Consider the following 121,896-nt stretch of genomic DNA (forward strand, 5'->3'; position numbering starts at 1 on the left):
TTGACAAAACGTCCATGTTTTGGTCGTGACTGCACATTTTCAGTAGTGACAGTAATGTGGTTGTAGTGACCACATCACATGACACAATTTAACTCACATACTAAAACATTAAAATACTAATAAATTACATGACTGTAGTAAAATTTAGTTTATTATCCCCAGATAAATTATTATGTATTCCCTTTTGTCACTATCAAGACAATGATGACATGTTTCGGTAGTGACAATTTTCGATACTTTTGAGCCACTCAAAGATGATAATCACGCAGTAACAATTTAAACATTATATATTATTTGTGAACTAATATTCAGCTTTTTCTTTTTAAAAGTCAACTTATTTTCAGCAGTCATCAAGCTAGATTAAAACTGGTCACAGAAACAAAGATATACCTTTAATTTCACCAAGCTGATTGTTCACTAAAAACCCCCACAGTTATCATGTTTTCAGCCCATTTCAAGTTTGATTTTGTCGTGACATAAAGCGGTAATATAAGTGGGTGAGCTGTTTACTTACTTTTTAATTAGTCTTCTCATTATTGACTTCAAGGATTAGTTCACTTTCAAATAAAATTTTAAATAAAATGGAACGGACGCAGCGCAAGTTCCATTTTTTTTTCGTAAGTAGAATAGGGAAGGCGTAGGACATACAGTGTAAGCTTTTTGAAGAATACGGAAGTGCAGTTTTGGCGGAACCACTTGGAAGGCGATCATTTGTTTATATAAAGCATAAACATTTACATTTTATTTCAAAAATGACCGATTGTTTTGCTAGATAAGACCCTTATTCCTCGTCTGGTATCATTTAAAGCCCTCTGAAGCTGCACTGAAACTAATTTTGACCTTCAACCGTTTGGTGTCCACTGAAGTCCACTATAAGGAGAAAAATCCTGGAATGTTTTCATCAAAAATCTTCATTTCTTTTTGACTGAAGAAAGAAAGACATGAATATCTTGGATGACATTGGAGTGAGTAAATTATCAGGAAAATTTTATTTAAAAGTGAACTAATCCTTTCATTCAGGCCTATTCGACGAGAACGTGCACGAAAACAAAAGGTGGGATTTATCGCACGAACCAATCATATCCAGTTATAACCGATCATATCCAAACATAGTGCGATGGAGACCACTCTCACGTGACTTTCTCCCATCAATTCTCAATTATCCCCCACTAAACCCACAGCAAGCTGTTTTAACTCCGTGGGATCAAGGGATGCACGAGAGACGCAGACTCCCCGCTGTAACTTCACCTGCGGGTGTCGCTGTTTGACAGTGTTTCTGTAGAAAAACAAGTGACTTTTACACTTTTTAATGTCTTATTTTGTAATATGTGCATTGTTTTATTTTTGTAATATTAATTATTTTCTCATCCCTTTTTTTACACACTCCCTTAGCTCCTCGGATGAAACGCCCCTGATATATATCCATTGTCAATACCAAATACGGCAAATATTGTAAAAATATTATTTATTGAACAGTAATAATTAAATGAACAATAATAGCCATATAGAATATGCATACAGAATTTGTAAATAAATAAATAAAATAAACAAGCAAACAATTCAGTCAAAAGCACAAAAGCAGCAAATTCCTGAAGGACAGGCTGAGATGAAGCTGTTCTCGGCGGGTACACGAGTTCCCACCGAGTTTCTCACATCTCCCCGAAAACAAATTTTCAAAAAGGCGCTGTGTTTACATATAAATCTTATATTTGATGTCTAAACAACTACATTCTCACCTAAACTACAATCATTTCATTCATTATATCACACAATTGAGAGTTTACATCTCACAATTCTGAGAAAAAAAAGTCTGAATTGTGAGATAAAAAGTCCCAATTACCTTTTTTATTTAGTGGTGGAAACAAGCTTCCATGCTAAACCCTCAGTTTCACAGACAAGGCTTAGGCTAGTCCCAGACTAAAATGCATGTTTGAGCTGTTTTAACTAAAACCAACTTGTTTTGTCCATTGTTTTGTCTCAAGATGCACACCAGTAATGTTTTTTTTTTTTTTTTTTTTTTCTAAGGCATGTTTATGTAGGCTACATGAAGATGTAATAGTCTAAGGTGTCCCCTGAATGTGTCTGTGAAGTTTCAGCTCAAAAAACCCATAGATTTTTTTAAATAATTTTTTTTAATTGCCTATTTTGGGGCATCATTAAATGTACGCAGATTCAGGCTGCTTCCCCTTTAAATGCCGCCCCCCGAGCTCGCGACTATAATACAGTGCATAAACAAAGTTCACACAGCTAATATAACCCTCAAATGGATCTTTACAAAATATTTGTCATGCATACATCAGATCATGTAAGTACAGTATTCATTTGGATGTTAACATTTGATTCTGAATGAGTTTGATAGTGCTCCGTGGCTAAAGCTAACATTACACACTGTTGGAGAGATTTATAAATAATGAAGTTGTGTTTATGAATTATACAGACTGCAAGTGTTTAAAAAATGAAATAGCGACGGCTCTTGTCTCCGTGAATACAGTAAGAAACGATGGTAACTTTAACCACATTTAACAGTACATTAGACGAAACATTTAGAAAGACAATTTACAAATATCACTAAAAATATCATGATATCATGGATCATGTCAGTTATTATTGCTCCATCTGACATTTTTCACTGTTGTTCTTGCTTGCTTACCTAGTCTGATGATTCAGCTGTGCACATCCAGACGTTAATACTGGCTGCCCTTGTGTAATGCCTTGAACATGAGCTGGCATATGCAAATATTGGGGGCGTGCATATTAATGATCCCGACTGTTACGTAACAGTCGGTGTTATGTTGAGATTTGCCTGTTCTTCAGAGGTCTTTTAAACAAATGAGATTTATATAAGAAGGAAGAAACAATGGAGTTTGAGACTCACTGTATGTCATTTCCATGAACTGAACTCTTGTTATTCAACTGTGCCGAGGTAAATTCAATTTTCAATTCTATGACACCTTTAAATGTCCTAATTAATCTAAACCCTAATCCTGGTTTAATCTAAGAACTGTCTGTGAAACCGGGCCCAAGATATTTAGAAAGAAATGAATTTAGAAGGAAAGCTGAAAGAGATACAGAAAACTAGAAACAACACAGCTGTAGCTTCAAAATGAATGTGAATGTCTCAGAATTGCTCTGTTCCACAACAATGTTCCTCTGAACCTTTTACAGTTTTGGAACAGGCTTCCTGTTAAGAGTACGCCTGTGATGCCATCAAATGCTGCCTAAGTGAAATTTTAACTGGTACCACACAAGCCAATCAAACACCAGTATAGCGTGCCACTCGTGCCTCACACACACACACACACTCCGGCAGTTTGGCAGCAACAGTGTCACATGACACTGCGCTGTGGCCACGTTTGGCCTGCAACCCTGCCCACACATGCAGAGCGGAACCACAGTGTGCAGTGGGCACGCCGACACCCGGGTCACGTCCACGTCACCATCTACAAAGCCCTGAGCCCTCAATATAGTCACAGTGACAGCCGTGGCAGAGAGGACACACAGGCTCTCCTGAGAAGTGTATCCCTCCCGGTCTAACACACACACACACACACACACACATGGTTATGTAATCCTGCCACACGCAGCCTGCACTTTTTAAGCCGGTCTTGACTCCTGGCTTGGTTCAGTATTCTGTGTTCTTCTGACAGTATTTACTTACATTGTCTGACAATGAATAGTTTATCCTGGAAAGACTGAGAATTACACAGACGATTAGAACAATTTGCTACATGAAGCAAAGACTCGTAAACTGTTTTATGAACACATGATGAGAATATGGTATGATTAAAAACACTATAGACAGATCTGTAAGTGTAATCTTCAGAACTGAAAACTTCCTTTTAGTCTAATAAAAGCTTTTATTGACACCAGACCCATTGAATGACTGATCCCAGAATGTGCCTATCTATGGTGAAACGCCTACCTCATCATTGCAGCGTTAGCCCCGCCCACAGGCATAGTGAAATGAGGAGGAGAGAAGAGCGATACAGGACTAAAATAACATTACCTCTCAAAGGATCCTAATGCTAGGAATATGGTTATTTATTTTCAACAATGTGAATGTCTCAGTTGAGCTTTATTTATTAGGGGCCAAGCACCGAAGGTGCGTAGGCACCTATTGTAATCGTTAGATTTCTTTTTATTTTTGATTCTTCTTCTTCTTCTTCCGCTCTTGAAGTCTATGGCAGCCCATAGAACCGTATGGTAAAAAGTTGTGAAATTTGGTACACAGTTAGAGGACAGTCTGACCTTTGTCAATTTGGAGTCTCTAACTCAATCCCTCTAGCACCACCAGCTGTCCAAAGTTGCACTTATGTTTATGTTAATAACTTTTGAACCATAATTCCTTGGGTCAAACCGATTGAATGCACCCTTCATCATTTTCCGTCATGAAAATGTTTCCGCCATTTTGTATTTTCTGAAAAACCTACTTTTTCGAACTCCTCCTAGGCCGTTACTCCGATTTCATGAAAATCAAACTGTATCATCTTCAAACCATGCCGACAAAAAGTTATGGAATTCAAGTTGATTCATCAAACCGGTTTTGAAAAACACGTGAACAAATTTTATGTAGCGCTAGAGAAAATAGACGTAAGGCTGTATCTCCGCAATGCTTTATCGTATTCAGACCAAACTTGGTACATGTCATCACAAGTATGACTTGCGCCATCTACTGGTGCGGAGATATGAAAATTGGCTGTTTTTGCTTATAATTTCTGATGGGTTTGTCCAAAAATTATAAATTTGGTCTTGTTGTATTTGGGGCATGATCATTTGCATAACAAATATGCCGAAACAAATGATATCCAATTTTTCCTTATTGGCCATTTTGGCCGTCGGCCATTTTGAACTTTGTGCTAAAATGCTGTAATTTATGAATGCATTAGCATATCATTGCGAAACTCGGTATGCGTCTTTGACACCATACCCTGACCATACTCAAAAAGATTTGGCGCAGCGCCACCTTGTGGTTAAAAGTTATAACATAATTTACAAAAATGCTAATAACTTTTGACTATATTAACTGATTTTAATGAAACTGGTCTCAGTAGATTCCTTGGGTCATGCTGAGAACAGAGATATCAAATTTGCCATAGTCAGCTGAACTTCCTGTCCGCCATATTGTTTTTCTCTAAAAACCTACTTTTTCGAACTCCTCCTAGACCGTTGCTCCGATTTTCACCAAAATTGAACCGTATCATCTTCAGACCATGCCGACAAAAAGTTATGGATTTGAAGTCGATATGTCAAAACGTTTTCATATACCGGAGCAACGAATTTGAGGCATGATGCAAAAACGACTCTTGAAGCTGTATCTCTACAATGCTTTGACATATTGACACCAAACTTTGCAAGTGTCATTGTCACCTCAGTCTGACCATACCACAACAATTTGGACACAGCGCCACTTATTTTTCAAAAGTGATGAACCAGTAAATCCTTTATTTTGACTGTGTATATTATTTTTCAGTTCTTTTGCCTAAAATGATCTTAATAGGTCTTTTAATTGCTCACTGCTGCAGTTAGTCTGATGCTCCAAGCCATGTTGGCTGGCTTCTTGTGCCGTTTTTGTGCTTGGCCCCGTAATTGCTGCTTGCAGCTATATTAAGTATTTGTTATTTCACTGTGGATTCTTTGGTAAATCAATCGCATTTTGGCGCAGGCTTTGCAAACAGACTTTTACGATACGGACTCACCAGTAATGCAACAACATGTCAGTAATTGTGTTCATTAATGCCTGATCTGATATTAATGATTCATGTACAGTCAGATGTTCTTTGTCTGTGTGTCAGTAAATCAAACCAGTGACTAAACATTCTTTTCCCTTAGTAGGATGAAAATGATCTGTTATTTAAATTGTGATTAAATTATATACAGAAAGCAATTCAAGAACGCTCCCTTTGCAATTGCTGGAGCTGTCAATCAAACAGCACAAGTTTATCAGTGACTGAGTTCTGGTCTTGCACCAAAACTCCCGTTTTATTTAACGAATCTCTTAGTTACATTGAGTTTGAACTGTTAGTTATGATGAAAACATTCGTTAGTGTGCATAAATTGAGTTTCAATGATGAGATCACTGCTTTCATGAGCTCAACAACATGTCTGTGATCGGCTTCAGTGTTCATCACTGCAACCTTTCATGCCACGATCTAAATATAATGCCATAGATCAATGTAATGCTATAATCAACACTTTTCAACTAACTCTCATTAGAGTATTAGTGCACAGTCTGCTTAATATCTGTTAACACTTTATTTTGATCTTTTAATGTAGACTGCGCGTGACTTTCAAGTTCCAGCTGGATTTCATCCTCTACATATAAGCTTAATAAAGCCTGAACCTTGCTTTAAAACCTTGTAACTCCAATGTTGATTGGAATAGCAAACAACTCTAACTGTACACACCTCAACAGACTTTTAAAAATGTTGGTTGAAATAAAATGCTGCGTGGAGTCAACAAATCAAAATTAGATCCAAATGCAGTAGACTCATTTATGTAAACAAAAAATTAAAAATAAATAAATAAATCCAGGCAGAGAACACGATGTGACATCCAAAAACGTGACCGCTGTACCACCTGACCCCTGTATATTCATTTAGGCATTGATAGTGTTGCCATAGAAATGCATAATTCCCAGTCCGAGGACGTGAAAGCACCTTAATTACAGGACGTCGAACAACAGAAACGAGAATACACTTCAAAATAAGAGTCCTTAAACACAAGACACAAACACACTTAGTAGCATTTTTAAATTATATTTTTACCAGGTAAACTTAACTAAATAAATTTGTCCCGTTCACTATGAATTTAGCAGATATTTGTTTCCTGAAATAACCCAAACTCAGTTTTGAACACTATGCAATAATCTACATTAGCTGTGTACGGAAGAGCTACTATGCTCCTATTGGTCAACTTCACAAATGTGACAAAAATTAAACATGCTAGTCTTTCTGTCATGATATTGTGAAGCATCGCTTGTCATCAACTATGACACACTATATGAGATGAAGAGATCAATTCTCTCGTCCCAGCTTCCATTTTCATTTATGAATCACCACAGCACCCCACGTCAAATGGATCTTGCCAAAATCGGGCTGATATCATGTAGTCTGAACCCGCTATAACTTAAATGACACAAAGTAAACAAAACATACATGAAGGCATTTGGAATTTAAAAAATGGTCTTCCCATTATAAAATAGTGTAAAAGAGATCTTTATGTGGGTCATTGACGAATAAGGTTTTTAAAAGTGTAACAAACATAATGGAGATATAATTAATTTTGATGTTTAAGTGTTAACAATAAGATTGAGTTTTTTCCATATATATATATATATATATATATATATATATATATATATATATATATATATTTATATATATATATATAATCAATTAACACAGCTTTTGTCATTTTTTACAAGATGGACAAAATTTGTCACCAAAAAAAGTCATGAATGATGTCACATCCTGTCACATGATATTGACCGCATGACTTGATCCAAAATGGTCCCTTTATGACATCAATGAAATTCATTTTTCCAGACATTCTTTCCCATAAAAAGCAACAGCTTCTACAATTTTAATACCATTTTTCACTTTGTTGATATATGATGTTATAAAATCATGCCAGAATAAAAAAAAAAATATATATACACATTTATTACATTAACATATTTTAATCACAAGTGAAATGGCTGTATTGAACTTTGGACGGTTAAAATGAATGACCTTTTGATACTTCACAATTTTTAAAATACCTTTAAATGTAGCAAAATATAATCAAAACCTTCTGGATTCAATAAAAGAGATCTAGTTGTACTACCTTACATACTTTAGATGTCAAATCTTTTTTTTTTTTAATTTTTTTTTTTTATTACTATTAAGGCCTTTGGACGAAAAAAAAAGAAAAAGACCCGTCACATCACTGACCCATGTAAGAGATGAAGCATGACTGTATTTAACTCCGAGAGTGACCACCATATGTTGACCGTCAGCTGTAATCCATTCCCATTAAAGTCATTCTTCAGTCGAGACAAGGGCAACATGTCCTATGTGAACATAGCCCAGGAGCTTTTCTGTTCACCTGTCACATCATTCTTGAAAATCTAACCAATGAACACTGACATAAATAAATGCTAAAGTGAACAGGACTTTTTGTTTAAAGAGATATTTTGTACTGCTGAATAATGTCAAAGACACTGCTATTTACACAAGCATTTGGACTTTGACACATTTTTACCTGGAGTATTATAAAATACAGGAAAAATCTCAGACTTAACAATGAAAGAGGAAGGTACAGGAATATCACCCAGAAACTACCCAAAACATCCTAGCAACACCCTAGAAACCACAAAGCAATGGGCGAGCAACCACCATCAACACCAGCATTGCAGCAGTGAGATTTGTACAGGAAAGCACTATTTTCTTCACAAAATGTGAATCTAGTTTGAATACATTTTGTTCACAACTTAATGTTGTCAGCCAATATGTGCTCTGCACATTGTATTCAAAAGAAAAACATGTGTAATTTAACATTACCTATATTGGACAGAAATAATAATTATATGACACACAACATGCACACACAGCATTCATCCAGAAAGCCAAACTTTTAAAATCACAGATGGTTTCAACTTCAACTGTTGTTATGATTATCATCTTATTGCACCATTGAAAAATTCCAGAGTTATCTATGTACAGATTTATTGTTGAACTAATATAGTGACAATGCTTTAGAGAAAGTGTATGAAAACTTTCCATGACGACAGACATCACACTCTGACATTTATTGCTGTTCATTTAAAGTTTGCAGCAATTTATCCTGACTGCCCTCATAATCAGGTTGCAAGAGAGAAATGCATCTTTTGTACATCTTTAGGCTGTCTCTTTTTATTCTCAGTGTTTACAGTAGACTCATCTGGATCACATGGAAGGAAAGGAGTGCAATTTTTAATGGTAGAAAATTCTCTTCTATCCCAGTTTAAGTAAACTATTTATAGACTGACCTGAAGAGTATAAACAGATTGGTCCTGTGGTTCTTTCCAAACATTGCTCGGTTTGTTTGAGCGGTCTGACACGTCAACTTCTGGCACATTGAGACGTTGCTAACTTGACTTTATCTTTCAATAATGTGACAGTACTTCAGCTGTCTTTAAAATAGGATAGTTTTCGGCTATACACATAAAAAGCTTTAGATCTGAAGCAAAAATACCATAATTTGTCATTTTATTCATAAGTTACCTCATGATAACTAATAATGGTAAATCCAAGGGATGATCCATGCAGGTTGGTTTTAGCACTAAATGCTTATTTGCACCATAACTTGATAATTTCTTTAGTGGGCACCAAAAAATACATACAATGTGTGTTGGTTACAGCAGGGATGAATAAAGGCACAATCTAGGTGCAGCACAAACACAGAGTGGTTGTATCTCTCTTTTAGTGTTATTAGATCTCAGTGCTGCATTTGATAATATCGACCACAACATTCTTTTAAATAGACTCGAAAATTATGTTGGCATTAGTGGAATTGCATTGGCATGGTTCAAATCATACTTATCTGACCGTTATCATTTTGTAACGGTAAACAATCATCATATCGATCACAAGTTCAGTGTGGAGTACCACAAGGCTCAGTACTAGGACCGTTGCTTTTCACTTTGTACATGCATGGAGTTAGTTTTCACTGTTACGCTGATGATACTCTGCTCTGTTTTCTTTGCACCCTGATGAATCTTACCATTTGACAAAATGTATGAAAAAATTGGATGACTTACAATTTCCTACAACTTAATTCTGAAAAAACAAAGATTCTAATTATTGGAACAAAAACCTCTGCACGTAATAACCTAGAATACTGTCTAACACTTGATGGCTGCTCTGTCAAGTCTTCATTGTCAGTTAGGAACCTGGGTGTGCTCTTTGATACCAATCTTTCATTTGAAAACCATATTTCTAGCATTTGTAAAACCCTGTTCTTCCATCTTAAAACATATCTAAACTATGACATATGCTCTCAGTGACAAATGCAGAACAGTTAGTTCATGCGTTCATGACCTCAAGGCTAGATTACTGTAATGCTCTACTGGGTGGTTGCCCTACAATCTTAAGAAACAAACTCCACCCCTAGATCATCCCCCGTGAAGGCCTCATCGACACGACAGCCAGTCGCACAGATCCTCAACAAACCGTCCCATACCGGCATGATGAATCAGATCTACAACTAGATGGAACTGGATTAAATATTTTGACTGTTGCAACCCAATCTGACTTATGACCCCTAACGCTGCCTGAATCATAATCATGCACTATTCGTTTGTTTTCCAGAGGCGAATTGACCCCCTGTTTCTCCCAAGGTTTTTTTTCTCCATTCTGTCACCTGATGGAGTTTGGGTTCCTTGCCGCTGTCGCCTCTGGCTTGCTTAGTTGGGGACACTTGATATTTAACAATATTATTGATCTGTCTGGATTGACACCATTGTATGAGAACTGAACTGAGCTGGACGATGACCTTACTGTTTTCTCCAGAGCTGCTGTATAGATAAATGAACTAAATTAATAACTAATAAAACATTTGAATAACTAATAATAATAAATTAATAATTTTTTTCATAGCCTCCATAGCCAGCAATGACATTTCCTCTCTCAAGATCCATTAAGGTACTAAAAACATATTTAAATCGGCTCATGCGAGTACAGTGGTTCAATATTAATATTATAAAGCGACGAGAATATTTTTGGTGCGCCAAAAAAAAAAAAAAAAAAAAAAAACGACTTATTCAGTGATGGCTGATTTCAAAACACTGCTTCAGGAAGATTTGGAGCACAAATGAATCAGTGTATCGAATCATGATTCAGATCGCGTGTCAAACTGCCAACGGCTGAAATCACGAGACTTTGGCGCTCCGAACAGCTGATTCGACACACTGATTAATTTATGATCCGATGCTTCCTGAAGCAGTGTTTTGAAATCGGCCATCACTATATAAGTTGTTATTTCGTTTTTTTTGGCGCTCCAAAAATATTCTCGTCGCTTTATAATATTAATATTGAACCACTGTACTCACATGAACTGATTTAAATATGTTTTTAGTACATTAATGGATCTTGAGAGAGGAAATGTCATTGCTGGCTATGCAGGCCTCACTGAGCCATCAGATTTCATCAAAAATATCTTAATTTGTGTTCCGAAGATGAACGAAGGTCTTACGGGTGTGGAACGACATGAGGGTGAATAATAAATGACAGAATTTTCATTTTTGGGGGAACTAACCCTTTAAGCTGGTTTTCTTCTAGAGCTGCTGTGCAGCCAAAATGATGTTCCTGTTTTCACTGTTAAGCTGCTTTGACACAATCTGCATTGTAAAAAGTGCTATATAAATAAAGGTGACTTGACTTGACATTTCATCAAATTATTGATTTTTATGTTAGTACAAAAGACATGTAATATAAAGTGGGTCCAATTTGTTTTATACAAAAGCAGGTAATACAGCAACCAGAAACTGAATAAACTAGTTGTACTGTAAAAAACAAACAAACAAATAAAGTAGATTAATTCCTGGCATATCACATCTAAAAGTATGCATGCATATTAAATGTGTGTATGAATTAATAATGACCCTGAGTAATCATATGTAGATTTTATATAAATACTGCATTGGTGGGTGCATTTCATAAAAGCCAAAAGCATTTATTGTGAATTAATTTTTAATTAAATGGAATGCATTATGTATAAATATACTGCAGAAAAATGTAGTTGTTTGTTCTCTGACAGCAATATAAAAATACCTTTACATATAACATTAATAAAAACCTGAATGTTTTGTAGCAGTTTTTTATTTTATTTATTTACTAATGATAAGACTTGAACACATGGGATGAGTAAACCGTTTGTCTTTATCTGTCATGTAAATTTCTGTTCAGCTGTCGTTGTCTATTTTTAAAATGTTTTTATTAACCTTATTATTAAATGAATTATATAAAACTATGCTGTCAGTGCACTACAAATTAACTGTTTCTATGTCTTTATTTTGTCATCAAAACTGATAGAAACCTAGACCTAGATCCTAAGTCAGGGAATGCCAATGTCGGTCCTGGAGTTTGGCTCTAACCCTAATCAAACATACCTGAACAAGCTAATCATCAGTTTTACTAAGGCCAGAGATTGTCTTATTATTGGGAGTTGAGAGGGAATAAAACATTTACCATTGGAAAAAGCATAACGGCTAACTTGGATCACGGATTGTTTAGTGTAAAACATTTTGAAGATTAGCGAACAGGCTGTCAATTGCCTTCCAGTGACTTTGCTAAGGGAAGTGAGATTTTTTTCAGGGTTGGAGCTAAACTCTGACATTGCCTATCCCTGTCCTAAGTCCTAAGAGATTTCTTATCTTGTAATGCAGGCAAAACCACACAGCAATGAAAGGGTTAAACTCTAAACCATCAAGAGTGTAAGTGAAACACACACACATTACTTTAATTCCTCACCATGACAACACCGTTCAAGATATTCAATACCCGTTCGTAATTTAGCATCTCTGATGTGAGTATCGAGTTTCATGCAATCTGAATCATGCTAAGAGCCTCAAAAACACTCAAAAAGCATATTGAAGTTTGACGCATTGCTACGACAACAGTATTCAAGATATCAAGAATGCTTTCACAGGTGTATATTTACGGTGCCTTGACATTATTCAGACGAAGTCTGAAGCTAATTATGTAAAAATAAGAGGGTGATTTCAAAGCATTTTGAAAGTGCTGCCAGTTATTGGCACTATAACTTTGACTCACAATAGTAACATCCCTCCTACAACGAACATACAGCTGAAGTTTCATCAAAATCAGTCAATGTATGCAGAAGTTATAACACAATTCCCTTTGTCGCCATACATTTTGGCCATGGCAAAACCGTTTGAGATATCAAAAATCCGCTCACAATTTAGCATCCTCAATATCTTGTCTTCATGCTGACAGAGTTTGCTAGTGATCAGATGAATCCCTTAGAGTATATCAAATTCCAGTGCATGCTTTTTTCAAACAATCTATAATAGCTGACTTCCTGCTGGGCGGAGCTAATGACATAGAGCGCAAAAGTTCTTTGGCCCAATTAAGTTTTTAAGTGTATGAAGCTTGGTTACTGTAGGTGAAAAGAGGTGCGCTACAGAGACCCTCAAATACAACCATATAAAAAGGTGCGCCCTATAGCTATAGAAAGCGAGGAAACGAGAAAGCATCAGCACCTTTTTATATGAGTATTGAGAAGCACCCAAAGACTTCACAAGTTACTTTCAAAAGGTAGACATCAGTATTTATATGCAAAGTATAAACTTGTATCCCAGTACTTCTGTGATAATACAAATATTTGTAAACACAGACATAACAGCTCAAAACATCAAAAAATGAATGATACTAGCCACAATAACTTGCTATTTAATCTTTTATTCTTTATTTAATTCTTTTAATCTATTATTATTCAGATTCAGATGTGCCTTTCAGCACTGCATAAAAGCCAAATTTCGAGAATTTTTCCCTTGACTGCAGATGAAACTGGTGTTTATTGTAGGTATTGGACAGTATTCATCTGTCTAGTCACTGGCTCTGAGTTTCTGGAACACAGCACCACCTCTTGATCAGCTCCTCTACGCCTTAGTTACAGCAGTCAACGTGAAGAGCATTTGACAATACTAGAACAGTTTGGGATAAATCACTGATAACAAATTCCCATCATGAACTCTTCAGTAATGGTGGTGATAGCCTTGATTTTTGTCAGGATTGGTTGCCACCCCTGGAATGGATCTCTATTTTTGAGCTACTGTCAGCCCATGTGCACTCAACTTGCAAAAAAAAAAAGTTTGGTGACTAAATATATTCATCCAAAGCCTCAGAAGCTTCTTGGCTATATTTCATAGCCTCTATATATGCTGGTTAAATTTGTATAGACCTAGGGGTGTTGTACATGAAGCAGACTTTTTATCCTACTCACATATAGGGATGTTATAAAATATAGATATGAAGTCCATTGAACTAAATATCAGGTTTGTTACTAAGGACCCAAGTGTTGAACTGAAAAACAGAAACAATTTGAAAAATTTAGGGAAATAGCTGACTGGTTGCATAATCCCAGGACTAACTCCAACCAGCAAGGCAAAGGCATAGAGATAAGTAATATCCAGGCGTAGGTCAGAGCCAGGTAGTCAGACGAGGGAAACAGACAGGCTGGAGGGCAAACACAAGGGCAAAGTCAAAGCCAGGCAGGGGGAGGGTCAGAGCCAGATGGTCAGATCAAAGAAGCAGACAGTCGGGAGGACAACCACAAAGGAAAGTCAGAGCCTGTCCGTGTTTGGGAATGAACCAGCAAGAAGGAAAACCTCGGGCAGGACAAGGCAAAGGACTGAAGCTAAGACAGAACAAAAACATGACAAGACAGGGCAAGACACTAAAACGATTAGAAGAACAACTGGCGGATGCACAAAAACCACTGGAATATGACAAAGTAGCACAAGACTTAAAGCACAAAAGAATCCACACATAATAACTAGGGATGCACCAATGTATCGGCCGCTGATATTTATCGGCCGATTTTTGCTCAATTTACAGCCATCGGCATATCGGCTGTAGCAGGAAAAAGGCCGATATAACAAACCGATGGTTTATTAATTAACTGTGTGAAGGTACTGAGCTGTATAATGACTGTTGTGAAATCCTAGAGCCGCTTTCTGAGATTTAATGTTAATCAATAAGTGTAGCGGACCCCATCTGAATGATGACTAAAACTTTACAAACAAATCACCACAAAGCTAAACAATGCAGAGCACAAGAAGTGCACATTAAACTCTCTTTCTCTCCACTGCATTATCATCAACATACAGCAAATTACACAAAACACTTATTACAATTAACAGTAAACAAATACATACAGATCTCATGCCTTTTCAGGGGTGCTTAATAAACTGACAAACTTTAAATCTGCAAAATATCTCTGAAGATCTGCGTGCTCTCCATTACCCTTATAGCTCTGTAGACAAGAAAACCCGTCAAAATAAGATTCCTGCCTTAGTAAAGGAGATCTCATACATATTTAAACTTAAAAAAATTAAAATGTATACAAAAACAAATTAGATCAATCACAATAAAGTCTGTTACAAAAGAAGGATTAATATGTATTTAATTTATACAGTGAAGAATATGCAGTACTATTTTACATTTGTTTACTTTTATTTTTGTACCTGAAAACTATTAAACCTACCTAAAAAGCACTGTTTATTTCACATGTATCTTTGTTCTGTTGTCTTTATGTAGGCCTGCTGAATGTTGAATGGATCCGATCCATGCTCATTAAAATTATTTGATGATGCAGTAATAAACCTGCTAGTATATTTTAATGCAGGTGTTTTTGAACTTTGTTTATTTAAAACATGATCAAAATACTATCTATTTTGATGACAAAATTTCAAATAAGGAGGAAGTGACAAATATCGGTATCGGTCAATAATTGTTTGTTAATATCGGTATCAGACGTATGTGCGTTGCCACGGTTACGCCCTCGCCCGCAGTTAACTTCCGGTCTTTGTTGAACACGTCTGGTAATAACTTTGTCGCATTTAAGTTTGGCCAAGTAACGGTTCTTTTCTTCTACTGGTAACCCTAAATAATACTGGCTAGACATAGTTTTAAATGGCAAGCTAATGTATTTTACTTGTTCTTTATTTTGCGTGAAATAATCTACTCTACTTTGTACTTTACACAATTACTGAACAGAACTGAATCAACACTGAATAGATGAATAATGACTGTTTACTATTGTATTTTTAGAGCTGGTTTACAAGAGAATTCAATTCTGTTTGATTCATTGAATCATTATTTTCCTGTTTATCACTGTAAAGCTGTTTTAAAACAATCTGTATTGTATAAAGCACTATTTAAAAAGGTGACTTGTATTGACCAGTACAAACAGGAATGCTATAATAAAAACTGAAACTTTATAATAAAGTATTCTTTTGTTTTGTATTTGTGTGAGACATTGAAAATACTTAGAAATGTGCTTGTGTTTGTTTGAGGAGGAAGGGGACTGGACTAATGAAGAAAGCTGCCTCTTCAGGTATATATGCTGAAAACACACATGTGCAAGACCTGTGCTGTTAGCAAACAGCTGTTAATAAAATGCATGCACAGATCACATACTGTACACCCTCAAAAGCGGACACATAAGATCCTGATTATTATAGGATGAGGGACACCTGAAGACTCCAGGACTGGTGAATGGAAGACACTGGAAGATACTGGGCCTGATGAGGGTCACCTGAAGACACCAGGGTTGGTGAGGGTCACTGGAAGACACTGGGCCTGATGAGGGTCACCTGAAGACACCAGGGTTGGTGAGGGTCACTGGAAGATACTGGGCCTGATGAGGGTCACCTGAAGACACCAGGGTTGGTGAGGGTCACTGGAAGAAACTGGGCCTGAAGAGGGTCACCTGAAGACACCAGGGTTGGTGAGGGTCACTGGAAGATACTGGGCCTGATGAGGGTCACCTGAAGACTCCAGGGCTGGTGAAGGTCACTGGAAGACACTGGGCCTGATGAGGGTCACATGAAGACACCAGGGTTGGTGAGGGTCACTGGAAGATACTGGGCCTGATGAGGGTCACATGAAGACACCAGGGTTGGTGAGGGTCACTGGAAGATACTGGGCCTGATGAGGGTCACCTGAAGACACCAGGGTTGGTGAGGGTCACTGGAAGACACTGGGCCTGATGAGGGTCACCTGAAGACACCAGGGTTGGTGAGGGTCACTGGAAGAAACTGGGCCTGAAGAGGGTCACCTGAAGACAAGGGCTGGTGAGGGTCACTGGAAGACACTGGGCCTGATGAGGGTCACCTGAAGACTCCAGGGCTGGTGAAGGTCACTGGAAGACACTGGGCCTGATGAGGGTCACATGAAGACACCAGGGTTGGTGAGGGTCACTGGAAGACACTGGGCCTGATGAGGGTCACCTGAAGACACCAGGGTTGGTGAGGGTCACTGGAAGACACTGGGCCTGATGAGGGTCACATAAAGACACCAGGGTTGGTGAGGGTCACTGGAAGACACTGGGCCTGATGAGGGTCACCTGAAGACACCAGGGCTGGTGAGGGTCACTGGAAGAAACTGGGCCTGATGAGGGTCACCTGAAGACTCCAGGGCTGGTGAAGGTCACTGGAAGACACTGGGCCTGATGAAGGTCACATGAAGACACCAGGGTTGGTGAGGGTCACTGGAAGATACTGGGCCTGATGAGGGTCACATGAAGACACCAGGGTTGGTGAGGGTCACTGGAAGACACTGGGCCTGATGAGGGTCACCTGAAGACTCCAGGGCTGGTGAAGGTCACTGGAAGACACTGGGCCTGATGAGGGTCACATGAAGACACCAGGGTTGGTGAGGGTCACTGGAAGACACTGGGCCTGATGAGGGTCACCTGAAGACACCAGGGTTGGTGAGGGTCACTGGAAGACACTGGGCCTGATGAGGGTCACATGAAGACACCAGGGTTGGTGAGGGTCACTGGAAGATACTGGGCCTGATGAGGGTCACATGAAGACACCAGGGTTGGTGAAGGTCACTGGAAGACACTGGGCCTGATGAGGGTCACCTGAAGACACCAGGGTTGGTGAGGGTCACTGGAAGACACTGGGCCTGATGAGGGTCACCTGAAGACACCAGGGTTGGTGAGGGTCACCTGAAGACAAGGGCTGGTGAGGGTCACTGGAAGACACTGGGCCTGATGAGGGTCACCTGAAGACTCCAGGGCTGGTGAAGGTCACTGGAAGACACTGGGCCTGATGAGGGTCACATGAAGACACCAGGGTTGGTGAGGGTCACTGGAAGACACTGGGCCTGATGAGGGTCACATGAAGACACCAGGGTTGGTGAGGGTCACTGGAAGACACTGGGCCTGATGAGGGTCACCTGAAGACACCAGGGTTGGTGAGGGTCACTGGAAGACACTGGGCCAGATGATGGTCACCTGAAGATACCTAATACTGATTTTTTGGAGCTCAGCCATAGAAACTGTAATTGGTTTCTTACCAATCATTTCTCTTTTTAGAACATGTGTGACCAGCTCTGTTCAGTGAAGGATGTTCATTTTCTCTTCTCCACAAAGTAAAAGAAATATTTTTAATTATTTCATAATGCTTAAACATACTTAGTCACAAAAAAAACACACATTAAAGCTACCCCATGACTTCATATCACTTTTTTTCTTCATAAACATAATTGTTTTTACATAAACAATTGGAAGAGACAAACTGTAACTCAAAGTCAACTCTAGTGTGTATTTCAGATGCTGTCGCATCCAACAACTTCATCATCTGCAGAGAGAAACTGCCACTCAAAATACACACATAATGATGGATGTAAAGACATCACAGAAGTTCGTTAATAACTGTTGTTAAAGCACTGTCATTTTTGCTACAATTTGCCATGCAATAAAAAAAAACAAACAAAAAAAAAAACAAATAGAGATATTATAAGACTAGGCTAGATTGAGGAGTAAAAAAACAATATTAATTAATAATATATAAAAAGATACAAATGTACTAATATTAATGAAAATAAACAATTATTAAGAAGGTACTAACACCATTAAGGTCCTATATAACACTTCCAAAGCATGGTTCTTTGTGGAACCTTATAAAAAGGGTTCTATTTAGCACCAAAAATAGTTCTGCTTTTATTACAAGCCAAACCCTAATTTGGTACTGTTTTGAACCATTTTTCTAAAGATTATTATTATTATATGAATGTGAACAGATTGTTTCCTGATTAAGTTTGATGATGCAAGAAGCCACTTGCTGAGGACTTTCCTAAATCAGCGCTGAATTAACTAATGAAGAGGAAACTGGTCTTGGCTGTGAACTGCTTTAGCATCTATGGTTACATGAAGAATCTTTAACATCTGTTTACAGATATTATAGGTATAAAGTTTGTTAACCTATTTTTGTGAGGATTTACGGTCATGTGTATGACTATTTCACTAAACCATTTCACAATTGTAAAATAACCTCTAAAGTAATATTTGTCAGTGGATTTTCAATAAAATGATCTTCAATGGATTGCTTTGTTTTAGTTGCGCTGAAGTTGTGCTCACAGCAGATTAGTCTGTGGTTATCACTTTCTGAGGTGATGTGCAGCTTAGATGTCGTTATGTGTCAAAAGATCAATGCAAATTTGATTTCTCATGTCAATAACTTTACCATCATATAATTTTTGCCACAGTAGTTATAAACTGTGCAAATATACCTGAAGTTGCTGTAGTGCTCCAAAGACAAACCTTTTGGAGGTGTGAGCTCTTTGTTTTCATCCACTCAGGCTATATGTCTTCAGCACTAGGAAAAAACTAATTTTGGATTTCCACAACAAATCTTGCATCAGTTGGTATGACCACAGAGATCAGTCTGGGATTACATGAAGAGACTGAAGCAACTTCCCCAGGTAAACGGAGCTTTCCGAAACTATTGAACCAATCAATTGGTTCAATTGCTTCGTAAAATGATTCACTGTTTCAAAGCGCTACAAATACCACACGATGGCGACATCTGCTGGTCAAAACATGTAAATGCAAACTCAAACATGCAAACTGAAAACAGCCAGACACATTAACAATTTATTTCATGACACCTTTCACAAACAAATTGCATTTTTTGTTTTGTTAGTTTTATGGAAGGCTTTACTAATCAGGTTAACAGACAATTAACTACTACTGTTCCTTTTTATTACACAAATATGCCAATGAAATGTCTACTACGTTATAAAACTGATCCTAAATCAGTTAAAACACGATGTTAGGTTCATGGGTTGACTGAGATCGCCCCCTAACGCCAAACCATTGAAGTTATAGAAGAGAAAACAAACATGGCAGCCTCCTTGCTGGTGAGTTCAGCTGTCCTGCGTGCACACATCCAGTTTACTGATGAAATTGTTGTTGTTTTTCTCCCCATAACACACGATGAAGTTTTACATTACGATCGGTTCATTTTATAGTCGAGCACACTAACTATATAGTTCTAGCAATAAAAAAAAAAAAAATGCACCATGTTATGCTATTGTAATGTAATGTTTTGTTGTTGTTGTTTTGTACCTACTTAAATGCCTGAATTTGAATCGATTACAGCAAACATGATGCAGACTTACAATTTGGATTTATGAAGGTAGAATTAAAATTGCTCCAATCATGACTGTCATTTTCAGTACCAATTACCCATAAACATATTATGCAGCACCACATGTGGTATTTTCAGAACTATTAGATGCTGGTAATAATCGATGTTTGAAATGCCACGTTTAGAAATGAATTTCATGTTCAAGCTCATGAATTGAAAGAAGGCTGATTTAAACCCTTATAAATGTCATGGAGCATGAATATGATAATCATCAATATATCACAGTACCATGATAATGACAATCTGCTCTCTCATGCATGTACTACTGTGAGGGCTGACGGAGAAATCCAAGCTACAGTTTCACATATTCATAGTCTACATGTAGTATTGTCATGTAGTAAAAGCTCTTTATGGCTCATATATTGCCCACCCGTGTCTTTGTGAAGTCTCATGGTGTGAGGAGATGTTCAGCGCACACCTGTGCTGCTGCTGTCAGGAGGGGTTTGAGTTCAGCTGCTCCTCCGTCCGTCTCCAGCAGGGTCTTACTGAAACTCAGTCACTACTTCTATGATGTGGAGAGCATTGTAGGTTGGAACGACTGGGCAAGGACAAAACTGGTCAGACGCAAGAACAAGTAAGTGCCAGTGTGTGTGTGCTGTAAATGAAGACTGTAGTGCCTGTTCTCTGTGTATTGTCATTTTTATTTATTTACTTGTTCGTTTTTACTGAAATTTTGATTTTTTTTTTTTTTTACATTCTTTGTAGGTTTTTTGGTTATGCACAGCAGAAGTTTGGTGATAATATTGGAGCGGCCTATTATATCCTGACTCTCAGAGGGAGCTTCAGGTGAGATCAGTGATGGGACTAGGGTTGCAAAGGGGAGGAAAGTTTCCAAGTTTCCACTTAACCTGCATGGGGAATTTTGGAAATATTCCAGTTTGGAAACTTAAAGGGAATTTATTAATTGATATTATTAATTATTAATTTTCAATATTAATTGAAAATGTTTGAAAATTTAAATAGATTTTATGTACATTTATATAAAATGTATCATATATAAAAATTTTGTTTGGTCATAATAACATGAATTGCATCATTGCATCCAATTAATTCTAATTTAGCAAATATGTAAAATAAATATATTTTTATTGCAGCAATTGTTATGCATGTGTTATTTATATCACTGTCACATGATCCTTCAGAAATCATTCTAATATGCTGATTTGATACTCTGTTATTATCAATGTAGGAAACAGTTGTGCTACTTCGTATTTTTAATAAAATGTGATATTTTTTAAGGATTTATTGATGAATAAAAAGTTTTTCAAAACAATATGAAACCAACCCAGAAGTACATTTATAAGAATATATGTTTAAACACTTTTATATGTCATTGATTGTAAAACATTTATGAATCCATCCAGCTTCTTGATTCGTTAAGAGCTGCCAGTAGACGTGCTCAAATGCTCTTTATCGCTCAACCTCTGTGTCTCTCTAGATTTGCCGGTCAGTCTGAATGGTTTCGTCCAGACTCGAGAGGAAGATTCAGCTTTGAGTTCATCAACACACCTGACGCACAGATTGAGGAAGTGGATCTGAGCGGCACCCTAATAAACCATAATGGACTCGACAACCTTAGTAATCAACTTTTGTTTTATATAAATATACACTCTTTGCATGAAGCACCGTGTTTCTCCTGATGTCTAAACCTTCGACCAGTCGAGTATGAAGTCAAATTATGTTCTCGTCAATGTCACAGCTCGTTTAGTGAGTTCCAGATCAAACACAACATTTTTAGGGGGTAAACTTTCCCTTTAAGAGTTTGTGTATAAAACAGAACGATATCATCCGCTGGTGTGAACGCTAATAGAGTCTTGGTGTGAATGGGCCTTAAGCCCTTCCATTCTTATCAATAAATGCTGTTTAAATCTGGGAGTTGTCTTGATTGAACTTAATTTCATTGTATTATTGATGAACAATATAGACATAGCCCTCCCTGATTCAAAACAACAAAACATATGATCCACATGAAGAATAATTGTCCACTGAAGCACATTGTTGTGGTGTATTTTGTTCTGTGGCTCACGCAAACATCGTCTCTTCTCAGTGAAGCAGAGTAAACTCCAGACGCTCTCTCTGCGAGGATGTCCTGAAGTGGACGACTGGTTCCTTGCACGTCTTCACGTCTTTGGAGAAAGTCTGGTGGAGTTAGATGTGTCCCACTGCTGTTGTGTCACTGTAGGAGGTCTCGCTGCCTTACAAAACCTCAGGTGATTTGAACAGTCTTCAGGTGTGACTTAAATGATGGCCAGCCTGAAAACACTGTTTGTGTCCGTTGATGTTCTTCTTATTATTCTTCCACTCTGGTGTGAAAGTTATGAAATTTGGCACACTGATAGAGGACAGTCCCAACATTAACTACACCAAATTTGGTGTCTGTAGATCAAACTCTCTAGCGCCACCACTTGTCCAAAGTTTCACTCATGTTTATGCTAATAACTTTTGAACCATAAGGGCTAGAAACAAAATTATTTCCTCGGCTCAATATGATTCAATTGTGATGGCATTTTCCATTTTGAAACTTTTCCTGCAAAAAAAAGAAAGTCAATAAAGTTAATTTTTTTGATAAACCTTGAATAACGCACAAACAAATTCAAAGAAGAGCATGCCAATTTGGACGCGGGGCTGTATCTCAGTATTCAGACCAAACTAGGTACGTCATCACAAGCATGACCTGAGGCTACATGCTGTGTTTTTGCACAGCGCCACCTACTGGTCTGGAGATAGCAAAAATGGCTATTTTTGCTTATAACTGTAGATTAAGGGCAGCATGCCGAGTCGAATGATATCCAATTACCATGTCAGCCATTTTGCATTTTGTAACAAAATGCTGTATTTTTTTAATGCATTTGCGTATCAATAATAAACTCGGCATGGGTCATCAGATGCACAATGCCCTGAAGGAGCCTGAGAAGTATTGAGACAACTATTCTTATTTTCATTGGAGTCATCAACATAAATTCCTGGACCCTTGCCAAATTCAATGATACCAAACATGCAACGTTGGGGTTTAGCGTTAAAACAATGTTCACGGATATCTTCGAAACCGTTTGTCCGATCGAGATGAAACCACCGTAGGGAATTCGGAAACATAGTTCGCTGGCTATGTGTTGAAGCCCAAATGACAAAATTTTGATAGTAAGTGGCAAAAAATTGCAGTAAAAGTCGTGCATGGGTAATTTTTATATATTCATATCAGGGGTGTTTCCTCCGAGGAGGCAAGGGAGGCAGTGCCTCCTCAAAAAATAAAAATAAAAAATAGGATGAGAAATTAATCCATATTACATATAAAACAACACAAATATTACAAATTATGACATTAAAAAGAGTGTAAGTCACACGCATTTCTTAAGGAACACTGCCCAACAGCGACACCCGCAGGTAAAGTTACAGCAGGAGTCATGCCTCTCTTTGCTCTCATAGAAAACCATCAGACCCCCGGCATGCGGTGTGGGGGGTAATTGAGAATGAATGGGGGAAAGTCACGTGAGAGGAGGCAATGTCTCTATCGCGCTATGATTGGATGTACTTGTTTATGATTGGATATGATTGGTTTGTGGAATAAATCCCGCCTCTCGTTGACGTGCGCGTTCCGCGTGTCAGTTTGACTGAACAAATGATGGCGTCAATCGGAAGACTAATAGAAAAGTAAACAGATCACCCAGTTAGATATCACCGCTTTGTCACATCAAAGTCAAACTCTAAATGGACTGAAAACATGATGACTGCAGGGTTTTTAGTGCAATTAACTTGGTGAAATTAAAAATACATCTTCGTGTCTGTGACAGACGGTGTTTACAGAGCATGACTGATGATCCAAAATAGCCTAAGCTGACAATTAAAAAGAAACATCAATACACAAATCAAATAAATTGTTTAAATTATTATTGCCTTTAATTATTATTTTGGAATGAATGGAGAAATGCTTAAAACACTAACTTGATGAGACTGACTTGGTTTTGATAAATAAACATTTATTACAATACATTGTTAATGTAAAATTACAAAATAAGAATTGTATTTGGTTTCTTTTTCTTTTTTGATGTAATGTTCATTTAACAAGGAAGATGTGTCAACTTTAAGAGTGATGCATGAATTTACATTTGATTCATAAAAAAAAGTGCCTCATTTCAGAACACCACTGCACACTGACTCATACATATACATGTCTATAACTATTAAACGAAATGAGATATTTTCACCAAATTTGACTTTTTTATGGGCACACGCTGAGGACACATAAAAAAAGTGGTGGTATTGCGTCTGTTGGTGGCGCATGTTGGTGAAAATGTATGTACGGTATACTGTCCATGTCCAGAAAGGTAATAAAAAAATCATCAAAGTAGTCCATGTGACATCAGTGGGTCAGTTATAATTTGTTGAAGCATCTAAAATACATTTTGGTCCAAAAATAACAAAAACTACGACTTTATTCAGCATTATATTCTCTTCTCTGTTAATCCGGGTTCACGACTCCGCAGTGACGCTGCTGACGTGTTATCCGGTGCGCCCGAGCTTCGTTTACAGTCTGAGGGAGACGCACGCTGTATTCAAGCTATTCTACATTGTTTGTATTTTGGTATTGCTATATTTTTTTAAATGGTGGGTAAGTGTGCATGTCGCGGATGTCCTAATCGCCAAAAACAACCACGGCGACGTAAAAGTGCATTACCAACGCCGACAGATGAAAGGATTCAATGGAATCAATTCAATGGAATCAGTTCAATGGAATCAGTTCAATGGAATCAGTTCAATGGAATCAATTCAATGGAAAGGATTCTGGAAGAGAGGACAATGCTATATATATAGTCGTAGTTTTTGTTATTTTTGGACCAAAATGTATTTTCGATGCTTCAAAAACTTCTAACTAACCCACTGATGTCACATGGACTACTTTGATGATGTTTTTATTACCTTTCTGGACATGGACAGTATACCGTACATACATTTTTCAATGAAAAGCTCTCTGACTAAATCTAAAATATCTTAAACTGTGTTCTGAAGATGAATGAAAGTCTTATGGGTTTGGAAGCACATGAGGGTGAGTCATTAATGACATCATTTTCATTTTTGGGTGAACTAACCCTTTAAATTGACACTAACTACAATAAAGTATATTAATTAAAATGCTATATTTTACTGATGATTTTACATCTCGCTTGCTTCTTTGTTCTTGGCCGATTAATGGCTGCTTGCAGCTACATTTATAGTTATTTTTGCTTTGTTTTTCTTTCAGTCTGACGTATGTCCCAACAATCTTTAGGGCAACAAATAACCAAATCATACCGTGAATGTTTTTTAAAACCTCATTTTCTGTGGTGTTTGATTCCCCCCCAGAAAGCTACAGCGTCTGGACATTTCCGGACTTCCGCGGCTGCAGAGTCCAGGCCTGGTCCGGATTCTGTTGGAGGAAATGCTGCCGGACTGTCAGGTCACTGGAGCCGAATACGAGCAGGGCCTGATCCGGCCAGACAGCCAGGATGATAATGAAGCTTCCACAAGCTCTGGAGTCAAACATATATAAACACCATGGCAATAGAGGCGTATTATAGTGTATTATTGTGTCACACCCATGTATGTTCTGTGTATTTATATATATAACTGTTGTAAAATATATTGTACTTGATCATTGTTTTGAGACAGACACAATAAAGTTTTATGTGTAAATGTTGAGAACTTATTAAAACATATTCCATATATTTCTAGTTGCACTTTATTTTACAGTATGTGTACTTACAGCGCATTTACCCACAAGGTTAGGTTTAGGGGTAGTGTCTATTAATTACCCAGTAGTGTTATTACTACATGTGACGGATGTTAATAAGTATGTACATGTACTTTATGTAAATACTTTAATGTATTTCACTAATCATCCTTTCTTTCAATTTTTATTGATTTTCTTAGTATTAATTTGTCCACGAAAACCTCATCATTTTGTTTTATACCTTATTTTTGCTATTTTTGGAAAAAAGTTTTATATTTCTCTTACGTGGTGACATCATTTCTGTTCAGCCCGCGCTGCTTCCTTAGACCGCATTGAGCGCGCTGAGAGGAGGTAGGCAGTCAATGGTGCTCTCTCAATATAGACTTATAAAAGTTCTAAAAGTCTGATTAAGCCAGTAATATGCATTAATATAATTGTTCAGTGTTATAAATGTATTGAGAAATGTTTTGCGTATGGATGGATTGGATTTAGTAGTTTAGTAGTTGCCATGTAAAGTGGTTTGAGTATGTGTGTGCGTATATGTGTGTGTGCGCCAGCAGAACGTGGTGATTAACAAATTAAATAACTGCCTTTAATTTGTGCAGATAAAAATCACAGACAGACTGTATTTCTCATACTCTGCTCTTTAATCCATCCAGGTACGATTTACATTTGTTCTTATTTTCCAATGTATTCATTTTGTATTAATTTGTTCTTTTTCCAATTTATAATCGATTGAAAACTAGTCTATTTTGAATGTTTGTAACAATTAATTTTGCACTTAATGTTATTTATATGTTTTGTGCATTTTGTTATCACTGTAATGTTTGCTTAGACCGCATTGAGCGCGCTGAGAGGAGATAAAAATCACAGACAGACTGTATTTCTCATACTCTGCTCTTTAATCCATCCAGAGGGCCAGAATAAACTCCACAGCAGCAGCATTTCCAGTTGTCTCCTTGTCTTCTGTCACACAACGCAGATTGAACAGTAGCCAGAATTGGGCTGGTTACATTGGTGCCGTGACCCGGATGGAGATCAGCTCGCTGCAGATCTTCGTCCAAGGATCAATGTCGTTTGGTCGCCGGTGGGCGCTGCACTTCAGTCAAGGTTTCAAAGAACAGTAACACAAAGTAGTGCATTTTTGCTGAATTGGACATTTCACTACATGATTAGTACAAAGTGGTTCATTTTCATTGAACTGGACGTTTCACTACATGATTAGTGTCACTACTTTTACTTTTTCTCATTTTATATCTTTTAATCATTTTGTTGTGTTTACAATGAGTTTTTTTTTCTTTTTCATTTGAGATCTACATTACTCATTGTTTGTTGAATTACATTAATGAGAAAAGATGGCACATGGTTACAATATGGACAATTTTAATGCTGATGGTAACATGTCTGATTCAAGTTTTGGTAGAGGGAGACTTTTCAGTGATCGTACATTTACACCTGTTACTGGGAGGGGTCATGTAGAACAAACGCCACCTGAATTTTGTTCCACACGAGTAACTGAACAAACACCTAGTCAGTTACGAGGTAATCCATTATCAGTCTGCCCAGACTTAAGTGATCCAGCATGGTTTAATCTCATAACGCACATTGCCCAGGAAATAGGACAGACTATAATTTCTGCTCAAAGTGGGGTAGCGTATGGGGAAAGAGAATCCAACAATGCACAAACTCGAAGTTTAGGTGCAGGTCAGTCATTCTCAGAGGCACCCTCTCTTAATTTGACGGGAGTTAAATTAGTCATGCAGTCCGAAGCAAAAGAGCCCCCTGCCTTCCGAGGAGATGGAACAGATAAGTTCAGTGTGCATGAGTGGGAGGATTTAATGGACACTTACCTGCGGAAAAGAGGCATTCCATTGTTGGAACACTATAATGAAATCCTTTCAAGACTTATGGGTAAAGCCAAAGACATTGTTAGAATTACCCTTCGCAGTAACACTTCCCTGAGACCCTCTGAAAACCCCAAAGTGATATTTGATATCCTGAAACAGCATTTCAGTGAGGTCAGATATTCTTACATGCCCTTAGCTGATTTCTACAGCACAGTACCTGTTGCGGGAGAAAATCCAGTTGAGTACTGGGTCCGTCTAAATAAGGCTGTCGATGTTGCAGAGGAGGCTTTGACCAGGCTTGGGAGACAGATGGATAATCCGTGCCAGGAAGCAGCCATGATGTTTGTCAAGCATTGCCCGGATCCAGCCCTGTCAGCCATTTTCCGCTTAAAAGCACCTGATAAGTGGACTGCGAGTGAGGTACAAGAACATCTTGACAGATATCAGACTGAACAAAAGGAACAGTTAGCAGTCAAATCCAAGCGTAACTTTGCTGTGAGAAATGCTGCAGCTCACACTCAGTCACCTATGGAGGGTGAGGTCGCAACCAGCACTTTTCCTGTTGTGTCATCTGATAACACTAACTCTAGCACCCCATCTCATCTACAGAATGATGATAACTGCATGAAGACGCTCATCAGTCTACTTGATCGTGCTCTTTCCCAGAATAGTCAAGCAGAAATGAGGCACTCTCGTCCAAGCCAACCACCTATGAGAGCATGCAAGGTGTGCCATTCCTCTGAGCATTCCACTCTAGCACATTGTAGACGGCACAGACTTTGCCTTGCCTGTTTCCAACCCGGTCACATACAGAGAGATTGTGCAAAAATCCAACCCAGCAATGGCAAGCAGTTTGTACAGCCGCCTCAGAGTTCACAGACTTTAAAATAGTCGGCCCACACCTGGAGAGGGGACGTGTGGGTAGAGTGGAACAAACCCTCGAAAATGCAGACCCTAAGCAAGTTTATGAAAGTGCATGTGCACAAGCTCCAGCTGAAGTTAAAGTGATTGCACAGAATATGCAAACTCTTGAAGTGTTTGATGAATTGTTTTATGCACCCGTCTGTGTCGACAACAAATTTCAGATGATGGGAATGTTGGACTCAGGATCTATGGCATGTACTTTCAGTGAAGCAGTAGAGAGCAGAATGCTGAGCGAAGATGTGTTGCCAAAGCCTACACCATTGCCACAGGAAATAATTTTAATAGGATGTGGAGGTAAAGCAACTAAACCCAAATGCATGTATGAAGTTGAGCTGAAGGTGTATGGTGAGAGATGTTTAGTACCTGTTCTAGTCGTGCCAGGACAAAGAGATGATTTGATCATTGGTACCAACGTAATTAAGTTCATCATGCATAGGATGAAGATCAGCAATGATTACTGGAGGATTTTGTCTAACCGTGTCTCGGAGCCATCATCATCCTGTGAACAATTCTTGGATGTTATGGCAAATACTTGCCGTTGGAGAGGTGAAGATCCACCCGACAAGGTTGGGACTGTTAAGCTTCAGCAGTCAGTTACACTAATGGCCAAACAAGAGCACCTTGTCTGGGGACGGCTGCCGAGTAATGCTGCTATGTCACCAGGAAGTACTGTAATCGTGGAGGCCACTTCTTCTAGATCCATGCCACGGGACATCATCATTGGCCGCGTTGTTACACCGTTGTGGGGAGACCGTTGGGTTCCTCTAAAAGTTACCAACATTTCAGACAAACCAGTCACCCTCAAGAGGAATCGTAAGCTTGCAGATGTGTTCCCGTGTCTAGCTGTAGAAGATTTTGACCTGTTGCAGGGTTTCAGTCATGCCCAAGTGCCAACATCTGAGAGGTCTTCTCAAGCTGGTGCTTCAGCTGATCTTAAACAGAGACTAAAGGCTGTAGGCCTCAGTGACATTAATATTGACTTATGTTCTGTCAAGACTACAGTAAAAGAAAAGCTTGTCCAGCTTCTTGAGAACTACAATGATGTATTCTCCAAACATGCTCTGGATTGTGGGGAAGTCAGGGATTTTGTCCATCGCATTCGCTTAATAGACGAGCGTCCATTTCGACTGCCATACCGTCGAGTACCACCTGGTCACTATCAAAAGTTGCGCCAAGTTCTTTCCGAAATGGAAGAGCAAGGAATAATTCGGAAATCAGTGAGCGAGTATGCTTCGCCTTTGGTTCTAGTATGGAAGAAAGACGGCGGCTTGAGGATTTGTACAGACTTTAGATGGCTGAACGCCAGAACCATTAAAGATGCACACCCACTCCCACACCAATCTGACTGTCTGGTTGCCTTGGGTGGAAACACTCTCTTCAGTACTATGGACTTAACATCAGGCTTTTATAACATCCCCATGGCTGAAGAAGATAAGAAGTACACAGCATTTACGACTCCAGTAGGACTCCATGAGTACAACAGGATGCCTCAGGGGCTGTGCAATAGTCCAGCATCTTTTATGCGTATGATGTTGAGTATCTTTGGAGATCTGAATTTTAGTAGTTTGCTGTGTTACTTAGACGACCTACTGGTGTTTGCACCTGATGAGAATGCAGCTCTGGAGCGGTTGGAGGTAGTATTCCAACGATTGAGGAACCACAATCTCAAGTTAAGTCCGAAAAAGTGCCATCTGATGCGGGCCTCTGTTAAGTTTTTAGGCCACATCATTGATGGGAATGGTGTTTCTGTTGATCCATCAAAGGTTGAAGCTATAGCCAAACTGTCAAAAGCTGACCTCATGGATGAAGATGGCTGTACTCCATCTGTACGGAGGATTAAGTCTGTTCTGGGAATGATCCTCTATTACCAGCACTTCATCCCAAATTGCTCCTCCATAGCCAAACCACTCTTCTCCCTAACAGCTGGGCAGAAAAGGAGAGCAAAGGTCAAAACCGAGGCTAAGGCTGGCACATACAGAAAGCTCAAGCCAACGGACTGGACTTCAGAGTGTGACGACGCTCTCTTTAAACTAAAAGAGAGCTTACTGCATAGTGTGGTTCTAGTACACCCCGACTTTTCTCTTCCTTTAATCCTGTCAATTGATGCTTCTCTTGATGGACTCGGGGCTGTGTTATCGCAGATACCAGCAGGCGAGGAGAAAGCCCGTCCCATTGCATTCGCAAGCAAATCTTTAAGCAGTTCTCAGAAGCGGTATCCAGCACACAAGCTCGAGTTTTTAGCGTTAAAGTGGAGCGTGTGTGAAAAATTCAGTCATTGGTTAAAGGGCCACACATTCACCGTGTGGACGGACAATAACCCGCTCACATATATACTAACGAAGGCTAAACTCGATGCTTGCGAACAGCGTTGGGTGTCTAAGCTTGCGGCTTACTCCTTTGATCTTAAGCATATTGCTGGAAGAAAGAACACCGTAGCTGATGCTTTGAGTCGGGATCCTTTTGCAAAAACAGTCAGTCACAGACTCATCACCGAGCAGTATGGCAGTTTACTCACTGAGGCTGAAGGTATTAATGAAAATGGAATTCAAGACACTTTCCGTTTGCAAGTAAACAGTCTCCTTGTGTCATCGCAGCCAAATTATCCAGTGTCTTGTGATCATACAGCAGTTGGAATTCATTTGAATCTCCATAATCAGTGGGAGACCGTAACTGAGCTAAGGGCCATCCAGGCAGTTCAGTCCATTCAGGATGCAGTAATGCCCGGATGCAATGCAATTTCAGAAATCCCTCTTGAGAAGATCCAACAGGACCAAGAGTCAGATCCAGTAATCTCAAAAATTATGCCCTTCCTGAGACAAAAGAAGCGACCATCAAGGCGAGAGAGGGCTGGAATGGATGCCAGGGCATTAGTTCTTCTTAAGCAATGGGATCGGCTGAAGATTCAAGATGGAGTAGTCTATCGTGTCTCTAAAGATCCTCTAAGCCATCACAAGAGGTTCCAGCTTGTACTTCCTTCTAGTCTCAAGGCTAAAGCTTTAACTGGTGTACATGATCTGGCTGGACATCAGGGACAGTCAAGAACTCTCCAGCTAACCCGAAATCGCTTTTTCTGGCCTAGAATGGAGCGTGACATAAGGGAGTATGTCAAGTGTTGCCAGAGATGTGTATTGGCCAAAACACCAGAGCCATCTGCTCGAGCTCCACTTGAGAGCATAAGAACTTCTGCCCCTATGGAGTTAGTGTGTTTGGATTTTTGGAGTGCTGAGGACAGCAAGCAGCGTTCTGTAGACGTATTAGTTGTGACGGATCACTTCACAAAGTTGGCCCATGCCTTCCCGTGTGTAAACCAGAAAGCAAAACAAATTGCGAAGAAGTTGTGGGATCACGTCTTTTGTGTTTATGGTTTCCCAACACGCATTCATACGGATCAAGGAACCAACTTTGAAAGTACCCTCATAGCAGAACTGCTCAAGCTGGCAGGCATTGAAAAGTCACACACTACAGCGTACCACCCGATGGGAAACGGTGGGACAGAGAGGTTTAATCGGACTCTGGGTAGTATGCTTCGCTCTCTGCCTCTCAAAGAGAAACACAAGTGGCCTGAGCAGATACAGACTCTGACGTTTGCATATAATGCCACAGTACACGAGACCACTGGTTACGCCCCATTCCAGCTGATGTTCGGCCGCATTCCAAAGCTTCCTGTTGATGTCATGTTTGGGCAGGTATTGCATGACTCTGTGATTGTTGACCATGGTAGCTATGTGAAAACACTCATGTCTTATCTCCATGAAGCAGCACACATTGCCCAGAAACATGCTGAAAAAGAACAGAAAAAGCAAGCAAAGTGTTATAATCGAAAGGTAAAGGGTAAATATTTGAACATCGGAGACAGAGTGCTCCTTGCAAACAAGAGTGAAAGAGGAAAGAAAAAGCTTGCTGACAAGTGGGATCCAACTGTCTATACTGTAAAGGATCGGAACCTTCAAACCAACATATATAAACTCACTGACGAGGAAGGAAAATCCAAAGTGGTGCATCGAAATTTGATTCTTGATATCAGCTTCCTGCCTGTTGAATCACCTCAAGATGACAAGGACATACAGTCTAATGCCGTGAATATGGAGAGTGAATCTCGCGTGTCTGAGTTGTCTGACTCATTGGAAGAGGAGAGTTCTTTTGAAAGAACGAGGGCATGGGTGCTTGATGATCAAGAAGAGATTGGAGGTCAAGAGTTTATGGATGATGATGTCCTGGAATCTGATCATTCAGTCCACGGTCTGAGTGTCTGTGACCAAAATCCCAGTGATAATGAGGCTGTTGTGGGTTTTGATCAAGTATCTGGCATAGAGACTGAATCCCCTACTAGTAATCCTGACCCTCAAATAGAAACTGTGAACGACTCTCATGCTAACAGCATTCCTGACACACAAGCACAAATTTCTACTGACACACAGGGTGTTAGAACCCGTGCAGGAAGGGTGGTCAAAAGGGTTAGCCGTTTAATTGAGTCAATGGCGCAGAAACCATTTTATGGTCAGAAAGTGGGGTCATCTGTAGCAAGGAGATCAGGGTCATTTCTTTCTTTATTTTAAAAGATATTTGTTCCTATGAAAAAACTGTAAGAATATTTACAAAATATGAATTTCATGAAGTGTGATATAGACCAGATTGTTGTATGTTGTACAAGGCAGCATACTGTTCTGAGAATGTCTGAGACTTGATCAACCTTGGACTTTTCTTGACCTGTAAAGCGGGTAACTTACTATGTTGAACTGTGAATGAGATTCATTGAAAATCTGGTTCTCTGGGATCAATTTTGTCATTTGGTCAGGATATTAGTGAAATTCAGGAGGGGTGAATGTGACGGATGTTAATAAGTATGTACATGTACTTTATGTAAATACTTTAATGTATTTCACTAATCATCCTTTCTTTCAATTTTTATTGATTTTCTTAGTATTAATTTGTCCACGAAAACCTCATCATTTTGTTTTATACCTTATTTTTGCTATTTTTGGAAAAAAGTTTTATATTTCTCTTACGTGGTGACATCATTTCTGTTCAGCCCGCGCTGCTTCCTTAGACCGCATTGAGCGCGCTGAGAGGAGGTAGGCAGTCAATGGTGCTCTCTCAATATAGACTTATAAAAGTTCTAAAAGTCTGATTAAGCCAGTAATATGCATTAATATAATTGTTCAGTGTTATAAATGTATTGAGAAATGTTTTGCGTATGGATGGATTGGATTTAGTAGTTTAGTAGTTGCCATGTAAAGTGGTTTGAGTATGTGTGTGCGTATATGTGTGTGTGCGCCAGCAGAACGTGGTGATTAACAAATTAAATAACTGCCTTTAATTTGTGCAGATAAAAATCACAGACAGACTGTATTTCTCATACTCTGCTCTTTAATCCATCCAGGTACGATTTACATTTGTTCTTATTTTCCAATGTATTCATTTTGTATTAATTTGTTCTTTTTCCAATTTATAATCGATTGAAAACTAGTCTATTTTGAATGTTTGTAACAATTAATTTTGCACTTAATGTTATTTATATGTTTTGTGCATTTTGTTATCACTGTAATGTTTGCTTAGACCGCATTGAGCGCGCTGAGAGGAGATAAAAATCACAGACAGACTGTATTTCTCATACTCTGCTCTTTAATCCATCCAGAGGGCCAGAATAAACTCCACAGCAGCAGCATTTCCAGTTGTCTCCTTGTCTTCTGTCACACAACGCAGATTGAACAGTAGCCAGAATTGGGCTGGTTACATACAGTAAGTACATACTTGTACATACTTTACTTACTGTAACATGGTAATAATTACTATGGTACCATTGGGGAAAAAAAAGGTGTCAAGTCTAATTAGTCAAGTGGAGTAAATCCTGTAATCCCTTTTATGGAGGTGTGAGGATAGAGCTAAGTGTAAAAGACTGAGGCACATGCAGTGGAAAGCTGGATGAAGAAATCTCACCATAGGTAATGTTTTTCTTTAATGTAAATGTTTAAACAATCTACTTTCTATCAAAAAAGAAAACTATTAGTCTTCACTGTTTCTGACACAGCAACAAACATTGTCTTTGAAATGCATGTTTTGAACGTTCAAGTCCTCCTGGGAAACTCGTATTTACGAGTTGGTAGTCGTGTAGGGCAGATCCGTTCAAGTCACTTCGTCGGTGTGCCTTTTACTTGATTACACAAAAATACAAGCACTTCTACTTATAAAAAATAAGGAACAAAACAATGTGCACCAGGTGCGTTTTGCTTTTTATGTTTTTTAATTAATTTATAAAGCCACTGGAAACTTTATCGTTACATATTATATTGTTATATATTATAATGCTATCATATTTTGTGCAGGCAATTAGCTTAATTCGTTGTAAATAAAAAAGCCTGACAAATATTCCGCCATGTTTCTCACTGACACGCCCCAAACTCGGACAGATCGGGGCTCTTAAAGGAAACTCCGAGTTTACAACTCGTATTTACAACATTGTGGTGGCGTTTATGAGCGTTCAACTCGTAATCTACGATTTTTCTGACGTGTCTCTGAACGCACCCGGAAGATTTGTTAAAAAAACTGCAGCGAAATATTACGTAGAAACATTGTAAATAATGTAAATTTTAACGAATATCCGAACTGGGCGTGCATTGGAGGCCCGGAAGTGTCTCTAAATGTTCTGACACGGTAAATAAAATATTAAATAGCTATTACATTTCAAAGTTTCATTATGCTGGTGTAAATTATTTATGATCGACACTAGCGTTTAAACGGGATTGTCATGCGACACTTGTTACTTTTCTCATCACTGCCAGGGAGGACCAATCACAGTCGTTTGTGATGACTGGATGCGTGTTTTAATTATATAGACATTAGAGGGTTGGATTGTCATTTGTATGTCAGGTACCAATCCTTTACATCAATACATTTAAATGATTATACTTTTAGCGTATATGTTTCTCCAGAAAGATAAAATCCGGGCTGAGATGTAAGCGCAGTTCAACGGAGGATCGGTTCATCTGAGCCTCCTCGCGCCCCCTCGAGGATTAGCCGTTAAACTTTACTGTATCAACATTAACATTAACTCACCGAGAGAAATATCAGCGACGCACACAAGCTTTGTCCCTTTAATAAAAACAGTGCTGTCATCTCTAGATGTGTTTTTGAGTTTTATAGTAGTGTTTGAAAGCGGATAGATGTCTGAAGGTAATCTAATGATTATGTCTTTGTATATTTGGGTGTCGTCAGATCCATTAGCCTTTAGCCAGAGAGGAAGCTAGGAGTGTTTGGAAGTTTTTCGCTGTGTGTGTGTGTGATTAGTATTGGTTATTATGACAGATTTATCAGTGTGATGTGATTTATTGTGTCCTGCAGAGGTTTCTAAGAGGGCAGAAGAGGAGGCTGAGACACCAGATCTCGAGGTACACATGTAAACATCACACGACACTCATGTACCAAAGTAATACCATGTTATTTGAGCTTGGAAATGACATGCTATTCTTTATCAACATAACTTTACCATGCCATTACTTTACCATGGTAGTGCTACATTATTATTGTTATAAATATTAACATTATTATTAGCCTATATTTTTCAGTGGTTGAAGTAAAAATAGAATATAAAACATTAATCATTCAATTAATAAAAATGCTTGTTTTACACAATATTTAAACACACACACACACACACACACACACACACACACACACACACACACACAAAAAAAAAACACTAAATATATTAAAAATAGAATGTGAAACTGACACAAATCAAACTAATACTTCTGTTAATGAAGCAGGCTTATTTATCAACTGATGCCAATAATAATAATAATAACAATAATAATAATAAAAAAAGGCAAATTTCAACCGATATATCTGCCTTTTTCTGGTGATTTTTTGCCCCACAAAACACAAAAACATATATGGGCCATTCTACAGAATTGGTTCAAAGTCAGAGTTGGAAATGTCTTGAAAGAAAGTGTCTTTTTTCACACATGTTGTATGTATGTAAATTGTATAATATCCAAGCAACACATTTCTAGTAATTGTGCGGTTAATTATCATATTGTATTTTCAGAAAGTTTTGGAATATTTTTTCTTTCCCCAAATTCGTCACTACAGAAACACAACAAATAATTTAATAAGAAGAGTTACACTGAGATAACATTTTGTATTTTGTTTACATCTACCTTGATATATATATATATATATATATATATATATAGCTATTTATTAAAAAATTTTTTCACAGGTAAATCAATAACAATTGATTTGCATTTAAATTGATGTAATTTATGAGATTTGTTGTATTTTGAATCCAGTCTTTCTTTGTAAAAGTCATAAAGTTTATCAAACTGATTTCAAAGTGAAGGATTCATTAGTTTGAATAAACATTGAACTAAACACTATAATAACATCTTAGTTGATCAGTCAATATACTTTATTTTTGACAAAACATCCCATGTTTCGGTCGTGACTGCACATTTTCAGTAGTGACAGTTTTCAGATGTGTTGGTAGTGACCACATCACATGACAGGATTTTAACTCACATACTAAAACATATTAAAATACTAATGATTTACATGAATGTCGTAAAATTTAGTTTACTATCCCCAGATAAATGATTATGTGTTCCCTTTTGTCACTACAAAAACAATGATGACATGTTTCAGTCGTGACTGTTTAATTCGTGAAAATTTTGATACTTTTGAGCCGCTCAAAGATGATAATCAGCACATGGTTATCCAGCACAGTTCTGAACAGTTTTACACACACAAAAACTACATTTTATGGAATAACACCCAAAATATTCTGCTTAATTGCAGATAAAAGGTGTTTGGTAGTGACGTTTGTTAAAGTTACACACAGATTTTCAGACTTTTGAACACATTTAACTCAGAATGATGATCTGTCTACTGTAAAAGAAGTCTATGAGAGGAATATTTCCTGATCAGAAATGTAGAAGTGTGTTAAAATCAGTCTCAGACAATGACTAAAACACACACTGTTTCGGTAGTGACATGAACATGCAGGACAGAAAGTTTCATGATTTTTTTTCAACACAACAATGGAAAAAAATGCAAAAATTATTTTAATATCATTTTCACAAGTTGAAATTTTAATACTTAAATGCTTTTTAAATGTGTTTTTGGTTGTGGGACAGCAGTTTGCACCAGTTCTGGCCCATATAGGAGCTGAATATGTGAGAAAAGTATATTTAGTGAACATCCACCATCTGCAGTTCACCCTTTATTTTTGCTGCTAATATATTATAAAGACAATTTTTAGGAGTGAGTGTTGTTTTCTGTGATTGGGGTGGATTGTTCATCTCTGTAATTTGTTTGACTGTTTTCAGCAGGGTCAGTCTGACGACAGCAGCGACGAGGGCGACGCTTCAGGAGACACTGAGAGTATGTGTCAAGGAATTTCTTCTTTCAGTGCATTTAAAGAGCTCATGTGATCTTAGCTAAAGTCAGATATTTTTCAGTGGATTTCCTGCGCAGTCTCTTCTCACGGACTCTTGGCCTGAGTCCTGGAGACAAAGTCTTGGAAGAGCTGACCCTGGATGGGGTCGCCCGCTACATCCTGAGTGGCAAATGTGAGTTGAGTTCTCAGATGAAGGTGGTATTTTCTATTTGTGGCAGTTTTTTCGATGTTAAAATACAATTCAATATGTACAGTCAACTAGTAAGCCAGTTGAAGGTTGGCTTCCTGAACAGTGTATAAACAGTAGAAATATGGCTCTGTTTGAGGGGTTATTTCGAGTCGGTTGTTCAGTAAGTTAGATGTGTCTGTCTGTGTCAACAGGCAAGAACATTATCTGTATGGTTGGAGCTGGAATATCTACATGTAAGTAAATATTTGATCATAAAATGCATTTGTGCAAGTGTAGTCTTTTTTTTTTTAAAATAGATCTTATCTTGATCCTATTTTTTAAAGCCCCCCTGTGATGAAAATCAAGTTTTTAATATTGTTTATATATTTTCTTCATAATTTAGCTGCTGGAATCCCAGATTTCCGCTCTCCTGGCACTGGTCTGTATGCCAATCTGCAGAAGTACAACCTGCCTTACCCAGAGGCCATCTTTCAGATCGACTATTTCAAGGTCTGACTGTGATTCTGAAGAAATGCTGCAGTCTTATGCTTATTGTTTGTCATCTGAGAGGACACAAGTCACATTTGAACGTCTTTTTTTTCCAGAAACATCCGGAGCCCTTCTTTGCTCTGGCCAGAGAGCTTTACCCAGGCCAGTTTAAGGTAGTTTATGAATCTTCTCTGACATACATGGGTCAACAGTGAAAAAAAAACCAATGAAAACGTCCCTCAAAACACTTTACAATAAGGTTTCATTTGTTAACATTACTTAACATGAAATAACAATGAACAATAGCATTTATTAATCTTAGTTAATTACTAATACATTATTGAAATCAAAAGTTGTATCTGTTAATATTAGTTAATGCACTGTGAACTAACATGAACATGAATGTTTTCATTAACAGATTAATAATTACTGTAAGAACGTAATGCTCATTTTAAGTAAATGCACTAATGTTAACAAATGAGACCTTATTGTAAGTGTTACCAAAATCCATTGAGCTTTTAAATTTTAGACAGCACTGTGAAAGAAGTATGTTTATAATAGCAGTCATTCATTTGCAAGCATAGAATAAACAAAATGGCGACAAATAATGTGTATTTGAAAAAATGTTATTCCACATTTAATTATTTTTATTTCACACATATCACATGGTCTTCTTTGTCATGTCATGAAGTCAAAAAGGCAGCACATCTACAGTAATGACCCATCTGATGCTGTGATGAATGTAGTTTTGACTCTTGTATGTGCTTCGGTTTCTCCAGCCCACAGTGTGTCACTATTTCATGAAGATGCTGAAGGACAAAGGCCTCCTGAGGCGCTGCTACTCTCAGGTAAGAGAGTGTTTGGCTGCATCTGAAATCACATACTCTCTCATGAGCAGCTACTTATTTTGAATATTAGTATGTACTTTGTGAGCGCTAAAAAACTACTCGCCATGTTGTCACAGTCATGTGACCTACTGCGTCATTTACATTGCTTCATTGCCATTCACAAATCCTTTCCCGTGGCCTCATGGGATAGTTAAGTGTCCATCATATTAGGGCTGGGCGATATATGAATGCTTTTGTCACGCGCATTTCATCAGTAAAGCTGGTTCCCTGATTACCGCTAAATCGCCATCACCTGCTTTCAAATGGAGCGGCATTTAATAGACAGAGCCGTAGATCACTGATAAGCCACTTAATATCGCGTTCATATCGCAGATGTATCGCCTTCGATAATGAACGCAATATATAACGCGTGGTTTGTCAGTGAACTACGGCTCTGTCTATTAAATGCCGCTCCATTTGAAAGCAGGTGATGGTGATTTAGCGGTAATCAGGGATCCAGCTTTACTGATGAAATGCACGTGACAATCGCATGCGATGCATCGCCCAGCCCTACATCGTATGCACACTTCAGAATCTCGCCGGAAGTAGCAAAGTCATCCGGGTACTTTTTGTCTACTCTTAAAAGAGTACTGTGAATGTCACATACTGTTTTTTGCCTACTATATAGTAGGGAAGTAGGCTATGCAATTTTGGACACAGCCTTTGTGATATTGTTTGTAATTTTATACTATTTTATACTAATGTTTTATTATTTTTCATATTATACAATTATCGTTGCTTTTTTTCCAGAATATTGATACTCTAGAGAGAGTTGCCGGTCTTGAAGGCGAGGACCTGATTGAAGCTCATGGTACATTTCACACGTCTCACTGCGTGAGCTGCTTCTGTCGTAAGGAGTACTCCATGGACTGGATGAAAAGTACAGTATTGAACACTGACATTTCTCTGTGGTTTCTGGTTTCGGTTTTAAATGAGATGTGGGAATGTAGTCCACTTCGCTATTCATATTTCATGTTTCTGACTCACAGATAAAATTTTCTCTGAAGATATTCCTAAATGTGATTCCTGTGGAAGCCTGGTAAAACCTGGTAAGAGCAACCATTTATAAGAACAATAATAATATCTAGAACTTTTTCTTTTTCGCATTAGCTATAGTTTTGAATTTGATTTGGATTTAAGACCCAAAAAATGATAATCCTGTCATCATTTATTCACTCTCATGTCGTTCCAAAGCTGTATGATTTTCTTTCATCCACTAAACACAAAAGATATATTTCAGAATCTCAGAGTGGCTCTTTAGCATACAAATAAATTGAATAGGGAATGACAGTAAATTTATGGTGTAAAAATGTTATAGAAATATTCCATACAGGCTGTATGCTAATTGACGCTTCGCAAAGACCCTCCCCCCTTAGTTACTGTTGCTTTGTCCGACAAGCCGTGGCGCTGTCACGCCACACACAGTGAAAAATACACAGTGACACAGTGAAACACAGTGAAACACAGTGAAAAATAAGTCCCAGCTTTCAAACTGTGTAATTTTTTTAAGAAATTCAAACAATAAAAAGCATTTTGTGGCTCTTTAATGTGTCGTGACAGATTGCTGTAGCGCCTCAGCTCAAGCGGCTCGTGAACCGATCATCTCTTCCTACTAGTTCATTTATAGCATCAAATAAACATGAATGAACATCAGAAGGTATGTTGTTTCAAACGCAGAAAGGCGTTAATATAAAACATTTTTTGAGTTTAACTCCACTGAGGTTAATCCAGTGCCCAAGGAAGTCGACCGGAAGTTGAAGTCGGCCGGGTGCCGCCATCTTGTAGCAGAACTTCACTTGCGTTAGCATCCCCATTGACTCCCATTCATTTTGGCGTCACTTTGACAGTGAATAACTTTACGTCTGAGGCGTTTAAAGACTCCATTTGTCCATTATTTATTTCCAAAGATACACGACAATGTATAAAGGGCTCCATTACCTTCTATCTTACATTATGGCCCCGTAGAAACAGTTTTTGTAAAAATAAGCTAACGATTGCGTCATAACCACTCGACTCTCTGTCGCACAGAAGAGAAGTTACGGTACAGACAAGAAGAGAAGCTCGCAGGCAATCGGGGAGACGTCAAGAGAGAAGCCTACTGGCGTTACATTTTAAAATACTATACAAACTAATTAATCAGAATACTTACTCCTTCTCACTCACGCCAAAGAACTCCCTACTCAAGCTCGCCGTCTCTGCAAGATTAACGATGGCAGTTTGCACGCACAGCTACTAGAAGATATACATCTGTCAGACAGGTTGCTGACGTCATCAAGCTTAGTTTGAGTCTGCGCGTCAGAAAAGGAAGTGCTAAAAATCGCTAAAAATGGGCTTCACTTGTCTCAATTGAGTTCCAATGGGGTCGCTGTGTCCATTTCTTTTACTGTCTATGGGTTAATCTAACTCCTGACTGCTTTGTCAGACAAAATGGCGGATTCGGCGTTCTGATTGGTTAGATTGCTTGTCAATCAACCTCCCGGCAAAGGGTCAATTCCTAGTCTTGTGAAACCATACAAGCTTATTGTGAGAAACAGTCTGATATTCATTCCATCTTTAAATTGCTTTCATTGGTGACTAGCCTCTCCTTATATTCTGATGGTTTTAGCCTCTTTGTGGATGCATTTCTTGTTCTTTTTTAGATATTGTGTTTTTTGGGGAGAATCTGCCTGCCCGATTCTTCACTTCCATGAAGATGGTGAGAAATCAGCTTATCTTTAAGGTCAAAGCCAGTCATTGTACATTCTCAGTTAGACTCTTACTGTCAATCCTCTGTGTACCACAGGACTTTCCTCGATGTGATCTTCTCATCATAATGGGCACATCCCTTCAGGTTCAGCCGTTCGCATCACTAGTCAGTAGGTAAGCATGTCTCCACATATCTCTTGACCCCCACAAAATGTATGGATAATTGCTAGGGGTGTAACGGTACATGTGTTCGTCCTGAACCGTACGGTATGGACGTCACGGTTCAGTTCATACATTCAGACAACGAATACAGTCAGTCACAGGCAATCCACACTCCAATCCAGAAGTGGGCGCCGCTGCAATGCAACACTGTTTGCTATCCGCCACAACTGGAAAAAGAGCAGAAGAAGAACAGCGCATACGCAAATGACTTGAGCGCTTGAAGTCCACTTGATAGTGTGCGCGCATTGAATGCGGCTTTCTGCGCTCATGGCCAGAGAAGAACACTTTGAGCACGAGGCATATATTATGCCCCCCGGTATATATTTAAGTAATTAAATTAATATAAATGTGCGATTAATCGACTAATGGCTTAAATGAACAGCTGTGAGTCCACTACAAACATCTTTAGTCAGGGGCAGCGCTGAACAACGCAATGTCACAAGAGTTTAAACCTTGGAAGTTCAAATATTCAAGCGCAAGAAAACACAAAAGAGAACTCAGTTAGTTACTTGGATGAGTTCGCACACATCCGAAGCACGCGCCTAGAAAGCTGCGTCTCAGACAGTGCTCAAATACTGAATTGAACTCTCCTTCACGTCTTCTTGTGCATGAACGGACAAATTCACAAAAAAGTAAAAAAAAATGCCCTTATCGTCGAGTATCCTAGTAAACATAGTTGTTTATGGCTTAAGTGAATGTAAACAGTAGAGAAATATGTGCAGTATCAGTGTATTGGATCCGTGCATTCGGTCTTAAAGTGACAGCAGCCTAATATTCCTGCTGCTGTCTGTGTTTTTAATGTTAATCAAACAAAAAAAGACAAAGAAAAAAATCACTCACTGCTCTTGACTGAATAACTTTTGAAACTTTAATAAGGAATGAACTGTTTAATTTTTACGGTGAAGACAATACAGTGTCATCTTGCATTTGATTATTTGATTCAGTGTCTCTACTGGAAAACTACTGTTACTTGCAGTGTTCCCACTTTTCCTGGAAAACCTGGAAAATTGATGACAAAGTTTCCAGTCCTGGAAAACAAATGGAAAGCTAAAGAAAATGAAAAATGTCCTGGAAAATCTTGTTGTTGTCCTTGAAAATTATTATTTTTTTTTTTTAAAAGTTCTTAGGTTTTTCTTTAGTTGAGAACAAAAAGTTTATTCCTGGCCAAAAACAATCGGCATTAGTTGCAGATAGTGTGATGTTCAGGAATGCTGAGTTTTGACATAGTATTTTCAGTGATGATGTTTAGTCTTGTGTTGCCACTTGCAGCAGTTGGCTAATGCTATTAGCTACTCAAATGTATGCAGAAAATGTTAATTAGTAAGCAGCTACCTAATTCAGTAATAATGTTGATGCAATATAAGGTCAATAAGAGATTCATTGTGCAGTGTAGCCAGCTTCATTGATTATAACAGGAGTTTTCACAACAGTGATTGACAGCTACAGTGATTAAAAAAGGAAAATGTGTTTATAACCCATTCGCAATTTGAAAGTTTTTCATGCTGCTAAGTATACACACTGCAAAGTTTTGGGAATGATTAACTTATTTAAATGCGGGATTGAATCCAAAATTATATTGATTGACATGGTGATAACCAGCATTGGATGGGACAGAAATAACTAATAGACCTGCCACATATTCTATTACGCGTCATGAGTTTCTTTGTTGTTCATCGACTTTGTCTTTGACTAATATTTTTATTTTCAAATAGTTAAAACATTAAAATAGTTCCGCTATTTTTTGCTATGATATGGACACTGATAATGAGAACAATTTGTCATAATGTATGATTAAGAGCTCATATTAAAAACTGATTTTATAGTTAAGTTATGGCATTAAACTATGGAAGTGTCTGCTGCTGAATCAAAAATAAAAAAGGTAATTGCAACTTTTTATCTCAAAATTCAAAAAAATTCAGAGCATACATAATTGTGAAATAAACTCGAAATAGTGAGAATAGTGAAATACAAAAAAGGTAATTGCGACTTTTTTTTAAATTCCGTGGCGGAAACAAGCTTCCATAGTCATAATGTATGATTAAGATCTCATATTAAAAACTGATTTTATATATTAAAAACTGATTTTATATCTTTAAGTCATGGTAATAAACTGTATGCCTTTTAAAGACTTGGAGAGCAATATATTACTTTAGGGCGCGATCCTTGTCTTTTATTCCTGCCATAGTAAAATTGAAAATGTCCTGGAAAATGATCGCTGAAAAAGAGTGGGAACCCTGTAACTTGTCTTTAATAATATATTAAATTTATATTAGTTAAGCTTGTAGTTTTAGCTGTGGTTTCGAAATTGGAATAGAGGATTGTGAATTTTCACTGGTCTCTAAAATGTTGGTATCATAACTAACTGTTTTTGCAAAAACAGTAAAAAATATTAATTGCTGGTAAATTTTCTTAAGTCACCGGCCATTGGCAGGTGTGGTAAACGTTAGTTTTAGGCCCTGACTATCAGTCTGCTCTTATAATCTAATCAGAATGATAAAGTCATTTACCTGACTGGAACTTGTTCACACTTTACCATGTGCTGATGATATGATTAGTCAAATTATGCTGGTCATTTTGTACCAGGGCCAAAAAAACAGTAAAATTTGGGTTTTTGTGATAAAGTTATTTATTTTATTTTTTTGCCAATAAAGCTCTTTGCAATTATTTAAAATGCATTGTATGCAAATTATGTGAATCAACACCACAACAAACTAAAGCAGCAAACTTTGCGAAACATGTCATATGTCACTACATAAAACTTTTGGTAATGGCTGTACTGACAGTCTGAAAATTAATAATGTTGGTTAATTTTATTTCTCCAAAAATAATATTGAATGATGCGAATGTTAGATTTCTGTGCTCTGACTTCATTGTCTCGTCTGCAGAGTGTCCAACAGCTGCCCTAGACTGCTCATCAATATGGAGAAAACCGGACAGGTCTGTAATTGCTCATCTAATTATGATAAACATTTGAATGAAACAGATTTGTTTATGATTACATTTTTGTGTTGCATGTCTTTCTCCGACAGTCGGAATTTGGTATGGGGTTATTCGCTTTCGGAGGAGGAATGGATTTTGACTCGGATAAAGCCTACAGGTGAGGCCTCCAAGTGCTTTCATGTTAAACAGCGTGCCTCCTTCAGGTCTGTTCACACAAAGATCATTGTGAATCGCTGGACAAAACAAGTACACAAATTATTCACACTGCTCCTGACATGATATTGAATTTAACCCTCTGGTGTTGTTTGGTCCTATTAGACTAAAATGTTTTTTTTTTTTTTTTCGAAATTTGGTGACTTTTATGGCAGTTGCTATGTGACCACAAAACAAAATCGTAGACTCAGAAAAAGCTAAATGGTCGTAAAAAAAAGTCACGTTTAGTTCATGATCAAAATGGAAATGAATGGGAAATACACAAAAATATGAAAATACAGAGAATATTTTCGTGTACACAATCTACAAATCATCCATGATGTAGAAAAACGTGCACAGCAATGAAGGGGTGACACTCAAAAATAAACTGCAAAATAGACACATTACACCCCCCGAGACAGACGCATATGAACTAGTGTGACTGTAACACAAAGGAAGTTTTTGCAAATGTGTGAAATAAAATTAACAGTTCAGCCACAATGCAGTAAAAACACAGATACCAAGGAAGGGGTTACACTATAAGACATTGAAAGCACAAAACAGGCACACACACTCAAACACACACACACTATCACACACAAATGAACTGGTGTGGCTGTAACAATTTGGCAACATTGAGCCAGAAGACTCAAGTAAGAGGTTGAAATTAACCTTTGATAAAGCATTCCTATTCATTTTTGTTACATTTTTTTGTTGTTATGTGTAACAAAATGTCTTTCTATGTTCAGGTTTGACTGTAGTAAAATGAATGCAAAAAGTGACACTTCAAATCAAAATTTCAAACATAGAAAATCCAAACCTTGACAAAGAGTTGTCTTTGAGAATGTCTAAATATATATCCAAATCCACAACTTAATAAAAATAAGTATTTTTGTCTAAACAAATAATGGATTTAACCAGATCATATTCATTAATATTAATTTGGTTACACTTTACAATAAGGTTCATTAGTCAACATTAGTGAACTACATTAGTTAACATGAACTTACAATGAACTGCACTTCTATAGCATTAATTAATCTTTGTTAAAGTTCATTTCAACATTTACTAATACATTATTAAAATAATGTTGTATTTGTTAATAGCTAATGCTGGTTTTGTATTAATTAACATTAACAAAGATTAATTAATACAGAAACAAATGTATTGCTCATTGTTAGTTAATACATTAACTAATGTTAACAAATTAACCTTATTGTAAAGTGTTACCATTAATTTTGAATATAGACAAACCTTATATTACTTTAATTGTCTAGATTGACAATATGCTTAATCTGCCCTATATTAAACTATATTGTTTTCTATTTAAAAGAAAAACAAAAACAGAACATGAATCTAACAATTTGCCACTTCTGTAATTCAAAGTGACATCAAAAACCACAAATCCCTCTAAGGCTATAAATGTCACAATCAGCTGTTTAGTTTTAATTCATTGTTTAGTAGAACAAATAAGCACATGATGTTTCTCTTTGACTGCATTGACTGAGTGCTGTCTGACACGGTACTCTCTACTGAGGAGAAAAAGGGCCTAGTGATGCCTCTGGTACCGGCAACATGTGAGAAGTGAGGGTACGCTACAGCTTAAAATATAGAAGTGCCGGTTTGAGCTCTGTATATTGAGATATACAGGCATCTCGTGACTACAGCATGGCTTTACAGATGTTTTTCTGTTTTACTCCCACCAGATGGCACTAATCTGCCTTCAGAAATTGGATTTTAAAGGCATTGTGTCTATTTCAACATGAAATACTGCTTTAATTGAAAAGTAATTAAAAAATATTGGTGGGAAAATGATAATGATAATAATTAGTATCATGAAATTCTCTCAAAATATAAAAGAAAAAAACATATATTGAACAAAATATATTACATTAATTTGACTGAAAATAAGGTGTTCACGAACATGGTGACCCCCAAATGAACAACACCAGAGGGTTAAATAGGTATAATACTGTATATGGTTCATGTCCCCATGATTTACTATTGATATGATAGGATATTGAACTTAGATATGATATTTTATACATTTAGCTCTGTGAATGCAAATCATTTTTGAATTATATATTTAATTTTGGGGGAAAAAATTAACAATATAGAATTAGCCATTGAAAATTGACCAGAAAATGTTTGAAATTCAGGAATAAATGGCATGTACCAAATGACTCGTATGTATATCAGTACATCATTACTACTGAATATGCCAAAAACATAAAGCGTATTTCCAAACGTTTAAAAAGGCAGGTTGTGTCAATAAGCATTTGGACACGTACAATTCAAGACTGAATTTCTTGATCGTTCGCAGGGACGTGGCTCACCTGAGCACCTGTGATGACGGCTGCATGGCTCTTGCCGAACTGCTGGGCTGGAAAGTAAATACAGGCATATTCACATGCAGATCTGACGTTTCATTTAAATCAGTAACATTTTTCCCTTCTTAAACTATGCTTGTTGCATGAGGTGTCACCCTTTTGGCTTTCAGGCAGAGCTGGAGGAGATGGTGAAGCGTGAACATGCTTTGATTGACAGCAAAGATGCCAAAAAGAAAGACAAGGAAGCCGATCAGAGCTCCAGAAGCACTGGGGCGGAGCCTGGGAAGACTGACAAGACAGAATAACCAATCAGAGCATGCAGAGGTTTCACATGTCAGCCCTAATAGATCTATGTAACTCTGGCCTTCTCGCATCTATCATGTTTTTCTGTTTCTCTGAGCTCTTGTGTCTGTAATAGCAATATAGATATGGTACAGAAACACACAGAGCTCAGACAGGAACAGAGAGACGGATGGACAGCAGGCACTTCAGCAGAAGCCTGGAATTTTGAAACACAATTATGAAAAACATAATGCTTTAAATGTCATTTTTTAAAGTTGATAAGCTTGGCTTTATCACATAAGGTCTCGTTTAATCCTGCAAAAACAAATGTGTCTGAAACAACTGTGGGATGACACTAACATGGCTGTTTGATGGCTTGAAAAGTTCCTTATGTGTGAAACACAGGAAAACATGTTGAGGTCACATTAAACTCCACCTCATTTTTTTTATTCTACATAAAGAAAATGAAGCATACTTTAAGGACCATAAAGATTTTTTTGCACTGTGACATTATTTTATTTTAAGCAATTAGTGTTACTTTTAACCCCTTTTAATATTGTTTTAAATGATCAAATTAAATTTAACTTAAATTACTTCGGCTTTATAGAATTTATAAAAAAATATACAAAAGCGGTACAACAAATGGTAAATTCTTTACCATTTAAATGCATTATTTTATTTTTTGCACTACAATAACAAGAATTACATATCTTTGCATTATCAGTCTGAGGTAAATTAACAGGTTTCATCATATTCATCACCATAGTTCTAATGATGGTGTGTGATTTTCTGTCTCTGACCTTGTCAATAAGACTTTTATTTTTTGTGCAATCATTTAATAGCCTATAATGTTATATTTTAAAAGGGTTAATTTATAATCATATAATTAAATAATCATATCTGCAGTATATTAACTATTCTAATACGTTTTGCTGTTTTATTTTCTGTTGCTTATCTTTGGTTTGGAATGATAGCCACCCCCATGCTTCAGTTGTGTAAGAGGAAGTTGGCCCAGTCGTGTTTTACAACATTACTATGATATCTGATTGAGCCCTCAGCAACCTTGTATGAGGAAACACGTTTTATATGTATGCATGTGGTGTAATGTTGTCAAACGGCATTAAAAATAATCCATAAATGGTTAGTTATTGTCCTGGAAGCTAATTGGTCAATACAGCATTCCAGTCATGCTAAAATGGGGGGCAGTTGTGGCCTAATGGATAGAGAGTCGGACTTGTAACCCAAAGGTCATGAGTTTGAGTCTCAGGTCCGGCAGGGATTGAATATTATAAATACCTATAGTAACAGCTATGACACAAAACATGTGACTGCATAACACCTACAGGCCTTATTTTATGTGTCATATCTTGTAGCGCAAAGATGACACCTTTTTAATTTGATTACTGCTTGATTTGAAAAATTGTGTCCTTATTTTATTGTGTAGCAAGTTTTCTCATAACTAATATCTTCCTTTGTGTTCAGCAGAACAAAGAAATGTATTCAGGTTTGGAAGAACTTTTGGGGGCGAGTAAATGATGAGAGAATTTTCATTTTTGGGTGAACTATCCATGGAGTTTGGGTTCCTTGCCGCTGTCGCCTTTGGCTTGCTAAGTGTAATGGTATTGTGGCAAAAAAGTATTGATATTCATATAAAATTTTTATATTATTATTATTAATGTAGGGTATGCACAACGTCACCATGGGCCGGAGTGACTGTGGTTACACCCACTGAGTGGCCGCAAAAAAAACACATCTCTAACGGGAAAGAGCTGTGCGATTGACTGTACAGATAGATTTGACAAGAAATCTGAGGTTTTTACAGACTTGCCAAAAGCTACAGAAAGAGAAGCAAATGGATCGCTGCAATTCACAGAAACAATTTTGAAGTCAAATCATATATTGTATTGACAATCATTAATTGAATATTTATCATTTTATATTCTGCATAACTGGATGTTTTTAAATAAACGCTGACAAAACTATAGAAGTTGTAGGGCTGCGATATGATGATGTATATAACATTAAGCGATCACATTACAACGACACTGCAAGGAGCTTGATTTGGGCTGGAATATTGGGAAGTGAGATGGAAGGTCACTTTAGGGTCTCTAAGCATGTAAAAAGTTCACAACTGACCATTTTCTGCTATGGTATAAAAATAAGGATAGTGCCTTCTGAAATAAAAGGATTTTCAATCAGGACAACACACTATCCCACACTGCAAAAACACCACAGCAAAAAAAAATAAAAAATAGTTGAAGATGTATTTCTACACCCACAGTAAATGTTCCTCTGGTTAGAGGTGGCTGAAGAGTGGCTTTGGTTAGAGGTGTCATGGTTTTCATGTTCAGAAAGATCGTTCTTCCTACCCATAGTGCATGAGATCCGTGACTTGCTTAAATAGTGTGAAACAACCTGTTTATGTTGACCTACAGTATGTAGACCTGGCCGACTATTTAACAAACCTGTCTTGAGACTGATACCAGTTATCGAAAAAGATACAAAACATGCAAACACTTTCTTTGAAACACTAAAACATGAATGTTTAAGAGTTTAATAACTAAGAATATATAAATGTTACCCTTTAAGAATGAGGGTTTAATATTTTACAGCTGTTATTGAAAATGAAAATTTGTATTTAATTAGGACTGTGAAGTGATTAAACGTTTTAATCTAATTAATTACATGATGTGACGATTAAATAATCTAATTAATCACAAATTGATTGCACATCACATTTGGCTGAGAAATTCCATAAGATAATTTAAAGTCATTATTGTGTAAAGCATCAAATAGACATTACAAAAAGTTCCTTCAGCGAGAAATATTTTATTCGATTCAACATAGAATTTATTACACATACTCTTTTGGACCATGAGGGTGAGTAAATGATTACTGAATTTTCATTTTTGGGTGAAATATACCTTTATTGTTTTGTTTTTTATTTGTTTGTTTGTTTTTTTATTATTACAATGAAAATATAAAATAATTTTGAATGAAATTATACTCTAAATTACTAAAATAAAACTGCCAGTAGGTGGTGGTGAATGTCTTAATTATTGAAGTCATGGAGTTATTCTTTCATTCATTCATTCATCTGATTCATTCAGGAGTGAAGTGAATGGCTCTCTTTATGAAAGGTCCATTGAATCATTAGGCTTGTTGGACTTGACGCAGAGCTGCACAGACCGATCGGTGTATGACATCAAAGTACCGCAAGAGCGTTTCGAGAGCAGACACTCCGTATGTTTTTGAATCGCTCTTGTGGTACTTTAATGTCATACACCAATCGATCTGTGCAGTGCCACTTCAAGTCCAACAAGCCTAACGGTTCACCTGATTCTTTTAAAACGCGAAAATGAAATGTCTCTGTGTGTCAACTGTATGAAATGTCAGATTACCTTTGTAGGTCTGGGGTGGGGCAAACCATAATTAATTAATCTAATTAATGCGTTAAATCGACAGCCCTAATATATATATATATAATGTTTATTTAATATATCCAGTTATGCAGAATATAAGATGGTAAATATTTAATTGATGAGTTGTCATTACAATATATAATATTACAATATATAGGGTATGATTTTACCTCGAAATTATTTATTTGAATTGCAGCGATCCATTTGCTTCTCTTTCTGTAGCTTTCGTCATTCTGTAAAAATATACCTCAGATTTCTTGTCAAATCAATCTGTACAGTCAATCGCTCAGCTCTTTCCCGTTTTAGATGTGTTTTTGTGTGTGGCATTCACACTGAAAACCAATGCTGCTGTCTTTTTTTGCCACTCAGTGGGTGTAGAAGTTTACGAAGCCAAGGAAAAGCTACAATTCTTTGACTGATGCAGGCACTGGCCAGGCCAGGATGGCTGGTATCTGGTCCATGGCTACACCCTCAGAAGAGATGATCTAGCCCAGAAAGGAGATTGTGGTCTTGTAAAACTCACCACAGAGCCCCCCTTCCCACAGGACAAATTGGGCAGGCAGCCATTAATTGTCCTGATTATCCACAGTAAAGGCACAGATGGGCTCTTATGCGGTGTGTGTATGCTCCTCAACCAACAGAGGAGACCAACCCACCTGCATGGGTTGCATGTTATGAAGGCCTGCAGGTGTCTGGAAGGTCAACGTTCTCTGATCAAAATGTCCAACCGGATGGCTACATTAATGATCACTTCGAGGGATTTGCCTCAGTGAGCTCATTTTAAATTTAATGCCTGCTACCGGTCTCAAAAAATTTGGCACAGGGGCAACAAATGGCTTAAAAAAGCAAGAAATGTTGAAAGGATTCAGCTGGGAGAACATCAAGCAACTAATTAATTTAATTGATTTCAGGTCTGTAACATGATTAGCTATAATAGGGATGTCTTAGAGAGGCACAGTCTCTCAGAAGTAAAGATGGGCAGAGGCTCTCCAATCTGTGAAAAAGTGCGTAAAAAGATTGTGGAAAACAATGTTCCTCAACGTCAAATTGCAAAGGCTTTGCAAATCTCATCATCTACACTGCGTAACATCATCAAAAGATTCAGAGAAACTGGAGAAATCTCTGTGCGTAAGGGACAAGGCTGAAGACCTTTATTGGATGCGCGTGATCTTCAGGCCCTCAGACGACACTGCATTGCTCATCTTCATTAATGTGTCAATGACATTACTTAATGGGCCCAGAAATACTTCCAGAAACCACTGTCGGTAAACACAATCCGCCGTGCCATCTGCAGATGCCAACTAAAGCTCTATCATGCAAAAAGGAAGCCATATGTGAACATGGTCCAAAAGCGCCGTCGTGTCCTGTGGGCCGAGGCTCATTTAAAATGGACTGTTTCAAAGTGGAAAAGTGTCCAAATTTGACATTCTTGTTGGAAATCACAGACGCCGTGTCAGCCATTTCAGCAGGATAATGCAAAACCACATACTGCAGCTTCCAACAAGAATGTCAAATTTGGACACTTTTCCACTTTGAAACAGTCCATTTTAAATGAGCCTCGGCCCAGCAGCTGGAAACCTATATCAGGCAAAAATGGGACCAAATTCCAACACCAAAACTCCAGAACCTTGATGCCCAGACGTCTTCAAACCATTTTGAAAAGAAGGGGAGATGCTACACCATTATAAACATGTCCCCGTCCCAACTATATTGAGACCTGTAGCAGGCATCAAATTTGAAATGAACTCATTTAGTGGATAAAAGTGTAAAATTTCTCACTTTAAACATTTGTTATGTTATCTATGTTCTGTTGTGAATAAAATAGTGCCTCATGTGATTTGAAAGTCTTTTAGTTTTCATTTTATTCAAAAAAAAAAAAATGTCCCAACATTTCCGGAATTCAGGTTGTAGATGCAATATTCATTATGTTGCCAACTGTTTGTGGTAAGTTATTCCGGACTAATGTACAAATGCTGGATTGCTGCTGTGCAGATCCGTCGAGCTTCTCCATCAACATGGTGAGCTTGCAGAGTTGCTGATGGTGACTGGCCAGCATTTTCACTTTTGTGGTAACAATTTTATGTAGCTTTGAACCACTGCTGGATCCAGTTGCAGTGATGTCCTCTGTTAAGAAGAGACTGAGGCAGAGTCGTTAGGATCCATATGCAGTTTAATGATAATAACAAAAACGTAGTTCTGTAAACAGGCAGGGGTTCGGTACACAAAGTTCAGTCCAACTAGGCAAACAAAGTACAAACCACTAGGCAGGAGGGAAGTTGAAAACAATGGGCAAACCGAGTCCAAAACTCACAGGCAGGCAGGGAAATCCAAATAAACAGGCACAAGTTAAACACAGGAAAAATTGCAGAAATATAAGAGCTCAAAATTGCAGACTTTGCAAAGAATGAGAGAACACTGGGAGCTTAAATAGCTCAAGACTAAGGAAACATGTGCTAGGGGAAAATGAGTCTGGGCAGCGATCTATGGGAAATGCAGTCCTTAAGAGTAAAGTACTAATCCTCTGGGGATGGAGCTCAATCTCTAGTGGAGGTTCGGGGATGCCGTGGGTGTAACAGTCTAAAGAGGACTATCGAAATAAAGCGTAACCCTTAATTATTAGAAACAATATCTTATTATCATTTTTGCATAAGAATTTCTATAGATAGTTTTATCACACTGTACATATTGCATGCTATGTTTACAGTGTGATTAAACCATCTCTGGTTAAAACAACATTTGTGATTATTAGTATGCCAGATTTATTATTGACAGCATGTAGTTTCACGTTTTTGAGATGTTTGTCTGACTGCTGAAGATAGGATGTTACATATAGAAGATATAGGATGTTATCTCACAAACTTGTTAAACCTTTTAAAATTATTAGGGCTTTGAGTCAACTGGTTTTAGAGTTGGCTTTGAGTTTGACCTTATTGTAGGTTAATATGTCCTCATTTATTATAAGAGGAAATTCAAAGAGGAAGATGGGTAACTGTCTACTCTTAAGCTCAATTACTAGCAGAACTTATGCTCATCATAAAAGGAAATGGGTTTATTTTTTGACATGTAACTGCTGGCTAGACTAAAATGGAACTGATCTGATCTACATGGTACTGTTACACTCATTCAGCTATAATCATTCTGCTGTATCTGACTTTCACTTGTAACTTTTTCACTGTGAGGTTTACCACAGTCATGAATGTAGGTGGAGCTTTATGGTGTGAGAGACACAAAGAGCATCATCAAGACTTCTGTCACACTTGTCAAAGCTGATACTGATCAGAAATCGGACATCTATATGTCACAGACCAAAAGTGAATCTCACTGTAGGTGACGTGACTAAGTGCAGAAAAGATTAGTAATGTGGAGTCTTTGGTACTCCACGTGCAAGCTCGCAGTGGGTGGAGGTGTTTGGAGCAGCTTTCAGAGATGTTCAGTCTTTTCTTCATGTAGGAGGACATTTTGAAGACACCACATGTGAGTTCAGCAAAGATTTTTGTTTGCATCATGTTAGTTTTTATTGCATATTTCTCAACTTATTCTTGCGACATGGGACAAAACAGGGTACAGAAGTGAAAAGTATATGTACTGTAGTCTACCAAGAAATTATGTTCAGAATTATTTACTGTTGCTTACACTTTCGGGAGCAATCACGTGCTTCTTCCATTTTCGTTAGAAATGTCAAAACTGACATTTGCACCATAAGTGCATATTAAATATTACATACTGCAATGAGAACTATTTATTATAAATATTGATATTAAACATGGATTAAGAATAAACTGAAAAGACTGGCTGTCAAACTGTCAGTTCTTATTGATGACAGCTGAAAGGGCTGACAAAAAGTTAGGACCCACTTTATATTAAGTGGCCTTAACTACTGAGTACTTACATTTAAATTAATCATTGGATTCAATGCACTTATTGTGTACATACATGTTTTTACATTGTACTTATATTTTAAAAACACCTGCATGTAATTACATCTGTAATTATTTACACCTTACCCCTACCCTTAAACCTACCCATACCACCAAAGCTTTCCCTAACCTTACCCGTATCCACCTCAATAGCAGCAAAAGTGTTTTGCAATTCAATAAGAACCCAATAAGTACACTGTACTTAGTTTTTGATGTAAGTACATAGTAGTTAAGGCCACTTAATATAAAGTGGGACCAAAAGTTATAGCCTATTAAATAAAGCACAAATTTCTGAACAACGTAAAGATGACTAAATACTAAAAGTTGTACATGGAAAAAGCAATCACACCACTAATTACTCAACATTCATTATGTTTTTTAAAGCCCTGTAAAAATGCTTACTTCAAAGCCATTTAAATGATTGGTTTATGTGTATGTGTGTATATGCGATGCTTGTATTATATGGTTAAGTGTGTTAACGTGTGTGTGTGTTTACTCAGGAGGTCAGTGTATAAGATTATGAAGTTTACAGCAGTGAAAAGTAATTTCATGGTAAGTTTCTGTTTCACAGAATGATTTCTTTTTTCACCCAATGAATTCAAAATAATTTGTGCTCATTTTTTATTGTCAGAGGAAACCCAGCAATGTATCTCCCAGCTGTCAAACTGAAACAAACGGAAGGAGGCCTACATGTAAGCGAAATTAACCATTTATCCATTCATCATCCACCCAAAGTGTGACCTACTGTGCCAGTTTTTTATAAAGACAAATTGTGTAGTTTAACCCTGAACCTAATTCTAAAGCACTCAACCTTAACCCATGTAGTTACCTTATATTCTTTCTTGGGTGAGTACACTGTAAGTGCATGTACTGTAAAATAAAGTGCGCGTTTGAATGACTTTACTATTGTTTTAAAATGTGATAAATTGCAATAATGAGTAGCAATGAGCTTGTGTGTCCACATAGTGTGTTTCATCAAGCTGGAAGTGGCTGTTTTTGTCACAGCACATGGCCCTGTGTTTTCACAGTTGCACATCACAGGAGAAACTCCACCCCTAAATTTGAAAAAAAAAAAAAAGAGAGAGAGACAATCTCTTTTTGACTTTAGATTTTACTGCTGATAAAACACGTTCAACAACTGTTAACAAGGAACTACTGTATGACAAAGAAAGAGAGAACGAAAAGGCATACAAATGAAAATACAAATGATATAGGCTTGGAGAGACATTTCAACATTTCACCATTTTCTTTTGTTTCTCTGTTTCTAAATATCAACAGGGTTACATCAACATAGTTAAAATGGAAGATCTTTTGCTGGAACAGATTTTCTGAACAGGTCCAGGGCTCTTCTGTTCGACCAATTATGATAAAAGAGTCAAAAGATGAATTCACAACCAGTGGGAACAGGTGAGAGATAGCACTGATACAATCCTCAGAATCACCATTTTGTTCCTTATGCATTTTTAAATATTTAATGATTATTTAAACACCTTTTTTTTTCTCATAGAGAAAATGCACACAGTACCCAATGGGGTCTCCAGGGATCAGACAAAAGTCCTGAGTCTACTGCAAGGTTTACGCTTGTGTCAGGATGCCTGGGCTCCCAAGAGCCCCTGGGACAAACATGGGGCTCACGCCGCTCTTTGGGGCAGACCTTCTGGGGTGGGTGCCTTGACTTTCTTTTTAGCAATGAACTAAAAATGCTGGGTTAAAAACAACCCAAGTTGGGTTGTAAATGGATAAACCCAGCAATCAATCAGCGGTTGTTTTGACCCATTGTTTGGGTTAAATGTTTGACTAATATGCTGGGCAGTTTTATTTAACCTATATTGTTTAAAAATGACTGTATGTCTGGCTTAAACTGAACCCAAAATAGGGTGGAAATTAAAAATCAGACACATAATTAATAGAGGCAACAATAATAATCAAAAGGTGAACATTTATTAATAAGCAATTTTATAAATGTTTATTGTTTAATTAATCATTAAACTTAATAATAAGTGTTAATTTATTAAACATATGAATAAATGTTAATTTCCAACATACTTTGGGTTAATTTTAAGCAAGTTAAAACAGTCAAGCACTTTTAGTATGACTTCAAATATAACTCATAATTCAATTATTTGCATTACGTGAATTATTTTAGTTTCAAATTCTATAAAAGCTAGACTTTAATTATTAATAGCCCTTATTATTAATACAGGTCACCGTGAATTTGCCAAGTAAGACATATGTTCCTGGAACCGTTTGTGGTTCTCCAAAGAACCTTTCAGTAAACAGTTCTTAAAAGAATCATTTATTTCTTAGTGTGAAGAACCTTTTTCCACTAAAAAGAACCTTTTGTGGAATGGAAAGATTCCATGGATGTTAAAGAGGTCCTTGATTATGATTTGACTTTTTTAACTTTAGTTAGTGTGTAATGTTGCTGTTTGATCATTAACAACATCTGCAAAGTTACAACGCTCAAAGTTCAATGCAAAGGAGATATTTTCTTTTACAGAAATTGATTTTTCAGGACTACAACAAATGGCTGGTAGGGACTACAATGAGCTTCTTCCTGGGTTAGTTACATCACAAACCCAAAAATTTACATAAACCCCGCCCCCGAGAACACACAACAAAGGGGGCGGGGCCATGTTGGGCTGCTTTAGAGAAGAGGAAGAGTTGTTGTAGTCGAGTGTTGTTGTCATGCCGTCATTTTACGCCGGACTGCTTCACAAACGAGGGTCAATTCAACACAAAAGATGAACATGACGACACATGCTAGTGGATGAGTTGAATCAACTCCACAGCAACTAAATCAATTTATCCACTAACCATTCAGAAACATCTAAAAGTTGTAACTTCTTCCTGAGTCTCTCCATCAGTGTCGACTCCGGTTTGAACAATGTAAGGCTGAACACCGTTACTGACAATCATTTTGGCTGCGTGAGATTCTCCAGCTTTGTTGAGCTGTTAAAGCTCCGCCCTCTTCTGGAAAGGGGGCGGGAGCAGCAGCTCATTTGCATTTTAATGGGACACACAAAAATGGCGTGTTTTTGCTCATACCCAAATAGGGGCAAATTTGACAAGCTATAATAAATGATCTGTGGGGGATTTTGAGCTGAAGCTTCATAGACACATTCTGGAGACACCAGAGACTTATCTTGTAAATGGGGCATTATAGTTCCACTTTAAAGATTTTACATGGAACCATCAATGCCAAAAAAGAACCTTTATTTTTTAAGAGTGTGGCTGTAAGCCTAAACTTGACATAAACTGTAAAGTTGTCCTTCAAATCTGATTGGTTGATTAAAATGTTGTTCCAGGATCAACAAAACTGTACTTGGTGAAATCATGTTCACCTATTATAAGTTTATTTATTGAACAGCCTTTATAAAGCCATTTAGGTTTAGTCCTGTGAGTCTCTTATGTTACTGAGCACTGAGCCTTCAGTATTATTGATGCTATTTTGTAAATAGTTACTATGGGAAGTCACTGTTCCCTTTAGTGAACTTGGACCCTGTTTAATAAAAGCCATTTCTTTGTCTAAGTGCATAATGGAAGCATAATGTGCACTATTAGGGAGAAGTTTATTCAGTGATTGACTTACGGTAGTGGCAGTCATAATTTCCTGTTTATACCTGTGCCATAAAACAATTATTTTATAATATCATCTTGTTAAGCTTTAGTAACCTAACCAGTGCTGAGTACATAAGTTCTTGGAATAAACGAACCGTTGTTATGTTGCAGACAATTGCAGAAGTAGAGTTAGATAAGAGTACATGATTTCAAGTGAACTTAAGGAGAGGCAGAGAGAGAGAGAGAGTAGAGCACTGGTGTCTTAAAGGACCACAGTATTGTAAGGTAAGATAAAGGACCATAATATTGTAAGGTGAGATCTGTTCTACAGTTGGTGAAAGTGATTATTTACAGTGTGTTGATTCAGAATGGTGGTATAGAGCCTTATGCAGTTTGACTTTGTTCATTGCTTTTGCTGGTATAAATGCTCATTCAACACATAATGATTCAAGATAATACAATATCTATGTAATGTAAAAAGTTCAAAATCAAGTTTTCCAGTTACTTCTTCTTAATCTCAGTTTTATCCTGACCAGTATATCCAAGGTTCCAGTATTGTGCTTTTTTTAGAAGCGTCTGCAAACACTTATAGTCTGTGCCGAGGCGATTAAATTAAATGTGTGTAAAATAGTTTTTTCAAAGCTGCGAAAGATACTTCTATCGCCCCACATACTCTTATTCTTTATAATTTGTGAGTGATGTCAAAATGATCAAATATCTACACAACTTCTAAACAAGGCTGTTGTTGTTTATATGTTTGGGGAATGAATTTCAATGAAATATAACAAATGTGAATATGTTAGCAGCATATTCATGATTGGTTTCAATAAACTAAACAGATAAGTAGCTCTCTCTGTCATCTATTTTTGGATTTTTTTTGGCACCTAACTTGTGTGTGCACTGACTTCCTCTTGTGAGAGAGTTCTTACCCACAAAGTGAGCGCTTCCTTGATGTCAATGCTGGTTGTGTCACATACAGTGGGTACGGAAAGTATTCAGATCCCCTTAAATTTTTCACTCTTTGTTATATTGCAGCCATTTGTTAAAATCATTTAAGTTCATTTTTTTTCCTCATTAATGCACACACAGCACCCCATATTGACAGAAAAACAAAGAATTGTTGACATTTTTGCAGATTTATTAAAAAAGAAAATCTGAAATATCACATGGTCCTAAGTATTCAGACCCTTTGCTCAGTATTTAGTAGAAGCACACTTTTGATCTAATACAGCCATGAGTCTTTTTGGGAAAGATGCAACAAGTTTTTCACACCTGGATTTGGGGATCCTCTGCCATTCCTCCTTGCAGATCCTCTCCAGTTCTGTCAGGTTGGATGGTAAACGTTGGAGGACAGCCATTTTTAGGTCTCTCCAGAGATGCTCAATTGGGTTTAAGTCAGGGCTCTGGCTGGGCCATTCAAGAACAGTCCCAGAGTTGTTGTGAAGACACTCCTTCGTTATTTTAGCTGTGTGCTTAGGGTCATTGTCTTGTTGGAAGGTAAACCTTCGGCCCAGTCTGAGGTCCTGAGCACTCTGGAGAAGGTTTTTGTCCAGGATATCCCTGTACTTGGCCGCATTCATCTTTCCCTCGATTGCAACCAGTCGTCCTGTCCCTGCAGCTGAAAAACACCCCCACAGCATGATGCTGCCACCACCATGCACTCAAAAAAATGAACTTTCACTGTTGTTAGTTTCACTCAAACCACTCTTGTTCACATTACTTAAAAAACTCATGTAACTACATGAACGTAATTTAACTGCGTTGTTTCTACTAAAATTGAGTATTGTCAGCTTTACTTAGTAAGTGTTTGTTCAGTCAACTTAAAATTGCTGTGTGAAACGCACACATTATTGTTGACATAACTAACTGTGCAGTGGATCCGTAGTTCCCAGCATGTTTTGCTAGGGACTGCATTAGTAGAGTAAATTTAGGGATTAAAGTGTTAGTTTATGTGTTTTTCAGTAAAGGGAAAGATGTTGTTAGTTTATGTTAGTGTTTAATGTTCAGTTATGTTGGACATTTAGACTAGTTTCTGTAATGTTTTTTAATTTTGTGGTTACCATCATGCAGAAGAGTGTCGCCTGTGTTTAGGCTGTGAGCGCTCATATACGCATGTTTATAGGATGAAATTCATGGGACTATTGTTGGGACTGTATTGGACAGGTGATGAGCAGTGCCTGGTTTTCTCCACACATACCGCTTAGAATTAAGGCCAAAAAGTTTTATCTTGGTCTCATCAGACCAGAGAATATTTCTCACCATCTTGGAGTCCTTCAGGTGTTTTTTAGCAAACCCCATGCAGGCTTTCATGTGTCTTGCACTGAGGAGAGGCTTCCGTCGGGCCACTCTGCCATAAAGCCCCGACTGGTGGAGGGCTGCAGTGATGGTTGACTTTCTACAACTTTCTCCCATCTCCCGACTGCATCTCTGGAGCTCAGCCACAGTGATCTTTGGGTTCTTCTTTACCTCTCTCACCAAGGCTCTTCTCCCCCGATAGCTCAATTTGGCCGGACGGCCAGCTCTAGGAAGGGTTCTGGTCATCCCAAACATCTTCCATTTGAGGATTATGGAGGCCACTGTGCTCTTAGGAACCTTAAGTGCAGCAGAAAAGTTTTTTGTAACCTTGGCCAGATCTGTGCCTTGCCACAATTATGTCTCTGAGCTCTTCAGGCAGTTCCTTTGACCTCATGATTCTCATTTGCTCTGACATGCACTGTGAGCTGTAAGGTCTTATATAGACAGGTGTGTGGCTTTCCTAATCAAGTCCAATCAGTATAATCAAACACAGCTGGACTCAAATGAAGGTGTAGAACCATCTCAAGGATGATCAAAAGAAATGGACAGCACCTGAGTTAAATATATGAGTGTCAAAGCAAAGGGTCTGAATACTTAGGACCATGTGATATTTCAGTTTTTCTTTTTTTAATAAATCTGCAAAAATGTCAACGATTCTGTGTTTTTCTGTCAATATGGGGTGCTGTGTGTACTTTAATGAGGAAAAAAAATGAACTTAAATGATTTTAGCAAATGACTGCAATATAACAAAGAGTGAAAAATTTAAGGGGGTCTGAATACCTTCTGTACCCACTGTATTTAGAGAAGTTCTTATATGACAGTGATACAACATTCTCCACAGTTTTTAATCCTCAGTGCTCTCAATATAACCTTTTGGTTTAAGGGGTAATGAAATTGATTTTTGATGTTTCCTGAGGTGCATTTATAATTTTAATATGATTTTTGCCTCAAATAGTTGTCCTACCCAGCTTTTAGCCCTCTGATTTGAACGCTCTGTTTGAAGAGGCGTGTCTGCTGTGAGACTTCAGTGTAAACGCCCACTGCTGTGATTGGCTGACATCCTTGCAATTGAAATAAGTATTACGTGTGGAATCCTTTCGAATACTTTTATCACATTTGAACTATTACAGCTGATTAACGAATAGTGAAAAATGTTGATTATTGCATTATATTTTGATTTATTTCATCACACGGAAAGTTGCAGTGATGAACATTGAGCAGATGACAGTTTGTTAATCGAGTGAATGCAGTGAATTTCACACTCTCTCAAAATGCATTCAGCATAGCTAACAATGTAAATACAGTAAAAGATTCATTATGTAGTGTAAGAGCATCACTAAAACGAGAGATTTGGTGAGTGTCCAGATAAACTCGCGCTGCGTGATCGACAGCTTCAGCCATCATAAACAGAGCGTTCTTTAAAGTAAAATACTGGGATTGTTCATTGTGAATTTAACTGTTATTACCGGTTTATGAATGAAATAGGTTACGCACAGATTGAGGGGTCCTTGCTGATTCCAGAACAGTTGATTCCTGATCTTTGAGCAAAAGTTTTTGGGCAAAGCCAGTCTTGTATTGCGACTTGTTCTCAGAACAGTCGCTGGTCAAATGTACAGTACAAATAGGTCTATACAAGTCAGCACTGACATGACTAGGACGTGTTAAAGGCCCACTGAAGAGTGTTGGCACATGCAGCATTATTCAATGTGTTGACATAATATCAACTGAAACAGGAAGACAGGGTGATATATTGAACAGTCCCGCCCCTTTTTTAAAACAGCCAATAGCGTTTTGTGTATGTTACAGCTCGGCCAGAGCTGTTAGACTCTGTAAAACCTCAGTTTCCTTCTAATCTCTAACCATTTCTCCTCATAATGTCATTTATATCGCTTATATACATCATTCTGTGCAGAATTCCAATGGATCCGATACCTTTCGTGGTCTGAGCCGACTCGCGCACATGGTCCACTCTGTGCTCTGCACCGGAGCAGAGTGTGCTGCTAGCTTTGTGGCGGTTCACGTGACACTAAAGCGAAAATGGACTTCATTTACGTCAAAGGAAAACATGTTTAAACTGTCTGAGTCTTTCCCTATTCTGTATATAGTGCACTGTGTGCCATGCACCATGTAGAAACTAGTAAACATGTGAGCGTTTAGGAGTGGGCCGGACTTCAGATTCTAGAGAGCATTTGATTGGACAGAAGATTTGACAAGAAACTGAAGTGCGATGTGATGTCATGAAAATCCATGATCCATTTTAGCGGAAATGAGAGACTGTAAGATTTGAATGCTTATACCTGCAAAATGTGAATTTTGTCATTGTTTTGGAGCACACCAGCTTATTCATAACTTTAAGGCTAACTTATTCATACTAAAAGCTAAAAAAATCTTGATTTTAGGGGGACATTAAAAATAAACCGAATCCATTTTTTTCTGACATCGAGATCTGTCGGCAGCTTATGCAAAGATGATGTTTTTCCACAGTCAGGAACAGCACAACATCTGTGTGGCATCAGTCTTGTTATCATCACAGTCTTATCGTAAACAACTACTGGATCGACTCGCTGCTCATCGCCTGAACACCTGTGGGTGGGGCCAACGATGCGATGATGTAAAAGAAGGCATTGTTTTCTTGCCCCAGAGTACGCAGTCGTGATGTCTGTTCCAAAGCTTTTTTACAGCTTGATTATATAAATACTTTTTTTTTATTGATGATGAGGACGTTTTAAATTATGGAACTTAAAGAAGTCTTAAAACACCAATTAAAATTGTATTTCTCATGTCATGAAATAATCTAAATGTTTCCTTCCACAGAGTTTCCTGGTGGTCCAAGGGTCTTTGCCTCAAGACCAGCTTCTCTGCGTGTCTGTAGGGGGCAGTGGGGAGCCGGTCAAAGAATTCCCCATCATAACCACTGGAACAGGTACTTCATCCTTGATTGATACTCGGATTTCATCATGAACTTAAACATTGCTACGTCTTGCTCAACGTCTTGTCAACACTTGCAACAGCTATGCTGTCCACATTTTATAGCTGTGTACTATTACTGTATCAACTACTGTCCCATTTAGTTTTTTCCTTTTTATATATGATTTTATATGGGAAACATCAGCTAAGTTTCCTGATATATGAAAGAGCGAAAAAGAGCTTTTTTTTATTTTGCATGAAAGGAAATGAATGAGCTGTCAGGTACAGTCAGGCATGATACAGATGTAAAGCATGCAAGTTTTCTACATTTCCTGTTACAAACAGACATGGGAAGTACACTATGGGAATCCATTTGAACAGTTTATGCAGTGTACATGAGAAGTTTGTGTAAGTTTCTGAGTTTCATAGTAGATTCTTCTCCATTTGCACATGCAGTTCTAATTGACATCATGAACACTGCAGCTATCCTATTTCCTCATTACATCCGTGTTCTTTTGAAGTTCATGACTAGTCTGTCCAGTTTCCCTTTATGACTCATATTGCAAGTGCAAGTGCGAAGTGACATGTCTTTTTTCTTTCACAGCGCTTCAACTGACAACGTCACATCTTGCTTTTCCTGATCTCTTTCAGCTGCTGCACTTCTACACGCTGAGCAGGTGGGGATGAGTTTCTTTTATCTAGCAGCTGTTGATAAGGTAGCACGTCTGATTTTCTTGATAACAGGACGTTGTAACAGGAAGCTCTATCTGTGTTAGATAGTAAATAATACTAAAATCTGCTATGGGGCAAGCAGTTGCAGAGAAAGAGAATCTGCTTGTTTCCCTTACACCAATGATTAGAAGTGCTAAACCATGTAAATAATGTGTTTTTAATGTGTTTCTTTAATCTGGCATGTTCTTTCAGGGATGTTTTACCTGTCTGTTTGTTGGTTCCCTCGTGGGTTTACACCCTTAACAATCTACCAGATCATCTTGTTCCTCTGCTTGGTCCAAGTTAGTGCTTGCCCTGTCATTCCCCATTCTCTGTACTACACTATAAATCTGCTGTTATACCAGTCAGACTCTCTCAGCTTTAAGGCTTTTGTGTGTTTGACTTCCAGAGACCTGGCTGTGTCCCTCCTCAGATCTGCAGGCTAACAGTATGACTTCAGAAACACAAGACACTGCAGAAATGCCAGAAACAGTCCTGTGCACCATACAGGTGATACAGACCATCTCTGCTCTGCTTTACTTCTCTAATGTTTTCAATTTCACAATGTTTCCTCAGTATTAAATAAGTGATATACAGTGCTCTACACAAATATTGGCACCCTTGGTAAATATGAGCAAAGCCAGCTGTGAAAATAAATCTATATTGTTTATCTTTTTGATCTTTCATTCAAAAAAATCACAAAATGCTAACCTGTTATTGAAGTAAAACAATACGAAACGAAAGTGGGCGGGATAAATGTTTTTCTCTAGTTCATGTTGGCCACAATTATTGGCACCCAATTATTGCAACTTCCTTTTGCCAAGAGAACAGCTCTGAGTCTTCACTTATAATGCCTGATGAGTTTGGAGAACACCTGACAAGAGATCAGAGACCATTCCTTCATGCAGAATCTCTCCAGGTCTTTCAGATTCCAGCTCCATGTTGGTGGTGCTTCTCTTCAGTTCACTCCACTCATTTTCTTTAGGGTTCAGGTCAGAGGACTGGGATGGCCATGGCAGAAGCTTCATTTTGTGCTCAGTGACACATTTTTGTGTTGGTTTTGATGTTAGTTTTTTATCATTGTCCTGATGGAAGATCCAACCACGGCCCACTATAGGATTTCTAGCAGAAGCGGTCAGGTTTTGATTTTTTTATCTGTTGATATTTGATAGAATCCATGATACCATGTATCTGAACAAGATGTCTAGCAGAAAATTAGGCCCACAACATTAAAGATCCAGCAGTATATTTAACCGTGGGCATGGGGTACTTTTTATCCATGTGTGCACCAAACCCATCTGGTGGGTTTGCTACCAAAAAGCTCATTTGTTTTAGTTTCATCTGACCATTGAAGCTGGTCCCTTATGAAGTTCCAGTCTTGTCTGACAACTGAATATGCTGGAGATTGTTTCTGGATGAGCGAGAAGGATTTTTCTTGAAACCCTCCTGAACAACTTGTGGGGATGTAGGTGCTGTTTGATCATTTTTTTAGGCTTTCTGAGGCTCAAGACTCAACTAATCTCTGCAATTCTCCAGCACCATCCAGTATGTTACTTTAGTTGATTGGAACTTCTTAATTATTGCCCTGATAGTGGAAATGGGGATTTTCAATGCTTGAGCCATTTTCTTACAGCCACTTTCTATTTTGTGAAGCTCAACAATCTTGTGCTGCACATCAGAACTATATTCTTTGCTTTTTCTCATTACGATTAATGATTAAGGGAATTTGGCTTTTGTGTTTCCTCATGTTTATAATCCTGGTGGAACAGGAAGTCATGGATGGACAATTTCATGCAAAAAACAAAACAAAGAAAACATCGTAAATATGAATGGGAATATACTTCAGTTATATTTTACTTTCTCCCCCTTTTGATTTGAAAGATCAAAAGGATAAACAATACAGATTTATTTTCACAGTCACATTTGCACATATTTACCGAGGGAGCCAATATTAGTGGAGGGCACTGTAGGCTTGTGCTCCAGAACTGAGAATGCTTTGAAATCCTAATTCCAGACTCTCGTGTCCAAATCCTGTTTTTCTAGTTTAACGACAGGAAAAAAATGGATGGCGCACCAGGTGCATGGTCCAAAAGGGTTATAACTATTCTCTTAATGGTGGAAGACTGAATGCTTCTCCAGAGAGGAATTCTTTTATTTTTTATTGTTAAAAATGTTTGTGTGCTGCTGTATGTCCCTATGTGTGTAACAAGCAGAGTGTTACCCGCCTATAGGTACATATTACTAACATATCCTTTAAATAACAAAATAAATATTGCACCATTGACTTTACATCAGGTTTCAGTTGGTCAATGGCACAGTCGTTTTCAGCTGCCTCAAAATAGCAACACGCCAACGATGCACCTGAACACACCTCGTTTTCAGACCATTTAAACAATGCTATTTAAACAACGTGGTGCTGGACGTGAAAATGATAACAGCATCGGGCTGAAACAGGCAAAAAACACTTTTATTTGGTGTACGATAGGGCCCTTAATGTTACTGTAACGAGGCAGACTCTGAATAATCCATATGCAGCTTTATTAGTAAATCGTAGTCGTACAGGCTGGGGTCAAACAACGGCAAAGGCAATATAGGAGGCAAGGCAAACTCAGTATCAGGAACAGGCAAGAAGTCAGGGCTGGCGGCAGACAGGGTAGGATAAACCAGATGGCAAACAAACAGAACACAAGGCAGGCAGCGAGCTAGATCAGAGTAGTCAAGGCAGTCCAGGGTCATACACAAGATAAACTAAACACGGGGAATAAACGCTCAGAATTAATGGCCGGGGCAAAACAAGACTTCGTGACTGGCAGTGGGTACAAGAGTCTTTTATAGTCCAGGAAGATATGAATCAGGTGGTGAGCTAATCAGGGGAGCAAAGGATAGTGGGTAATGGAGTCCGGGGGTGGTTAGTATTCAGGAGATGGCGCCCTCAGATGGCGATCGGAGGGGGCCACAGAGGTCGTATTCGTGACAGTTACATGTTACATCTACTTTCTGAAGTATAAATTATGCACAATTACAATCCATAGCATAAGCAACATGCGACTAACCATAAAGCTCTAACCCTTAAGTAAGTACGGGCTATTAATTAATATTACTTAGTCCTTGTTTGTGTTATTACAAGGACATCTTTAAATAAAGTGAAACCAAAAATGTAACAATATTTCTAAGACTGTTTGTCTGGTTCCCATGAAATTTGACATGTATCATCTAGACAATGACAAAAAGTTATCAAAACCATTAGCGGAAAACCATTGTCCAAACATCAATTTATGATGCTAGCGGGTGCTTTAATGTAAGAAGATCCCCAAACCTCTTCAACTGGACAGTGCTGGGTAGTAACTGATTACATGTAATCTGGATTATGTAATCAGATTCCAAAAATTACTGGTAATTAGATTATACTGCATTTTAAAATACTCATCATCAGACTACAGTTACTTTCTTATTGATTACATGATTAGACGTTATATATCAGTAACTGGCTACAATTTGTAATTAATCCACCCAGCACTGACTATGGACAAAGAAGTTGAAATTTACCACCACAACAAATGTGTCCACATCTGTTCTTTTTAATTTGGCATTTGAGTTGAGTTTTTCCACTTCTCTAGTTGAACCACAATGATTAACACTTACAGTTATATTCTATAAAGTCATCACCAATGGGAGATGTGATCTTCAAATTATATCTGTTTGTTGGCAGGTTACAGCCGCCAGTGGTGCCCTGTGCTTCATCAATCCGTTGTACCTTCAAGAGCACGGGGATGATTGGCTTACTCATTCTTCATCCAATCCAATCAATCGTCCAATCAGGCGAGACAAGCGGTTGAGTACCACAAGAGCATGGGAAGGGAGAGGACTGAAACAGAGGTCACTTACACTAGCCGAGGACAACTCTAGCAGTTTTGACCATGACAGAGGTAGTGTTGGACTTTTTTTGCTTTAGTTATATGATTTCAGGCAATTTAAGTATTATTTATATACTATTATAACATTTTCAATTAGTGGAAGTATAACGAACCGTTCCTTACTGTTCTTAGGCCCTGTTTACACCTGGTATTAAAATGAGTTTTGGTCGATCAGATCGCAAGTGGACAACTCTAAATACAGGGCTAATCAGGGTGTAAAACGTTTTGACCTTGTCCACTTTCGACCACATCCATAGGTAGGCAAAACGCAAAAACGACCAGATTGCGTTCTTAGTGTAAACGCTTATGCGGTTGAAAGTGTTCGAACTGCTGCTAAACACTGGCTGCTCTCCGCCTACTGACACAATAAACTTTATGGGAAGCGCATTAGCCAGACGGGATTAACTTTGCCAGCTGAAGCCATAAGTTTGGTTTGAAGACAAAAAACAAACTAAGAACAGTGTTCTCTAAACATTTCTGTTTTCTAACATGCCTTTACTGTGTTCAGCGCGGTCTCGCGGCTGTCAGAGCAGAAACGAAAGCTGCTGCTTCCTGTATGTTTATACGTCATCTCCGGACATGTTCATTGCGTCGTCCATTAGATTTGCCCACTCATAGACCCTCCCCTCGAAGAAATCAGGACAGAAGTGGTTGAAAGTGGACAAAAGAGACGGACTAAAACACCAGGTGTAGACGGCTATGTGTCTCTCTCGTCTACTTGTGATCTGATCGACCAAAACGCACCTGATGGTGGAAAAGCAGCTAATGTTTATATATTACAACAGGATGTGCTGATAAAAAAGGAGGCTGTTAGAAAGTGTTATATAAGTTCATGTCTTTGTTTCTTCTCAAAGGATCATTTGAGAAGAGTCCAGTCACTCCATCTACCCCAGGCGGAGTTGTGCTTCGAAGGGCGAGTAACGTCAGCACAGAAGACCCCCTAAAAAGAGCAAGCATAGACTCCATTCAGAGCCCTCTCCCTCAGTCGCCACACCGTGTGTCGTGGATAGAGGACAAGATATGGCTGAATTCCTCTCTGCTTCAACCGCCCTGCTTAGAGCTGGACTCGCTGTCAGTCAGCAGTATAGAGGAGGAGTCTGAACCAGCTTCAAGCCCGTCCCCATCCCTACATTCGCCCCGCTTCCATTTGGCAGATAAGATGAAGAACCGACTCTCGGCAGTGGGTCAGGCTCTAGGTGGGCTTGTGTCGCCACAGCGAAGACTGAGTAAACGGGTTCAGGAGATGGCGGAACGGAAGGGTGGGGCTTTTGCAGATGCTGTCAGGGGATTTGTAGAGCAAACTCTCACAAGTGGAACCGCTCCTGAAGTGACCTCCACCGAGATGCTGCAGGAAGTGCGTTCGGCTCTCACTGCCCTGAGGGAAATGCTGTTTGATTGTCCAGAGATCCAAAGCATCACAGACAGCTTTGGAGACACTTCAGATTTTGAGCTGGGTATGACCTGGAGATGAGTTAAAGGCATTATAATTAAATTTCATTATAATACCTGAGTTCCTTTTTAAAATGTTTAACGCACATAACTTTTCAGCTTATCTGCATTAATTTATCAACAAATACAATTGGAGGTAACACTTTATTTCGATGGGCAACTTTAGACATTCTACTAACTATAAGTAACTTTGCAACTACATGCCAACTAGCAGTCAGAGTATTAGTAGACTGTCTGCTTTATATCTGCTGATACTTTATTTTGATGCTCCCCAACAGACATTCACTGATAAGTGAACTACATGTCAAATTATTCTTCAAACCTAACGGTCTACTAATACTCAATGACTGCTAATTGACATGTAGTTGCAAAGTTACTTAAAGGGGTCCTTGATTATGATTTCACTTTTTAACATAAACAACATCTGCAAAGTTACGACGGTCAAAGTTCATTGCAAAGCGAGATATTTTCTTTTACAGAAATTGCTTTTTAAGGACTACAACAAATGGCTGGTAGGGACTACAATGAGCTTCTTCTTGGGTTTGTGATGTCACAAACCCTAAAATTGACATAAACACCGCCCCCGAGATCACACAACAAAGGGGACGGGGCCATGTTGGGCTGCTTTAGAGAAGAGGAAGAGTTGTTGTAGTAGAGCGATGTTGACATGCCGTCATTTTACGCCGGACTGCTTCACAAACGAGGGTCAATTCAACTCAAAAGATGAACATGACGGCACATGCTAGTGGATGAGTTGAATCAACTCCACAGCAACTACATCAATTTATCCACTAACCATTCAGAAACGTCCAGTTTCATTCTAAAAGTTGTAACTTCTTCCTGAGTCTCTCCATCAGTGTCGACTCCGGTTTGAACAATGTAAGGCTGACCGCCATTACTGACAATCCTCATTTTGGCTGTGTGAGATTCTCCAGCTTTATTTTGTTGAGCTGTTCTGGAAAGGGGGCGGGAGCAGCAGCTCATTTGCATTTAAAGGGACACACACAAAAACAGTGCGTTTTTGCTCACACCCAAATAGGAGCAAATTTGACAAGCTATAATAAATGATCTGTGGGGTATTTTGAGCTGAAACTTCACAGCCGCATTCTGGAGACACCAGAGACTTATATTACATCCTTTGAAACATGGCATACTAGGTCCCCTGTTTCCACCTGGCATTAAGATGTGTTTTGGTCAGTCAGATGAGGCAGATACCAGGTGGAAACAGGGCCATACTTAGTAGAATGTCTAAAGTGGACCATCGAAATAAAGTGTTACCCAACTGAATTTCTCTATTGGAAATAATAGGTATGCCTACACAATGAATGTGAGCTTCATTGTGGGGGGGAGGGGGATGTCTTTAATAATAATAATAATAATAATAATAAACATATATATGGTGCTATAGTACATACAGTAACTATCTAGCAAGAATTCCATATACAGTAGGAACAAATCTTATATTCGCCTCTACTAAAACCAAATTTATTCACAAATCTGTTTTCTTTCTCTCTTTAGATGCTATGCTGGAGCTTGCCTTACATAAAGTAGCTTTGAAGCCAGTTTACGCTCACCTTTACGTGTATCTAAAGACAGCCCGCAGGGATGACGGCACTCTGCAGCGTTTAGAAAAAAACAAGAGCACACTGGAGAACCGCAGCCTGGAGGAGCTGGAGGGCGCAGCCGGGGCCGGGGTACCTGATTCCAGCATGATGGAAAAGATCCAGCAACGCTGGACTGCAATGCATGAGGCCTACTCACCTAGTAAAAAAGTTAACACCCTGCTCAAAGTCTGCAAGAATATCTACCATAGCATGAATGCTAATGCTAAGCCCGGTGAGTGAAGTAGACTACTGTAGAGATGCAATGCAGACTTTCTGCATTCTCATGGTCAATGTATGCCTGTGGGTCATTCCACATTACACTTTTTACAACTGTTTACATACTCCCAATAACTCCCCATTCCATATAACCAACAATTCCATAGTCAGTGCTGGGTAGATTACTTAAGTAAGTAATCAGTTACTGATTCCAAATTACATGGCAAAATTGTAGTTCAGTGGCGTACCTAAAATAGGTCCAGGTGAAATTGCAAGCACAACAAACCTCACAAGTATCGAAAATGGGCTACTTTCCCATAGACTGGAGTGAGACCATAGACGTCTCTCGAGCTTTCGCGATCATTCTTGGCTCTCTGTGGCTTGTGTGGCTTTCGATTTTGGCTTCCAAGGATCAGAAAGAAGATATCTGAGGTAAACTAAAAACTAAAAACTAGCCGCGTTTTGTCTAGCACACCTTCTATTCACAGCTCTGCGCGTTCATTCCTCCCAAAACCCAAACTTAACGTCAAAATCAGCACAATCGATGATTGTTGTAAAATCCAGTCTTTACTGTTGCTAAATTGCAGTAAATGTTTGATAATTATCAACGTTTTAAAACGTTGAAAGCACAGTAATCCGCGCAAGAGATGCTGTGTGTGCGCAAATAGACAAACATATTACATGTTGGGCTTCAGGTGCACGTTCAAGCGATCAAATGCACACAAAAATATGTTAACCGGATTTAGCTACTTAAACGCAGTTTATATCGTAAGTGTACATGAACAGCTGGGAGAAAATCCGATGTGTGTTATATCTATTGTCTTAAAGTGAAAGCAGTCACCTTCTGATGATTGTGCCATCAGTGTTAATCAAACAAGAAAATGCAAAGAGAAAATCACTCACAGCTCTTCATCTGAATATAGTTAGATTTAATAAGCATTGATCTATTAATTTATACAGTGAAAACCATGCAGTGTTATTTTACATTTGGTTACTTTACTTCAATTTCTTTTATAGGTTAGGCCTATATTACTTACCTGAACACATGAACAAATGAAATCACTTTATTTCATTTGTATCTTTGTTTTATTGTATTTGTCAGTTCTTACTGTATATTATATAAAACACTAAAAATGCCAGACACCATAAAGCAAAGTTAATTCAGCTCTTATATATATATATATATATATATAACAAAAAGTACCGATAAGAATACTGTTAAAGTATAAGCAGTATCGGTAAGAGTAGTAATACCGTTAAAACCTTAACGATACCCATCCCTATCCAAAGGTATGTTGAAAGATATAGTAGAACTTACCAAAATCCGTATCATGTCATCATGTCACATTTACCTCAGAAAAGCCCTTCAATGTCCAAAAACGCATCAGTCAGCTACAAAAATGAACTTCAAGAGGAGCATTTTGCTAAATATATGCACTATTGCATATTCATTGTATTTGTGCTTAACATGTGCTTCAAAATTGAATGTATAAATCTGTTTTATGACAGCCACCATTTAAATGTTTAGGTCTATATAAAAATGAGTAGAAATATAATTGTCATAATTTTGTTTTTATCATAACGTTATTATAAAAACTGTGTAATTTATATGTAAGTAGCTTATAAATAAATTAATCTTTAATATAACAGTGATGTAGGCTACCAGCTGTGGTTCCCTGTATAGTTTACAGTGTTGAGAGAGATTTTTTTTCTTTGAGGAAATTTGCTGTACCTGACAGGCCCCAAATTAGTCAATACTGAATCAAGGAAATCAAATCAAAATCAAACCACAAGCTTCAGAATCAAAATCAAATCCACTGGTGAAATTGGTGTCAATGCCCAGCCGTCAATAATTTTTTTGTTTGTTTTGTTTTTACTTAAAGCAAATGTTGTTTTTTCCAATTATTTTCTTGTCAGAGTGCACCAGAATGCGTCGTTAAAATCCCGAAAATGGGGATGCTCCCAGACCCCCCTACAACAATTTACTTTGTCCGGTTGCACATTAATCGGACAATAAATATGGCACACCCAGTTTTTCTGATACACACCCAGAGTCACTTTTCTGGCTACGCTGCTGTTGTAGTTAGTAACGTAATCCATGACATTACACATTTAAGGTCGTATAATTGGACTACTTTTGGATTACTTTTGACTAAACTCATTTATCACATTGATTTGAATAGGATAATGTTATATCAAATTGATATAAAAATGCAAAGAGAAAGAAAATATATTGCATTCTTTGTTACCATAAACATGAAGTGCATTAAATATTACATTATATCTGGGTTTCCCAGATTGGGGTTTGTGAGTTTAATGAAAAGCTATTAAATTATTAAATCATAAAAATAAAATAAAATAAAGACTTTTAAAATAAATCAAAATACAACACTAAGTAGAAGGGAACTGTTTGTAGTAGGGAGAATCAATGAATTATGAATAATTTAATGCCATTGTGAGAAAATTATGTAATCAATAAAAAACTAATTGTAGTCTGATAACTAGGGCCCGTTTTATTTTTTCCCAATTCCATTTTTTCCATTTTTTTTTTTTTTTTTTTTTTTGACTCCATATTAGTGGTTAAATAAAATTTTAATAATCAAAAAGCATGTAAAATTAATTGTAATTATGAAACTTATACAAAGTTTAAAAGTTCAAATTATGTTTTATTTTTAACAACTCTGTGTTTTCTGTTTTAAGTTTTCTGGATTCCATTTTAATTATTTAATTTATCAAAAAAGCATGTCTAATTAATTGATTTCATAAAAAACAACTAAATTTATTATTTTTTTTAGGGCCCTACAATAATAGGGCCTTGGGATTTTTTTTTTTTTTTTTTCCAGAAATTTGGTTGTGTATTTTAATTTTTCTGGCAATCAAATTAAGGCATAAAACAATTTTAATTTATCTTTTAATCATATGAAAAAAAAAAAAAATGTCACACAACAGAGCTTTAATGTTAAATTTAAAACATGGAAGAAAAAATATGATTATTCCTTAAAAAATAATGTTTTAATAATAATTTATTATTATTAGTGTATTATTATTACATTGAGATGTAGCTGCTTTCTACTGTACATTATATTTCTGTCACAATTTCTTCAAGTTAAACCAGATTTTTTATTTGCTGTGAAGACCTTTGAGTTTCTGTGTGTTTATGATATGAAGATAGTTTTTTTTTTTTTTTTTTTCTGAAATGAAATGGTAAAATGTTCATGAAGTGACTCTGGAGATGAAGTTCATGCATTCATGTCCTCATATAGTGAGGCGGCAGAGGCTGAAAACACGCGTACCTCAGTGTGTGTGGGAAATGAAACCATGCGTCTGCGCCATTCATTCACAGAGAACATGCAGTATTCACGTTTAAATAGTCTATTTGCGGTTTAATATTCACAGACACTAGTCAATATCATGATTTAAGTGTACTGAGCTACTTTTTGTTTATTCATAAAATATTTGACAAATTATGTAACATTCCGCGTTATACAGTAAATTCCGTTTTTACGACTGGATTACACTGCAGCACAGAAATCATAGGGCACTAGATAATGAATATTTTAAAATGCATTGTAATCTAATTACAAGTATTTAATTTTTGGAATCTGATTACATGTAATAGTTACTACCCAGCACTGTCCATACATACCCATATAGCTATGATTACCGCAAGGCACTTAAAAACATTTGAATACCTGTGTCGTTATCAGGTAGAAGATTTGAATATGTTGATTGTTTTGTGTCAGGAACGGTTTTCGGGGCAGATGACTTCCTGCCGTGCCTGACATGGGTGTTGCTGCGTAGTGATGTAGCTATACTACAGGTTGACACTGACTACATGATGGAGCTGCTGGACCCCATGCAACTACAAGGAGAGGGTAGGGGATACACGCATTCACACTCATAAACAGTATTTACTGTACAATACTAGTTGGAGTACAATACTAGGAGTAAGTCATTGGTAGGGTAGGTTGGGTTCTTGATGAGGGCAAACACTGTGACGCTGTGACTGTCCAACATGTCAGCTTCTGACTCAATCAATGGCTGTTGTCTGAAACAAGAGGGTCTATATTACCTGTAGAGATCTATCCATTGGCATTCTTATTCATCTCAATGGAAGGACAATTCCAATCCTTTTATTAGCGACTATCCTGAACTGTGTCATCAAAGGCACTTTACACTTTTCTCATGCTTATTTTTCTGTTTGGATTGATGGATGGCGAATCATACCATAGACCATCACTATGGACTATGCTGTTCCTGTAAAGGGTCAGTTCACTCAAAAATGAAGATGATCCCATAATTTACTCACCCTCAGCCATCCTAGGTGTGTAAGACTATCTTCTTTCAGTCAAACAAGCTTTATAATGGGAGAGAATAGCAACTGAGATTTTGAAGCCCAAAAAAGTGCATCCATCCATCATAAAAGTAATCCATATGGCTCCAAGGGGTTAATAAAGGTCTTCTGAAGTGAAGTGATTGGTTTCTGTAAGAGAAATATCCATATTTAAACCTTTATAAACTATAAATATAATTTATAAAATTATATAAAATATAATTATAAACAACCCCCAACTTTTCTAATTTCTCACATCACGTCATTTCAAAATGGCAAAAATATATTGAGAGCAGCATGAATAATTAAAACATGAATAATATTTTTTAGAAAACTATTATGGCAGTCTTCATCTCATGTGAGCATACAGCATTCAGGTGACTCTTAAAAAAAAACAAAAAAACACACATTTGGCACCAAATTTCCGAATGTACATAAGTCATAGGGATTTGGAAAAACATGAGGATAAAAGCTTTAAAGAATTAAAACATATACTAAAAAATGTAATTGATTTTTTGTAATGAAAGATAATTTATGCTGCCTTCACATGCTAATTGGAATCATCATAAATACAAGTTACAAACTGGACATGAGCATCCTCTCAAATTGTATTTAACACTGGGACAGTGTCGCCAAGTCCATGGTTTTCCACTACTGTTGCCACGGGTTAATATTCATGTCCGCGGGTTGAAGTGATCCCAAATAACGAGATATATAGCCCTTGTAATGCAAATATTACCAGGGGATACCCCCGAAATGCAATTGGGCTAGTTTTGAGTAGTGATGGGGTGGGTTTTTTTGTGAAAACTTTGTAACCGTGCTCTGAGAAGCTCTGGGATAATTTTGATACCTAAGATCTCGAGTTGGGTGGGACCAGTCTTGCCAATTGGGCTACTTTAACACTGTTGCCGCGGGTTGTTTTTCATGTCCGCAGGTATGCAGATTTTACCAGGGGAACCACACCAAAAATAGAATTTTACCCCTGAATGCAATTTTGGTGGGGTTCTCCTGGTAAAATTTGAAATCCAGGGGCTAAATATCATGTTATTTGAGTCGCTTCATGGGCTAAATATTAAGTTAATTGGGTCCCAGATAGTTTTGAGTACAAATTAGGCGGCTTTTGTTGTGAAAACCTGGCAACCCTGGGTGGAACATGGCTGAGGGGAGAACGATTGTTGCTGTGACTGCTATTCTTCATTAGTTTTTTCCACAACAGCTACATCACCTTGTCTTGTCGTTGAAGTAGAGCATATTTACAAACCCGATTCCAAAAAAGTTGGGACACTGTACAAATTGTGAATAAAAACAGAATGCAATGATGTGGAAGTTTAAAATTTCAATATTTTATTCAGAATACAACATAGATGATAATTCAAATGTTTAAACTGAGAAAATGTATCATTCTAAGGGAAAAATAAGTTGATTTTGGCATCAACACATCTCAAAAAAGTTGGGACATAGCCATGTTTACCACTGTGTGGCATCCCCTCTTCTTTTTATAACAGTCTGCAAACGTCTGGGGACTGAGGAGACAAGTTGCTCAAGTTTAGGAATAGGAATGTTGTCCCATTCTTGTCTAATACAGGCTTCTAGTTGCTCAACTGTCTTAGGTCTTCTTTGTCGCATCTTCCTCTTTATGATGCACCAAATGTTTTCTATGGGTGAAAGATCTGGACTGCAGGCTGGCCATTTCAGTACCCGGATCCTTCTTCTACGCAGCCATGATGTTGTAATTGATGCAGTATGTGGTCTGGCATTGTCATGTTGGAAAATGCAAGGTCTTCCCTGAAAGAGATGACGTCTGGATGGGAGCATATGTTGTTCTAGAACTTGGATATACCTTTCAGCATTGATGGTGCCTTTCCAGATGTGTAAGCTGCCCATGCCACACGCACTCATGTGACCCCATACCATCAGAGATGCAGGCTTCTGATAACAACTTGGGTCGTCCTTGTCCCCTTTAGTCCGGATGACATGGCGTCCCAGTTTTCCAAAAAGAACTTCAAATTTTGACCACAGAACAGTTTTCTACTTTGCCACAATCCATTTTAAATGACTCTTGGCCCAGAGAAAACGCCTGTGCTTCTGGATCATGTTTAGATATGGCTTCTTTTTTGACCTATAGAGTTTTAGCCGGGAACGGTGAATGGCACGGTGGATTGTGTTCACCGACAATGTTTTCTGGAAGTATTCCTGAGCCCATGTTGTGATTTCCATTACAGTAGCATTCCTGTATGTGATGCAGTGCCATCTAGGGGCCCGAAGATAATGGGCATCCAGTATGGTTTTCCGGCCTTGACCCTTACGCACAGAGATTGTTCCAGATTCTCTGAATCTTTGGATGATATTATGCACTGTAGATGATGATAACTTCAAACTCTTTCCAATTTTTCTCTGAGAAACTCCTTTCTGATGTTGCTCCACTATTTTTCACCGCAGCATTGGGGGAATTGGTGATCCTCTGCCCATCTTGATTTCTGAGAGACACTGCCACTCTGAGAGGCTCTTTTTATACCCAATCATGTTGCCAATTGACCTAATAAGTTGCAAATTGGTCCTCCAGCTGTTCCTTATATGTACATTTTACTTTTCTGGCCTCTTATTGCTACCTGTCCCAACTTTTTTGGAATGTGTAGCTCTCATGAAATCCAAAATGAGCCAATATTTGGCATGACATTTCAAAATGTCTCACTTTCAACATTTGATATGTTATCTATATTCTATTGTGAATAAAATATAAGTTTATGAGATTTGCAAATAATTGCATTCCTTTTTTATTCATAATTTGTACAGTGTCCCAAGTTTTTTGGAATCGGGTTTGTACATGTATGAATAATCATTTGAAGCATAATATATGTTTTATTCATAACAAAAATAGCCTGTTTTTGATGGAAATTCCAGAATCGACTATCTAGATAATGCAGTGAATGTTTATAGCCTTTGGTTGTTAATGAATGGGATGCTAAATATAATAAAGGTTTTAATAAGATTTTCCCAATAAATAGGCAAGAATAAACCTGGTGTCCTTCATGATTCCCATTCCTTCCAAAAACAAAGCGCTTGAGTGCAACAAGCTCATAATCACAACTTCAGAAGTGGGAAATAGGAAACTTCAGATAGCACATGAAGGCATTATTGCATTAGAATACTCAAATGAATGACCGTCAATGAAAGTTTGGCCAAGGAGGCGTTCAGTAGTTTCATTAAAGAACTGCTTTCTCTGTCTTTCTCTCAGGTGGCTACTACCTTACGTCTCTCTACGCTGCCCTTTATTACATTAGCAGCTTCCAACCTCGTCTAGCGAAGCGTCAACTCAGTGCAGAAGCACACAAGTCTCTCAGCCAGTGGCACCGCAGACGCACACTGCACGGCAACCAGTCACGCCACAGCCGAAACCGCAGGACCATACGGAGGCACGGACCGGCAGAGGGAAGCCGTAGAACAACGGAGGACGGGAACTGTTTAAATGAGAGCAAAGAGTCCAGCAGTCTGACTGACGTCGAGCCAGCCATCCATAGCATTCAAGAAGCAGTGCAGGGTTTGGATGAAGAATTAGAGGCTGTGACAGAAGAAGAGGAGGGAAGTGCAGATCCAGAACAAATACAGTTAACAGAGACATTGGACTTCCCCAGTCCCGAAAGAGGGGATGGAGAGTAAGCTGGAAAGAAGACAACTGAATCTCACAGGATCCTAAATTAATACACACGTGGTATTAAAGAACTTAACATTGAACTGATGCTTCTAAAAGGCAAAGCCATTTACTCAGATGATACCTCAAATCATGCAACTTAATGCGAAGAGTTCATGCTATTGCTTTTCTAAGCAATCAGGATTATGATTTTCACTTGTTAGATCATAAAATGGGTTAAAAATTCCCATAGACTTACTTTGAAGAAGGGACTATAGCAATAGCAAGAGTCCTAGAGTAATGCATTTCCTTTTTCAGTACAAATTACTCATGAACCTGTTATGACAAAACAAATTGTATATAAAGCTGTTTAAAAGCTGTTTGAAAGTTTGGGATCAGTAAGTTTTTTTTTTGTTTGTTTTTTTTATGTTTTTAAAAGAAGTCTCTTCTGCTCGCCAAGGCTGCATTTATTTGATCCAAACTACAGTAAAAACTGTAATATTATGAATTATGATTACAATTTAAAATAACTGTTTTCTATGTGAATATATTGTAAATTATAATTTATTCCTGTGATCAAAGCTGAATTTTCAGCATCATTACTCCAGTCTTCAGTGTCACATGATCCTTCAGAAATCATTCTGATATGCTGATTTGATGCTCAAGAAACATTTATGATTATTATCAATGTTGAAAACGGTTGTGCTGCTTCATATTTTTGTGGAAACCGTGATTTTTTTTTTTTTTTTTTAGAGTTTTATGAACTTTGATGAATAGAAAGTTCTAAAAGAACAGCATTTATTTGAAATAGAATCTTTTGTAACATTATAAATGTCTTTAATGTCACTTTTGATCAATTTATTGCATCCTTGCTGAATAAAAGTATCAATTTACCCCCCCCCCCCCAAAAAAAAACAATTGAATGGTAGTGTACAAAATATCATGTTCTTTTGACCTTTATATTCATCAAAGAATCCTGAAAAAAATTGCACACAACTGTTTTCAACACTGATAATAATCATAAATGTTTCTTGAGCAGCAAATCATCATATCAGAATGATTTCTGAAGGATCATGTGACACTGAAGACTGGAGTAATGATGCTGAAAATTCAGCTTTGATCACAGGAATAAATTACACTTTACTATATATTCACACAGAAAACAGTTATTTTAAATTGTAATAATATTTCACAATATTGCTGTATTCTTAATTAAATAAATGCAGCCTTGGTAAGCAGAAGAGAGAGATTTCTGTCAAAATCTTACCGATCTCAAACTTTTGAATGTCAGTGTGTGTGTGTGTGTGTGTATATATATATATATATATATATATATATATATATATACACACATTAAATATATATATATATTTAAAACCTGAGGGGTAAACCTGATTCCTGCCAAACAACAGGAATCAGGTTTACAAAAGGAAAATCTGAACTAGCACACCTTACGTTATCTGTTTTGTCCATCTTGTTAGACTAATGAATTTCCTCTAATGTGTGACCTTGTTGAATTTATCTGAATTCAGACATTTCCTCTTCCTGTCATCCATACCCTTTCAGAATTAGGGCACGTCCCAGTACCCACACTGCGGTCTTTGCACTTGACCACTTGTCTACGTGCATGATGTATTTCCTGTATTTGGCCCAAGTGTTCAAGTGTTGAAGACCACAAGTGTGCGTAGAACTTTTGATTTCCCGAAGGGATGCTCTTACAACATAGTGTTGTAAAAATGCTACGATTTTCAATACTCTTTATAATAAACTATCATAAATTGTGTTTGTTATGGGGACTGAACAGACATTTTAAAGGTTTTTCAACTCACACTCATCTCTGCAACAATAACATGTCCAACACTTTACATTTAATACCAATGTGAAATCTAGTTAATTTAAAGTTTTCCTAGAGATGTGAAATACATATGTTGGGATAGATATGCTTAGCTCCCAGATTTAGTGTGTGCGTTAACTGTACTGTGCTTTGGCATTTGTCAGACCCGGGACAGTCTTGCGCGCACACTTCCTGTTGCGTGCACGCGCCCTCAAGTGGCCAAGACCGCAAGTGTGGGTATTGGAACAGCTGTTAGTATGTAGGCCTACTATGAATTATCTGCCGTTCATTGTGACCACTAGAGGGAACTATTGTACATGTTTTCCCATTCATTTGTTACCAAAAACATCAAAGATTTTGAGTTCTTATTGTGTTGATCAAACATTGTTTTGGAAAATGTAGGTCGGCTATTTGTGATTTTTGTCAATAGGGTTGTAATTTAAATGCAGTATTTTGGTTTTGTGGACTGCAGCATATTTTGATTTCTTTTCATGTTTCTTGGACAGCACATAATCAGCCTAGATGTGATCATCATATACCATACAATTTGAAAGAGCAAGACTCAAATAATTCACATCCTCTTGACATGTTCATATCACTTTGCAGTTAACTGTGAATGGTGCACACTAACACATAACTGTTACATTCTTAAAATTGCTTGTTTATAGAATAATATAAACAGTAAACAGGAACCTGATTACAAGCCCTATAATGTGGCGTTCAGTCTAAATGTAAACGTTACATTATATTTAACCTGTTTCCCATCTGTAGCAAAATCCAGAACTTTGTAGTCATAAATAAAACAAATTTTAGCAGTTAAATATGGCTCATCATGCACTTTTTTTCACTCAGTGAAATAGGCCTGATGCGTCCAGCACAGTATATGGCCTTTTCTTGTGCGTCACTGAATACACAGATGGTTAACGCCTGAGGTATTTAAAGGCTAAACATAGCAACAAAGAGGAACTGGCTTTCATACACACGTTCTGAAGTTGTGATGCTTTGATTGACAGCTGTGTAAGGAGTGTGAGCTCTAATGAAGCTGCAGTTAATGGAGATAAATAGAGAAGTGCCAGTGGCAAAATGCACACCAGCACTTTCAAACCAATTATTCTCTACATTAAACCAACGGATGGATCATTAACAACCTGCCTGGATTTTTCCTCTGTCTCACACACACTTTCACACTTCTCTTCTGTCGCAGGCCCACGTGCGTGTATCATTTCAGGAGCTTGTTCACGACAATTTTGCTGAGATTGTGCTGTGAACAACAGTGACGTGTAATTATAAAGTGGAGCTGCTTGACTGTGCACCATACATAAATACCACGGTATATGACTATAGTAATCATTCATTACCAGTGGTGTATATTAAAGTAGGCGTTGACTGATACAATGTAAGATATACTTTTGTTAATCATCACTGTTGTGTTGATTTCCCAGAAACATCCCTAAAACAAGATATGAGATATATAAAACAATATATAAAACTATAACAAGATATATAAACAAGACAGTATGTGGAAGCCATGGAATAAAATCATTTTTAAAAACGTTTATATCTAACAATTCTGACTTTTTTTCTCACAAATCCGAGTTTATTTCTCACAATTCTTAGAAGGAGAAACAGAATTGTGAGAAATACTCGTTATTTTGTCTTTTTTCCCTCAGTGTGATATAAACTCACAATAGTGAGTTATACAGTCCAAAATAAGGAGATATAAACTCGCAAATGCAAGAGAATTGTGAGATAAAAACTTTATATTTTTAAGAGTTATCCATGTAAAATGTTATAGGTTTAAATATTATTTCATGCTGTAACTGTATGTCCCCTATGAACTGCATATGTGAATATTATGTAGAATTACTGTTTACATCAAATTCATGCTTTAATAGTAGAATAATCATTGCAGGTTTCATCAGTCCAGTCTGTGTTGAGCTTCAACGACAGTTTTCTATAAAAAAGAAGACTATGTTTTTTGCATTTCGGTTCTGACATCCAAAAGCACAACAAAACATTTTTCTCTGATTCTGTGGATTTTACCCGTTTTCCTCCAATTATTACCAATATTATTCTGCCAACACTCATGCGCACGCAGCTGCAAGTGACGTAACTGTGACGTCTGCCTCAAATTGGTCTGTTGGTCTAATAGTAAGGTAAGAGTTACACTCAAAACAAGAAAACTAATTTGCCAATGGGACAGACAGACGATAGATAGATAGATAGATAGATAGATAGATAGATAGATAGATAGATAGATAGATAGATAGATAGATAGATAGATAGATAGATAGATCAGGCATAATAATAGATGAAGAAAGCCAATGTTTCTTATCAAGCCAGTGCTAAAATCAGTGTCTACTTGAGTGACAAAGATTAAAAAATACAAATGTAATACAAAATTGTCACAGATCCCTTGTTTCCCTGGACTCCATATCCCATGATCCTCCTGTTCTCCACACCTGCACTCACTTCCCTCGTCTTCTCCCCATCATCACTCATCACCTGCACCTGGACTTGATTATCCTCACTGCCTTTATATTGCACTCACTCCATTCACTCCTTGTCGGTTCTCTATTGTGTTAACGTGTATGTTTGGTGTCCCTGCTCTTTGTTTATTAAAGTATACTACTTTGCTGTGGAAATCCATATCTGCCTCGTCTCTGCACCAGCAACCGTAACAAAAATATAGCTGCAAGCAGCAAATATCAGGGTTCAAGAGCTTTAAGGCCTTTATGCACATGCAAAAAAGGCCATATATTTTAATTAGCAAGCCTGTAACCATCTCGATCATAGATGGAAAAGACCATTTACAGCCAATACAGGCAATTTACTGAAATATATAGTTTTTAAAGCTTTTTTTACAGTTATCGATGTTGAACCAAATACTGAGGACTAGTTCACCAAAGTTGTTTGTTTAAAAAAAAATCTCCAATATTTAAAGGTGCAGTATGTAATAATTCTGTCCGCTAGAGGCCTATTCAAAACAAAGGCGTAGCTTGATGAGCGCAGAATCTTGGGAATCTCGTCTTCACCTTTGGTGCAATAGAATAGGGATCGGACTCGGGCAGAAATCATGTTCATGGATGTGATTATTAGCGTTACTGTAGTATGAAGCAGAGCAGGAGTGAGTGTTGTGGAGCTGAACGAGGAGCTGGAGCGATTGATCAACACACGCCTCACGAGCAGCAGGACTTTTATTATGACACAGTCGCCGGCGCCGCTTCCGCTTTTCCAGTCATGAGTATGAGGTAACGCAGCTCTGTTTATCATATTAGATACATTTGAGAATGTTGAAAATATTATAACGTTACTCTGTGCGTTCGCTCGGCGGCTGCTGTGAGACAGTGTTACACACTGCAGTAAGATAGATCGATTTTACTAGGGCTGTAACAATATGCGATATGAAACCGAAACCGCGATACGCAGGTCCACGAACCTGTATCGCGATGTGAGAAGGCAGAATCGCGACACACCCCTTCCAACTCCCAGAGTTATCCTTCCTGTCCAGATCCAATGCTACCACATTTTTAAATTACTATAAGTATTAGGGGTGTAACGATTTATCGTAGATGGTGTGTCTCAATCAGCTCTCTAGTTCAGTAAGTGTTTCGCGCACACATTGAATCTTGCAAGCAGGTTTAAACGTTTCTCATTTCATTCTCTTGCATGGTCGCTTGAGAAAAGTCGTGGCTTTCTTTCACCGCAGTGCACAGCAACAGCTGTGCTCACAGAAAAGCAAAAGATGCTTGCGATGCTTTGCTTTAAGAAGTTCTGTGGGGCCGTTCACATATAGACCTTTTTCACAAGAATCGGAAATCACGTGACGCAGGGTAAAGTTAGTTCCGCTATGCGTCTACGGCTATTACATTGATATGCTCTTTTCTCAAGTATCGCTTCTTACCTTTTCTGTTTTGTCTGTTTTCCAAATAGCTTTTGTATAATCTACAAATAAATTATTTTCTACTTGTTTGTAGCTTATACAGCCACTCAGACCGTTGATCGAATTTACCGGAAGATGGATTTATATCACCAGCTGTCATACAGCAAAGGCTATGCAGCTACGCATTCAGCAATTTCCCAGATCGTATTACGTACTACGAACATTTATATAATTTATTAATTAAAAAAATTAACTCCCAATATATACTTTAATGTGGGATATAAAGTCGTGAGATACATAATATTGTCGTGAGTTTAATAGCTACGTTTTAAAAAATATATAGCATGTCTCATATGGCATCACATCCCACATTCAAGCATATGTTATCATTAATCCTGATCGATTAAAATGATTAAACTAAGACATAATTTCCAAAACCACACTGTACACAACCATCAGTCTTTGCATGTTGCAATAGCACAACAATGCTGCGCATAATACACACTTTAAGATGATGATGACAGGAAAATGAGTGAGAGATGACTGAAGTGTTTATATCCAGAAATATCATGGTGCGAGCAGTCCTGCTTCACGAATCAGAGGATCAGGCTTGTGTGATAAGGGATCTACCAGTCGATCATTTCCCCAGCACGTCGCTAAAAACACTCTATACATCTCATTATGTGCATACTATCCACCCTAAATAGTACTGAATATTAATAATGTCACATAGTATGAACGTTTAGACACAGACACTGTCTTTACAGCACATGGAGCGCGATAATGCACAGCCGCGCCAAACAGACACGAAGAATAAAACCAGTTTAACCGCCATCACTTCAAATTATTTATTAAATTTAGCTCTTAATGAGAGCTCTGTAGTCTCACCAATAATTCACCAAGGCCGTTCAAACATTTTCAAGACATTTAATTCGTAAAACGACTTTGATTCCCGAACTGGTTCTGATCGAGGCTATCTATCACTGTAACCGGAAAATCTTTTACACTGCGTGGCTCATTCCGGAAGCCAAAAACCCGGAAGTGTGAAAAAGGTCTATTGCGTCTTTTCCGCGTACAAGTCAGTTATTATTTTCAAATGTAGCCGTGCGGCAGGCGCGCTCATAATGGGATCAACGCGGTCGCGACGCGCATGCAATTCTCAACTTCTCAGAATGCCGCAAGCGCACCGCAGGTCGTGTGACAAGAATCAGTCGAATCAACCGAGCTATGGCCTTTCTGTAACAAAACATCAAAAGCTCAGCCGAACAGCTGATCATAGCTGTACATGGTGGTTTTTATATCTTATCTCCATCAATATATCTCGTAGTAAAACTAATGCAAGGGCTAGAAATCATTTATCCTTTGCAGAAACATCCTGATCCTCTTGGAGAGCTCAGTTTATGGTTGCATAGCAACGACCGACGCCACGGGAGCGCACGCGCTTTGGAAAGATGGAGAAGCGGCGCGGCCGCGCCTTCCACGCGTTTTTAGACGCGATATGTGAACAGCCCCTATTCATAATTCTAAGTTCAGGTTAAATTTAACATTTTTTTTTCAGTGACAGACAGCCCTATTCAACTGTTAATTTGAATACAGAACGTTTTTATTAAAATGTTATATTTATTTTATTGAAATGTGATCTTGTATGTACAACAAGGAAAATTATTGAAATTTGTTAATGTTTTTTTAATAAATCTTGTTTGAATTTCAGTTTAATTTTGTTCAAAATATCGTGATACGTATCGTATCGTGAACTCCGTATCGAGATACGTACCGTATCGTGACCTGAGCGTATCGGAACGCCCCTAGATTTTACAATATCATATTAAATGCTGGATGGCTTGTGTTGATAAATGGCATACAATTAATTTTAAAATGTATTGTATGATGGAGAAAATGCTGTATTACTGTTTGCTAAAAATAAGTTACTATAAGTAACTATGTTAGCTACTTGACAAAATAGTGTTTTTCTCTGAGGCATGGTAAAGCATGGTACTCGCAAAAAATCAAGAAAATTAGATTTAAACAATAAGACTAAATGTGTGTCAAGTGAACAAAATATATAACACTGGCCTAGTGGTTTTAGGATATTTTACTGCAAAAATATTACATATTGCACCTTTAGCGAATGATTCAGTGGACAGAGATGGTCCTAGAGGCAAAGTTGCTCAAAATGAGGAGTTCTACCATGTGGTATGAATGTTTTGGGCGTGTGCAAAAAAACGTGCGATACACAATCCTTTACATACATGAAAAACGCAAAGGCTAACAAGGATGGTTTTAGTAAAAGAGGCGTGAATCGAAAACTTTTTTTTTGATAATTATTGACAATCAGACTCCACCGAATCTCGCTGCACTGATTTGGTTCTGATTGGACCAAAAACCTAGGACTTTCTCAGTTTGTGTAAATTCTCTTAGGGATCAGAGTATTTATTTTTTCCCACATTAATTTCACACATGTCCAGGACAATTATGTGGTTTTGTTTCAGTAATACAGATTATACTTTTTTCACATTCCCCCGAAAGACTGGAATGTGAAATGTGACAACATTTGTACATTGTAATGACCATACAACAGCATAAAAATGTTATCTGATCTAATGAAAAAATATACAAGACAAACTAAAATATTTTGTCAGTAAAAAACAATTTTTAACTTTTTAATATAAAATAATGGCATTTTTAATAATTAAAAATAAACTAATTTTTGCGTTTGACAACAAACACACTGCAAAACAGCTATACAGCATAGTTCAAAACATAATAATAATTAGTCATTTCTGAACATTGACTCTTAGTCTTTATTCACCTTTTTTCTCATGGTTTATCAATGGAATTCATAACAGAATAGAATAGAATAGAATAGAATAGAATAGAATAGAATAGAATAGTTCTAATAGGGACACATTGTAACACAGTGTTACAACATGCCCCACCTGAGCAACATAAACCCGGCTCGTGTCTTCGGCTGGTTAGATCAGCATTGAAGAACTACCTCAACTGTTAAATGACAGATATAGGATTAAAATAATATCAGATTTGTCTCATTTTAATTAAACACAAAAAATAAAGATGAAAAATTAACTAAAGAAATTTACTTTTGCTATGGTTAAATAAGTGATCAGTGATATCTTCCAAAGATTTTTTAATTTTGCCGCAATTTGTTCTCGGTATAATGTTGATAGGGCAGCTAGTAAATACACTAAGTTTCGTCATGCTGGCATGTGTGGAAAGTTTTAAACCGTGTGTTACAGCTATAGCCCCGCTCTCCCCTAGTTCACAAGTTCAACAAATCCAAAAGGAACAATTCTTATTGGCTCACTCACCTCCTGAAGGTATGACATCTTCACACTGTAAAACATCACAGATCACAAGATCACGGGCTGATGTGAAGATGATGCTGAGCTAAGTCCCCCTAAGGACCCCTAAGCTTGTGCCAGGCTGCTGCTTTGTCTTTCCTTTCACCAAAGATCCTCTACTGGTTCTTTCAGAGGAGCTTCAACAAATTGCATCAGGACAGATTTATTCAATCTTAGTCTCATTACTTGACACATTAAGTATCCCTACCCCTTTTAAAGAAGGGTGTGTTAGATCTAAACTGATGGTTTGCTCAAGGCTGTTGATCTGCTGAATTTCAAACAATGCTGTAACTTCTTGCTTTCCTGTATTCTGTTTCAGCTCTCTTTCCATTGCTAAACTGTATGCATGTATGTTACATTAGTCTGTTTAGCAGTTAATAAAGTCTTGTTACTGTAGATTTTGTGGTTTTTCACAGCATTATTGCTGTATTCTTAACACTTTCCTACTGTATAAGATGTTTACAGTATGTTGTTGTAGATTTTGTGGTTTTTCACAGCATTATTGCTGTATTCTTAACACTTTCCTACTGTATAAGATGTTTACAGTATGTTACTGTAGATTTTGTGGTTTTTCACAGCATTATTGCTGTATTCTTAACTCTTTCCTACAGTTTAAGATGTTTACAGTATGTTACTGTAGATTTTGTCATTTTTCACAGCATTATTGCTGTATTCTTAACACTTTCCTACTGTATAAGATGTTTACAGTATATCGCTTTAGATTTTCAATGCATTCCAGGAAAATATTAGCCTACCGTAAATCTAAATACAGTACTAAATGACCCCGAAAATCACCACACACCTCCTCATGCAATGGCTCTGTGACAACAAGAGTATGGTAGGTTATCATTTTTAAATCATTTTATATGTTTTTCTCTGATGTTATTTGCAAGATATAAAGCTACGTTTTATTTAATATGTTTCTGTAAGAATACGATGAAAGTACATTAAATTAGTAGGTATACTTCAAAACACATGTAAGGTTAATCGCCTTATTTATAACATTTGTATAAGTTGTCTGTAAGAACATCGGAGCGGGTGCTCATTTCTTATTTAATCCACGCTGACTAGCATTTTCCTCCCGCAGCACTGAACCATCAGGCGGGAAGAGTCGTCGCAATAAAGAAGACCTTTTTCTCTACAGCAGGTGGTTTCAAAAATTTTAAGATGATATGTATTCACTGTTATTGTTGTATACTAATTTACTTTTACTCTTCAGACTTTTATTTTTATAATTACAACATTTATTTTGTCACAATGTGTTACTGTGATTTTACTGGTATGGATATAATTGTATTGTTTTCATTGATGAAATATGGTGAAGATGCTAGTAAATCTGTATATTCTATTGAAGTTCAGCTATGAAATGTAAAAGATGAAACCTGAATAAATCTATTGATGTGAAGCAATAACTGATGTTGTTGAAAATATAACATATAACATTAATATATAAATTAATAATAATAATAATAATTGTAAAAATAACAGTATGATGCTGTTCTTTATTTTACAGTAGGCCTGTGCTTAAAACAACTGTAGTTAAATTTGCAGTAATTTTACTGTGGTATAAAATACAGAAGCCTGCTGGCTATTTGTTGCCAGTAAGTTACTCCAAATATTTATAATTAATTATAACTGTCACAGGCTGGTGAGGTGCTGGTTAGCATGATGAAGATGATCAATCTTTATCAGTCTTATTTACAAACTCAGATAACTCAGAATACAGCAACAGGAAGAAGACTAAATTAACCAAACTTCACTTACACGTTGACGAAAACCGGCAAACAAGCAGAGAACAAAGAGGAACTTAAGGTGATGATACACTGGGCATTTTTTTGAGCAGTGTTGCTGAGTGATGTTGCTTGCGCACTTTCCTATTGAGAATGGGCAACAAAAAAAAAATTTTCTTTGTACAGATGACAGTGTTATCAAAACTATCCCCGTTCACACGGATCAGTGAAAACCACTTAAAACGCGGTATTACACATGCCAGACAAGTAGTTGGCGATGACACTTTGTAAAGAAAGATTACGCGCCTGCACACATACGCATTCTTATACAGCACTCATCTCGCGCATGTCTATCCACCTTATTTTTACAGTTTACTGCTCGTTATTTCCCTATAACGGCTAATAAATCGGAAGTCTCGCACATTCACAGAAAACATCTTACCTTAGCGTTGAAAAATAAGGTGGAAAGACTAAACATGTAATACTCATGTGCATGCCATTTCACAGATTTGCATTTTCGCAGTTTACACAGAGATTTTCAAAAACTTGCTATTTGAACCCCATTTTCAAAAGTTTGTGTTTTCAGGCCATTAAAACATATAAATAACCGGCCAAAACACACAAAAAGTTTTGAGTTGAAAACGGTTTTGTGAAAACAGCCCCTTAAATACACAATGATAATGAACTAAATGCAGACAGGTGAGCTCGTTAATGAATGTCCATGACAACTAATGACTGGCGGGTAACTGGAACAAAAGAAACAGGTAACTGAAGCAAAACAAACTAAAAGTCCATGAAAATGAAACTTAACACAGACCAATAGATCAATCAAGACAAAGATGTTGTTTCTGTTTTATTTCTCAGTAAAAAATTAGAACATTATGTGATATTATTTGATAAATATCTTATTCAAGAGAGACGCCTAAGCGATAACCACAATATTTAAAATGAATATGACGCTTATCTTATCATGACATGTAAATACTCCAGTGCCAGTACCTGTTTGAGCTCTCAGGTGGCACTATTGCACCTTAACGCTGACACCTGTCAAACAAGAATATGCAGCGCACTGCTATTCCGAGAGTGAGAGGCTCTGCCACACCCGGCCAGAAAAAGTAAAGTAAGCTTGACAGTATGGGTGTTTTTCGGCTTCCAAGAAAACAGCTCCTGTTCTGCAGGATTTGCCTAGCTACAGTCAGTGCGAAGGGTGGCAACACCACCAACCATTTGGGAAATGTTATATTAACCTGTTAACAGTGACTTTCTGTGTTCATATATTTAAATAAAGGGTGATTATTGTAAAGATGCCGTAGAACGTGTTTTCAAAAGATGTAATATAAGTCTAAGGTGTCCTCTGAATGTGTCTGTGAAGTTTCAGCTCAAAATACCCCATAGATTTGTTTTTTTATTCATTTTTTTAACTGCCTATTTTGGGGCATCATTAAATATGCACCGATTCAGGCTGCGGCACCTTTAAATTCTCGTGCTCCCCGCCCCCGGAGCTCGCGACTGCCTTAAATAACATAAACAAAGTTCACACATCTAAAATATCCCTCAAAATGGATCTTTACAAAGTGTTCGTCATGCAGCATGTCTAATCGCATAAGTATGGTATTTATTTAGATGTTTATATTTGATTCTGAATGAGTTTGATGGTGCTCCATGGCTAAAGCTAACATTACACACTGTTGGAGAGATTTATAAAGAATGAAGTTGTGTTTATGAATTATACACCAGACTGCAAGTGTTTAAAAATGAAAATAATGACAGTCTTGTCTCCGTGAACTTTAACCACATTTAACAGTACATTAGCAACATGCTAACGAAACATTTAGAAAGACATTTTACAAATATCACTAAAAATATCATGTTATCATGGATCATGTCAGTTATTATTGCTCTATCTGCCATTTTTCGCCATTGTTCTTGCTTGCTTACCTAGTCTGATGATTCAGCTGTGCACAGATCCAGACGTTAATACTGGCTGCCCTTGTCTAATGCCTTGAACATGGGCTGGCATATGCAAACATTGGGACTGTTACGTAAACAGAGATTCGCCTGTTCTTCAGAGGTCTTTTAAACAAATGATATTTATATAAGAAGGAGGAAACAATGGAGTTTGAGACTCACTGTATGTACACGAGCAAGAGTGCCGTTTTACCCAAATCAGCACAAATGCAATGTTCCTTCAAATTATTGTTAAATGAACAATGTGTTTAGACACATTTTAGACACAGTATTGATAATATTGTTTTTTCTTTATTTCGCCAACAAAAATTTCAAAATTATGAACAGCAGAACAGAGCCCCCGTGCAACAGACAGAAATGTTTTTGTTACACTGACTGAATCCACGTTTAGAATGAAAGAATCCGTGCTTTGTTCCTGAATGAATCAGTCATTTGAACAAATCGGTTGAATGAATGACTCACTCACTCATTAAGACAGTAACTTGTTGCCACCTACTGGCAGTTTAACTTAGTTTCATATTTAAAGTACATTTTAAATTAGAAACAAATCCGTATTTAAATATTAAATTAAATTAATGTAGACAAATTGTAAATGCTAAATATATTAATGTCACTTCTCATTCTGTGTCGCCTCTGTATTGCAAAGATGGATTTTGTTGATAATGATTTCATCCCCCCCCCAAGGATTCTATAGATATCATGATATATCGATCTTGTGAATTCTTTTGGCCACAATAACCGTGGTGTGAAAAATCTAAAATCGTGACAGCCCTAGTTGACAGGTGAACTCTTTAGTCTTTCACTTTTCACCAAATTAACAAAATTAATCTAGATCATTTTGTGCTTTTAGGAAAAACTCCATATTTTATCTCACAGTTTACTTGTGTATTTGTAAATGAAATGAATGTTGCTCACATGCAATTTTTTATTCATTTAAGTGAGAAGGCTTTCTAAATGTTTTAAACTCTTGCAGCTTCTCTGTAATATGGACTTGTTCGTGTGATTCCAGGTATGCAGACAGAGCGAAACTCTTGTCACAGTACGAGCACTTGTAAGGTCTTTCTCCAATATGACGTTTTTGGTGCCGTTTCAGATAGCTAGCTTGTGTAAAGCTCTTCCCACACTCCGAACACACATGATCTCTCAGTTCATCATGTGTTTTTATGTGGTTTTTACAATTGTCCAGCCATGAAAAACTCTTTCCACAGAAAGGACACACATAAGGCTTCTCACCTGAGTGAACTATCAGGTGTCGTTTTAGCAGTGATGACACATGAAAACCTTTATCACACTGATCACAGTTAAATGGCTTTTCTCTGTGATGAATGTGCAGATGAGCCCTGAGGCCTGATGCTTGATAAAAACTCTTTCCACACTCGGTGCATGTATACGGTTTCTCTCCTGTGTGAATTCTTGTGTGTACGTCAAGGTTTTCTTTACGTTGAAAACTCTTTCCACACTCAGTGCATGCATACGGTTTCTCTCCTGTGTGAATTCTTGTGTGTCTTTTAAGGGGTCTTATATCTCGGAAACTCTTTCCACACTGAGTGCATGTGTACGGTTTCTCTCCAGTGTGAATTCTTGTGTGTATGTTAAGGTTTTCTGTACGTTGGAAACTCTTTCCACACTGTGAGCAGGTGTGCAGCTTTTTGGCTTTTGTGTCCTGAGTTTTGAAGTCACAATGTTGCTTTATGTAATTTAGTTTCTGTCTTTGTTCCTTCATTTCCATCTGATCTAAAATGAACAAGTTAAGAACATAGAATCAGTTTAAGGAAGACAAAAATGGCACAAGAAGCCTCAGACCAAATGCAACAGTGACTAATTAAAGACCTATTAAGATCATTTTAGGCAAAAGAGATGAAAAAATGATCAAGAATGAGGATTTACTGGTTCATCACTTTCGACCAATAGGTGGCGCTGTGACCTAATTAATGTGGTATGGTCAGAGTGAGGTGACAATGACACTTGCAAAGTTTGGTGTCAATATGTCAAAGCATTGTAGAGAGCATTACAGACTCAACAGTGATTTTGGCATCATGCCTCAAATTCGTTGCTGCAGTATGGGAAAAAGGTTTTGTCTATCAACATGAAATCCAGAAGTTTTTGTCGGCATGGTCTGAAGATGATACGATTAAATTTTGGCGAAAATTGTACCAATGGTCTAGGAGGAGTTTAAAAAAGTGTGATTTTAAAGAAAATCGAAGTAGTGGAGACTTAGTTGTGCTGACTATGGCAAAATTGGCATCAATGTTCTCAGCATGACCCACAGAATCTAATTAGACCAGTCTTATTACAATAGGCCACATTTGTATAAAGCTATTAGCATTTTTTAAATATTTCATTATAAAATTTGACCACAAGGAGGCGCTGTCTCAAAACCTATCGTGTACCTTCAGAGCATGATGCCGATGGCACATCCTGTTTCGTAATGGTACATCAATGCCATAATGAAGCATTTTGTATCATAATGGAAATTTGATGTTTTGTTCAATTATAGTGCCACAAAGAGGCACAATCCAACCAATTTTTTTTATTTGTCCTCATGGTGACCCCATACATGTGTGTCTTAAATTTGGTGAAAATATCTCATTTCCTTTTGGAGTTATAGACATTTATATGTATGAGATCATAAAAAATGACCCATTTTGATCTTTTTGCCACTTCCAATCAAAATTTTGACATTTTGGCTTTGACATGTATTTAACCAGCTTAGGTTCCATGTTTCCTACACTGGTTTCGTCTCGATCGGACTAACGGTTTTCAAGATATTCGCAATCGTTTTTTAAATGCTAAATCACCACACCGCACAAACCATAAGTCGAAACCTAGCATGTTTGGTATTGTTGGTCTCGGCAAGGATTCAGGAGTCTTAGAATGGGAGTCCCGTGAAAATAAGTCAACGAGATAAAAAGTTATAAGCATATGAAAAAAAAAATCTCCACTAGGTGGCGCTGGTCCAAAACTTCTCAGGCTCCTTCAGGGCATTGTGTTGATGACCCATACCGAGTTTCGTAACAATACACTAATGCATCTAACGAGAAATTTTTAAGAAGTTATAAACAAAAATTAAAAAATTTCATATCTCCGCACCAGTAGGTGGCGCTGCGCTGAAACACTGCATGATGCCTCAGGTCTTGCTTGTGATGACATGTACCAAGTTTGGTCTGAATACGATAAAGCATTGCGGAGATACAGCCTTATGTCTATTTTTGCAAGCACTACATGCAATTAGTTTGCGTGTTTTTCGAAAATGGTTTGAGGAATCAACTTGAATTCCATAACTTCTTGTCGGCATGATCTGAATATGATCTGGTTCAATTTTCATGAAAATCGTTTTTCAGAAAATTCAAAATGGCGGAAAATTTTCATGACAGAAAATGACGTCATAGGGTGCATTCGAATCGGCTTGACCCAAGGAATCAGAGGAAAAAAGAAATTTGTGCAAATTTGGACAGCTGGTGGCGCTAGAGGGATTGAGTTAGAGACTCCAAATTTGCTATGGACAAAGGTCAGACTGTCCTCTAACTGTGTGCCAAATTTCACAACATCAGGACCCATATTCAGAAAATTCTTAGAAATGTGGGTGTTTCCTCTTAAAATTAACTAAAAATCCCAGTCAAGAAAAAAAGTAATTCAGAAAGCATCTTAACCCTTAAAAGAGGTCTTAAGGTCTAAAATTGTTAGGACTACAGACAAGGACTTGTAAGAGGCTTAAAGGGATAGTTGACCCAAAAATGAAAATGATCCTACTGATTATCTTACGTCACACATCTTACGTATGTCCAAAAAGTGTTAATTTCTGCGATGTAGTACACAATGACATGACGTTCTACACTACGCCATGACGTATACGCTATAATGCGTAGTACGTCACGTCATTGTGTACTACGTCGTAGAAATTAAAATTTTTTGGACGTACATCGAATGCATAGGCTGTCATTATTTTACTTTATAAAGTTTTGAATAAGGATTGCTGTCTAACACAAACACATTGATTCACTTTAAAAAGGCCTTTATTAACCCCCTGGAGCCGTATGGATTACTTTGATTACGGATGGATGCATTTTTTTTTTGTCTTAAAGATTTGTCAGTCATTCAAAACTATTATAAACCTTGGAGTACTAAGGATATTTTTAAATCTAACTCTGATTGTGTTCGTCTGAAAGAAGATCGTCATATAAACCTCGGATGGCTTGAGGGTGAATAAATCATGGTGTAATTTTCATTTTTGGGTGAACTAACCCTTTAAGAGTTTCTTTACCAGTGAAGAAAATAGACAAAATGTGAAGAGGGAGAAGAAAGGTGTTGCACACGATGCATGACAGTGAGTTAATAAGACGCTACACATTAGATCGTCCAGGGATGTTTGTGACAAAAAAGTGATCTTTTTTTCCCCCTTCTTGGGCAGCCAACCAATCACAATCTTCAAAAGACTATGTCATATGTAGCAACGGGGTCAGCCCCGCCTCCTCACTAAGATAAAGGTTTTTTGCTGCGTCCCAGTTCGCCTACGCCTGTTTCACACATTATCCGTCTGCAGTGCGTATGCGTTGCGTATTTTTTTACGCACCCATGTTAACGTATTAGAGCGTTCACACTGCACGCGGTTGCGGTCCGTCATTGCGTTCCAGGAGCGGTGCGTCTGCAGCAGTGCAGCGATCGTTTACGTACCGAGTCTATTTTTGCTGTACTGCAAGTGCAGCACAGCAGATTGTGTGTGGGCAAAATGAACATGGATTGACCTGAAATTGTAAAAAAAAAAAGAAATTATGCACATTTAAACTACTTTGTATATTTAGTACATTACATAAAGGATTTTTTTTTTTTTTTTTTTGATTTAACGCCATGCCAGCAACAAGCTATATTCATGCCAAAAGGAAACATTTCAATTGAACATGGATTGTTGGATACACAGTTCAGTTGTATCATTTCAAAACAATAATTTTATTTTTAAAAAAATGAACAGTGTTTACTTGCATAATGCGATCAGATATGTTTTTCCCCATCGTTGGAGGGAAACTCGCATCCCAGCAGGCAATGACGTGACTTGGGTAAAGTTGGTTTTATATTCACACATTCGGACATCCGTATTCAGTAGCCTTGTTAATCACACTACATTGGACATTCAGTGGACATTCACAAGTAAATATGCCATTAAAACAATACTTGACTATTTTGATCGACTGTGAAAAATGTTGTAAGTTGACAATCGTTGGTTGTCAATATCATGTCGCTGCTTAAAATTCGCAAACATTTAATTTATTGCACATTTATTGGAAAGTCTGAATTTATCAGAAGTCCGAATGTGCGAATATAAAACCAACTTTACCCAAGTACGTGACAGGCGGACCTAAACCAACCTATTCAAAAACAAGGTGACATGGATGACACTCGTCTCATCGTTGAGGTGGAAAAACATAAAATTCTGTGTGACCCGCAGAATGTATTGTATAAATATTTGAATGCGAAGGAAAAGGCTTGGGAAGCAGTTTCGTTGACTGTTGGTGTCGACAGTAAGTTTTCAAATCTTTGTGTCATGTTTACGTGTACTAAACTACTCCAGCAACTGTCAATATATAAGCGTAATGAATATAACTTTACGCACTGCAAACGTGTGCTGTGTGAAAGCACAATGGCCGCTTCCTGCTTCAGCAACACATACGCACTGCATACGGACCGCACACGCACTGCAGACGGATTATGTGTGAAACAGGCGCTAGAATACTATGCTACAAGTATGTACTGTTTTTGTGAAGAAAAAGCACATACTTTTGAGTGTGTAGCAGAAGAGAATGCTAGCTTTGGGACATATTACTTTAACGGATACTCTGACACTTATACGTGCAACCTGTAATGGTGTTTAACTATCCTGTCAGTTAAAATCCTCCACATTCAATTCAATTTAATTTCACACCGTTTTGGAGAAAAAATGTAGTCGCATGTTGATCTGCTAGTCATGAGTCTTTCATGCGGACAACTCCTCATGTTTGCATAATGATGAATTTAAAAGTTAATTACCAAACACATCGTATATAAAAGTTCACAATGCTGTTGTAAATTAAATATAATGTGGATAACAATAAATAAATATCTTTTTGTCAGGATACTGATTATTAATTACTAGGGCTGTCAAACAATTAATCGCGATTAATCGTATACAAAATAAAAGTTTGAGTTTGCATAATATATGTGAGTGTATTGTGTGTAATTATTATGTATATATAAATACACACAAATTAATGTATATATTTAAGAGAAATATGTTATTTATGTACAAAATATTTTTATATTATATATAATATAAATTATATAAAAATATAAATAAATACAAATACTTGTAAATATTTGTCAAATATATACATGAATGTGTTTGTATTTATATATACATAATAATTACACACAGTACACCCACATATATTAGGCAAACTCAAACTTTTATTTTGTATGCGATTAATCACGATTAATCGTTTGACAGCCCTATTAATTACTCAAACCCCTTTATCTAGTAACCGTCAGTCTTGCACATCCATTATGATTGTAGTTTTTTAACACCTTTTGTTCGTGTTTGTAGTTCTCATCGAATCCTCGTCCACAGAGCAATGGGTTGTGGGCAATATTAGCCGTTAGAGTGTGCACGGATCTGCGCTTCGAATTCTAACCGGAAAAAGTATCTTTGGAATACTCATTTCAACATACTACAATTTGGGACACACTTGGATCTCTTCTTCAGTAAACTCCATCTTTAACAGATTTCAGGTCTCTTGTAGGATGAGCTGAATATTATTGCTGAACTGTTGTGGGATGGGATTCACTGCCGGTGTGAACTGGACCAGATCTGGAAAAATCAAAAATAAGTGACAATAAATGCATTAGAATATGTTTTTTTTTTTTAAAAAACAGCTAACTTTTTATGAACTTTGCTCAGTATACTGGCATTGACCACTAGCAAACTCTTCCATCCATTTAAAAACAGTAATAAGATAATTATTCAATTAAAAACACATTTGTCCCACATCAGATCATTTGAATCACAGGTTTTCTCTGAAATGTAATCATTTTAACGAACCTTTTTCGACAACAAAGTGATAGAAGAGTTTGAAAGCGATCCTCTGCATTGTCTGAAGATGCTCCAGGGTTGTCACGACAACTCAAGCTCCCAACTGCCACTCAAAACTTCGAAAATGCAGCTCTATTCACTACTCTCATTATAATAAAAACTATAAATAAAATATATACAATTATTTTGATATTTCTGTGAATTTCTTAGCTCTATGTAGGGAGGTCACACTCTCCCAGACAAGGAAGATAATATTTCCCAATTTTCTTAAAACACGATTACTCTTTCCTCAGTATGCATATACCTTACTTAATAATGCTGGGTTACAAATAACCCAACTATGGGTTGGTATCACCCAATGAATTGGGTTAAAAGCCAGCTGGGTTAAAAATAACAGAGTTAACTATTTACTTTTTATTTATTATTTTAATTAAAAATATAGTTTGTTTTTAAATTCAGATTATTTAGTGAATAAAACAATACATAGGCTATGTTTTAACAAATATATGTTTAAATATTGGGGAGTCTAGCATTTAATGTAAATATACATATAATTGTATACATATTATACTCAAAATCTATACAAAAAACCTATACAAATCTGTACCAAAAATACACATACAAAACCTGTATTTAAAAACTACACAAAAATGTACAGAGTAAACATACATAAAATGTGTACATATAGCACACAAACATTCAAAATGAACACAACATTTAAAACAGTGGAAGTCTTAAGTTCAAAACCTATACAAATATGAACAGAAAACATAAATTCATAACATACAATCCTCCAAGATATTAACATAAAGTCTACAATGTACATTATATGCATTGATGTGTTGTAAACTTTAACCCTTTCATGCACAGATGTCACTACAGTGGAGAGCTAATTCAAAAAGTATTTTCTTGCATAAGCATGGGTTCGATGGCATAGCTGTAGATGAACCTCTACAGTGCATCATCCTAAACACTGACACCAAATGGCAGCCCTTAAATTAGAACAGATTCTGATTGTCTGTCAGTGTTTTATTGTTCAATAGCTGGAAAAAAGCTTTTTTAAAGTGATATTGTTTCTCTATATCGTTATCGTTATAGCTGTGGTGTGTTGTAGCGCCACCAAGTGGCCAGTCGCCGCATCCTTTTTCACATGACCACAGAATGATCTCTTACATAGGTGTGCTGAGTTTGGTGAAAATATCTAATTTCGTTCTTGAGTTATAGCCATTTTAGTAAAAGTGGCCCACTTTGAACATTTTGGCAGCCCTTAGAGACCGTGAATCAAAATTTCACCTTTTTTTTTTTGGATAATTATTTACAGTCAGACTCTATCAAATGTTGCTGCACTGGTTTTGTTCCAGTTGGGCGGATAACCTAGGACTAGTTCGCAAAAGTAGGTTTTTAAGCCATTAGTTCACTTTCAAATGAAGATTAGCCCAAGCTTTACTCACCCTCAAGCCATCCTAGATGTATATGACTCTCTTCTTTCTGATGAACACAGTCTGAGAAATATTAATAAATCTCCTGATGCATCTGAGCTTTATAATGCCAGTGAATGGGATCAATGAGTATAAGCTGAATAAAGTGCATCCATCCACATCCATCCATCATAAACGTACTCCAAACGGCTTATTAAAGGCCTTCTGAAGTGAAGCAATGCGTTTGTGTAAGAAAAATATATAAATATTTAAAGGTGCCGTAGAACGTCTTTTTAAAAAATGTACTATAAGTCTAAGGTGTCCCCTGAATGTGTCTGTGAAGATTCAGCTCAAAATACCCCATAGATTTTTTTTTTAACTGCCTATTTTGGGGCATCATTAAATATGCACCGATTCAGGCTGCGGCCCCTTTAAATCTCGCGCTCCCTGCTCCTGAGCTTGCGACTGCCTTAAACAGCATAAACAAAAAGTTCACTTTACAAATATCACTAAAAATATCATGATATCATGGATCATGTCAGTTATTATCGCTCCATCTGCCATTTTTCACTATTGTTCTTGCTTGCTTACCTAGTCTGATGATTCAGCTGTGCACAGATCCAGATGTTAATACTGGCTGCCCTTGTCTAATGCCTTGAACATGAGCTGGCATATGCAAATATTGGGGGCGTACATATTAATGATCCCGACTGTTACGTAACAGTCAGTGTTATGTTGAGATTCACCTGTTCTTCGGAGGTCTTTTAAACAAATGAGATTTATATAAGAAGGAGGAAACAATGGAGTTTGAGACTCACTGTATGTCATTTCATGTACTGAACTCTTGTTATTCAACTATGCCAAGATAAATTCAATTTTTAATTCTAGGGCACCTTTAACAAGTTATGAAGTAAAATATCTAGCTTCCGCATGAGCCGCCTTCCGTATTCAACGTACGCAGAAAGTGTAAAACTCTCACAGTTCACAAAACTTACGCTACAACCAACGCCTTCCCTATTCAACTGACGCGACGCCTGTTTTCTTAACTTCAATACAGAAGATAGTCAAGTGGAAGCTAGATATTTTACTTCATAACTTGTTAAAATATTAATATTTTTTTATACAAATGCATGGCTTCACTTCAGAAGGCCTTTAATAAGCCGTGTGGACAACATTTATGATGGATGGATGTGGATGGAGACACTTTCTTCAGCTCATACTTGTTGATCCCGCTCACTGCCATTATAATGCTTGGATGTGTCAGGATATTTATAAATATAACTCTATAATTGTGTTCATCAGAAAGAAGAGAGTCATATACACCTAGGATGGCTTGATGGTGAGTAAAGCTTGGGCTAATTTTCATTTGAAAGTAAACTAATCCTTAAAAAAAAAATCCAAAATACCTGAAAATTGTCCGTCTTGAGCCAATGATTTATAGACTTTATAACTATAGAAGACACTTGAGGCTACGCCTAATGGTTGAGGAGCGATTTCATACTTCTGATCGCTGTAGCGCCCCCGTCAGGCCGATTGGGGCGAGCTTTGGTGGCGTTGTAGCTGGTGTGAGTATTACCAGCCCTCAAAGTTTCAAGTCTCTACAACGTACGGTTTGCTCTGCCTGGTCAATTTTATGGGAGAACGCTGATCCTTGGAAATTTTAACAATTACAATAGGGTTTCAGCGCTACACGCTTGAACCACTAATGAATAGGAGAAGAAAAGCTAATGGATGGTCAAAAAAATCAGGAAAAGAAATTTAAGTGAAGGGACTGGGATGACCTTAAGGGGTCAGAGAGATAGGCCTCTTCCTGTTAACCCTTGAGTGAACTCTGACCCCTGCTGAGGGCTGAATCTATCACACAGGGCATCTGTGGGGGTGGACATGGAGCTGGAAAACCAGCGATGCGTGTAAAATACTTTGGAGGAGATTTGTGATGACAAGGAAAGTAAAAGCCAACCCACGGGTAGAAACTTTGATTTATTTTTATATTTTGCCTGCAGTTAATTTCAGTTATTTGATAGAATTTAAATCAAGAGATACAAACTTCCCTCAAAAAAAAAAAAAAAAAACAGCAGTGATTTTATTGAATTGGTGCAAATGTCCTCTTTTTCAGTCTTCACTTGTTTTGTATTTTATGTCAATTAAATGGGTGTAGAATGAATGTATAACTTAAATACTTTTCCATTTTGGTCTGTGCTCTTTAAATATGTCTGGGTCTAATTAAATATGCATTATCCACAAGCTAAATTGACTTTAAATTCCTCTTTACTTTAACTTTGAAATGGCCAAATGTAATGTTTTGTTGATATAATGATATAAACACCTTATGCCATATCATCATAAACACATCAGCAACAGTCACATAATATGTTTTAATGCAGACAAGAGAATGACAAAAAAGGTTTCCAAGATCCATTGCTTTCCAACAAATCCCCAAAAAGTATAGTCAGAAATTCTTTTATCCATATGTATTGTGTGATAAAAGGGACGAAATCTTGATGGTGGTCCTTTAGAGCAAACCAAAAACGTGCCTGTCAGGACCTCAGCAGGTAAACATTCACATAAGCTTCAAATAACTGAAGAACATATTCACTTCTTTAGCAAATCCAGATATTCCAAAAAACGTGGCACTCGGATTACTGTAACTTTAATGGATTGGAGTAGCCGTGTTTCTGACAAGGATAAATACAAACAAACAAACAAAATTAACATACATTTTAAATTAAATAATGTGTAATACTGGAAGTGAGACTGACTTGTTAAGAGAAGAACTGAGAGAAATGTATATGAAGGCCCTCAGCTAGGAAGACAAAGACTCTTGGCTGACTTCTTATAAGTAAATCTGACACAACCTCTCAAGAACATGTCAAAATCTGTTACTACGGAGCCCCTAAAGGGACATACTGTAGTCATGGGAAAAATATGAGAAAATATGCTTTTGCATTCACTTTTAAATCTTTTGTGGTCTTTGCGAGAGGATGCAAAAACATTGACAAAGACTTTTTCCTTCCATCTCATATTTTTTTCCCCCCTTCATGTCCATTTAGGGGATCTGTAAGTTTCACCCCTCAAATCAAAAGACATAAATTCCAATAATTACAAGAAAATCATGATTATTTGTTTTGATAATAATATCAATATGCAAAACGATTCTTAATCATTTGAAAAAGTAATCTTCGTTTTCTCTAAATAGGGTTTTTTGTGCAAAAATCTTTTTTTTCTTTTCTTTTGATTTTGGGGTGAAATGAGACCTGGTCATGTTTCATGAGCTTCACCCTTTCATTTTATTAAAAGAATTTCCTGATAATTTGCTCACTCTCCTGTCATCCAAGATGTTCTTTCTTTCTTCAGTGGAAAAAAAATGAAGGTTTTTAAGGAAAACATATTTCTCCATATAGTGGACTTCACTGGGGTTCAACGGGTTGAAGGTCCAAATGTCAGTTTCAGTGCAGCTTCAAAGAGCTCTACATGATCCCAGACGAGGAATAAGAGTCTTATCTAGAGAAACCATCGGACATTTTCTAAAAAAAATTAAAATTATATACTTTTTAACCACAAATGCTCATCTTGCACTGCTCTGAGATGCGCCACACATTACGTAATCACGTTGGAAAGGTCACATGTGATGCAGGTAGAAGTACCGCAGTAGGCGAAAAACTCCATCTCATTTTCTCCTCCAACTTCAAAATCGTCTGACATCGTTGTTTTACCTTTTTTTGTAAAGGCCGTTTGACTTAGTCTTTGCACGTTCACTTTGTAGACACTGGATCGGTACTTCTGCCTACGTCACGCTTGACCTTTCCAGCGTGATTACGTAATGCGTGGAGCATCACAGGGCCGTGCAAGATGAGCATTTGTGGTTAAAAAGTATATAATTTGTTTGTTTTTTTTAGAAAATGAGCGATGGTCTCTCTAGATAAGACTCTTATTCCTCGTCTGGGATCATGTAGAGCTCTTTGAAGCTGCACTGAAACTGACATTTGGACCTTCAACCCATTGAACCCCAGTGAAGTCCACTATATGGAGAAAAATCCTGGAATGTTTTCCTCAAAAACCTTCATTTCTTTTCCACTGAAGAAAGAAAGACATGAATATCTTGGATGACATGGAGGAGAGTAAATTATCAGGAAATTTTAATTCCGAAGTCAACTAATCCTTTATGCATGTTCAGCAGTTGGTTATATGGATTTGGTGCAAAAGTTCATCTCTATTTCAGGACGTTTTGATATGCTTTTCTTGGGTCCTGACTGAGGAGGTATATGCTGTGGTTTTCCATTTGTGCTCCTCGAGAGGGTTTTCGGAGGCAAGGCAAGAAAGGCAATGAAGGCCTTCGTGTTGGATTAAGGGAGTTTTCAGCTCACGCTTAAGGCCATAGGAAGACATGGGTATATTCAGTCAAACGCTGCAATGTGCATTAAAACTAGCAGTTAGATGTATTGGGTACAGTGCATTCAGAGCATTGTCATGAGCAGATCAGAGAGTAATGTATGTAAGGAATGTAACAAGTCTGTCAGGCATTTGACATGGGAGCTGAGTGCATAAGATGGACATTGATACATTTATATGATACATTTATCAGTGCATTTAAGACATTCTCAGAGTCATTATGTGTGGACTGCGGTGATGCCCTGAAGGTTTGGTGCGGTACTGCAAAGTCAATGTACCCTTCCGTCCCGTTTTCAGCGCACCCTCCCCTGCTCCGCTCTCGGTTAGTGGGCGTGAATGTCAAGGCCTTGTCCTATGAGGGGTTCGGCGGGGTGGCTGTGGGGCGGTGGATGGAGCAGCATGGCAGTGTGGGGGCCGGGGTAGGGGTGCAAGGATGGGCCAGCGTGGGAGTATCCCGGCTGGGGCAGAAGGGCCCCGGGGTAATCTGTGGGCAGGGACGGCATTCCTTGAAGTCCTGACAGTGGAGAAAGAGAGAAAGAGTCAACGAAAGCCAATACTGAGAACAGGTACATCAGTCTAGTCTTAGAAAGGAATTGTTCGCACACAACCAAAACATTAAAAACCCAACCAAATGCTTTTTTGAAAGGGTTAGTTCACCCAAAAATGAAAATTTCTGTCATCAATTACTCTCCCTCATGCCGTTCCACACCCGTAAGACTTTAATTCATCTTCAGAACATAAATTAAGATATTTTTTGATGAAATCCGAGAGGTATATGACTCGTCCATAGACAGCAATATAATCAACACTTTCAAGGTCCAGAAAGGTACTAAAGACATAGTTAAAACAGTCACGTGACTGCAGTGGTTTAACCTTAATGTTATGAAGAGACGAGAATACTTTTTGTGTGAAAAAACAAAACAAAAATAACGACTTTATTCATCAATCTCTTCTCTATCGTTATCCTTACACAGGTGGCGCAGTAAGCGCAGTGAAGGCTGTGTTTATGTCTGAATGCTGGCTCAGTATTGGCCAAAGCTGATCACGTGATCAGCACGACGCATGTGTGTGATGTTGACACAGGGGCCGGCCAATAATGATTCAGCGTTCTGACGTTGAACCTGGAAGTGCTGGACGTAAACAATGAATGAGAGTGACACAGAAGAGAAGAGATTGTTGAATCAAGTCCTTATTTCTGTTTTGTTTTTGCGCACAGAAAGTATTCTCGTCCCTTCATAAAATTCAGGTTGAACCACTGCAGTCACATGACTGTTTTAACGATGTCTTTAGTTCTTTTCTGGACCTTAAAAGTGTTGATTATTTTGCTGTCTATGGACGAGTCATATACCTCTCGGATTTCATAATTTGTGTTCTGAAGATGAACGAAGGTCTTACAGGTGTAGAATTACATGAGGGTGAGTAATTAATGACCTTTAATCCCAATAAAACCCTAATCAGTCTCATAAAACAAGCCGTTTTGATTTTCTGTACAATGTATTGCGTATTGCTTTTATAAAACAGTTACCACACAATACAAATATTAAAGCCAAAAATATGTGTCAATGCAACTTTCATGAAGTAAACTGTCATTAAAAGCCATCCTTCAGCCGGAATAAATAGTCCCTGACCGAGAACATCAACAGAAGTTACATTATTATGCCATTAGATGGCAGCAAATACTCTCTTTATGAGTGAGTCAGTCAGTAGCGAAGACTTTTACATTGAATTTCTTGTGAACACGGAAGAAGACGCAACTGACAAATGCTTTGACTAGCCCTGTCAGTCACGGGAAAACCACTTAACTGTTAAAAGGACAGGATAATACATTGAACATTTAAACAGATTTTTTATTATGAACATAGGAAGGACTGACCTGAAGGAAAATCTGAATGCAGGTAATAAACTCGCTCACTCGATCTTTTTCTTACAATACAGGAAGCTTAAATGAATGACATCAATTGAAAGTAAACAGTTTACGTTGCTAAGAGTGGTTGCTAAGGGTGTTGTGTAGTGATTCACAGAACCGTTGGGTTTATCGTGAATAAAACAGCTATTGACCAATCATAATCAAGGACAGGAACTAACTGTTTTATAAAGCATAATAAAAAATGTAATAGAGAAGTTAGTTTAACACTCTTGTGACATACCAACTGACAGCCAGCTTTCTGTGTGTGTGCTCAGAAAATTATAAATTAGAAGTTTAAAACGCATGGAAATAATAAACTTTGATGATGATGAAGAACTGCACTGTCCGTAAGTGTGATCGCGATATAGATGACAATCAAAACCAAGCAGATGTTTCGTTAGAGTTTTGTTGTTTTGGCAGAATATCTGATGCAGTCAGGAGCTGTGATCCTGGCAAGGGGGCGGGGCACAGCAGCTCATTTGCATTTAAAGGCACATGCATGAAAACAGCATGATTTTGCTTGCACTCAAAAATGGGTACAACATGGTATAATAAATGATCTGTGGGGTATTTTGAGCTGAAACTTCACAGACACATTTATATTACATCTTGTATAAAGGGCCATAATAGGTCCTCTTTAACTATGTCTGGATAAAAATGTTCTCAGAGGAATGTTTGGTGGTGTATTTAGGGTGATGATTCCTTAAAAAAAAAAAAAGTGAGATATATATAATATATAATGAGTAGTTTACAGAAGCGGCTCTCACCTGCTGTCCTAAGACCTAAATGAGACTGAGCATCTAGCCCATATCCTCCTAGAGCCGCCCCCTCCGGACTGTACGGAGCACTCTGGCCTAAAAACACACACACACACACACACACACACAAAAATATGTGCTATTCAGTGCAGAGAGCCACGAATGTTCATTTACTATACAATCAGAATGTAAAAGAAGCCATAGATACACAAACGCAGTATTTAATTTTACCTGAGCGATTTGATTGGTCAATCATTGGCTGGACTATTCTGCGTCTGGCATTTATAAACCTGAGTGCGGACAGAAGGAGCAAACACATGATCAGAACAACAGGAACAAATTATTTTAATCAATGCAACAATAGCTGACCAGAGAACCACAATTTAATTCTAGCATTTAATGTCAATAAAATATTTGAGTTCATTTTACAGTAGCTAAGAATGCAGAACAGATATGTAAATACAAAAAAACAAGCATTTATATCATAAATTACATATGCTCATTATTGCAAATATGCCAAAATAACGGCAGGCTGATAATTAGTAAAAGAGATCGATTACTAACCAGTTGTTGACCTGCAGTATGGTGAGACCCGTGTCTTGGGAGAGCTGTTTCTTCTGTTCTTCAGATGGGTACGGATGCTGAGAGAGGACAAAAGGTTTTGTAATGCAATTAAGCCTAGGTTAGTGGTGTGACCTTTGTGAGTGCACAAAAATAGACAGCGGCATTGTTATAGGCAGTGCTGGGGGTTACATATTTACACACTAGTAACTAGTAAACGAATTAGTTAATTTTTGAATTTGCACCATTCTTTAGTTACAATGAATTTTTCTAGCAAGTAATGCATGCTTGGTAAATAGTACAAATGACTAAATATTTAATCTATTTACTGACAAATATGTTTGCACCAATGTAAAATAATGAAATAATGTAACTTTGTATAAACATGTTCCTCAACACTGGTTATTGGTTACACTTGCAGACTTGATTAAATATATCTTTATTCAGTCAAGTCACTTTGTTACCTGCATTATTATTTTTATTCTTGTTATTCTTAGTAACGTCTGGATATTCTGCCATTTGTAATGATAGATGCATCATTAGTTGGCAATTACCATATGCTCATTACTACATCTGCAAAAGCTTTGCTCATTTCTGCTGCGTTCAGCTATGCAATATTAACCATCAAAGAGCTCATAAATTCATATTTCACAGATATTAACTTGAGATGGCCAATAAAGTTGTCCATTTTTGTTACTCCTTTTCAAAACCTTTATCACTTCTTTTTCTCTAGCTTTCCTCTGTTGCCCCTCTTGCTGTCTTTGTTATCTTTCGTCAAGCTCTGTTCTTTGTTTTTCTGCCACCAATTTTAGCTCCAAATGCTACTGTTTCTTACAAGCCTTATATAAATTGACCATGCTAACCATTATGGGTGTAACGGTACGCAGAAGTCACAGGATACGGTTTGATACAAGTTCGGTACAACAGGAAAAAGCAACAATCCCACAATGCTGGGATTCTTTGGCAGAAAAACTGCCATCTACTTCACCATTCCATGAGGAGACAGTGAGAGAAGGCTTCCCATTTCCAGGACATGCATATTTCATCACTGGACTGTTGTAGTTAGACTTCCTCGACACAAATCGGCACAATGCCAGATGATTTTGTCTCATTACGACAGTGGAAAGGACTTAAAATACTCCGTCATTTATGGTCATACAGATAAGAGTAAGACATAATTTGAAACTGTTAAGGGTCTACTTTATTTGTGTACACTCGCAATAAAAACAAAACAAAACCGCTTTCTGCTGTCCCAGTTTCCTTTATGTGAAGTTTGTGGAGCGCGTCACAAAAAATAAATTAAATCTCAACGTATTAGTGATGGGCGCTTGCGAAACACTGCCAAAGTCATGTGATTTCAGTAAACGAATATTCGTTACGTTATAACTGCTTTAGAAATTTCAGTGGTTCACCACTGGTTGGCACTGAGATCGCCCCCTAGCGGCAAATCATTCAACAAGTGTCTATGGGTTTTACCTGATCTCTGATCAGTTTTATACATTTGTACACGTTTTAACCCTTAAATGCATGACTGTTTCGCCAATTGACATATTTGGGTCTTTATCGACCCGGATCTATATCTAACACAGAAGGATCTCTACCTGTCGCGATAATATAAAACTCCTCTGATATTAGAGTAACAATTACAAAAGAATAAAATAAATCATTTTTTGTTACCTTTTGGAGCTTGGAAGGGCTTGGTTTGAGCAGATGTTTTATGCCATCGTCACTGTCCTCGTCAGAGCTCATTTCCCAGTAAATTCAGCAAATAATGGGTTAGTTTTTAGTTTGAGGTCACGAATATGAGCCCATTCGCGATCACAAACGTATTCTCAAAATCTTCAAAATAAATATTTCCATCACTAACAACTTCACCAGATCAATCCAGTAACAGTTACAGTCATATTTCATTGCATTCAGTGCTTGCTCTGCAGTAAACTGCTGAGCCATTTCATGTTTTTCTTATTATTTCGTTTTCTGTCTGAATGAGTCATCACTTCAGCATTGTGTATCAGACATTGCCACCTTGTGGAATAAAGGTGAGTTGCACTTATTCTGTCATCTAAGATTCAATTATTGTTGTGCAGAAAAAATAAATCTACACTCATACACACCTCGGGTCCTTAGCGACCCTATACAATTTTTTACAAAAAATTAATACAAAAATAGGCATTCTTTTATAATTTTATGATTTTTTTCTTGTTATATTCTTTATAATAAATTGATTGAGGAATACCAAGAAGGTTGATGTCTAACTTTAAAAAATGAATGAGGAGGAGGGTAGTGAATGACGTCCCGGGTCACTAAAGACCCGAGGTATGCATTTAAGGGTTAATGAGACAATAGTATAATTAAAAGGAATAATAGTAGTTAATAGTCTCTTTTTGGCCTGTTTAGATGAGCCATCCATGGAACAAACAAAACAAGCTTTGGAAATTGATAAAAGAACACACATCATACAGACACTTAATATTTAATGAAATGATATTAGATGATTAGTTAATTGTATTTGATAGATTTTACTTTTTGCAATGGGTTTAGGTGTTTTTATGCATGTTTGGCCTGAGTTTTTGTAGCATTTACACTGTTCTGACCAGCAGGGGTCACTAGCGTGTGGCGTTTTGAAACAGTGAATCACTTTGTGAATTCAATTGATTTGAAGCTTTAAAAAGCTTTGTTTCTCCCATCACAACTATAGGCTGCTAGCAAGCTCTTGTGTGCCATCTGAAGACTTGTTTTGGGATGGTGCATCGATTATCTCTTTTTTTTTGCTCTTTTTTCCTGTTGTGGCAGTTAGCAAACAGTGTTGCATTACCGCGTGCGCCCCCTTCTGGATTGGAGTGTGGATCACCTGTGGCTGACTGTATTCATCGTCTGACTGTATGCACTGAACCGTGATGTCTGTACCGTGACGGTTCAGGACAAATACATGTACCGTTACACCCCTACTTACTACATGTTATTATCACAATAAATCTTTCATCAAAAAAAAGAGTTCACTCTTAATAACTTCATATTTTCCTCATGTCATTCCAAACCTGTATGCTGATCATTTTTATCTCCAAGGAGCACAAAAAGAAAAAGGTTTTTTTTTTAACATACCGACAGGTGCTGAAAGAGCCATGCTCTCATAATGTTCGTTGCAACTTTGGGAAAGATTCCTCTTTTCTTGTTGTTTCGCCTGTCTCTGTCCGTTTCATCTTCTTCTCCTGTGCTGGGCGACGCCACGCTTCCGTCCAACCCATCTCCTGATACGGCACAACACACAAGCACAATGAAACATCTCGTTAGATTGGACCGATAACAGGACGCCAATCACTGAATTAAACATGCAACAATGTAGAATACCACTGCATTTAGTTTACACAATTCGCAAAAGATTGTTGTAAAACAGTATGCAGTATAAACAGTACTTGATTGAGTGTAAAATGATGGGTACCGGCATCGCTGCAGTTCTCCACGCTGTGTGAGGTGAGGCCACAGGAGGCGCTGGGGGTGCCCGAGGGGGTCGACACACAGTCATCTGGGTCACGCAACCAAGACTGATTCTAGATCAGGAGAGACAGACGCAGTCAGTCAGACGCACACACCCGATAAAAAGAAACAACCAAAGAGTTATCGAAAGACGGCGCACTCATATTACTTATTGATGGGAGAAACTGCAACGCCAATATAGGGGAATAAGTCCCGCCTTCTAAATAAAAGAGCCAATCGCTGATTGATAAAGTCATCGCATCCGGAAGTATTTTTTAATTAATTTTCCCATAATTTTAAAATAGTCTTCATTGAAGAATTATAAGCCATTAACCAAGCCAATCAGCTACTAGGTGAATCACACACAACACTACAAACTTTGATCTGAAGCAAAAATGTTTTTGAAAATTGGACAAAAAGGCAAAGGTACAAGACTGTGTACTTAACAGTTTTAGTGAGGGAAAGAACTGCAATCCCATGAAGCATTGCAAACAGCATGGCAAAATATAATCAAACTACTCATTTACAAATGTTGATTATATGTATAAAAACAATATATATTGTTTATTGCAAAATATGCATATATATATATATATATATATATATATATTGAGAATGTAGAGATATCGACTAGATTACAAATAGCTATAAATAGCTTTCCTGTAGCTCAGTGGTTAGAGCATGGCACTAGCAATGCCAAGGTCATGGGTTTGATCCCAGGGATTGCACATACTCGGATACAAATGTATAGTATAATGCAATGTAAGTCGTCTGCCAAATGCATAAATGTAAAATGTAAATGTACATAATTCAGTGCTTCATATGAGTGGGCGGAGCTAAAGAGCTCTTTTGGAGTGTGTTGCTTTTTTTCAACTCTCCGATTGGTGTAATTTTCTGTACAGCATCATGGGTTTTTCACCAGGAATGCCACTGTTACACATGATTATTTTAAAAATAAGCTAAAATAATATGGGCTAATGGCTTCAGCAAAAGCAAATATCATCAATTATCAACCTCGTAGCTCAAAGTAGGTCTGCCTTTAAAGTTTTATAAGTTCAAAATGAATTTACTAGTGGAGAAAATGAGTTTTTCTTCCGTAAACAGACTGTTGTGCTCTATAGAAACAGTCAGTGTTCTCAGACATGGCGCATGTGCATTGGCTGGTACTGCTGTTTGAGCATAAGAAACAACATTTATGGAACAGTTCATTTCAGATTTGAAATATGTTATTTAATTGTGAGTTCAAGCAGCTTTTTTGAGGGGGGTTTCAGGTTTCCCCTATTTAAATAGAAAGGACTTGGTTTTGGATGCCCAATATAGCTGCCCGGAGGCGTTGCAAATATGGCCACGACTGAACAGACTTTCCTTGAAAGGGACTTTGAACAACTAGCTCCCTTTTTTTATGCCAGATGTCTACTGACTCACTTGTTCTGACAGATTGGTGCAAGAACCAGTGAAATCTTCCATGTCAGATTTGGATCCTCCCTCCCGGTCCTCCAGCACCAAATCAGTGGGCATCTTGCCCTTGAGACAGGTGATGTAGCGATGACAGAAATTATCACAGAGGTCATGAACCTATCAGAGAAAAGTCAAGATGTCAGACTCATTGACAGCTAAAAATCCATTCATTCTGGAAGAATGCATACGATGCTTTTTCATATACAATAAAAGCTGAGGGTACAGAGAAGAGACGTCCATCTGTTTGGTGTCATGACACATTTTGAAATGCCACATTTGAATATGGGGAAGTGTGAATGAGATTTCATGGAGGATATCATTAAATAATGAAATAAAAATCATAAAAAAGATGAAAAATAGAAAAAAAAAAAAAAAAAAAAGGATAAAAAGTCACAGGGGTTAGAAATGACCCAAAGTGAGTAAATGATAACAGGATTTTCATTTAAGAAAAATCACACACTGAATAAAATTAAAAAAGTAACCAAAGGTACTATGGTATGATGAGATTTTCTGACATGGTATCAAGGTAAAGTTTTTGGTCATATGTTATGAAAATGCCATGATTTTTACAACATGTAACATAATAATGATGTATTTTAGAGTACTATCTGAATATCACTGTAATCATCAGTACTGATAATATATTAAAATACCATATTATTCTCATCTGATACTATCACTTTATTGTTTAAAAACACTCATCATGTAATAATGGAACAAAACATACCTTTTCTAGCTCTAATAGATGAAACCGTAGAACTTGAATGGCCTGGATCATCTGTGATCATATGGTTAAAAATGGTTACACTCTTTGCAAAATGACATGAAGCCGTTGATTCTTAAAGCTTATGTATATCTTACCAGATTATCCAGTTCTGGATTTGATGAAAAGATGGGTTTCTCTGATCGAATCTAAAATAATTCACAGAAAAACATCATTAGCATGTCAAGTCATGAGAGTAAATATGCGTGACTCCGTCTTCTAGTGTGCGTCTGGCTTCAATGCGATTGGCTCGTGTTACTCACTTGTTTGGCGAAGGCTGCGATATCGTCATTGAACGATTCAGAGGAGCAGACGTCGCTGTGATTGGTCATGCCGTGGAGGTGGGCGGAGCTTGACATGGAGGTGGAGTCTCGTGGTGAGCAAGTGGCAAGTTCACACTTTTCAAATACCAGAGCCAGGAGTGGAAACAGCGGATGACTGCAAATCAACACACATATGCTCCGAGTAAGACAACGCCGCCAATGCTGCCTACGAATGATTGATCTTCTGTGATGAGCACAAATTACTCAGGCTTTTCTTGAAGGGTTTGATATTATATCCGTTCTCCTATCTCAGATTAATGTGGATAGACAACTATAAGTAAACTATTTGTAGGCTGACTTCCCCAAAAACTGGAATTAAAATGGCTCTAACGTGAATTTGAAGCACTGTTGTTTGTTTGAGTAGCCCAACACTGGCTCAACCAATGGCGTGAGTTTGACGCCGGACTATCTGTTTGTCTGACCAATGGGAGTGTTTGGAAAACCTGTCTGAAAACAGTAATTTTTTTCTATGGCAGCCCATAGAACCGCTTGTAGGAAAGTTATGAAATTTGGCACACTGATAGAGGACAGTCCCAACATTAACTACAGCAAATTTGGCGTCTCTAGATCAAACTCTCTAGCGCCGCCACTTGTCCAAATTTTCACTCATGTTTATGCTAATAACTTTTGAACCATAAGGGTTAGAAACAATTTTTTCCCCTCTGATTTCTTGGCTCAAAACAACCTTGTCTCCTAGATGGTTGCTCCAATTTTCATGAAAATCAAATCAGATCATCTTCAGTCTGTGCTGGCAAAAAGTTATCAAAATATTTTTGATAAACCCAACCATTATCGAATAATGCACAAACAAATTCAAAGAAGAGCATGCCAAATTGGACGCAAGGCCGTATCTCAGTATTCAGACCAAACTTGGTACGTCATCACAAGCATGACCTGAGGCTACATGCTGCGTTTCGGCACAGCACCACCTACTGGTCTGGAGATGGCAAAAATGGCTATTTTTGCTTATAACTCATAAAAATTATAAAACTTGTCTTGTTAGATTCAAGGAAGCATGCCGAATCAAATGATATCCAATTTTACCATATCGGCCATTTTGCATTTTATAGCAAAATGCTGTATTTTTTGAACGCATTAGCGTATCAATACGAAACTTGGTACGGGTCATCAGCACAATACCCTGAAGGAGTCTGAGAAGTTTTGAGACAGTGCCATCTAGTGGTGAAATCAAATATTCACATGCTCATAACTTTTGATGTAGTTGACTTATTTTCAAGAGTCGTCTCTTAGATTTCAGAAACCTTCATAGGAAATTCGAAAACATAGGTCGTTGGCTATATGTTGAAGCTCAAATGCCAAAATTTTGATGTTAAGTGGCAAAAAAGTGCAATCAAAATCATTCATGGGTCATTTTTATGTACTCATATATACATGTCTATAACTCCTAAACGAAATTAGATATTTTCACCACGTTTGGCACTTATTTATCGTCCACTCAGAGGAAACATAAAAAAAAAAGTGGTGGTATGGCATCTGTTGGTGGAGCTATAACTGAACAAAATATGAAATTGCCACTAACTAAAATAAAGTATATGAAATAAAATGCTATATTTTACTGATGATTTTACTTCATGCTCGCTTCTTTGTGCTTGGCCCCTTAATGGCTGCTTGCAGCTATATTTTCCATGTGGTACCACTAGTGGTGCAAAAATTGCATACCTTTCTGACTTTCCAAGACGTTTTAAGTTTTTAATTGTGAATTGTAAACATTGTGTGTACTGTTGAAGAACAGCTTACCTGAAAATACTACATTTTGTCGGTTTATGTGATAACAAATATTTATCGTTCTCAGTGGAAGCACTTGAATAGTAAAATACATCGATAAATGACATCAACTAACACCATTTTGTTGTCCTTGCACTAAAATATTTCCTGTCTTCATCAGCAAATAAAAAAAGAGAAAGAAATATACGTGTCTATACACGTTTTGTTTTGACCTAAAAATAGGCCTCATGTGAAAAAATGAAAAAGATTATTTAAACCTAGTCTAATTATGTATTTTTTCTAAGCAAAATCACTTGAAATAGTATGATACCATAATTACAAATTCATAAAAACTACTCAGGACTTGGGCACAATATATATTTACACGTGCAGCGCTCGTACATGTTTTGTGGGAAGAAACAGATGTTTAAAGTAACCAGACTCTCACCCGTAGATCTGGTCCCGGTGGTGTTTCAGGGAGTCAGGCACAGTGTGGCCATAGTGAGGCGGAGGAAGTGACCTCATGGCGTCCCGGTAGCCTCCCACAGGCATGGCGTCAGAGCCTGGGTACTGCACCAACTCCTCATACTAGATACGAAGAGACAGGATAAGAAAAAATGAAAAGATAAGACATTGCCTAATTCAGCCTTATGTTAGTATGATCTGTGCTGTATGTGGGGATTTGTTATGATTTATGAGTATATACAGCATTGACAGTACTGCTGAGTATGTGAGCTGGCGGGAGGCTGTTTGAAGTCGCTGCTAATTGTATCTCCTCCTTAATAAACACTGGTTGCGGAGAGGCTTTGATGTGCGATTTTTCAGAGTGCCAAGCAACATTCACCCAGGGACATAAACTCCAAAGAAAAAAACTTTCCAGCTGATTTATAATTAACAGCCTTACATACAATTACATAAAGTCATCCAGACTTCATTTTTTAAATACTAATTATGTGGGTTTTAAAGTGAACTTACTTATTAATGCTGTAGTCAGACATATGATCAGAAAAACAACATAACAGCTTTCAGTATAATCAATAATCCGAAAAAATCTATAAAATTCATTTGAACCATTTACAATGATTGCTCAACTATTATTCAGATAATAACATTACATAATGTAAGCCATAACCTCTGCAAAGTACTTTTTAACTAAAAAAAGTGAGGCCTTTGTTAATAATGATGCATATATATTCTTATGCTCATTATTCTTACCCTTCCATATGCTTTCTCTCCCTTGAAAACCTTTTTAGCGCACAACATTAACACCGATTTTTGCTATTTTGGGTTTCACAGTCTTTAAAAATATGTCCATGCTGTTATGAAATATATATCATATATGTGCAACTAATAATTAGTGTGCTGGCTGCTACCAACGCTCATAATAAAATTAATTAACCAAAAATTTAAAAAAGACATTTTGAGCTCAAATGATAATAAGTAAGCCAATTATGAAGATGGACAATGTAAGAATGCAAATTCAAAGTCACATCAGTCCTCATTACTGCAGCAAATGCGATACAACCATCTATGAGCAAACAAGAAGTGGTTAAACACGCAAAGTATTGAATTTGATAAACGGTTTATGCAATGCTGGTAATCAGTACTTTAACACTTTAGAATAAGTTTCATTCAATTTAAATCACTGACAGACATTATAGGTAGCTTAAATACATTCATATATAAAAACTTAGTCTTTTGACTCAATATAATTAAATATAAAAACTATGTATATATATATATATATATATATATATATATATATATGTGTGTGTGTGTGTGTGTGTGTGTGTGTGTGTGTGTGTGTGAGACCCTGGACCGATTTTTTGAAATTGAGATTTATACATCATATAAATAAATAATATATTCATACAAAAGCTTTCCAGTGATGTATGGTTTGTTAGGATAGCACAATATTTGGCAGAGATGCTACTACTTGAATATCTGGAATCCTAATGTGCAAAAAAATCAAAATATTGAGAAAATCGCCTTTAAAGTTGTCCAAATGAAGTCCTTAGCAATGCATATACACTCACAAAAATACAATTTTGATATATTTACGGTAGGAAATTTACAAAATATCTTCATGGAACATGATCTTAATATCCTAATGATTTTTGCCATAAAAGAAAAATTGATCATTTTGACCCATACACTGTATTGTTGGCTATTGCTACAAATATACCCACACGACTTATGACTGGTTTTGTGGTCCAGGATCACACACACACACACACACACACACACACACACACACACACACACACACATGTACAGTATGTACGTAATTATGTATGCTGCTTTTTCTATTCATTGCTTTTTCTAAATAAATAAACTTGAAGATTCAGAGTGAACATGATATACAACATCATATAAAATATACGTAAACCCATTTATTTTTTTTTTGGGGAATTTACCAGTAAAAATGATTAGTGTGGTCGCAGGGACATATATAAGAGCTTATGTTTGAGATTTAATAGACTGATGCCAAATTAACCAGATCTTATAACTACCATTTCTAAGAAGACACAGAACACAAGAAGAATTTCCATTTGGCCGCTCACTGTAGCACAAAAGTTGACCTACTTACCGACTTCATCTGCCTTTCTAGGGCCTGTATTTCCTACTCTAATCCATCTGATGTTTGCTTTCCTTACATTAATGAATACAAGTAAATGATTTCAATAAGCATAAACTGAGTGTATAAGCAGCACCTTTGTAAACTCAACTGTCTTCCAAATACATATAAGCCTAGCTACATGAAAATGCATAAATGAAAGTTTAATGACTAATTTGAATGCACATGAAATAATCTATTAAGCACTGCATATTAGAATAATATTAACAAATTAATATTGTAAGTTATCAAAAATCTAACAACTGCCAAATAAGAAGTAACTTTTTTTTGTATTTTAGACTTGCACAACTCTCTTTAGTTATGTTTGTGTGTCACTGTATTGGTTTCTAACATCCACGCTACAGCATCAAACTCTACATTTTTGCATTAAAATAGCAGGAAAATGGATCTGGAAAATAAAGGGAAAACACAGGACCTACCCTCTTCTCCATGCGATACGGAAGCCGAGCTCACACACTCACTGACGGAGGACAACACACACCAGACCGGCAGATGAGACACACTCTCTACAAGAAATAAAGCATTAAAAAAAAAAAAAAAAAAAAAAAACAATTTACAACCTGAGCATGCACTGGAACATAAACATGCACTGATACCATGTTCATATTCTAGTCCAAAAGCATTTGAGATTTAGGGGACATTATAAAATAAATGCAAGCACATCATAGCCTTTGAGAGTAGTGGATAAGATTGCTTATTTACACTTTAAAAGTATCCACCAAAATAACAGCGCAAGTGTTACTGCTCTAGAGTGAACGAGGAACGCGAATTACATCCATAACAAATGATTACATCCGCGTAAATGTTATGGTTCTGTAAACTGGGTTGTGTTGTGAATATAGGCTACTAGGATATGATGAGAAGGCGTAAAGATACCCCACCTTAAAAACACTGGAGCAGCAGAAGCGTGAAGCGGGCCGAGTATCCAGCGTTAGCGGCGCGTTTGAGATGATGTCGCGTCCTTTTCGCGCTATCGATGTCCATGAAGCGACGCGTTGAGCTCAAATGCGTCTCTCCACGATGAGCGATGGAGCTTTAAACCGGAGAGAGAGAGAGGGAGATGGAGACTGGGAGTTGTTTAGGGGGTCAAAACACAACGGGGTCTCTCACCCCCACCTCCTTATCACACACGCTCGCGCATTACAAACGCACACACACACATACGCACGCTCGCGCATTACAAACGCAGAGCCTTTCGTTTAATGTGAAGGACGCTGTTTCTTCCTCTTTCTCTCTATCACACACACACACACACACACACACACACACACACACACACACACACACACACACACACACACACACACACACCGTGCTTAACGAGTTTCATCATCGCTATTCCGGTGTAGAATCATTTTGTCTGATTATTGTGGGCTATAATGTGCAACACTGTCTGGAACAGATCACACACATGCGTTATTCTCCAAACGCGTCACATATGCTACACACAGGACCACCACATTCATATAGAGTGGCCTTAAAAAGTATTTGCAGACTTATTTTAAAACGTATTGGATTCGAAAATATATGCAAATGGCATCTGCAAACAAATGAAAGACATTTTCTCAGACAAACTGCATATCTAACAACTGGTGCCAATGTGATGTTGGATAAATGAAGACGCATTCAATTCCCAGCTGACCTAACAAACTAACTAACTAGAGTTGTTGTACAGGTTAAGTATATGTTCCGCTTATGTTTGATAACCAGAATGTGTCAAAATAGCCACATAATTTCTATGTCTTCTTTTTAATAGATGGTAAAGTGTGACATGGTGTTTTTTTTAATTACTAATAGTCAGCATTGTTTATTGAGATGTAACACATTGTGAGTTGTTAGTTTAACAACTTTAAAATGTGCTTGAGGGAATACATTAAGGGGACAGTAGAAGCTGTCAATGTCTATGTAAAAATATAAAGAGATTATATGACAAAAATACATTCTGAGGTATAGTAAAATCACAATAATAAATTACAACTTGTTTGTGGTTTTAAAATAAAATGTTTCACATTCTATACATTTTTTGTTGTTGTATTTAAATGCTTACAATGAAACACAGATTGGGGGAAGGGGTTAATGGTGTTGGTATTCAAAATTAATAAAATAAATTAATATTCAAAAAATACTTTTACAGACCAAAGCAAAAAATAAATAAATTGTAAACCATTTCCACACTAAAAAATGCTGGGTTAAAAATAACCCAAATTGGGTTAAAAATGGACAAATCCAGCAGTTGGGTTAAATGTTTGACCCAACCAGCTGGACTATTTTATTTAACTCAACTATTGTTTAAAAATGACTATATGGCTGGCTTAAAATGAACCCAAAATATGTTGGAAATTAATTATTATTTCTTAAAATGATTTAACAACAAACATTTATTAAATTGCTTATTAATAAATATTAATCTTTTGATTATTATTGTTG

At 37.4% G+C, this 121,896-nt stretch overlaps 5 protein-coding genes across 6 annotated transcripts; 3 read left to right on the forward strand and 2 right to left on the reverse strand.

Moving 5' to 3' along the window:
• The first annotated feature begins 19,880 nt into the window (after positions 1-19,880).
• dmac2 (distal membrane arm assembly component 2) lies at positions 19,881-25,868 on the forward strand. Its single transcript, XM_067365822.1, has 6 exons — positions 19,881-19,913; positions 20,590-20,777; positions 20,909-20,989; positions 21,642-21,781; positions 22,251-22,413; positions 25,541-25,868. Exons 1-6 carry the CDS (start codon positions 19,896-19,898, stop codon positions 25,725-25,727), a joined length of 777 nt encoding a protein of 258 aa, XP_067221923.1. The 5' UTR covers positions 19,881-19,895; the 3' UTR covers positions 25,728-25,868.
• A 9,852-nt stretch (positions 25,869-35,720) lies between these two features.
• sirt2 (sirtuin 2 (silent mating type information regulation 2, homolog) 2 (S. cerevisiae)) lies at positions 35,721-51,465 on the forward strand. Of its 2 annotated transcripts, none has more exons than XR_010892189.1 (16): positions 35,721-35,848; positions 36,017-36,063; positions 38,002-38,056; positions 38,134-38,244; positions 38,454-38,495; positions 38,645-38,751; positions 38,847-38,903; positions 39,510-39,578; positions 40,368-40,497; positions 40,607-40,666; positions 42,257-42,312; positions 42,400-42,472; positions 45,410-45,461; positions 45,554-45,621; positions 47,980-48,046; positions 48,157-48,296. XR_010892189.1 is itself a non-coding variant. In XM_067365492.1 (16 exons), the coding sequence occupies exons 1-16, from the start codon at positions 35,839-35,841 to the stop codon at positions 48,289-48,291; spliced, it is 1,143 nt and encodes a 380-aa protein (XP_067221593.1). In that variant the 5' UTR covers positions 35,721-35,838; the 3' UTR covers positions 48,292-51,465. The 2 variants fall into 2 exon arrangements, 1 of the variants encoding a protein (XP_067221593.1); XM_067365492.1 differs by having other exon boundaries at positions 42,400-42,476; positions 48,157-51,465.
• A 3,298-nt stretch (positions 51,466-54,763) lies between these two features.
• On the forward strand, positions 54,764-80,757 carry rinl (Ras and Rab interactor-like). Its single transcript, XM_067365568.1, has 14 exons — positions 54,764-55,164; positions 56,108-56,159; positions 56,239-56,299; positions 56,886-57,014; positions 57,115-57,269; positions 64,278-64,386; positions 64,975-65,047; positions 65,295-65,383; positions 65,491-65,591; positions 68,791-69,007; positions 69,850-70,449; positions 71,963-72,280; positions 76,008-76,139; positions 79,833-80,757. The coding sequence occupies exons 4-14, from the start codon at positions 56,990-56,992 to the stop codon at positions 80,252-80,254; spliced, it is 2,241 nt and encodes a 746-aa protein (XP_067221669.1). The 5' UTR covers positions 54,764-55,164; positions 56,108-56,159; positions 56,239-56,299; positions 56,886-56,989; the 3' UTR covers positions 80,255-80,757.
• Positions 80,758-93,924: 13,167 nt separating this feature from the next.
• Positions 93,925-94,728, reverse strand: LOC137004267 (zinc finger protein 329-like). Its single transcript, XM_067364450.1, has one exon. The coding sequence runs from the start codon at positions 94,726-94,728 to the stop codon at positions 93,925-93,927; it is 804 nt and encodes a 267-aa protein (XP_067220551.1).
• A 10,899-nt stretch (positions 94,729-105,627) lies between these two features.
• On the reverse strand, positions 105,628-120,432 carry meis3 (myeloid ecotropic viral integration site 3). The gene is made up of 13 exons (XM_067365365.1): positions 120,351-120,432; positions 119,889-119,975; positions 117,280-117,419; positions 115,047-115,221; positions 114,882-114,932; positions 114,748-114,798; positions 113,988-114,137; positions 112,528-112,636; positions 112,191-112,336; positions 109,092-109,168; positions 108,759-108,817; positions 108,537-108,623; positions 105,628-106,377 (listed from the first exon to the last, which is right to left on the reverse strand). Exons 2-13 carry the CDS (start codon positions 119,898-119,900, stop codon positions 106,187-106,189), a joined length of 1,248 nt encoding a protein of 415 aa, XP_067221466.1. The 5' UTR covers positions 119,901-119,975; positions 120,351-120,432; the 3' UTR covers positions 105,628-106,186.
• Between the last annotated feature and the right edge of the window lie 1,464 nt (positions 120,433-121,896).

The sequence above is a fragment of the Chanodichthys erythropterus genome, chromosome 17 (genome assembly GCF_024489055.1).
Source record: "Chanodichthys erythropterus isolate Z2021 chromosome 17, ASM2448905v1, whole genome shotgun sequence".
In the NCBI taxonomy this organism is placed as follows: domain Eukaryota; kingdom Metazoa; phylum Chordata; class Actinopteri; order Cypriniformes; family Xenocyprididae; genus Chanodichthys; species Chanodichthys erythropterus.

Coding starts and splice junctions, on each gene's coding strand:
- dmac2 (XM_067365822.1), top strand. Junction 20,778..20,908: donor CTGGTCAGACGCAAGAACAA/GTAAGTGCCAGT, acceptor CATTCTTTGTAG/GTTTTTTGGTTATGCACAGC. Junction 22,414..25,540: donor GCTGCCTTACAAAACCTCAG/GTGATTTGAACA, acceptor ATTCCCCCCCAG/AAAGCTACAGCGTCTGGACA.
- sirt2 (XM_067365492.1), top strand. Junction 40,667..42,256: donor TGGAAGCCTGGTAAAACCTG/GTAAGAGCAACC, acceptor GTTCTTTTTTAG/ATATTGTGTTTTTTGGGGAG. Junction 48,047..48,156: donor CCGAACTGCTGGGCTGGAAA/GTAAATACAGGC, acceptor TTTGGCTTTCAG/GCAGAGCTGGAGGAGATGGT.
- rinl (XM_067365568.1), top strand. CDS start 56,990: ATGAATTCACAACCAGTGGGAACAG. Junction 57,015..57,114: donor TTCACAACCAGTGGGAACAG/GTGAGAGATAGC, acceptor TTTTTCTCATAG/AGAAAATGCACACAGTACCC. Junction 65,592..68,790: donor CAGTCCTGTGCACCATACAG/GTGATACAGACC, acceptor GTTTGTTGGCAG/GTTACAGCCGCCAGTGGTGC.
- LOC137004267 (XM_067364450.1), bottom strand. CDS start 94,728: ATGGAAATGAAGGAACAAAGACAGAAACTAAATTACATAAAGCAACAT.
- meis3 (XM_067365365.1), bottom strand. Junction 112,337..112,527: donor GGAGAACTGCAGCGATGCCG/GTACCCATCATT, acceptor GTGCCGTATCAG/GAGATGGGTTGGACGGAAGC. Junction 108,818..109,091: donor ATACTGCAGGTCAACAACTG/GTTAGTAATCGA, acceptor GTCCGCACTCAG/GTTTATAAATGCCAGACGCA.